Source organism: Equus przewalskii, chromosome 30 (genome assembly GCF_037783145.1).
Source record: "Equus przewalskii isolate Varuska chromosome 30, EquPr2, whole genome shotgun sequence".
In the NCBI taxonomy this organism is placed as follows: Eukaryota; Metazoa; Chordata; class Mammalia; order Perissodactyla; family Equidae; genus Equus; species Equus przewalskii.
Genome location: NC_091860.1, coordinates 4527109 through 4671287, shown reverse-complemented (window position 1 = coordinate 4671287; position 144179 = coordinate 4527109). Strand labels below are relative to the sequence as shown.

The 144179-nt window shown below is 37.8% G+C and overlaps 1 protein-coding gene across 7 annotated transcripts; it reads right to left on the bottom strand.

Moving 5' to 3' along the window:
- Nucleotides 1-50557: 50557 nt before the first annotated feature.
- Nucleotides 50558-143038, bottom strand: EPC1 (enhancer of polycomb homolog 1). Of its 7 annotated transcripts, none has more exons than XM_008536716.2 (15): nucleotides 142699-143038; nucleotides 81920-82079; nucleotides 69312-69457; nucleotides 68684-68890; nucleotides 68008-68156; nucleotides 66670-66829; nucleotides 65428-65604; nucleotides 65257-65346; nucleotides 65028-65176; nucleotides 62976-63328; nucleotides 55599-55717; nucleotides 55432-55518; nucleotides 54469-54610; nucleotides 54001-54364; nucleotides 50558-51923 (listed from the first exon to the last, which is right to left on the bottom strand). In XM_008536716.2, the coding sequence occupies exons 1-15, from the start codon at nucleotides 142699-142701 to the stop codon at nucleotides 51851-51853; spliced, it is 2379 nt and encodes a 792-aa protein (XP_008534938.1). In that variant the 5' UTR covers nucleotides 142702-143038; the 3' UTR covers nucleotides 50558-51850. The 7 variants fall into 7 exon arrangements, 6 of the variants coding, with proteins under 6 accessions (XP_008534938.1, XP_070457827.1, XP_070457830.1 ...); XM_070601726.1 differs by lacking the exon at nucleotides 142699-143038 and adding an exon at nucleotides 118360-118902; XM_070601729.1 differs by lacking the exon at nucleotides 142699-143038 and adding an exon at nucleotides 108655-108763.
- Between the last annotated feature and the right edge of the window lie 1141 nt (nucleotides 143039-144179).

Sequence of the window (144179 nt, the reverse complement as noted above, 5' to 3'; positions counted from 1 at the left end):
AACATCTTAATGGGGTTCAAAGTATGATCCCCAATCAGCGTCAACATCAACATCACCTGAGAATGCAGTAGAAGTGTAAATTCTCAGGTGCCACCTCAGATCTGCTGAATCAGATGCTTGGTAGGCGAGGCCCAGCAATCTGTATTTTAACATGTCCTCCAGGGGATTCTGATGCACTCAAAATTTGAGAACTGTTACGTTCGATTTTCAGAACATAGTTGAACTGTGATCAAGGATATGGGTCAAGGCTCTCGCTGCTGCCCCAGGAATGTGCTGTTTCCACCCATGGACAATATCCTCTCTGCCATCCTATCTCCCTGTGTTGAGGGCAAGCCAAAGCTTACTCTTTGAGAGCAGTAAGATGCTGGGAAATACAGATACGGGTTGGTAGGATCCCACCAGCATAAAAGGCAGGAATGGAACCAAGAATTACCTTGTTGTCTCAAACCTGCTAATGCCCTCAGGGAGAGGAACAATTGCAAAGACGTATTGAGCCACTCCTACACAAGGCTTCTGTCCACCAAGATCCGGTCTGGCTCCATCCACAGACAGATCAACTTCCTTTCTTCCCTTTCCTTGTTTGTTGTCAGAGTGTGGAGGAAGGCTGTTTATGCTGTTTGGTTTTCCGGACAGACTGATTTCAAGAGCTAAATCTTACTCTAAAATGTGACCTTGGTGGTAAACACACTTTAAAAAGCAGCTGTCCTCTAGTTCTGTTTTGGTAAATCAAAAACAGAATTTATCTTCTTATCCCGCAGAAATGCAAGAGAGTCAAAACAGCTGTTTGGCATTGGCCTTAAAAAGTGCTGGCACTAGGAATGAGCTGAGCAGCTGTGAGGTTTGCTGGTTTGGCTTTGAAGTCTACTGCTGTCCTGCTTTTCCATGTTCATATTCCACTACTTGTGGGATAAAAGCGAAAAAGAACAGCCACAGGAAAATGTATAGGAACAGAATGGAGACCATGAACACAGCAAGTGAGTGAGGCCTGGCACCTGAGAAGAAATGCCAAGCCAGCAGTAACAAAAGGGTAGGAGAGATCTCTGTGCCCCAGTCAGCACGTCTCACACTTTAATGCGCCCACCAGTCACTGCAGAGCTTGTGAAAATACACATTCTGATTCTGTGGGTCTCAGGGGAGCCCCAGAGTCTGCATTTCTAATAAGCACCCTGATGGGGCTGATGTTGCTGATCCACGGGCTACCCTTGGAGTCGGCAGGCTCCAAAGACGTCAAGTGGATATGATTAGGTTGCCCTCTAGCGATAATCCCATGGAAATCCAAGGAGTTTCTACTTTAACAGAAAACCTGGTCAATTAAGATTTTTTTAAGAAATTAAGATTATTAATACCAAATAATTAGAAATTTACACAACTTTACAGAAAAGAATAAATATTATGCTCTTTAGTATTTGTTTCACTTCAAACTCCCCGTTACCATGTATGAAAGGAGAATCTTTCACTCCCAGTCTTCTGCCAGCTTTCAAGACTGGGAATACCAGAGACATCTTTATCCCTTTATCCCATCTTTATCCCTTTAACCTGTATCCAAATAGTCACAACTACTTCCTGTAATACCATTTTCATCGTGTTGCTTCTTGAAAAACCTTCTGCAGCCCTCCTTGGCCACTGTGTTAAGTTCAAACTCCACAGTCTGGCAGCTATGAACCTCTGCGACCTGGCTCTAATCCTCTCTGGCCTTGTTGGAATTGATGCTACGTATGCATTATAATCTTGCAATACTATGTTAAGTGTTATACCCTATACAAATTTCTTCTGTTTCACACTTGCAGTGAGCGCCACACCTGCCACGGGCCAGGTGCTTCAGGACTGTGGATACATGATGCTACCATCAAGTAGTTGACATCTCTTAATTCTGCTCTTTTTTATGTACTATTAGTTTATAGAAACACTCCAAGGTATTGCCATAGTCCCTGTATAACTATGTATAGTGTCTGAAACTTTTTAATGTTATTAATGTGCTATGTACACATACCTATTTTTGGAGGAGAAAGGGGGAAAAACTGTCTTCTTGGGCTGTGTGTATACAACCTAAAACAGAATCATTGAATTAAATTATAGTGAATTTCATAGCTGGTTATGTATTGACAAATTTTTTTACAGAGACTGAAAATATTCCCAGACTACCCAAAAAATATTTATACTAGTTTTCATTAGTACCTACTTCATTGGGTTTTATACTTTTAAAATATTTTTGTTACTTTGACAGATACATTTAGTGCCACCAGTAGCCTATCAATGCCATTGTGCAAATTAGAAGAAAGCAGCCAGACAGGCACATTTTTGTACACAGGGCATCTTTGTGTAAAGAAAAGGCGCCCTTCCTCTGGAGGGACACAGGCCTGTGATGGGGCGGATGGCTTGGTGGATGGAGCATGGGCTAATTTCAGCCCCCTGCTCCCGTCTTTAAAGTGCACAGTCTGTATCATCATCTGTGGGGCTCTGTATTTATTTAACAAACATTTTGAACCTCTGCTGAAATAGGTAAAATAATAATTTTAATATAAATATATAACGAATGCATTTCAAAGGTTTTTATCCTGTGCTTTAATTAACAAGGGATCCAGGAAGATTTTAATGCTGGCTCAAGGAGCATTTGCAGAGCTGGGCGCTTACAGGCAGTTGAATCAAGGATTGTTAGGATAAGATTCTGGGTTAGATAAAAACTGTGTAATATCCTACAGGGCCATAAACTGTAAGTCTTGCGGTTATCTTTTCCACGAGACAGATTCGTTGCACCTCCGCCAGACCTCTTGAGATTAACCTTTAAAGAGCTGTAAAATAGCCCAATTGATAGAAAGTAAGTCAAAGGACAAACTTAGCACTGCTCTGAAAAAACATCCAGAAATCTCTTCTGTCTAGTTACAAGTTTTACATAATTATTCTGACAGTTTCCCTCACTTGCAATCAGAAATAATCTTCAAAAATTATTCTTGATACAAAAGGCTGGTCTCATAATATTTGGTTAGCTTGACTATTCACATAAGTATAGCAAAAAAATCAGTTAACTGTCAGGCCAACTTGAGTTTGCTCTGCAAGCCATACAATGTTGCGCTACTGCCGCATCCGGGACGCCGGATTTAGCAGATTTCACCTGCGGTTCCTATTTAGACCTGACGGAATAAGAATCGTCCCGAAATATGACACTCCAGGTATGGTCTTGATTGCACAGGAAATTTTCCCATTATTTTCTAGTAAAAAAGGAGGGCAATTTATTATTAAACCTGTACAAATAACTACATTGTTACGAAAAGCAAGGAGATTCCACAAAAGTGTTTGTTTTCTGAATTCTGAGGGGTCAGTGAGAATTGGATACTATCAAAAATGTAGGAAAGTTTCAAAAAAGTTTGTACATTAACAACTGGAAGGACCTGCAACTAAGATATACAACTATGTATCGGGGGAGGGGTAGCGGGGGGGGGGTGGGTTGGGAAATAAAGCAGAAAAAAAAAAAAAGATTGGCAACAGTTGTTAGCCCAGGTGCCAATCTTTAAAGAAAAAAAAGTTTGTGCATTAAAAATGTACAAAAGTTTCAGTTTACAAAAGCAGAGGCTACTAAATTGAGAGTTAGCTTAAAAAGACAGAGAAAGAGCTTCCTCCTATTACTAAGAAAACTAGAGTATTAAAAAAAATACCAACAATATTCCAAACAGAATACCATGATGAAATTTCCCTCAGTTCAGTCTTATGGAGTAGATTTTTTGTGTGGCTGCATCTTGGGTCAGCAATCTGTTTTCATTAAGTATGTCTGCATTTGGACTAAAAAGAGTCCTGGAAATCCCCACTCAGTTCCTGGAATAGTCTGAGTGTTATCTAAGGAGCGTCAGCTCAAAAGCCTGTACACAGGAGTCCATTCTGGGAAGCATCAATAGTTTAAGGTACTGTTATAGTACTTTCTGTAGAGTTCTGCAACTGTCCTTTCATGAAAAACAAGTCCTACTTATAGCAGAGCCTTCAGATAAGCATCTGCAGGAAGCAGACACCTGTATGTCATGAGACCAAATAGGTAAGTAAACAATAGTATCAGAATGGAAGAAAGTGAAATCCTTTATTGGGGTCAGTATATAACTATTTTGTAAGGGTTTCCCCTGAGAATAAGAATAGATTAGAGACAGGCAAAATTTAGAAATCCCCAAGACCTTCTCATGAAACAGACACATTTTAGAATATTGATATTAATAACATTTTACCAATACAAACTTAATCTAGGGAAGGCTGAGGATTTCTTCTGATTTGACAATTTTTTTTTTCAGTGAGGAAGACTGGCCCTGAGCTAACGTCTGTTGCCAATCCTCCTCTGTACTTGAGGAAGATTGCTGCTGAGCTAACATCTGTGCCAATCTTCCTCTATTTTATGTGGGATCCGGCCACAGTGTGGTTTGACAAGCAGTGCTAAGTCTGCGCCCAGGATCTGAACCTGCAAACCCTCAGCTGCCAAGGTGGAGGGCGCGAACTTAACCACTACACCACTGGGCTGGCCCTGATTTGACAATTTTTTTTTCCATGCAGTTCTTACAACAGTGTTGAGCTAATAGAGAAATATGGAGCATACCGAACAAACCCAATTATTTCTAGCATCTCCTTTTATAAGGAGAATACATAGAAAGAATACATCTTTGTGATTTCCAAGAGCCTTCTGGGAAATTTCAAAACTAAAGTGTAACAGATAGCTCTTTTTCCTTTTTTAACTTTGAGGCTTGATCTTGGGAAGAGAAAAAGAATAATCAGAGGATATTTGAATACTTGATTAAGCTAGGATCATAGGGGCCTGAGAATCAGTACCTGACTCCTTATTTAACCAAGGTGAAAATGTCTTTAAATAAACATAGAAGAGGACAGCAGGATTATACGGAAACTTAGCTCTTTCACAAGTGAGGAACATTTTGTGCTTTGTTTTGAATAATCAAGGATATTATTCTGGAAAGCTTGGGAGTCTCTGTTCTCTGGGCAGACTACTCCGAAGGTAAAGGATGACCTTTTATTGCTACTTGGTAAAGGGCTCTAGGACCGATCTGTCATGTAACAGACAGAAAGCCAAGTTCTAGTTTTGCATTCATAGAATACAGGGAAGTAAAAGTTTAATGATGTTCCCCCACTTTTAAACAATTACTTAGTGAATAAACCCATCAAAATGGGCAAACTTTGTCAACATTTAACATACATCATGGTTTCTTTTGACTCAGCTAGTATAAACTACCACAAATGAACTCTGCTGCCCTTGCACTGTTATTCGCTCCAAGTTTATCTTTCATTATCATCTTGCATATTCCGAAACAAATTTATGTATTTTTTTTGGACAAAACTACTCTCTTTTTTCCTTAAAAACAAAAATTCATCCCATTACTTTGCACACACAGTTGTAATTTCTGTCACTATTGCTGCTAAGAGAGTCTCAACCACACGTATTAATTATAACCTGGAAACAAAGTAACTAACTTATATTTCAAATAGAAAACTGAGAGGCAGCTACCTGAGGACGATTTGTTACATGTAAGCGTTTCAGCAGACTAGCAAAGCTCATGGACACACATAACACAACTCTCTACAGTCACAGCCACACACGTATGCCTTATTTTCACAACTTCTTTAAGTTGCAAAATGAACATTCCTTAACATGACCCAAACATATAATCACTCATTGTGTATATAAGAAAATCCCACAATAAAAACCAAAACTTAAATCATGCTTAGTAATCAGTGTTCAGTATTGTCTTACTTAGAACTTATTCAGGTATCAAAATATTATTCGTGAATTAAATTGATTTACTGTTACCTAAGGATCTTGGAAATTATGTTTAAGCTGACATACTATAAAACATAATTATTGTTATAAAAACATTAGTTGAAATTATGATTCAACTTTCTTGTACGCAAATATACATTTTAATAATCTTAAATATTAGATAGGAATAATATTAGCTTATTTGATAAGCAACCAATATAAGAAAGTTATGAAGTTCAAGTTAACTAATCTCTTTATGAGAAAATAAACCTAAATTTTTTGAAAAAGTAAAATGTATAGTTATAGCTTACTTAATACTGAGCAATCAGAGAAAAAAACATAAAACTATTTATTTACTTTCTTATGCCAAAATTGTCAAACCAGTCTTATTTGTCTGAAGAGTCACCTTAAATATATAAACTTGGATTTTTAAAATGTTTCTGACCTAGCAGTTTCTATAAAAATGATTTTTTCCTAAAAGTTTGGTACCTTTAAAGTATTAAAATTATCATTTATTTTTTGTAAATGTTGAGACTATTTGATTTATGTAGGCACTTATCTTTCTCTATAAACAATCAGAACCGAACTCCTTTAACTTAAGAGAGATAATTATTAATAACCTCTGGATGTAGGGAAATATTTCACACTTGCACAATTAGCGGTTACCGCTATTCTAAATTATAGGCACATAGACTTTTAATAGATAGGGAGCATATAGCTTCAGTTCCATGACTTCAGCTACAGAGCAAAAGTAAACACAGAAATACAAAAACTCACCCAACCTGATCTCAAATATTTGGCTGATTGAATTGAGCTCACAAAGATACAAATAGACCAACAAACAATCAAACAAACCAGATTCTCTGTAACCTGCCATCTAATGGAAAATAAATCTGCACCTTCCATTCAACAGAGGTCCCCAAATCATCAGACCGTATCAGCAAATTTCCAATCATTGCTGCCATTAGTGGGGAATAATTGATTGGTCTTGCATGAACCAGAAACAAAAACTTAACCACAAAATAAGGAAGAAAAAAAACACCGGAATCAGTAAAGTTAGTTTTATCACTGCTTGAAATTCACTCTGGAAGTGAAGAAAAGATGAGTCTGGCTTAAGCAACCCATGGATGCACTTCTCAAGCAAGGCAGTTAATTGGCTCTGTCAGGTAAGTCCATTTGGATATCTCAGGGGGATGACCTTTGAAAGTGCTAAAGTAAATTTTCAGAAAGGTAAAAGCTTGACTCTCATGCAAATATGAAATAGGCACATGCCAAAAATGTTATTAAATCCATTAATTGATGTGGGAAGCAATGTTAATATTGGCTCACAAAGCGCTTGAGGAACTGGAGATTTGTACACAGCTTAGTATCCTGCAAGACCGTAAACTGTAACCTTTGGTGTTATCTTTTCCACTGGACAGAAATTATTTGCATCTCCACCAGAGAAAACCCACAAGTGAATCTCCCCCATGGAATGGTGAAACAGCCCAGTGAGGAGGAAGTCAATGGAAGGTGCAAGCCAAGCACTGCTCTGAAAGAGCACGTAGAAATCTCTTTTTTCTTGTGGTAGGATTAAGGTTATAAAGACAAATAAGAAGTTCTCATTTATCATGTAATAGTTTATTGTTGTGAGTACATTTGAGCCAATTCTAGTGACCCTGTGGACAGCAGAGAGTGTGACAGGCTCTTAACATCAGCCCTGATACTTCCCCCACATTGAACCCAGCCTACATGGGGTTAAAACTAAAACCCACCACCCCCTTTCCTGCTTCTCTAGCTCCACTCACATGTAAATACCTGTTTCTTTAAACTTTGACTTTTTGAGCTTTACAACTAAATGGGAGTTACAAATTGTTAAAAGCCCAGGTGGCCTGGAGTTGGAGGCACACTAAGGTTTAGCTAATCATGTGTCCTTGAAGTTTGCCAGGAAAGCCGCTGTCTCAAGAATATCAGGGAGCGGAGGCATCCGAGACCTCAACTCCTTGACTCCCTGCGCTCGAACCCGCCTCAAACAGGAAGATGAGACAAAGGTGAAGGACGCCCAGCTGCCATCCTCCTATCTCACCATTCCCCCCGCCTGGCTGCAAGCAGCCTCTCAAGGCCAAACTCAGGCTGGTGGAAAAGCGCTGACCTGCACAAGCTACATGTTCCCCCTGCCCTACCCAAAACCCCAAATAAAAATTCCTACCCCTTCCTCGTCGGGGAGCTAGCAATTTTTGAGGCATGAGCCCTTGCTTTGCTCCCTGTGCCTGGCATAGTAAAAACCTTTCCTCTTCCACTCAAGACTCTGTTCTTGTTATTTGGATTGGCATTGGGTTCGGGGACCGAACTTTCGGTTACAAGAGGAACCCTGCCCCATCTTTCTGCGCCATCCTCTCACCTTCCGGTGCCGTTATCAGACAATGTTCTGCTTCTATTCGCAGGGTTTTCATGACCAGTTTTTTGAAAGTGGGTGGCCAGGTCGTTCTTCCCATCTGTCTCAGTCTGGAACCCCTAGCTGAAACCTGTCCACCATGGATGACTCTCCTAGTATTGGAAATCCCAGTGGCACAGCTTTCAGCATCACAGCCACACGCAGCTGCCACTGTATGACAACCTCAGACGGGTGGTGTGGTTCCCTGACCGGGAAATGAACTCCGGGGCCAAGGTGGTGAGAGTGCTGAACCATCGGGTCTAAATACCTTTCCTTTAATTGTTACTGGAGCTAAGTACTTTTGTGGATTTCTCTTTGTTTTCCCCCGTGTAAACTCTTCTTTTAAAAAATTATTTTATGACAACTAGAAGGACCTGCAACTAGGATATACAACTATGTACGGGGGGTTTGGGAAGATAAAAGCAGGAAAAAAAAAAAAAAAAGAAGATTGGCAACAGTTGTTAGCTCAGGTGCCAATCTTTAAAAAAATTATTTTATTGAGGGCATAATGGTTTATAACATTGTGTAATTCCATGTGTACATTATTATATATCATTTCTGTGTAGACTGCATCATGCTCATCCCCAGTAGTCTGGTTTTTATCTGTCACCATACATATGTGCCCTTTTACCCATTTTGTCCTCTCCCCAACCCTCTTCCCTTCTGGTAACCATTAATCTGTTCTCCTTAACCATGTGTTTCTTTATCTTCCATGTATGAGTGAAATCACATGTTGTTTGTCTTTCTCTGGCTTATTTCGCTTAATATGATACCTTCAAGGACCACCCATGTTGTTGCAAATGGCACAATTTTGTCTTTTTTTAAGGCAGAGTAGTATTCCATTGTGTGTGTGTGTGTATATATATATATATATATATATATATATATATATATATATATATACACTGCGTCTTCTTTATCCATTCATCAGTTGATGGGAACAGGCGTTGCTTCCACGTCTTAGCTGTTGTGAATAATGCTGAAATGAACATAGGATGCATGTCTCTCTTTTTTTTTTTTTAAAGATTTTATTTTTCCTTTTTCTCCCAAAGCCCCTTGGTACATAGTTGTGTACTTTTAGTTGTGGGTCCTTCTAGTCGTGGCATGTGGGATGCCGCCTCAGCATGGCTTGATGGATGGTGCCATGTCCGCACCCAGAATTTGAACTGACGAAACCCTGGACCACCGAAGCAGAGAGTGTGAACTTAAACTGCTCGGCCATGGGTCCGACCCCGCATAAGTCTCTTTGAATTGGTGATTTCAAGTTCTTTGGATAAATACCCAGCAGTGGGATGGCTGGGTCATATGGTATTTCTATTTTTAATTTTTTGAGAACTCTCCATACTGTTTTCCATAGTGGCTGTATCAGTTTGCATTCCCACCAGCAGTGCACGAGTGTTCCCTTTTCTTCACATCCTCTCCAACATTTGTTATTTTTTGTCTTGGTAATTACAGCCATTCTGATGGGTGTAGGATAATAGCTCATTATGGTTTTCATTTGCATTCCCCTAATAATTAGTGATGTTGAACATCTTTTCATACGCCTGTTGGCCATCTGTATATCTTCTTTGGAAAAATGTCTGTTCATATCCTATGCCCACTTTTGGATCAGGTTGTTTGGTTTTTTGTTGTTGAGTTGTATATTTTGAAAAATAACCTGTTGTTGGATATATGATTTGCTAATATTTTCTCCCAGTTGGTGGGTTATCATTCTGTTTTGTTCATGGTTTCCTGTGCCTTGCAGAAGCTTTTTAGTCTGATGTAGTCCCATTTGTTTATTTTTTTATTTTGTTTCCCTTGCCTGAGTAGACGTGGTGTTCGAAAAGATGCCGCTAAGACCAATGGCAAACAGTGTACTGCCTATAGTTTCTTCTAGGAGTTTTACGGTTTCAGGTCTTACCTTTGAGTCTTTAATCCATTTTGAGTTAATTTTTGTGTATGGTGTAAGATAATGGTCTACTTTCATTCTTTTGCATGTGGCTGTCCAGTTTTCCCAACACCGTTTATTGAAGAGACTTTCCTTTCTCCATTTTATGTTCTTGGCTCCTTTGTTGAAGATTAGCTGTCCATAGATGTGTGGTTTTATTTCTGGGCTTTCAATTCCGTTCCATTGATCGGCGTGTCTATTTTTCTGTCAGTACTACGCTGTTTTGGTTACTATAGCTTTGTAGTATATTTTGAAATCAGGGAGTGCGGTACCTCCAGCTTTGTTCCTTTTTCTCAGGATTGTTTTGGTTATTTGGGGTCTTTTGTTGTTCCATATAAATTTTAGGGTTCTTTGTTTTATTTCTGTGAAGAATGTCATTGAGAGTCTGATTGGGATTGAATTGAATCTGTAGATTGCTTTAGGTAATATGGGCATTTTAACTACGTTTATTCTTCCAATCCATGAGCATGGAATAGCTTTCATTTCTTTATGTCTTCTTTCATTTCTTTCAATAAAGCCTTTCAATGGTTTTCAGTGTATAGGTCTTTCACTTCCTTGGTTAAATTTATTCCTGGATATTTTATTCGTTTTGTTTCAGTTGTAAGTGGGATTGTATTCTTGACTTTTCTTTCTGCTGGTTTGTTATTAGTGCATAGAAATGCAAATGATTTTTTGTATGTTGACTTTGTACCCTGCAACTTTGCTGTAGTTGTTGATTATTTCTAATAGTTTTCTGGTGGATTCTTTAGGGTTTTCTATATGTAGAATCATGTCATCCACAAACAGCAAGAGTTTTACTTTTTCTTTTTCAATTTGGATCCCTTTTACTGCTTTTTCTTGTCTAATTTCTCTGGACAAAACCTCCAATACTATGCTGAATAAGAGAGGAGAGAGTGGGCACCATTGTCTTGTTCCTGTTCTCAGAGGGATGGCTTTCAGTTTTTCACTAAGTATGATGTTGCCTGTAGGTTTGTCGTATATGGCCTTTATTATGTTGAGGTACTTTCCTTCTGTACCCATTTTATTGAGAGTTTTTTATTATAAATGGACATTGGATCTTGTCAAATGCTTTCTCTGCATCTATCATGATGAGCACATGATTTTTATTCCTCAGTTTGTTAATGTGATATATCACACTGATTGATTTGCTGATGTTGAACCATCCCTGCATAGCTGCTATAAATCCCACTTGACCATGATGTATGATCCTTTTAATATATTGCTGTATTTGATTTACTAATAGATTGTTGAAGATTTTTGCATCTATGTGCGGCAGCAATATTGGCCTGTAATTTTCCTTCTTTGTGTTGTCCTTGTCAGGTTTTGATATCAGGGTGATATTGGCTTCATAGAATGAGTTAGGAAGCATCGCATCTCCTTCAATTTTTTGGACTATTTAGAGAAGGATAGGTATTAAATCTTCTTTGAATGTTGAATAGAATTCTCTAGAGAAGCCATCTGGTCCTGGACTTTTATCTTTTGGGAAGTTTTTGATTACTGTTTCAATCTCTCTACTTGTGATTGATCTATTCAGATTCTCTATTTCTTCTTGATTCAGTTTTGGGAGGTTGTAGGAGTCTAAGAATTTATCCGTTTCTTCTAGGTTATCCAATTTGGGGGCGTGTAGTTTTTCATAGGATTCTCTTATAATCCTTTGTATTTCTGTGGTATCCATTGTAATTTTGCCTCTTTCATTTTTAATTTTATTTGAGTCTTCTCTCTTTTTCCTTAGTGAGTCTGGCTAAGGGTTTGTCAATTTTGTTTATCTTCTCAAAGAGCCAGCTCTTAGTTTCGTGATCCCTTCTATTGTTTTTTAGTCTCTATTCCATTGATTTCTCCTCCATTTCTTTATTATTTCTCTCCTTCAGCTGACTTGGGCTTTGGTTGTTCTTCTTTTTCTAGTTCTGTTAGGTGTAGTTTAAGATTACTTATTTGAGATTTTTCTTGTTTGTTGAGGTAGGCCCATATTGCTATAAATTTCCCTCAGTACTGCTTTTGCTGCATCCCGTAAGAGTTTGTGTGTTGTGTTTTCATTTTCATTTGTCTCCAGGTATTTTTTGACTTCTCCTTTGATTTCTTCATTGATCCAATGGTTGTTCAGTAGTATGTTGTTTAGTCTCCATACATTTGTCACTTTCCCAGCTTTTTCTTGTAGTTGATTTCTAGTTTCACAGCGTTGTGGTCAGAAATGATGCTTGATATGATTTCAATCTTCTTAAATTTATGGAGGCTTACCTTGTTTCCTGGCATATTTTTGAGACTATTCCATGTGCACTTGAGAAGAATGTGTATTCTGCTGTTTTTGGATGGAATGCTCTCTACATATCCATTAAGTCCGTCTGGTCTTCTGTTTCATTTAAAGCCACTGTTTCCTTGTTGACTTTCTGTCTGGATGATCTACTCATTGATGTAAGTGACCTCTGCCATGTAAAGTCTTAATTCACCTGCTTTGAATCATTCCTAGAATGAAATCTGGGTATTTAATAAATAATTTTGGTTCTGTTATTTGCATCTTCTTAACAGACAACTTTTGTCTCTTGTATTATCACAAATGTAATTTCCTGACTTTTTTTCCTTTTGACATGTACAAAATATGTTCCTTTAAGCAATTATAAATTTAAAAAAATATCCGAACATCTTAGAACTGATAATATCTTTCATATCTTCATTCATAAGTTTATTTCTCTTTTCCAGCTGGTAGAGTTAGTACTTTATAGATTTCATATATTTAAATTTTTTTTGGTGAGGAAGATTTGCCCTGAGCTGACATCCATTGCCCATCTTCCTCATTTTTTTTTTTTTTTGCTCGAGGAAGATTAGCCCTTAGCTAATGTCTTTGCCAGTCCTTCTCTACTTTGTATGTGGGATGCCTCCACAGCATGGCTGATGAGTGGACTAGGTCTGTGCCCAGGATCTGAACCCATGAATCTGGGCCATTGAAGTGGAGCATGCAGAACTTTAATCACCTGGCCACCAGGCCGGCCTCCATATGTTTTAACTTTTTAACCTACTTGTAATAGTTTGCAGTTTAGGAAGTCAAAAGTTTTGGCCATCTGCTACCCAGCTGTAGACTTGTTCCAACAGCATTCATTAAATAGTTTTTTTCATGTTTGTTGTACTATTCCTGGTTTATAATTCATTAAGTTCATTTAATTGTTGAAGTTAATTTCTGGAGAGTCTTGTTTAGTTTTTCTTGTGATTTTAAAGTAATTTTCTTTGTAGTATTCATTTTAATTAAAATTCTGAAAGAATATCTTCTAGAACTTTGTAAATTTGTGGTAAGGTTTATCCAGAAAAAAAAAGAAAGAATATAAAATATTTCTCTATACTTTAATGATGATGAACTCAGCTTAAATAGTTCCCACTTTGATTTTGAAGTTTTCATTGATAGATTTTCTGGTTCCCAAGTTAAATTAATGTCCAAGTTTTTTGAGTCTCCTTTTGGTGGCAATGGGATCATCGTTGTAAATGAAATCTCACTTTTTAGTTATATTTGCTAGCTGTATTTCATTGAAATAAAGAGTGTGGTAGGTTTTCTGGTTTCTCACACAGGAGACTCTGGTTAAGGTATAAACCCAACATAAGACTCCAGGCCCTGGGGTCACCAAGACTTCCTTCCCAGTTGAGGTGACAGAGCAGAGCTGTTAGGAGTCCTGAGGTCTGAAGCTTGACTCTGCCTCTCCCTAGCTGTCTGAACTTAGGCAAATTAGTCAACTTCTCTGTGCCTTGGTTTCCTCAGCTAACAAGTGTGAGTTAAAGTACTTGCCTCATAGGATTGTCAAGAGGATTAATTGAGGTAATATATGTAAAGCTCTTAGACCACATCTGGTTCATAGTAAGCACTCAATAAATGTTAGTTATTGCTATTATTATGATGATTAGGATTATTAAGGATTGCCTAACTCTTAATTGAAGGCAGAGAAATAGAGAAGCATTGCAGAGGATGGGAATTGCATGTCTTTGGTGATTGGCCCTGAACAGCCAGGTTTGTCTTGAGTCTTTGATATAGAAGATCTGCACACACTTGCAAGGCACCAGGCTGTCAAAGCACCTTCCGGAATCTGGAAAAACCTGGCCTAGGATCCTTTTTTTGATCCTTACTGCTGTTTCCATAACCAGTGAATTTTTACTTTATAATGTGAATTTAGTAAACATTCTTTATTTTGTTTTGTTCATTGCACTTTAAAAAATAGAATTGGCCACATGTTTCATGAAGAAAATCTGATTTTATACTCCATATGCAAAGCTGCTGTCATAGTCACTGGCTTTGCCAATGTTTATTATGCATTGTGTTTTGCTTCAATTGGCATAATTTCATGCTACATTAGCCATACAAGGAGGATTTATGGCAAATGATTTCTAACAGTTTCAATTAGATGCCAGGTGTGTGATGTTGGAAAATTGTAATGGGAAGATTCTAACCTTGTTCACAGAGCACCCTAGTTACCCCAAACATTATTTTAACATCTGTTCAAGTGACATTCATTACCAAGCATTTGCAATATTGTGAATGGAATACTGATTTCCAAAGACAAGGCAATCAACAGTTGCTTGATTTGGAAACCAAATGGCTTCTGTTATTTTGCATGACAGTGTCAGAGTGTGGCTGCAAAGAATGCTGTTCTGGTTTGACTAAAAGAAAGCGGAACTGACTGCAGGATTATCTAGCAATCTTCCCTTCCTCTCCACACCCCATCCATCAGCAAGTCTGGCTGACCCTTCCACCTGGCTGTCGCTTCTGTATGCCCATCCTCTCCATCAGCTCTGCCCTGCATCAGCTTTGCTCTGCCTTGCTCTGCGTCAGCTCTCACCTGGGCTGTTGCGCAGCTACCTACCACCCTCTTCCTCTAGCCTTGACCCCTCTGATGGCTTCTCCACATTGCTCCTGCATGAGTGATTTTTCTAACATACAGATCAGATTATTTTCCTTCCCAGACCAAAGTTATTCATTGGTTCCCTGCTAGCCATATGATACAACTGAAACTTTCGCATTTGGCATACAAAGGCCCTCAGGGTTATCATGAGGTCCTATTAAACCTCATTTCCCTCTGTTCCCTTCCATAGGCTTCATCCTCTGGAGTATGGAACTGCTCGTGGCTCCCTTTACTCACCCTTCACATTTCTGATCAGTTGCTTTGTCTGTAAAGAATTCCCAGATCCTGCCTGGCAAACCTAGGGGGTCTTCCCTTGTGCTGCTCCTGCACTTTGCACATAACTCCATAATAAGAAATAAAACACGTGGTTACTGTCTGATTAGTATATCTCTCCACTAAAACTGCTCCCTGAAAGCAGAGGATGTTTCCTTCGTTTTCATCTTTGAATTCCCAGGTCCTGGCATGTTGTGGACAGGCAACATCAACAAGTTTTAAATTGTTAATAACGTAAATGTAGACTTTTACAATAGTTCACTAAACATCTAAGTAAAAATGTTTTTTAAAATAGGAAGTATCTTTCATCGTGTATTTACTATTTGCCAGGCACTTAGGCAAATGCTTTTTATTTTGTTACATCAATGTTTCCCAAATTTCAGTTTAATTTTCTTTAATTTGACTCATTTTTACTAGTATAAACGTACTTTAAAAGAAAAATCTATATTACTGCCACGTGTGGAAAACTAGTATCACTTGCCATAAACAGAAAGAAATAAGCATACTACGTAATATAAACAGAATATATAAATGTAATATAAACATATATCAAAATGTTCTCCAATGAGAAGAAGAAAAGTGTTTAAGATCATTCAGGAAATAAAGATATTCAGCTCAATTTCACATAGGTCTTTAAGAAAAGATTATGAGTATCTACATTAATGAGAATGTTTTAATTTTGATGAAAACTTGTACCAAGAATTCTAATTCATGTGCATTCGTAGTTTGAGAGGTGGTTACATATAATTTACTCCTTTGACAGTTCCTAACAAAAGTGATATAAGTGATTTTTGTTCCACAAATTTTGTTTAAAAGAAGCTATCTGAAGAGAGTGCCAGAATTTGTACTTGCATTGAGTTATTTGGTAATGACGCCCAAAATGATGAGAAAAACATTCGTTATTCACTCTAGGCTGCCAACAGGATTAGAAAGACACTTATGAGAATCTTTTTTTAAGTTTGTGTGTGTGTCTCTCCTTTTTTTGGTAAGGAAGATGATTGTCTCTGAGCTCACATCTGTGCCAATCTTCCTCTATTTTATGTGGGATGCTGCCACAGCATGGCTTGACAAGCGGTGCTAGGTCTGCTCCTGAGATCTGAACCTGCAAACCCTGGGCTGCAGAAGCAGAGCGCTTGAGCTTAACCACTACACCACTGGGCCGGCCCCTGTTTGTGTCTCTTTTTAGTTCAAAATTTTCTCAGCAAGATTGCTGGCTGAGTTCAAACCAATTTGTTCAACTAATGAAAGGAATCAAACTCACCATAATCAAAAAGTGCCCTCCCTGGGTCTGGTTTATGGCCGTTGTGCACACTTTGCCTCGCCCGTGGAATAGAGCTTTGTAGGAGTAAGTTCAAGTTGTTCAGATGAGCAAATGCATCTGCAGGTTATGCTACTTTAGAAAGTCATCCAGTCATGCATATTAGCTCGGAGAATAAAGATTTCTTTCAGAATGACTTTCTCCTCACGACTTGGATGGACACCAGGAAAACCAAAAGCTTCAATATGAAACATTAGCTGTTTGGAGTCACTGCCCATCTCTACATAGAGCTTTAAAAAGTTGAGAATTCAGTTAAAATGGACAAATTTAACAATTTAAGCAGCTTTATCAAATACCTAAGTACTTCTCTTTATCTTTAGACATTTGAGAGCATCTCTGTGTTTCTAACAGTGCATAAATCCTTGAGATTTTAGTTCTGGAATGATAGCTTGACTAGATAGAACCAATCCTCTTGGCTTTAGCCCTATCTGGGTTCGACATCTGATCATCAATGTAATAGTTCACACTAGTGAACCAGACCCACTGTGTTACACTCACATACTTGTGAAGAATTATAGCAAGAGATTCAGTTAGTGAAGGTTTAAAATGCATCATGTGTGGTAGGCAAAATCATGACCCTCCAAAGACGTCCATGTGCTAATCCCCAGGATCTGTGAATATGTATCTTATATGAATAAAGGGATTTTGCAGAAGTGATTACAGTTAAGGACCTTAAAATGGAAGATTATCTTGGATTATCTGTGTGGGCCCCATTTAATCCCATAAACCCTTAAAAATTGAGAACCTTTCCCCACTGTGGTCAGAGAGAGATGTTACAATGAAAGAAGGATCAAAGAGATACAACTTTTCATAGGTCTATGAGATTTCATCAAAGGAATGTTTTGATTCCTAACTATTACTGATTATTACCAAATTATTACCAAGTAAAATAAAGTAATTAAACCAATAATAATTACCACCTCCTATTCCTCTGGCTTAGTTTGAAAGGAAATAAGCCAGTTAAAGCTGATGTAATAGCTTTAGAGGGGACAGACTGAAGTTGGGGGTGGGGAAATCCATCTACTCACTTCCATCCTTGTGACCTCCTTGCCCCTCAAGGAGCTGGAGAGCTCAGAATAGTCAAGATGTGGACCAGAAGGTGCCATTAAAATTCTCAACTGTCATCAGCCACACCCATCGTGAGGTGAAGAAAGCCCAGATTCTGAGTGTTGGGCTTTGGGAATAAGGGGAGGAGAACAGGGGTAGAAGGGGCCGGGGAAGATAGGATGGTAGTTGAATCTGTGTCAATTCTTTGTTCACAGGTCCCAAGAAATTGGCCTCTTTCTTTTTATAAGGATTTAGTGCTGAGCCTTATACATTTGGTGCATGTAGCCAAGTTAGGGAAAATTAAAGTAGGCTATGTATAGTTCTGGCTAATTTAAAAGTTGATCTCCAGTAAAAATGTATCCTTTTAATAGTTGGAAATAGCAATAAAGATTTCTAATGAAAAAATGGAGTAAATGTGGATGAAGAAATAGAGAAGGCTGCTACGCAAGGTAAGATTTCGGGGTTTTTTCCTGCTTAGGATTTAAGAAATGTGAGCATGTTTATTTAAGAGAAGAAGCTGATGGAAAGGGAGAGATTGAAGACATAGGAAGAAGAGGGAATTTGAAAAGCAACGTGTGTGAAGAGATAGGGAAGTGGATCTGAAGCACAGAGATGGGACTAGCCTTAGATGGAGAGGGCCACCTGTTTTGTTAGGGAGGAGCGGGTCAGAGAAGGAATGTGTGGGTGCAGATACAAACCATTCTGTGGGTCAAGGATGGAGAACTAGCTTTCATGCTTGCAAGACTCCATTTTCTCTGTGAATGAGAACAAAGTTGTAGCCGAGAGGATAGATGGCAAGAGTGGTTAGGAGACTCGTGGAGTCATGAGAGTAGAGGTGGAGGAGCCAAGTAGGGACAGGATGTAGGACCACTGAGTTGTGCTGAGGATACACCCAACATTGGACACCATAGATGGGAGATGTGTATACATCACCTGGGACAACAAACTGTTCTGCTCAAACAGCCTCGCACTTCTGAGTGTGGCAACTGTGGATGTTTTTTGGATATTATGAGACTTTGATGTATAATAGTCATGATGGCCTTGAAATTGCTGCTGATTTACATAGTACTCTTTGAGTCTTTTGATACCTCCTTGATATGTGTCATCAAAGTTTTATGATACTAAACTAGGTTGCAACTAACAAAAGTGGTCAAAGAACTAAGAGCGAGACTGTATTTACATGAAATCTCCCAGGACAATGTCTACAGTTGGGGGGGAGGTGACCAGGGGTCTATGAATGAGGAAAGGAAGAGAGCGCAGTATAGTCAGATGGTGTGGGTCTCAACAGAGCATGATTTTTTAAAATAAGGGTATAACAAGGAGCCAGGAGATGTTTATTGCTTGGGGGCCTCTTGATGTAAGGAATGGGGGAAGAGAATAAATATTTATTTAATTGTTAGTGAACCAGAGAGAAAAGAATGCTATTTGGCTCTTCTCTCTCTCTCTCTCTCTCTCTCTCTCTTTAATGGCTACTTTAGCTTTGTTCCTAGTTTAGTCTATGTGTTTACCAGGGTCTTTCCATTCTGGCAGGTTAAAACTCAGACATAGTACAATTTTTTATAAATTCTTAGGGTCAAATCTAGTTACTTGACCTCCATAATCAGTCTAATCCATTAGACCTTTGCTATTTCTCAGAGCTGGACAGTGGATCTCCGCTGTTGCAAACTTTTGGTTCAAGAAATTCCCACAGGCTATCCATCTGCTCCCCTCAGTCCAGGTCACATGACTGTGGTGGAAGGAAGTTACCCCCCCCCCCCCATGTCAGGAGCCCAACACCACCAGGCTGCACAGGCAAGTGTCTCATCATGGTGTCATTGGTTCTTCTCTTTTCTTCTAAAGAACTGTTATAATTTCCCCTTGTACTAAGTAGCTTTTTGCTATGTAAAAAGCCTTAAGGATACAGTTTGTGGCCGAGAGAAGAGAATAGCCCTGGAAGGTGAGACCTGGTGAGATGGATTGCTCAGTGGGCTTGGGAGGGCATAAAACACAAGCTCCCTGGAATTTGTAGAATTCATTTGGAAGTCTTTGCTATCAAGCACATTTGTGATCCAGAGTTATAGTGTATGCACAGTTCAAACGGCAGAGTGGGTGTCCTCAGCTGACCTATGGGTTACTCTCTAAAAGCAGTACATTTTATTTAGTTTATTTCTGTTTCCATCTATGTAAGTAACCAGCTCCCTTTTTTCTTTTTCTGCTTCTCTGATGGAATCTGTGCCAGATCATTTTTTCTAACTTTGAGATGATATTTGTCATTAAAAGTTATCAAATACAGTGTATATATTTTTCTTAATCCTGATGCTTTTGATTTGGTATTTTTTGTAATTTTGTAGTGAGTATGTCTCTCAGACTGTAATTTCAGCTGTACAGGAAACATTGTTTTTTTTAACAACTCAAATTTTGTTTGAGATCCATTCTTGTTGGGGCTCATGGGAAATAAATTGCAGCCATTTTGGGGATTGTATCAGGGGTCCTGAGGCTTGTTACAAAGTGTAAAGGCTTTGGGTTGAGTCTGACTGGTCAAGTCACCGGTCCATGTGGGGTACCCTGAGAAGTCCACTGTCCTCCTGCATGTGGGCTTTCCAGCCCTGGCGGCTCTCTGAAGATTTCGTGCCTCACTTGCAACCAGGACTTTGCCTGCGTGGCCTTTGGTCCCGTCTGCAGTGATGTAGCCTACAGCCACGTGTCTCTCGAAGTCTGCTCCCTCTCTGACCAGCTGTCAGGAATTTGGGCCCTGATATCCTCTGCTCTGGGATGCACAGTCTCATTGCTCTCGTTTCCTCAGCCTGGGGAAGTACTGTTCTTGGCTCAGGATTTCTTTCTCCCTTCATGTTTCCAGCCATGAGGACATGTCCATGATCTTCAACACCTTTCCCAAACTTAGGCTTTTGAAAACAAAATCAGAAGGAGAGGATTTGGGTAATGTTAGTTTCGTAGGCCTGGAGTTTTCTTTGTGGAAAGTTTTTTTAGCCATGCATTCAATTTCTTTAATAGATATAGGGTTGTTTAGGTTATTTGTTTCCTCCTGATAGGCTTTGGTAATTTGTGTCTTTCAAGGAAGCTCTTCATTTTATTTAAGCTATCCAATTTATTGGCAAAAATTTGTTTATATATCCCCTTATTATTCTTATAATATCTGTAAAATCCTTAGAGATCTCTCCTCTTTCATTCTTGAACTTAGAAATTTTTTGTCTTCTCTTCTAGCTAGGTGTTTATCAATTTTATTGACCATAAAAAGTGAGCTTTTTATTATTTTTTCCTGTTGTTTTTCTATTTTATGTGTACTGATTTTCACTATTATCTTTACCATTTCCTTCCTTTTACTTACTTGTGGTTTAACTTGCTCTGCTTTTTCTAGTTTCTCAATGTGGGAGCTTAGATTACTGATTTTAGATCTTTCTTCTTTTCCAATATAAGCATGTAACATTATAAAGTTCCCTGTAAGCAGTACTTTACTCATATCTCACAAATTTTGATATGTTGTATTTTTATTCTTATGTAATTCAAGATATTTCTAGTATCACTTGTAATTTTTTTCTTTGATCCATAGGTTATTTAGAAGTCTATGGTTTAATTCCCAAAATTTGAGAAATTTTCCAGATATCCTTCTGTTACTAGTTTCTAATATAATTCCGTAGTGATCAGAAAACATATTTTGATTTCCTTATTTCAAATTTATTGAAACATATTATGGCCCAGAATCTCGTCTTGATCTATTTTCATGTACACTTGAATGTGTATTCTGCTGTTTTGTGGTGGAATGTTATGTAAATGTCAATAGGGTTGACACTGGTTGACACTGTTGTTTAAATCTTCCTTACCCTTATTGATTTTTTATTTGTTTACAGTCGCTTAGAGGAGTATTGAAATCTCCAACTATTATGGAGAATTTGCCTATTTATCCTTTCATTTTTGCTTCATGTATTTTGGAACTCTATTATTAGGTGCATATAAATTTAGGTTTGTTGTGTTTCTTGAGGGATTAAGCCTGTTATCATTATGAAATGTGCCACTTTATCTACGGTAACATTCCTTGTTCTCTCTTCTACGTTGTGTGATATTAATATAGCCATGCCAGCTTTCTTTCAATTAGTTTTTGCTTGGCGTATCTTCACCTATCCTTTTACATTTAAACTATCTATGCCTTTATATTTAATGTCAGTTTCTTGTGGACAGAATATTTCTGAGTCTTGATTTTTTTTAATTCAATGTGATAATCTCTGCCTTTTAATGGGAGTGTCTAGACAATTTATGTTTAATGTAAGTATTCATATAGTTAGATTTAAATCTACCATCTTTCTGTTGTTTCTAAGTATCTCACCTATTCTTTGTTTCTTTTCCTTTTTTCTTGCTTTTCTTTGGATTATTTGAGTATGCTTTATAATTTTATCTCCGTTATTGGCTTATTAGTTATATCCCTTTTTATTTTTTTTAAAGTGGTTGCTCTAGGTTTTACAGTATACATCTTTAACTTATCAGTCTACCTTCAGCTAATATTATACCACCTCACATATTGAAAGAATCTTCCAATAGCATATTTTCTTTCCTCTTTGTCTATTGTAGTATTGCTGTCGAGTGTTTCATCTCTACATATATTATAGTCCCAAAATATGTTATTATTTCTGCGCCAAACACTCAATTGTCTCTTAAAGATATTCAATATTAGAAAAAATTATGTTTTATATTTGCTCAGATATTTGTCATATCCTATGCTCTTCATTCCTTTATTTATGTCCAAATTTCTGTATGGAATCATTTTCCTTTTATCTAAAGAACTGTTTTAAGCATTTCTTGTAGTGAAGTTCTGCTGGTGATTAATTATAGCAGCTTTTGCTCACTTGAGAATTCTTTGTTTCATCTTTAACTTAACTATTTTCTCTGGTTACAGAATTCTAGGTTGGTATTTTTAAAAATAATTTTAACATGTTGCTCCATTGTCTTCTTGCATGCATAGTTTTTGATGAGAAGTCTGCTGTACTCATCTTTTCATTCTGTGCATGGTATGTTTTTTTCCCTCTGGTGGCTAAGATTATATTAAAAACTATGTCCAAAACTTGTGAGAGTGGCAGAATTGCATGAGGAACTGAATTTATGGCTCCAGAAAGTCTCCTTTGATAAAATCAGGACCCTGAGATGTGAGATGGGGACATTTGCACTTGAAAACATTGAAACACCAGAGTCTCTTCAACATTCTGCCCAACGGAAGCAGACCTCCTCTCTTGCTAGAGGATAGGAGACCCCCACCATCTGGAGACCATGCAAAGGTCTCATATGGAGCAGATACCTTTTAAGATGATGCATGTCCTTCTCAAAATCCACCTTTTTTAGTCTCATTGCATCTACACAAAGAACTAGGTTCAGTCTCAGAATGGTCTAAGCAGGCAAGTACTGTCCCTGCAATGAGAGAAAATGGATTATTCCCTCCTCCCCCAAAACCTGCAGGACTTAGGGACTATATACCATCAGGAACGAGGACAGCAAGTATGGGAGTGGATACGGAAGGTATTGTTTGAGGGGGCAGGGAATGGAATATAAATCATCAGGAGTTTATTGATATGGTAGTTTACATCAGAATGAGTCCCACAACTCAAGATTTAACATCCTGGCAAAGATGCCTGTGCCCAATCTTAATACACCACTGATGTGGCTCCTTGAAACTTGGAGATAGTGATGACCCACAATAAATGAGGTAGAGTTGCCAAAGCTGCCCTGACAGTATATTAGGAAGAGTTCAGAAGGTTTAGAAAATCATATTAGAATAGATTCCTCATGTAGGACCAAAAAACCCACCAGCTCATTATGTTCCCTGGGAGGACATTCCCTTCTCTAAAATGACAAAGAATGAAAAGGAGTGGCCAGTACACATACGGAAAAATACTCAATCAGGATATAATGATTAAGACCACAATAAGAAACAAATTTATATTCATAAAAAAGCTGACAATCCTTTTTACCCAGCTGAGATGATCTACTAAAGACCACCTTAAATTTTCCTGAACTTTTAACAAAGGGTCTTAAAGCCACAATTTTGATTTGATCTTTACTCTCAGGGCATTATTTCTTACTTGAAAATTTTTTGCCAGATGGAGTGATGTTTTTTACTTTCTAGCCCAGCAAGTCCCAGCTCTTCTATCTTTCTTCTAAATTGTGCTTCTAAACACAATTTAGCTCATTTCTTGTTTTCTATGCTTTCAAGTTAGTGTAGGAGACACTATCACTGATTGTTGAGCTGCCATATGGCACAGATTGCCATTTTTCTTGCTGCTATATAGTAGTTTTCTCATTGCTTCTTCAGCTCCCATTATCAGTTTGCTTCCCATTTTTTGACTTCACTAAGAGATTTTTCAATACATTTCTAGCTTCTGCCCACTGCCTAGTCCCACCATTAGTGCCACATATTTTAGAGTTTTGTTATAATAGCACATCACTTCTGGTACCAAGTTATGTTTCAGTCATTCATTGCTGCATAACAAACACTCCAAAACTTAGTTCCTTCAAACAACAAGTATTTTATTTAGTGCACAATTCTACAGGTTAGTAATGGGAGCTGAGTGGTCTTCCTGGTTTGGGCCAGGCTTGGCTGTTCTCAGCTGGCCTTGCTTGTATGTTTGGGTCTTAACTATGATGCCTGGGATGGCTTGGATAGCTGGGTATCTGGAGCCTTCATTCACAACTCTCTCATCTTCCTGCAGGCTAGCCCAAGCTTGTTGCTTTGTCGTAGAAACATTACTAGCAGCAGGAGAGCAATTCCCCATACACAAACTTTTCACGTCCCTCCTTCCATCACATGAGCTGTTGTCCACTAGCCAAAGCAAGTCACATGGCTGACAGAATTGAAGACAGGGAGGGGAATAATGGGGGCCATGTGAAAACAATCTACCATAAGACACGTTTTTTTCTTTGTATTAATACATAATCTGGACATCTGGTGTCAAGATGGAGGCATAGGAGGACTCTGAACTCACCTCCTCCCATAGACACAACAAATTTAGAACTACTCTTGGAAAAATTATCCCTAAGAGAGAACTGAAAACTGGATAAAAAGAACCCCCACAACAAGGGACATTGCTGACTAAGGTGGAAGAGGTAGAAATTCCTTTCTGAAGAGGAAAAGGTCACATTTTAGCCATCACACTTCATGGCTAGGAGCAATCTTAAGGTATGAAGCTTTTCCTGGAGGAGTATGGGATCTGAGCAGGAGAGCTTTGCCACAATAAGCAGCTTTTGGACTCAGCAGAACCAAGATGAATGTCATAATATCTGGCTTTGCCAGCTCCTAACAACAATGGGGGGAAACCGCCAGAAAAGCTATTGGACATAAGGGAAACAAAAGCCTGCTCTTAAAGGGTTGTTTTGGAAAGCAACCTAAAATCACCAGAAAGGAAGGTACACAGTGTTTTGGTGAAAAGAGACTCACCTGATAGGCTCTGGGTGCACCTCACTGAGAGGTGAGATCTCCCCAGGGACTGAGACATTGGTGGCAGCCATTATTGTGGCCTAGTGCAGGTGTGCTGACACAGGCCCTGGCAGACCCATTGGAGTTCTTCCCCTGGCCTCTTAGCCCAGGATCTGCCCCTCCCACTAGAGCACTGATTTAGTCCAGCTCAGCCAGGGCAGGCTGCCTGCCCTAGGGACTGGCCCCACCCAACAGCAAGCACTCAGGCAACTTGTGGGCCTGCATAGGCGAGGTATGTGGGACCTCTGTAGCCAGGGCAGTGGGTCTGCCTCTGTGGGGCAGGGAATGTGTAAGGGGCAGGGCATGGACAGGGGGCAAGCCTGTCTTGGCAGAATGTGTTGGGCCTCTGCAGCAGGGTGAATGGGTCCACTTCAGTTGTGGGGGGTGTGCATAGAGAAGGACTGTGTTGAAGGAGTGTGTGGGTGTGCAGGCACTGGGGCTTGTCAGCTGCAGCAGACTTGTGCTTCTCAAACAGCCACATAGGGAGTTGGACCCACCTTCCAATGCCTGAAACAATTGGGTGCTCCCATGCCTGGGACCAGCCCCACTCAGCTGCAATCCTGAGAGACCTAACAACAGCCTTGCAGGCTGGAGGCCTACAGCAATTGTAAGCCCCTGAGCCCAGCAACCAGCCACACTGGGGGCCTACTCACTTAACAGAAAAACTGCAACAGGACTGTACTATTAGACCTTTCAGCCAACTGTGCAGGGGCTCTCCATGCCTGATAAACTGACTGAAGGGTCCACAGCAGCCACACACAGCTGAGAATTACAACCAGCCAGCCAGGGAGACAGCCTAGCCTCCCTGGGCACCTGAAGCAAGAGTAACCCGCCACAATGCAAGGACACACATATCCCACACAGGGGACACTCCTGGAACACTTGGCACTGGTCACAAGAGGGAAGCACAGTGCTGGGCCTCATAAGGCATCTCTTACATAAGGCTACTTCCCCAAGATTGGGAGATGTAGCTGAATGACCTAAAACAGATTCAAGCACAGAGAAAGAGGGAAATGAGGAAGCAAAAGAATATGTTCCAACTAAGGAAATAGGACAAAACCCCAGAAAAAGAACTAAAGGAAACAGAGATAAACAATCTACCTGACAGAGTTCAAATAAAGAGTTGTAAGGATGCTGACTGACCTTGGGAGAAGAATGGATGAACTCAGTGATAACTTCAACAAAGAATTGGAAAATGTGAAAAAGGACCAATCAAAAATGAAGACTACAATAGTGCAAATGCAAAATTCATTAGAGAGATTCAACAGCAGAGTAGATGGCACAGAAGAATGGATAAATGAGCTGGATGAAAGATTAGAGGAAATCACCCAAGCTGAACAGATAAAAGAAAAAAGAATTAAAAGAATGAGGACTAAAGGACCTCTGGGACAACATCAAGCACACTAACATCCATGTTATAGATGTCCCAGAAGGAGAAAAGAGAGACAAAGGGGAAGATAATCTATTTGAACAAATAATAGCTGAAAATTTTCCTAACCTAAGGAAGAAAACAGACATCCAAGTACAGGAAGCACAGAGAACACCAAACAAGATAAACCCAAAGAGGCCCACACCAAGATACATTATAATTAAAATATCAAGAGTTCAAGATAAAGAGAGAATCCTAAAAGCTGCAAGAGAAAGGCAACAAGTGACCTACAAAGGAAACTCTATAAGGCTATCAGCTGATTTCTCAGCAGAAACCTTACAGACTAGAAGAGAGTGGCACAATATATTTAAAGTGCTGAAAGGAAAAACCTACAGCCAAGAATACTCTATCCAGCAAGGTTATCATTCAGAATGGAAGGAGAGATAAAGATTTTCCAAGGCAAGCAAATACTGAAACTAGCCTTACAAGAAATGCTAAAGGGACTTATTTAAGTGGAAAACACAAGACAACAAATAGAAATGAGAAAATTATTTTTTAAAAAACCCAGAAAAATCACTGGTAAAGGCAAATATACAGTAAAAGTAGCAGATCAACCACCTATGGAGTTAATATGAAGGTGAAAAGACAAAAGTACCCAGATTATCTATTTCCATGATAAGAGGGTAGTGGATACACTTACACAAAAAAAGAGGTTAGGTATGATATCAAAAACATAAAATTTTGGAGGAGGGGAGTAAAAGAGTAGAGCTTTTAGCAAGAGGTCAAACTTAAGAGACCATCAACTTAATATAGATTGCTATATGTGTAGGTTATATATGAACCTCGTGGTAATCACAAACCAGAAACCTGTAATAAACTCACAAAATCTTAAGAGAAAAGAACTCAAATATAATACCAAAGGAAAGCCATCAAACCACAAGGGAAGAGAGGAAGAGAAGAAGAAAGGAACAAAGAAGAACTACCAAAACACTCAGAAAATAAAAAGTAATAAAATGGCAGTAAGTACATTTTTATCAATAGCTACTTTACTTATTTATTTGTTTATTGCGGAGGAAGACTCACCCTGAGCTAACATCCACTGTGAATCTTCCTCTTTTTGTATGCGAACTGCCACCACTGCATGGCCACTGACAGATGACAGATGAAGGTCTGTGCCTAGAAACAGAACCCAACACCAAAGTGGAGAGCACCGAACTTAACCACTAGGCCACTGGGGCTAGTACCAATAGCTACTTTAAATGTCAATGGACTAATGCTCCAATCAAAAGACATAGGGTGGGGGCTGGCCCCGTGGCCGAGTGGTTAAGTTCACGCACTACGCTGCAGGCGGCCCAGTGTTTTGTTGGTTCAAATCCTGGGTGTGGACATGGCACTGCTCATCAAGCCATGCTGAGGCAGCTTCCCACATACCACAACTAGAAGGACCCACAACGAAGAATACACAACTATATACTGGGGGGCTTTGAGGAGAAAAAGGAAATAAATAAAATCTCTAAAAAAAAAAGACATAGGGTGGCTGATAGGATTAAAAAAAAAACACAAGACTCATATATATGCTGCATACAAGAGTCACACTTCAGACCCAAAGACACTCACAAACTAAAAGTGAAAGGATGGAAAAATATACTCCATGCAAATGGCAGTGAAAAGAAAGTTGGGGTAGCAATACTTATATCAGACATAATAGACTTTAAAACAAAAACTACAACTACAGAAAAAGAAGGGAACCACATAATGATAAAAGGAACAATGCAACAAGAGGATATAACACTTGTAAATATCTATGCACCCAACATAGGAGCACATAAATATATAAGCAATTATTAACAAACATAAAAGGAGAACTAGATAGCAACACAATAGTAGTAGGGGACTTTAACACTCCACTTACACCAATGGATACATCATCCAAACAGATCAATAAGGAAACATTGGCTTTAAGTGACACATTAGACCAGATGGACTTAGTGAATATATACAGAAGATCCCATCTCAATACCACAGAATACACATTCTTTTCAAATGCACATGGAACATTCTCCAGGATTGATCACATATTAGGCCACAAAACAAGTCTCAATAAATTTAAGAAGACTGAAATAATACCAAGCATCTTTTCTTACCACAATGGTATGAAACTAGAAATACACTACAGGAAGAAAATCAGAAAAGCCACAAATATGTGGAGATTAAATAAAATGCTACTGAACAATGACTGGTTCAATGAAGAAATCAAAGGAGAAATAAAAAAATTCCTGGAGACAAATGAAAATGAAAATACGACATGCCAAAATCTGTGGGATACAGCAAAAGCGTTTCTAGGAGGCAAATTTATAGTAATTCAGGCCCACCTCAACAAAGAAGAAAAATCCCAAATAGACAATCTAAAAGCGCATCTAAAGGTACTGGAAAAAGAACAACAAACAAAGCCCCAAATAAGCAGAAGGAAGGAAATAATAAAAATCAAAGCAGAAATAAATGAAATAGAGACTGAAAAACAATAGAAAAAATTAATGAAACCAAGAGCTGGTTCTTTGAAAATATAAACAAAATCGGCAAATCCTTAGCTAGACTTACCACGAAAAAGAGAGAGAAGGCTCAAATAAATAAAATCAGAACCGAAAGAGGAAAGATTACAATGGACACCTCAGAAATACAAAAGATAATAAGAGAATACTAGGAAAAGCTGTATGCCAACAAATTGGATAATCTAGAAGAAATGAATAAATTCTTAGACTCATACAACCTTCCAAAACTGGACCGAGAAGAAGTAGAGAATTTGAATAGACCCATCACCAGTAAGGAGATCGAAACAGCAATCAAAAACCTCCCAAAAAATAAAAGTCCAGGACCAGATGGCTCCCCTGGTGAATTCTACCAAACATTCAAAGAAGACTTAACACCTATCCTTTACAAACTGTTCCAAAAAATTGAAGAGGAGGGGAGGCTTCCTAACTCAGTCTACGAAGCCAACATTATCCTGATACCAAAACCAGACATGGACAACACAAAAAAAGAAAATTACAGGCCAATATCACTGATGAGCATTGATGCAAAAATCCTCAACAAAATACTAGCAAATCGAATACAACAATACATTAAAAAGATCACATCATGATCAAGTGGGTTTCATTCCAGGGATGCAGGGATGGTTCAACATCTGCAAATAAATCAACATGATACACCACATTAACAAAATGAAGAATAAAAATCACATGATCATCTCAATAGATGCAGAGAAAACATTTCACAAGATACAGCATCCATTTATGATAAAAACTCTAAATAAAACGGGTATAGAAGGAAAATGCCTCAACATAATAAAGGCCATAGATGGCAAACCCTCAGGAAATATCATTCTCAATGGAGAAAAACTGAAAGCTATCCCTCTAAGAACAGGAACCAGACAAGGATGCCCACTGTCCCCACTCTTATTTAACATAGTATTGGAAGTCCTAGCCAGAGCAATCAGGCAAGAAAAAGAAATAAAAGGGATCCACATTGGAAAAGGAGATGTGAAACGGTCACTCTTTGCAGATGGCATGATTGTATATCTAGAAAACCCTAAAGAATCCACTAAAAACTTTAGAAACAATAAAGGAATCCTGTCAAGTCGTGGGATACAAAATCAACATACAAAAATCTGTTGCATTTCTATACACTAATAAGGAAGTAGCAGAAAGAGAAATTAAGAATACAATCAGGGGCCAGCCCCATGGCCGAGTGGTTAAATTCACGTGCTCCGCCTTCAGCAGCCCAGGGTTTCACCAGTTCAGATCCTGGGGGCGGACATGGCACCGCTCATCAGGCCATGTTGAGGTGGCGTCCCACATGCCACAAGTAGAAGGACCCACAACTAAGTATATACCACTATGTGCTGGGGGGTTGGGGGAGAAAAAGCAGGGGAAATAAAAAAAGGATGATTGGCAACAGTTGTTAGCTCAGGTGCCAATCTTTAAAAAAAAGAAAAAGAATACAATCCCATTTACAATGGCAACAAAAAGAATAAGATACCTAGGAATAAACTGAACCAAAGAGGTGAAAGATCTGTACACTGAAAACTATAAAACATTGTTGAAAGAAATCAAAGAAGACCCAAAGAAATGGAAAGATAGTCCGTGCTCTTGGATTGGAAGAATTAACGTCATTAAAATGTCCATACTTCCTAAAGCAATCTACAGATTCAACGCAATCCCTCTCAAACTTCCAACAATATTTTTCACAGAAATAGATAAAAGAATCCTAAAATATATATGGAACAACAAAAGACCCCGAATAGCCAAAGGATTCCTGAGAAAAAAGAACAAAGCTGGAGGGATCACACTCCCTGCTTTCAAAATATACTACAAAGCCATAGTAACCAAGACAGCGTGGTACTGGCACAAAAACAGACACACAGATCAATGGAACAGAATTGAGAGCCCAGAAGTAAACCCACACATTTATGGACAGCTAATATTCAACAAGGAAGCCAAGAGCATGCAACGGAGAAAGGAGAGTCTCTTCAATAAATGATACTGGGAAAACTGGACAGCCACATGCAAAAGAATGAAAGTAGACCATTCCCTTACACCATGTGCAAAAATCAACTCAAAATGGACTAAAGACTTGAATGTAAGACCCCAAACCATGGAACTTGTAGAAGAAAACACAGGCAGTACGCTTTTTGACATTGGTCTTAGCAGCATATTTTCAAGTACCATGTCTGACTGGGCAAGGGAAACAAAAGAAAAAATGAACAAATGGGAATACATCAAACTACAAAGCTGCACAGCGAAGGAAACCATCAACAGAACGAAAAGACAACCTAACAATTGGGAGAAGATATTTGCAAACCATATATCAGATAAGGGGTTAATATCCAAAATATACAAAGAACTCCTGCAACTCAACAACAAAAAAACCAACAATCCAATTAGAAAATGGTCAAAAGATCTGAACAGAGATTTCTCCAAAGAAGATATACGGATGGCCAACAGGCGTATGAAAAGATGCTCAACATCATTAGCCATCAGGGAAATGCAAATCAAAACTGCAATGAGAGCATCTCATGCCCATCAGAATGGCTATTACTAAAAAAGACAAGAAATAACAAGTGTTGGAGAGGATGTGGAGAGACGGGAACTCATACACTGCTGGTGGGAGTGCAAACTGGTGCAGCCACCATCAAAAACAGTATGGAGATTCCTCAAAAATTAAGAATAGAACTACCATATGATCCAGCTATTTCACTGCTGCGTATTTATCCAAAGAACATGAAAACACAAATGTATAAAGATACACGCACCCCTATATTCACTGCAGCATTATTCACAATAGCCAAGACTTGGAAGCAACCTAGGTTCCCATCAATAGGTGAGTGGATAAAGAAGACATGGTATATACACACAAAGGAAGACTACTCAGCCATAAAAAAGGGTGAAATCTTGCCATTTGCAACAACATGGATGGACCTTGAGGGTATTAAGCTAAGTGAAATAAATCAGAGGGAGAAAGTCAAATACCGTATGATTTCACTCATAAATAGAAGATAAAAACAGCAACGAACAAACGCACAATGACAGAGATTGGATTGGTGGTTACCAGAGGAGAAATAGAAAGAGAGGAGGGCAAAAGGGGCGATTAGGCATGTGTGTGTGGTGATGGATGGTAATTAGTCCTTGGGTCACGTAGATTACATGATGTAATCCACACAGAAATCAAAATAGAATGATGTACACCTGAAATTTATATAATGTTATAAATGAATGTTACCTCAATTACAAAAATTAATACATAATCTGTGGGATGATTCTGTGAAGCCATGTGAATCCTGTTTCTCAAGTTTTATCTGATGGTTTTAGCATCCAGTGATGTTACATAAAGTGGTGACTTTTTTGTCATTCCTTCTACATTTTTTAGCCGACATTCAGGAAAGAAAAGCTCTTCCTTTCTCCCTCTTCTCTTTATCTCTTTTTATGACTGTCACTATGGACTTATGGGTTTTTAACATTCCATAGTTTATAATCCATAACTTTAATTCTTTTTTCTTCTGGTTTTTGTTGTTGTTCAAACGGTCTCCAGTTTGGCGTGTGGATCTCCTTCAGATCGACTTCTACGTCCTTTTGCCGTCACTTCATTTGTCTTTGAGCCCGTCCTTCTTTTGGGAATGAGATGTGGATGCTTCATGCTTACCTTGGACTTCCCCACCTTGGGTGCTGGAAACAGCCAGAGGATTCCTAGTTTCTCCAAGGACCCTTATTCTTTTTAATGGGCCATGGTCTTTAGAAAGCAAGAACTAGACATTAGACATGTTCAGTGTTCTGGAATGTTGTTTTTAGACCCTTTTTGTGGACAGAGCTAGGAAAAACACACAGACACACACACACACACAATCATGAATTTATATTGAGACCACTATTCAGAGCTGGCAGACAGGGTCCTCCTTCACTTTTCCCCATTTCATATCCAGGTGTATGAGGGAATTTAATTTGTGATAAAGATAGTACTTCAAGTCAGGGAGGAAAATATGGCTCTTTCAATACATTGTTTGGGGGACATTTGACTGTCAATTTGAAAACAAATGAACAAATCTCTACTTAACACTGAACAGATTCCAAAAGAGCTAGTAAAATAAGTATGAAAGTATTACAAAAAATATTGAAGAAAAAATGTATGATCTTGGGGACGGAAAGCCCTTCTTCAGAAAGATAAAACCCAGAAGTCATAAAGGAAAGCCTGACAGGTTTGCAGATGAACAGCCCTGCGCAATATTCTGGTAAGTGCAACAAGTGGGATCACTGGGTGCCACTCCTTCTGAGTTTTCAAGTTTGAGAGAGAACATCACGTATTCTAAATAGGAAATTGATGTTTAAATTTAAAAATGAACAACAAATCAAATAACTCGCTGTCTCCTTGAGAGCCTTAAAGGAAGGGCAGATTCCAGACAACCACTTTATTTTTCTTCCTTCCTTCCTTCCTTTCTTTCTTTTTGGTGAGGAAGATTCACCCTGAGCTAAGATCCATTGCCAATCTTCCCCTTTTTTTGTTGAGGAAGATCAGCCCTGAGCTAACATCTGTGCCAATCTTCCTCTATGTTGCATATGGGATGCCCCACAGCACGGCTGATGAGTGGAGTCGGTCCGTGCCCAGGATCCGAACCTGCAAACCCAGGCCTGCAAAAGACAGCACACAGAACTTTAATCACTCGGCCATGGGGCCGACTCTGTTTTTACCCATTTTTAAATTGCATTTTATTTTATTATTTGATTGTGTGTCCTATTTTTGTTGAGGTCACATTGGTTTATAACATTACGTATTTTTCAGGTGTACATCATTGCATTTCAACTTCTGTACAGACTACATCGTGTTCACCGCCAAAAGTCTATTTTTCACCTGTCACCGTATACATGTGTCCCTCCAGCCCTTCCACTCTGCCCACCCCTTCCCTTCTGGTAACCTCTAGTCTGTTCTCTGTGTGTGTGTTTGAAGATAACCGCTTCAAAATGCTGCAGAGCAAGAGCCACACAAGCAGGAGGGAAGAGGAAGAGTGTCCAGCAGAATTTGTTGAGTGTCCTTTGGCAATTTTGAAACCTTACGCCTGCTCCAGGCCTTGGTCACCTGATCAGGCCTCAGCCTCCAGGAGCCTGATTTTTCTTTATTGAGCCTGTTCAGCTTCCCTGGGAGGGGAAGGGCGTGGGGTCCATCGGGCACATCAAAGGGGCTGAAGAGGCACTCAGTGGACAGCACAGAGAAAGGACTAGGGATGCTAAACACATCTCAGAGAGAGAATGATAAAACTCTCCCTTTGTGACTCTGCCAGGGTTAGCCTGGGTAGAGATGATGTGACAGGCCTTGGAACCACATGGCAACATGTGCCCATGGCTCAAGAGTCTAAAGGGACGTACGGTGGTTCCTCAAAAGATTAAACATAGAATTACCATTTGATCCAGCAATTCCACTCCTGGGTATACACATAACAGAGCTGAAAGGAGAGACTCAGTCAGATACCTGTACACCAGTGTTCGTAACAACCTCATTCACGATAACCAAAAGATGGAGAAACCCAAATGTCCATCCATGGATGAATGAATAAACAAAACGTGGTAGATAAATATAACAGAACGTTATTGGGCTTAAAAAGGATCGAAATTCTGAAACATGCTATCACATGGATGAAGCTTGAGGACAGCATACCAAGCAAAATAAGCCAGTCACCAAGGAGAAACATTGTCTGATTCCTCTCAGACGATGTTACAGATTGAATTGTGCCCTTGCGCAATTCACACGATGAAACCCCAGCTCCCAATGTGATTGTATTCGGAGATGGGGCCTTTATGAAGCTAATGAAGGTTAAATGAGGTCAGATGGGTGGGGCTCAGATCCTTACAAGAAGAGACACCGTCCTTGTCCATGTGCTCTCCCCACACTCCCCCAGCATGTGAGGACACAGTGAGAAGGTGGCCAGGAAGAGGCTGTCACCAGAACCAAGCTGGCACCCTGATCTCAGACTTCCAGCCTCCAGAACTGTGAGAAAACAATTGTTGTGTAAGCCGCCCAGTCTGTGGTATTTTGTTACGGCAGCCTGCACTGACTAAGACACAGATGCAGGAGGGACCCGGAGCAGTCAAATCCATAGAGACAGGGAGCAGAACAGCGGCTCCCAGGGGCTGAGGGAGGGGGATGCGGAGTTATTGTTTGACTGGTACGGGGCTTCAGTTTAGGATGGTGAAAAAGTTCTGGAGCTGGACAGGGGTGATGCTTGCACAACAATGTGAATATACTTAATGCACTGAACTGTACACTTAAAAATGGCTAAAATGGTCAATTTTGTGTTATGAATATTTTACCACAATTTTTAAAGTAAAATTTTAAAAAATAGGAAAAACTCCAACAACAATGACAAAATCTAAGAGGCATCTTATGGACTTTCTGAAACCCTGATTCTGCATGATCATCCTAGGCCAAGGTGCCACCTCTCTTAGCTGTGGCCACAGTGAAGATGTCCTTCTACCAGGGCCTTTGGAATGCACACAGTTCAGCAGGTAACAAATTGGAGAACATTTTGACTTCTTTCTAAATGAGCTCTGCTGTCACTGAATTTGAAAGTCTTTTTCCCAAGAGGGGAAGGAAAATTGAGAAGAAAAAATGTTTGCAGCTGGAGCCTGAATTAGCAGTTTTGTCTCCAAAGACCGGAAGACACCTGGTCCCAGCAGACTTTCTATTGAATTTTATGTGGCTTTCAAAAATAGACTAATTCTTAGCTGACTAGCAAGATTTAGTTTTGTTTGGTTGTCTAACACAATTTTATCTAAGCTCAAGCAATCACAATATTTTATTTATTTTTTAGCAGGAAGAAGAATATACAAGATTACGGTCATATCCGTCCTACATCCAGTTGTGTAGTTTTGACAACTCAGGAAGCTTCTAACACAACAAAGCACATATTATTTGAGAATGCGTGAATCAGGGTGTGCAAGTGAAAAAGTCTTCAAACTAGGGCGTCGGGCTACTCTGAGTTGGCTCTTGGACCGGCAACATCAGCATATTCTCGGGGCTTCTTAGAAGTACAGATCTTCGACTCCACCCAGACCTGCTGAGTCAGACCCTGCGCTAGGATGCTCATTAAGGTCTGAGGAGCGCTGCCTCGGAGCGCTGTCTCTCTGAGGGTGGTCTTTAGCTCTCCCTCAGCAGAATTGCCTGGGAATACTTGGTAAATATGCATATTCCTGGGTCCTGCCCAAGACCTGCGAAAATTACCCCGTGTGATTCTTAGGCAAACCAGCTTGAGAACTACTGCTGTGGTTCTCAAAGAAAGTAGTTAAAACAGCTACTCTCCTGATTCAGGTTCTCTCTCCCACCCCCAACCACCCTCTCCTGTGGGAACCCCGGTTCTAAGAAGGTGAGGTTCCCCAATGACCCTGCAATGAGGGGAGAGGGAAGTGACGCTGTCTGTGGGATTGGAGGGGCTTTGAGTCTACACACCCGGTTTGAATGGATTTTTGAGGACGTTTCGATCTTTCTCGCTTCCTTCTCTCAATCTCAGTTTCTGTCGTAGGTGCGCACATGGTGGGGTAGGATAACGAAGGGAGTTAGGAGAAGACAACCTTTGCACGTAAATCTTCCGAGGGATAGGCTGATCCGACGTGAGGCTCAGACCTTTCCCCTGGTTTATCTCTGAGCCGCTGCCTGGCGTGTCTTCAGGTCTAGGTGTGGCTGTGGCCACCTTCCTCCTGCCCACTTGTGCAACTGTGCTGGTGATCTGGCAGCTTCTTCCTCAAAGAGTCTGCTTAGGGTAGAGACACGTGTGACGAGACCAAAGGGGCCTGGGAAGGTTCTCGCACCAGCTTGCAGTGGTGTCCGTGTCAGCATGTGAGTGCCACTTCTCTGTGCTTCACACGGTACACGCAGACGTCCTGGGAACACCACTCCAAAAGCTGTTTCAGCTAACACTGCGAAGTGGATTTGTCGATTCAGGTCTTTCTGAGCCAGGTGTCCAGATGAGATCAGAATTCTACTGGCCCAAGATAAAGGCCAGGAGCCTGGGAAGAGATGCTCGCAGCATGGGGATACAGGGAGGGCACGTGGATAAAAGAAAAGGGACACCAGTGAGAGCTGTCACATACTTCGTGCTTCTGAAGACTGACCTTGGTAGGCTTAGACGAAAGCACATAAGACACCTGCTTCTCACCCACCACCCTGACTAGCTGTGGGGCCTGGATAAAGGTGGCCAGGAGTTACCCAAACTGATTGCTGGAGCTTGAGGAGACTGTGCAGAGTCTCTGTCCTGCCCCTTCACTCTACAAATGAGGATCCTGACGCCCCCAAAGATCCAGGCAGCCTCAGTGAACCGTAGAGTGCTGTGGAAGTGTGTTGGAGGAGGTTGTCAAGAGGACATGACCACCAGTTGACCCAAGAGCTGGACCCGGGCAATTGGAGGCTCCTTACTGCCCTGCATCCTTGGAATGTACATTCCACCTACTATTCCCATACTAGCAGTGGTTTCAAGCATGTAGCCTTGAGAGAGTAAGGTGTTGTTGAGACCATCTGGATGGAATACATGGCTGAACCCAGTTACGGCCTCTTTATAAACTTTTAAGACTGGCAAGAGGGTGAGAGATCTACTTGCCTTGTGGCCGCCCGAGACAAGTTTCATATGCAAGTTCCCTTGCTTATTAAACCTGCCACCTACCAATCTAAGCGGTCTGCCTCTTTCTTTGGTCTCTCCTTGCCCTGGGTGTGTAGAGGCTGGTTTCAGATTTCAGCCAGGGAACTCCTGAGGCTGGGAACCAATGAAGTGGCAAGGTGTGACCAGTGCTGTGACTGGACTCTCAGTACAGTGCTCTCTCCAATGTACCTTTCTGCCTCCGCACTAGAAGCCAGAAGACAGGGTCTGTAAGGGCGGAGTCCTAGTCTTACACATAGTAGTGAATTTATATCTGCAACCCAGTGGCAGGTGGCCCATTAACAGCATGGGCTTTAGTGTCAGGAAGACATGGGTTCAGATCTGACCTTTCTACTTATTTTCTCATGGGACGTATGGCAAGTGGCACTTCTGTGAGCTTCAGTCCGCACATCGTAAAATGGAGATAATACTATCTGAATTGTAGCGTTTTGGAAGATTTAATAAGGAAATGTGAGTAACGTTTGTTGTTTCTCAAATTTGAATGAGCATATTTATTACCTGGGAATCTTGTTAAACTGCAGATTCTGGCTCAGTGCTTTCTGGGGGCTGCTGAGAATCTGCAATTCTAACAAGTTCCCCGGTGCAGCTGATGCAGTTGGTCCGTAGACCACACTTCAAGTAGCAAGGATGTAAAGTACTTACCAAAGACTTACATTTTTTTTTGAAATTTGTAACAAAATTTTGAAATTTGTTCTTGCAAAAAAAAAAAAGTACAAAGAATACGCAGGGACTCTTTACCCAGCTTCCCCAAATGCTAACATCTTATATATAATCATAGTACAATTATCAAAACAAGGAAATTTACATCGACACTATACTATTAGCTAATCTTCAGTGATTTTTCAGATTTCATCAATTGCCTCACTAATGTCCTTTTTCTGGATAGGAATCCATCCAGGGTCACATGTCGTATTTAAATGTCCTGTCTCTTCAGTCCCCTTTGATCTGGGACAGATTACATGAGAGGCAGCTAAAACAGTGATAACCCACTCGAATTTCTTACTGTCTTTCTATTCAAGTGGTTCTCGCACATTAGTGTTCATAAGAAACACCTGGGGAACTTGGTGTACATGGTCACTCCCAGAGGAATTGAATCTGTAGGGTTTGGGTGATGTTTGGGAACATGCATTTTTAACGACATCCCAGGTGACTCTGATGCACGTGGTTAAGGACCAGACCTTGAGAAACAATGCCCAAGAGTGGCCCGCGCAGCCTCAGTTAACGCTTGCTGTGTGATCTCTCCTTGTACGAGGACAGGCTGTCTCCATTTCTTAAAAACATTTTTTAAAGCATTACATTGTCATGGTAACATTTCTATACAGCATATAGTCCTGATTCCCCATCGCTACCCCCTTTCATAACGCAGGTGGAAGCACAGCATCGTGCCCTGTTTTGCACTTTGCCTTGTCACCCAACGTGCCCTTTTGTTTTCCACATTTTCTGGGCATTTCTGGGTTGGCTCCTCCTCAAAGTTTGCCACAAGGGGGCACCAGTGACTTCTTCCTAGTACTAACAGCACTAACTCAAATTGCCAAATTAGCAAGTGTTTGAAGAAAGAGAACATTTTATGGGCCGGACTTTACCACCTGTGGCCTCAAAGATCTCTATCTTTTCCCCCCTGATTACATTAGGATGAATCCCAGAACCACTGACTTTGAACCATCTCTCCACTGATAATAATCTTTAATTCATCTGCATGGGGATGTGGGGTGTGCAGGCCCGGAGCAGGCCTGGGGACTGCTGCCTGAGGGGTTTCGTCTGGGCTGTCCTGGGCAGAAGGGACAGCTGTGAACAAGGCAGCAGTTGTCTAGAGGCTCAAACACAGAATCGCAGGCTTGACACGCTTTCCCCGTCAGGTCCTAGTGATCTTTTTTCATCCCTTTCCCCTGGACCAGTGAACGGAAATAACACTATACCCACCCTCCTCATCCCCTAGTCCTGTCAAAGGGGCTTAGAGAAGCAGGGCCCCCCAGTGCCAGTGATTAGTTATCGTTCAGTGGAAGAGAGGGCCCAAATCTACAACAGGGCTAGACTAGTGGTGTGCCAGTAAATGTTTAACAACCAGCACTCCAAACAAACAACCGTTTTTAGTGTTTACCAATTTCTCTGGAGATACATACTCCCATCATGGCTGATTTCAAGCTATCAGCATGATGGCATTGGGCGCTGAGCTGGGAAGGAACGTGCAGAAGCCTGCCTGTACATAGTATGTCTACAATGTAGATACAATAGACAGACCCTCAAGAGCGTGAACTAGAGTAAATATAGTAAAATAACCAGGAGGTAATGAAGTTTGACTGTTTATTATCTTTGATTTTTAAAAATTTTTAATTTTGGTAAAACATATATGACATAACATTTACCATCTTAACCATCTTTAAGTGTACATTGTTGTGCAATCCATCTCCGGAACTGTTCTCACCTTGTGAAACTCAATCTCTATACCCATTAAACAACAACTCCCCGTTCCCCTCCACCCAGCCCCTTACAAGCTCCATTCCACTTTCTGTTTCCATGAGTTTGACTACTTTAGATCCCTCATACGAGCAGGATCACTATATAGTGTTTGTCTCTTTGTGACTGGTTTATTTCACTTAGCATAATGTCCTCAGATTCATCCATGTTGTAGTGTGTGAAGGATTTCCTTCTTTTTTAAGGCTGAATAGTATTCCACTGTAGGTATATATAACACATTTTCTTTATCCGTTCATCTGTTGATGGACGCTTGGTTTGCTTCCACCTTTTGGCTACTGTGAATAATGTGGCTATGAATATGGGTGTACAAATATCTCTTTGAGAACTTGCTTTCGGTTTTTTAATATATATACCCAGAAATGGAAATGCTGGATCATATGGTAATTCTATTTTTAATTTTTTGAGGAATTGCCATACTGTTTTCCATAGCAAGCTGCATCATCTTACATTTCCATCAATAGTACACAAGGGTTCCAATTTCTCCACATCCTGGCCAAGATTTGTTATTTTCTTTTTTTGTTTTCTTTTTATAGTCACTATCTTAATGAGTGTGAGGTAATATCTCATTGTGGTTTTGACTTGTGTTTCTCTAATGATTAGTGATGTTGAGCATATTTTCATATGCTTGTGGCTATTTGTATATCTTCTTTGGGGAAATGTCTATTCATTTGCTCATTTTTTGATTGGCTTATTTGTTTTTTGCCATTGTTGAGTTATGGGAGTTCTTTATATATTCTTTACATGAATCCCTTATGAGATATATAATTTGCAAATATTTTCTCCCATTTTTCACTCTGTTGATTGTCCTTTGATGCACAGAAATTTTTAGTTTTGAGGTAGTCTAATATATTTATTTTTACTTTTGTTGCCTGTGCTTTTGGTATCATATCCAAGAGATCATTGCTAAATCCAATGTCATGAAGCTGTTCCCCTTTTTTATTCCAAGAGTTTTATAGCTTTAGGTCCTACGTTTAGGATTTTAATCCATTTTGAGCTAACTTTTGTATATGGCATAAGGTCCCAACATCACTTGTTGAAGAGACGACTCTTTTCCCATTGAGTGGTCTTGGCACTCTTATCAAAGATTATTTGACCATAGAAGTGAGGGTTTATTTCTGGGTACTCTATTCTATTCCTTTAGTCTTTAGTCTATATTTATGCCAGTACCATACTGTTTTGATTATGGTAGCTTTGAAATAAGTTTTGAAATCAGGAAGTGTGAGACCTGCAACTGTTTTTTTTCAAGATTGTTTTGGCTGTTCAGGGTCCCTTGAGACTCCATATGAATTTTACGATGGATTTTTCTATTTTTGCACAAAGTGCCATTGGGAATTTGACAGGGATTGCATTGAATCTGTAGATTGCTTTGGGTAGTATTGACATCACAACAATATTGTCTTCCAATCCATGAACGCAAGCTGTCTTTCCGCTTGTTGTTGTCTTAATTTCTTTGAGCAATGTTTTGTAGTTTTCAGTTTATAAGTCTTTCACTTCCTTGGTTGAGTTTATTTTAAGAATTTTATCCTTTTTGATGCTATTCTAAATGGCATTATTTTTAAAATTTCTTTTCCAGATTCTTCTTTGTTGGTGTACGGAAACACTATTTTTGTGTGTTGATTTTGTATCCTGAAACTTTGCTGAATTTGTTTATTAGTTCTAACAGTTCTTTTTGAGGAAGCTTTAGGGTTTTCTACATATAAGATCACGTCATCTGTGAACAGAGATAATTTTACCCTTTCCTTTCCAATTTATATGCTTTTTATTTCTTTTTCTTGTCTCATTGCTCTGGCTAGGACTTCTAGTACTATGTTGAATAGAAGTGGTGAAAGCAGGCATCCTTGTTTTGTTTCTGATCTTAAGGAAAATCTTTCTGTCTTTTACCACTGAGTAGGATGTTGGCTGTGGGGTTGTCATTATAACCCTTTATTATGTTGAAATAGTTTCCTTTTATTACTAATTTAAGTGTTATTGTTGTTTATGTTTTTTCCTGAGGAAGATTAGCCCTGAGCTAACATCTATTGCCAATCTTACGGTTTTTTTTTTTTTCGCTTGAGGAAGATTAGTCCTGAGCTGACATCTGTGCCAGTCTTACTCTATTTTATATGTGGGCTGCTGCCACAGCATGGCTAATGAGTGGCATAGGTCCACACCCAGGATCTGAACCTACAAACCCAGGCTGCCAAAGTGGAGTATGCCAAACTTAACCCTTAGGCCATGGGGCCAGACCCTGTTGAGTGTTTTTATCATGAAAAGGTGTTAAATTTTGTCAAATGTTTTTTCTGCATCAATTGAGATGATTACGTGTTTTTTTCCCCATCATTCTGTTAACATGGTGTATTATATTGATTGATTTTTGTATGTTGAACCATCATGGCATTCCAGGAATAAATACCACTCAGTCATGGAATATAATCCTTTTAATGTCAGCCAAATTCTGTTTGTTAGTATTTTGTTGAAGATTTTGCATTAACATTCATCAGGGGTTTTGTTCTGTAGTTTCCTTTTCTTGTATGATTACTTTGTTTTTATATAATTTATTTACGTGTAAGTTTATATAATTTACTTTTTAATAGTAGCCATTAAACAAGCAGTTTATAAAATTCCTGAAAATTTAACAGTTGAGTCCCGTGAGTCAACCTGAGCTGCTTCAGCACGTTACTGGCTAGACTTCCCGCGTCTCTTCTCCTTTTGCAACTTGGGTCACAGTGAAATGAGAGGCTCAGTTAATTTCTCATAATAATAGGAAGAGCAAGAAACAAAAAGTACATCTGTATATCAACTTATTTGGCAAACAAACAAAAAACCAGAACATGGATTAACCTGTGAGTTATTTTCCCATTCCCCACCTGACCGCATCATCTTGACAGCATGAAATTCAGTCCTTTTTAGGGGACGGCACTATATTTTTTATCTTTTTAAAAAAAATGTTGGCCTGAGTGAGTGCCATACTTGCGTGATCTCATTTAATTCTCCCAACAATGTAAGTACTATTAGTTTCCTCGTTTTGGAGATAAAGACACTGTAGTTTAGAGAGGTTGAGAAACTCACACAAAGTCACACAGCTAGTTACAGTGGTACAGTCAGGATTTGAACCAGGGCTGCCTGGGCTTCAGTGGCTCTCTGGCCGCACACAGGCACATGCTAGAATGCACATCGCCCCATCCGATCCTTGGTTGTTGCTACGTAACTGTGCAGAGTTTCCACAGCTCTGGCTGCATCTAAGCTCTGTCCACACCCTCTTAGAAGCATAGAGTAAATTTCAGCTGTCTTACAATGCCACTCGTGGACCATGGGAAACTCTGGAAGAATCTCAGGCATTAGTCACCTTAGTCATTTTTGGGGTGATTCCTACTTGGTCATAATATAGCATCCTTCATGTATATTGTTGCAATTGATTTGCTAAAATTTGTTAAAGAATGTTTTCTGTATTGATGTTCATGAGGCACATTGTCTGTAGTTTTCTTTTGTTGTAATTTTTTTCAAAAACCTATTTCTTTCGGAGGGAGCTTTGCTAATTTGTGTCTTTTAAGGAATTTTTCCATTTAATCTAAGTTGTCAAATTTATTGGCACATAGTTTTAAATATTTCCTTATAATTTTAATTTCAGTAGAATCTGTAGTGATGTTTTCTCTCCTACTTCCGATATTGGTAAATTGTGTCTTCTTTCTTTTTGTCCTAATTAGTCTGGCTAGAGGTTTATTAATCTTATTGATCTACGCAGAGAACCTGCTTTCGGTTGCATTGATTTCTCTACTGTTTTACTTTGTAAAAATTTCCTTGATTTCCATTCTGATCCTTATTATTTCCTTTCTTCTGTCTGCTTTAGGTTTAATTTTCACTTCTTATTCCAGTTTCTTAAGGAGGTACTTTAGAACTCTTCCTTCTCCTGATTGGGTTGTATTTTCCTGCTTCTTTGCATGCCAGATAATTTTGAATTGGATGCCAGAAATTGTGAATTTTACTTTGTTGAGTGCTGAATATTTCTGTATTTAAAAAAAATTCTTGAGCTTTGTTCTTAGAATTGGTGAAATTACTTGGAAATGACTTGATTCTTTTGAGGTTAGCTTTTAAGATTTACTAGGCAGAACCAGAGCAGCCTCCGTCTGGGGCTGATTTTGCCCCACGAGTGAGTACTCTAACTGATGCCTCACGACTTATGAGGGTCTCCATTCTCTCCAGTGGGAACAAAAACTGCTCCGAGCCCTGAGTAAGCTTTGAGAATCGTTCCCTCTAAATCTTTCTGGTGGCTCTTCCTCATCCTTGTGCAATTTCTTCACACACATGCATTGTTATGTTATGTTTACAACTGAATACTCAAAGAGGACCTCTGCAAGTCTCTGGAGTTCTCCTTCTTTTCGGCGCTCTGTGGTACTCGTCCCGTGAACTCGAGCCCTTTAACCTCTTGGACTCCCAGCTCAATCTCGTCAACTGTTTGAGACTGCGGGCTCTGTCTGAGTTCCTCCCCCCTGCAGTGCACCCTCAGGACTCCCTCCAGGGAGCTAGCAGGGGGAACCACAGAGCTCACTTCACTTGTTTCCTCTCTCTCAGGGCTCACTGTCCTGTGTTGCCGATGTGTAATATCTAAGTCCTTGTTTTATGTACTTTGTTCAGCTTTTTGTTTCAAGTAAGAGAGTAAATCTGATCTTTGTTACTCCATCTTGATAAGAATTAGAAGTCACATTCAGAGGTTTCAAGCATAATTTAGAGAATCTTTAACAATTTGATTTAGGAATAAATAAAGATTTCATAATGTGTATTAGAAAAAAAGTACATATATGTTTCTGATGAATAAATACATTTTTGTACAAATTAGAGTTAATAAAATTAGTTTTAACCAACTGTATGTCTTCACTCTAATTTTATCATGATATAAAAATACTCATTTGTACATGATTTAAACTCTCTGAATGTCCTATACTGGTTTTATTGATAAAGTACTTTATTCTTTCCACAACTTTTTTCCCCACTAGATTACCAGTTCATTACAAAAGATATTAAGGGATATGAATCAACAGCCAGATGAAGAGATACATGGGGTGAGGTCCCAAACAAAGGAGCTTCTGTCCCTGTGGAGCTCGGGGCCCAGCACAGTGGCACGTGGAAGTGGTCTGGTTCCCCATCTTGGGAGCTCTCCAAAAAAGCTCCGCAAATTTTTTAAGATTATACAAACATAAGGTTTGGTTTTACTAAATGAGATTTAATAATTATATTTTTTAAATTTTTTGTCTTTCCCAAATTCAGGAGAACCACACTGTTAGGATTCATTTATGCCTCAACTGCTGTGTTTCCTGGAATGGCCAACAAGTACCACAAAGATTTATCACTTCTCTTTATTAAATGGAGGACAGTGGTGAGAATTTCTTCCACCTTCCAACCTCATAAAGAAAGACGGCAATATTTCTTCATGGAGGTGAAGCCTCTGGTTTTTATCACTCTTAGCTTTGAATTCCAATCTTCTACATATGGTTTGTATTATTTATCCACAAAAGCAATACTTTGCACTTGTCCTCTCTAAAGCTAACCTGTTACTTAAAACTATGGCCTTTAATTACCTATGTGGACTCAGGAGAGTGGCTCGGAGATACATGCCACCCGGGGCACGTTGCTTTATTCCTCTTAGTCTGATTTCTCATCTGTAAATTGGGGGGAAGGTGCCATTTACACGGGACCACACAGTTAATAGCAGCACAACCTATTGCTAACGCCCGGTGGCCTCGGTTCTGAGGATCACCTGAGATGACGCAGACGTTCTGTGCAGTGTGGTGCTGCCACTGAGTGCTCAGTAAACATTAGCTGCTATTAGGGCTGGAGCAGAGAAGGTGGAGGGGAAAGTGGTCAAAGCTGGTCTTTGTAAACCACGTGAAAAAGTTTGGAATTCACCCAAGGGCATTGAATATCGTCAGATTTGAGTTTTAGAAAGAACGCTCTGGCAGCAGAATGCGATGGAGAAAGGTTTAGAATTGAGACCAGAAGCAGGGAGGGCAGTTAGGAAATGGCAGCCGTATCCAAAGGAGAGGTTATGGCCCCTGAACAGATGTGGCACCCGAGGAGGTGGAAAGAAATATACCAATTGAACACATATAGGACATGAAACAAGGATGACTCGGGTTTCTGGCTTAATAAGATGGGTAAATGGTGCCATTTATTAAAACAGAGAACGCTAGAGAAAAACCAAATTGCACGCGTGGGTTCTTCTTTAGGAACAAGGAGGAAGAGGAAAGATGACCTTAGTGTGGAACATGTTTAACTTGAAGTGTGTTGAAGACATCCAAGTGGAAATGATCAATAGACAGACATACGTGTGGCTTTGGAACAGCACTGTCCAACAGAACTTTCTGCAGCGATACCTTGCTCTGTCCAATATAGTGGCCACTATGTCAAATGGCTAAGTATTTGAAATGCAGCGAGTGTGACTAAGGAGCTGAATCTTTAATTTCGATTAATTTAAACTTAAGTAGTCACATGGTTAGTAGCTAGCATATTGAACAGTACAGGCTTGGAGTTGAGCCTAGAGTCAAGAGTGCAAATGATAAACAATAAAATTTGACTTGAGTCAAATCAGATTAGTGTAAGGGAAATTAGAGTTGGTTTTATGATGGCTACCTTGGAAGATTTATTGTAGAGAATCCCTAGTTTGACCACAACAGCGTATGCATTTTAATTCATCCAGTAAACCTGTTATGAACTTATTTAGCTAACTTCTACGCACAGTCAGTGCCTTAAATTCACTCACTGTAAACTTATATCGTTCTTCCTCCAATCATAGATATCTTCCAATCATAGATATCCTTCCTCCAATCATAGATATCTTCCCAGAATCAAATGTGTGTGTGGACGGGTGGGGTGAGGAGGCTTGTTTCTAGAATTTCAATATTTGGTGAACTGCATCGATGCTCACACTATGTATATCCCTTGTAAAGACTTTAGTCATAACCTGTCTCATCTTTCCAGACTAGAGACCAAGTGTTTTCAGTCTATCCACAATATAATTCTCTTATCTCCATGATCATTCTGGATGCTTTTTCTGGAAACCTGACAATTTTCTTTCTTGATGTAGGTAAACCAGAATTTAAAAACACAAAATTTCAGCTACTTGTAACAATGGCTTGATACAAGGTAAACATTTTTGTTTGTGCTTTGCTTTTTACTATCTTTTGGTTAGATATTTGGCGCCACGGAAGTATCATGGTGGAGAAGGTTGAACAGTGGCCTCAAAAATACATCCAAGTCCTAATCCCCAGAATCTGTGAATATTGCCTTATACGGCAGAAGATGTAATTAAATTAAGGATCTTGAAGGGCTGATCCTGAATTAGCTGGGTGGCCCCAGGTGCAGTCACTTGTGTCCTTGTGAGAGAGAGGCAGAGGGGATTTTCAGACACTCAGAGAAGGCAAGGTGAAGACAGAGGCAGAGTGTGGAGTGAGGCCGCCATCCACCAAGGATGCTGGGCCACCGGAAACTGGAAGAGGCAAGAAACGGACTCTCCCCTAGAGCCTCCAAAGGGAGCTCAACCCTGCTGACACCTTGACTTCAGCCCAGTGACACTGATTTTACTTTTGTCTTTCAGAACTGTGAGAGGATACACTTCTGCTGTTTTAAGCATCTTTAGTGGTTATTTACTACTGCAGCCACAGGAAACTAACACATGTGGTCAGAATACTGTTCAGTAAAGACTGATGCTGTGCAGTACTGACAGTCCTACATATTGCCCCCTTTGTTTTATATAACTACAAAGCTGGCCGGAGCATTCTCTAAGACTGGATTCTCCTTCAAAATGCACTGTTTCACATTTGCCTATGAGAAACTTTTTTTTTGCTTTTGTATCTAATTTGTTCAGAATATACCCTTGTGACAAAATTCTGGAACTGTCATCCGGTTCTTCCAATAATGTATTCCACAGATAGTTTCCAAAGTTGGATAAATGTTACATTTACTTACAAAATCTCAAGTAAGATGACTCCATTAGACATTTAATCTAATGTTAATTCCAATTTTAATACCATTTAAAAAAATTCTGCTTAGCCTATTATTCAATGCATATCCTACTAGAATGTCAGCTACCTGAGGGCAGGCTGAATTAAACAGTGCCTGGCTTAGTTAATAAATATTTGTTGAATCAATGTGCTATTTGTCTATTCATCCTCTATTGCTGTTATTTTCAAACTTCTAAAACATAGCCTAATCCTTTTGTTGAATTTATATAGAATATCAATATATAAAATAGATTAACAGTACACCTGCTCGAGTATTAGTGAGGAGTGTGAAATCCTGCTTACCTAACATATTGCACATTAATATTGTAGCATATTGTACATTGTTATAATATTCATGAAAAAAACCCCTAAATTTGCAGTTCAGAAAACACTGTTTACATAGTCCTTTTGGAAAAAATGAAATTCTTATCAATGGTAATAGGTCACAGTTTGGGAAGTTTTTTGGGCTTCTGCTCATGAAATGGACAAAGGCATAATAGCAGTTTTCTTTATGCACACAACAGGAACAAAGGTTACAAATAAGTTATGTCAAAAATCTGTTGCCAGGCTTATCCACTAAGCAGGGGGAGACAAACCGCAGTGGCTTTGGAATCTGGCAAATGAGTTCAAGTCCTGGAGTGTCAATCACTGTATAACGTTGATGAATGTCACCTATAATACGGTGATAATCCTAGTAGCTACCTAAAAGGGTTATTGTGAGGATTAAGCGAGGCAATCACTATGCATAAGATGTTACTTTGTAAATATTCAGTAAGTGGGAGTTACTAGTTAGACTAGATGTCAAAGTTCCCTTGATAACCTATTTCTCTTTCTCTACGATCTGGGCGTTTAAATTGCTCGTTTGTATTTATGTCCTTCACCTCAGGCTAGTACAACATCGGTAGTGGAGTACATGGACAGATGGCAAGAAATTTAGAGACTGAAGGCTCAGTTTTGAGTAAATTTCTTTATTTTTTAAATGTGAGTGATACTATTTTGTATTTTCTCTGCATCCCAGAGTTGGTACGGTCAAAGAGAGTAAGTGCTACCTGGATGTTGCTCACCACCTGCCTGTCTGCCTCTTTTCTACCCAGTGCAAGACTTATTTCAAATTCCTACAGGGTATGCTTGGCGAGGACTCATTTTACTGTGCCCAATCCATTTATAAATTTGCCTGTGGTCAGTAGGCAAACTAGGTAGACTTGGGGAGGCCCAGGCCTCATTCTATCTGCTAGGCTTTGTTTAGAAATCTTAATCCTAATTATTCTTGAGTACATTTAAAACAGTAGTTTAAATTTTTTGTCACACCGATCAGCCACTAGAACTGAAGGGCAGTTTTTTATCTTTTCTCTTTAAAGAATGTAGAACAGAACAAACACAAGTAGTTATCACAACTGGAAGTCCACCTCGCTGAGACAGGGAATTCTCTTCAAGGTAGGTATAACTCTAAAACGCCCAATCAGTGATAGCTGTATTATCACACCAAGATTATCCCACTCTTGGTGATCTCTCCCAGATTCACACTTTAAACCTCATCTCTGAAGATGAATCTCAAGTCTGACCTCCAGCCAAGACCTCTCCTCCAAATTCCAGACTTACGTGCAGCTGCCTACTTGACATCTGTTTGGATGTCTAATGGATATCTTAAACAGTCCCAAACTGAGCTTCCCCCAGATGCACCTCTCCCACAGTGCTCTCCAACTGTGGCCAGTTGCTCAGGCCAAACACCCTGGAGTCATCCTTAAATCTGCCTTCTCTCATGGACCTGGCATCTATTAGACAGTGAGTGAATTTTACTGGGTCGAACTTTAAAATATAAACAGAATCCCACTGCTTCTCACTACCACCCTTGTCACCGTTGCCTCTCACTTAGATTATTGCCCTTTGCTTCCTACCCTGGCTCCCTCAGCAGTCTTTGCTGAACACCAAAGCCAGAGTGAGCCTGCTAAGATGACATCACTTCTCTGCCCCAAATTCCTTTCTCAAGTAGAGGAAAAGCCAAAGTCCTCAAAATCAGCTATCAGGTCCTCCACACCAGCCACACTGCCTTCCTTTAGCAAAGCAGGCACACTCCCACCTCAGGATCTTTGTACTTCTTCTTTCTGCCTGGCATGCTTTCCCTCCTTCGAGTCTCTGGTCAAATGTAACCCCCTCTCTCTGTGAGCCCGTCCTGGCCCACCTACGGAAACTGCAACCTCTGCCCCACCCTGCCACTTCTCCCCCTTCCTTGCTTACTTTTTTCCTTAATATTTACCATAATACAAGTTAAAGTATACTTATTAATTTTGTTTTTATCACCCAATGAGATTATAAACTCCATGAGGGCAGGAATTTTTTCACCGCTGTAGGACCTGAAACAGTTCCAAGCAGAGTTACAATTCAATAAATAATTGCAGAAAAAGTGAACTTAAAGTTATCACTCCCATTCCCATGTCCCCCCTTCACTGAATAACTTTAATTAAAGTCACACAAAAGCTCTTGAGTTGAAAATAAAAGCAAAAGACCACTACACATTAGTTTGTCAACATGTAATGCCCTGGGTTTATTTTGTGAGAATTCTATCACAATTTTTCCAGGTGGGATTAAAAACCTTAAGGATAATGTATGCCATTGGACTGGGCATTCAGACTTCGGTACTGACAAAGCACTAGTAGTAGTCTGTTAAGTACCTTTCTCTTCACAGAAGAGAGGTCAAATATTTCCAAAGGAAGGCACCCGATATTTGTGGTTCTGGCCTTGCAGCCTTCTGGAGAATCTTAAAAGGAAAAAAGCTGGCTGGCTGTTTTTAGAAACTGGAATGATGATACACGTACAGCAATTACTGCATTCTTCTCCCTTATATCCTTTTTGTAAGAACAAGTAAAGAATGAAGTCTTTTAAACAATTCGACAATAAAAAAGTACAATTTTTTTGTGCTAAAAAAAGGGCAAGACAACATAAACTCCAGTTGTAAGGACTCCATTTGCATACTTGATTTAACACTTTTTGGTGTGGAAGGAAATGGGACTACTGGGCTGTTTGTAGAGCAGCAACATAACATTAGTGCTTTAAGTACCAGAAACTGCCCACAGCTTTGCGGGCAAGTGGGGATGGGAAGATTCAAGAGACTTCATTTTAGCTTGTTACTTGTCCTAATGATAGACCAGGAAGATCCCCATTCAATAGTACATTCCCCATTTTTTAAAAACTGATGCCTTTTTTTTTTGTAAAATTCTGTATGTATGTCACCATTTTTTTCACATGATACACAGAAAACTCAGGGACCCAGAGGGGAACCAAGTTATGTTATACCATTTACAAAATACCAAGGAGTCCACAGCTACCTAACACATTTACTACAGCACAGGAACCAATGAAGGTACAGTGTACAAAAAACTGTAAACACGGCACAATAAATAGATAAAACAGCAGGTTCCGCACCATGCACATGATGTGATGACACTTCATCTCTATACAATCTCACATCTCACACTCTTTGTTGCAGTTTATTTCCCTCCCACCCCCCGCCCCCAAGTGCAAAGCATCACAAATGAACATTTCTGTATTCAAGTAACATATATACAAGGGTATTACAAATATGCAGTACTGTACAGATAATTGCTGTATTCTTAATTTACAGATGTTGATTTTTTCCTATTAACAGTAAGAAAAGAAAAATTGAAGCATGAGAGATGAGCATTGCTGTCAAGTCCTCACAGCTGCCACAGAAACGCATGTGCTGCATTCCATCATCCCTTGCATTCAAAATGCTACTGATGCATAGCACCTAATCCAGTCCTCAGGCTGCAGGTCCATTCCTGAGGAAGCTACGTCACCTCCATCGCTACTGTGTTGTCTGCTATGTTGTTTAGTGCTGGCTTTTCTGATTCATGATTTTCCCTGTTGAAATAAAGTTCAATAATTTACTTATCTGAAACAAATTTAACAAATCAAGACTATCTACCCAATAAACAGCTTAAATATTTTTAATAATAGGAAGAAATTTGACTCTTTGGGACAAGTTAGCAAGTAGAGGAATATAAAAGTTTATAGCTTATCATCAGGAGTATACAACCAGAAGTCAGGCTCACGCCCACTATAAACTCCATGGTTAACTCTATCACCAACAAGTATAGTGGCACCCAAACAACCTAGAGGCTAAAAACACACGAAGAATCCCCAAGCTTGAGTTACAGTTTCAATTTCCTCCTCTGCTAAACCTTGCACAAGAGTGTAGAAAAAGGAACAAATGCGACTGAGGTCCACTCATGCTGGGACTGTAAGTCAGAGCTCTATGCACGGGGCTGAGGAGGACGGCTGCTGGGCCAGCAGGCGGAAGGGCGGGGTCTCAGACATCCCGGCACCTGTACTGCTAAGTGTGCTTAGAGAAGTCAGCAAACTTACTCTGGATCTCAGTTTCTTCATCTTTAAAACAAAGGGACTAAAATAAGTGATATAAAAGTTTACCACACACTGTGAGTGTTCTACAGTTACATAATTCTATAGCAATGAAAACTATGTATTATATATTTAAGTAATAACTATAATTGATGCATTAGCTATGACTAGCCCCAGAATACTAATAGGAATGGATTAGTATTGAGCAGACGATGACTATTACTTCAGTTCAGAAGCAGACTGGGATGCATGGGTTTGGAAACTACAGGCTATGGTCTGTTGCTACAAACCCTGCTCCTCTCTCCCGGCCACTCCTGGCTGAGGAAATCTAAGTCCGGCATCCAAGATTTTCTAAGTCTGGCTTCCTCCTATCATTCCAATTTCAACTACTAACCTTCTGAAACCTCTACACAAACTAGTTTACTTGTTAACCTCTGAACGCATTTATATTTCCCCAACTCTCTCTCTTCCTCTTCTCTGCCCAACCAAGACCAAATCTGATTTTATTTATTTATTTATTTATTTATTTTTGAGGAAGATTAGCCCTGAGCTAACTACTGCCAATCCTCCTCTTTCTGCTGAGGAAGACTGGCCCTGAGCTAACATTCATGCCCATCTTCCTCTACTTTATACATGGAACGCCTACTACAGCATGGCTTTTGCCAAACGGTGCCATGCCTGCACCTGGGATCTGAACTGGCGAACCCCAGGCCGCCAAGAAGCGGAACACGCGAACTTAACCACTGAGCCACCAGGCCAGCCCCAAATCTGACTTTATTCTGCAACATTCCCAGAATATCCCTGGTGTGAAAAGCTTTCTCCTTAAATTGAAATTATAGCCATAGACCATACAAATAATCTGACAAACATACAATGCTTTGCGATACCTCTAGATTGATTTTCATTTATGGTTTACAATTAACATTATTTAACTTTTCATACTTTTTGCTTATCTTCTAACTAAAGTGAAAACTCTTTTTTTTGTTTCTCCCTCAGTACTTTATAAACAGCAAGATTTTAATTACATTGTATTTAAGAAAGAATAGAGCCTGAGCAAACATTCTAAACCACCTACTGAAACCTAAGACGACAAGTTAGCACAGAAAACAATAATTGGATTAAAAGTTGACCTGCCACGAACACTGTAAGTGTTTACATTTACATTATCAAGAGTAGCTCAGCATACCAGCCCTGGTGGATTCTATCAATTCTGACTACATGAGAAACTGGGAAAGAAATCACAAAAAAGGGAAACATTCTAAAGAGAACTCCTTCCATCCAAAGATGGAAGAAAAATGAGAGCATTTATAAGCTATTATTATACTAAGAAAGTGATGTTCAAATCATGTATGAAATATGCGCTATACCATCTAGTTCAAATTCTCAACAATATGAATTACAACAATTATTGGTTTAGTCCTTGAATAAATAAGGAATTCTCATTTATACATTTCTCATGTATATAAGGAAAAGAACAACAACAAAAAAGCCACAAAAAAAATAAGTCGAGAGCAATATCAGAGAACTTAAGATAGATCTCTTATTTTTCAAACACTTTAGGCTTCAAATAACTGCTCACCTTGGAACTGAATCTACAGAGGATGACGATGGAACCTTCGAAACTTGACAGTTTGCTGCGGCAGCCAGCTTTAAGGCAGACGATGGAACAGCACTTAAAGTCCTGGGTAGATGTCGTGCATTTATGGGGGCAATAGAGTTTACAGTGGCAACTGATGAAGGTACAGTTAATCGAATGTTGTTCCCAATCAGAACCTGAGTTGTTGCAGAATTGGCAGCAGTTACTTGATGACTCAGTGCACTGTGGGAACTTGAAGTCTGTGTCATGTTTGAAGGCTGTAACAAAGTTGAACCTGCCGTTGATGGACTTGTATGTACAAGTGCTGTTGGTGTAGTACTACTGAGGTGTAAGCCCTTGTATACTCCTAGAGAAAAAGAAAGAAGCATCTAAACAACGTGCAACACTGCTGTCTATTACAGATCTATGTTACAAATATTATCACAACAATCTAAACGTCTTTATCCCTACCTGAGGCTGGAAGGACACCATTCACCCCAATCCCAAGCACCACATCATCCTTCATCTTGAATCCCATCAGTTGTTCTGACGTCACCAAAGCAGAAGCAGCAAATTGAGCACTAGCTGAATCCAAAGTCTTGGAAATAAAACCCTAAAAAGAACACACAAATCTAATCAGCATCACTTAGTCTCAAATTAATATTAAAGCTACAAAGGTTTACCAAAATCAGTCTGAATATAAATGAAAGTGGCAAGCCACTGAAATATCTGCATCTCTTTTGATACTCATAAATTTGAGGAATGCTCAAGTAATCTTATAACTCAAAGATTATGAATTTTCATCTTCATATATGACAATATTTAATGTGGACAAGTAAATTACCAAAATAAACCTTGTATAATGTGGAAACAGTAAACCTCCCATACAAAGTGTTGGACAAGAAATATGCTAGTAAAACATTTTAGTGATTTGCAAATACAAATAATGGATAAATGAGTACGTAAACTTTTTTCACCTTACTTACACATATATACACACATAGCCAAAGACATCTTTGGGATAGTAAGATAACTATGCCTTTAGAATGGAAGTAACAAAATATCACATCATATCTTAGCCCAGAAATTAAGAGGTCCCTTGAATGTTTTAAATGAATTTTTCCTCCAAGATGCTGAGATGCAAATCTCAGTCTTTAAGCCATAAATGTGTTTAAATGGCAAACACTTATCACGCTTTAGGTTTAAAAGTGATTTCTTTTAACAGTAAAAGAGGTTATTTTAGTATGATAATTTTAAATAAATTTTAATAATGATTAAATTACCCAAGATAATGAGCTGGGTAAGGTTATATTTTAAGAGGTACATTCACAGACTACAGGTCAGACTTGCAGACAGGGTCTCCATCTCATTTAACTATGCTTTTAAGCTTTACTTTTTAAAATAGGGAGCAGAGGCAACAGCTTCCATACTCACCTGCAATGTTCTTTCTAAACCCTGTATAGAATGGCTATGATGTAGATTCAGGCGAAAGCCACTTTTCTGCTGGTTAGATGCAAGGTTCTATGACAACAGTTGGTAATTAGAGATGAACTCTGGTGGGAAACAATGAGGGATAATCATAAGACAGACAAATCCCTCACCTGTGAAGTGTTGGTGGAGGAATTACTATTTGCTTGCTGTTGCTGAATTTGCGCAAGCTGCTGTTTCTGCATTAGAGCCAGCTGCTGTTGGTGTTGCTGGTATTGTTCGGCTGTAAATGCTGAACATAAAACGAAGAAATACTTTATGAAAATGTACAGAAATCATACATATCTTACAATACTAAAACAAATTTCAGCATTAAAAAAATTTGGGCAAAATTCCTGATCCTGCTAAAGATCACTTCCAAATGAAAATTTCAGCATTTTTACAACCACATTTAACAAGAGTGGCATGAGTTTAAAGAAAAGCAAAATTAAACTTCTAAACAGAGGAAAGAGAACTGCTCACTTCCCAAGTTTCAGAACCATTATTTTTAAAAGCTGTGATACTTGTGCTAGACAGTGTAAAAAGGTAATATCAGCTTTTTAAATCCACATATTTGGAATTCAACTTTGCACTGAGCTTGAGAAGAAATCTGATAATTACCATTTGGTTTCTAGTTTACTCAGATTACTGTCCCAATGCATTCAGATGATCCCTAACCATTCTCCATTCTGTGTATAAATACTAACTGTTCTACATATTTTTTAATTTCAGTCATTACAAACATTTTCTCTATATGACATAAGGTTGTTGATTTATTACCTTTTTTTTTTTAAAAAAGAACTCATCCTTTAAGTTTAACAGGAAGAAAAGAGGCTCCAAATGTTAAGGTTAATTAATCTTTCCCCACCCAATTAACCCACCTGGAAAAAATCCAGTCAATAAGAACGGAGTTGTTTATGTTGATTTACTGTACAGAATGATGTCTGAGGAAAGACACTGTGTTATGCTACTTATGTTTGTCTATGGAGAGCTCAGTTCTAAAAAAAACAAACAAAAAAATGTTCATTTATTACCCCCCAAAAAAGTGTGTGCAGTTTTTAAAAAGGAAACCTTTTTCTTTTCTTTTCTTTTGCCAATTAAAAAAAGGAAAAAAAAGGCACATACAATTACAACATCTGACTTTAAAGGCTTCTTTAAGAAGCCTGTGATGTTTGGGTAAGAATTATTTAAAACAAAAAGAAAGGATTATCATGCATCCCTGGGTACCAGGGAATCTCTAAATCATGCAAATTTCCTCAATCTAAAGTTTAAGTTTTCAAAATACTGTTACCTAATTTGTTGTCTTTAACTGCCTTTTGATAATTTAGAGTATCATTTCATCAAGTTTTATAATTTTCACTTATAACTCACGAAGAATCTTTATCTCCCAGGATACAGCTTCTGCCTAGTACAACTTCAAAATGTTTAGGCAGAAATTCTACCATGTTTTGAATGGATCAGAAAACTGTGAAATAATAGTTAAGAAAACCTCAGAAGTTATTAGCATCTACACAGGCTCTTACACTTGAGCTGAACTAAGTTCTTGGGCTACAAGGGCAAAAAAATAATTTCTTGTTGGAAAAGTCCTACTATTGATTTTCTTATTTTGTGTGTTCCAAATCTGGTTAGTTGCCATCTGTCTTTTGATGAGTTTCTTTTCATATGATGGTTGTAAATCCTCAGATGTGAATTCTCAAGGAAGACATTTATTAATAGGATAATCCCTAAATATTGACATAAAGGTAACTTTCTACCAATGTGACCATTTCCATACAAGAGAAATGTGTTGAATCAGAACTTGAAGAAAATCTACAAAAATTAATGCTGCCCTAAAAGAATGTTTATAATTAACATATTTATGTTTAAAAAATCCATAAAAAGCAATTGTTTAAACCTAAAGATCCAAAATTTATTAGACAATTTTGCTAATGTTTTTGAGATTTACACTTTAAACTTCCTAAGTTTGAGTGAGTTGTCTAAGTCTTGAATTTCCCAGTAGGAGATGATAAGTAAATGTTTTTAAAAAAAGACCATTTCTGGAAGGTCAGGTGGTTACATATGTAGAAAAATAATAATTTAGCACTCACTGAAGACCTATATACAAAACTCCATTTATATGAATGAAAACATTCTTTTGTAGAACTTTGCTCGTGTTTGTGTGTATTTTATAAAAAATTTAGCAATAATAAATCGGAAATCAATTTGAATGAAGGTTCCTAATATTGTTGCCCTATTTAAATCAACACTTTAATCCTTGGTCTCTAAGGGTCTTGTGAATTTCACTTTTTTCACAACTGTTAACTTCCTCCTAATACAGATTTAAAAATAAAAATGCAACCAAAATTTTAGATTACTAATACTCATCAAGACTTTAGATCACTATGTTAGCCTATTTCTTAGATATCTCTATATTCTAGAGTCTAGTTATGAAATTTTCCCAGGACATTTTTGATAAATGATCTAGAAGAAATGTACAGAGCAATATGCAAGCTGGAAGTGGTGGTAATAAAAGCCAGGGGTCTGGGGGCCAAGAGATCATGATTTTCTTAGTTCTCAGCTCAATCATAACTAGCTGAGTACATCTAGGCAAGTTACTTAACCTTTTGGGGCTGAGTGTGCTCATTTAAAATCTGAAAGAGATTAAATTAGGTGATCATTAAAGTCTTTTTCAGCTATCAGATGCTAAGATTTTATATTTCTTCTGAGAAATAAAATTCCAATTCAAAAGGCTGTATGAATAAATAGGAAAGCTTGGACAAAGGTAAGGCAATAAACTGGGTAAATACAATCTGAACTCGGCATTACAATATTATTTATACAGAAAACTGAGACGATCATGGAAGCCATTATAATTCAAAATCTAACCAAATGCTAAGTGGAAATAAACAAAAATGATCATATTTCCCTAAATCTTTATCAAGGTTGAAAGTTTCTAGATTGTATGTCTATTTCCAGATATGGTGTGGTAGTCAAGTTTGTAGTTCACACAGTTTGCAATTCACACAAACATGGACAAGATGGTTTTGTAGACAGATGACCAAACCAGTCTCAGAATCATTTCACAGAACCAAACATATTAGATCAGGAGGGATCCTGGGTGGGCTCCTCCTCTAACCTTGTCCTAGAGATGAAGACACTTTCATCTGAGGCCACAAAGATATTCAGTAGTGGAAAGAGGAAAAAAACCAACCCTGAAACCAACGACATTTCAAATATTGAAAATAGGCAAAAGTTTTAGATTTAATATTATTCATAAGAAATAATCCAACTTTTTATATAACAACAACAGTATGAATCAAGTGCTTTAAAAAGATCTCATATATAGAGCACCTGACCAACAGGAGTCCAGGTAGAGAAGAGTCATGTGAGGGACATGATTAAAAGCTGAGGACAGGGAAGGAGCATGACAGGACGTCAAATATTTGAAGGACACTATAATGTTGGAGAGCAAGAAAATTTACTCAGTATGCTTCCAAGCCAAAATGGGAACCTGTAGATTTAAACTTTACGGAGGCAGCACTTGTTCAATATATGGACAAACTTTCTAAATAAGATTCTCAACTGTAGAATAACTTGATCTGGAAAGCTGCTGAATTTGCCCTCACTAGAAGTGTCTAGGCAGAGGTCTGAAACTACCATTGTTTTGGTGTCTTCTAACAATTCTCTAGGGTAGGAACTGAGATGACGTAGTCTAAGGTTTTATGAGTCCACTTCTTATACAGGGAAACCACCATGTGGTACACCAGCGCCTGGAAGAAACTACAGTTCAGGCTGCTGTCCTTTAAGCCACATTTCTGTGGCTGGAGCAGATCAACCTCAATGACCAAAGAAGTGGGGGTGGGGAGGGTAACAGGTACTTAGGAAAAAAATAAACAATTTTAAAATTCAGTTTGAGAAGATGGATTCTAGATTATCAAAATGTACATTTTGTTTAAAACAACAAACCCAAACACCTATTTTAAAAGACACCCGCCAATCATAAATTTCTTTGAGTCGTACACAGGTCAAAAGTTATTTTAATGCAGGAAAAAAGGTAACTTTAAAGAAATAAATATAAATGAAATGATTCCAGACAGTATTAAAGTATGATCCCTTAATCAGTAAGCTTGAATTGATAGTTTTGAGGTTCATGAGCACCTATCAGTCACCCAGAAATCCAATCTGAAAACAAGTTTGTTGTAATTCATTTGATGGCAAAACATGACCAAACCTGAAAGCATTTGGCTGCAAATGACTTAACATGAGATTATTTGTGGTCAAATATTCCATTTAGTGTGAATATTCTTGCACTTTACTACACAACTACAGAACTATTGATGTATTTTACTACGGGTGTCACTCCAGTCTCTGACGAGGATATAGTGCTGAATTTTGAAACACATCTGGATAAGGATTAAGGTCTTGAAGACTTACAAAATCTAACAATGAAAATATACCCAGTGCTCAAATCTAGAGTTCCTTTTCTATAGTAAGATTAAAATGTTATGTTACAAACTGAAGTAAATTACATTAAGCCACAGATATTGACACTTAATACATATCATTCTAGCTACATATTTCCTATTCACTTATGAAAATAAACCAAGTCTTTAGCACAGATATGTGAACTTAGAAAAATGACTTAGAATGCTGATGAATTTTACTGGGAACTAGGAATTCAAATCCTGAACATAATGGTGGTTTTAAAATCACTTTTCTGTTTTTCGTCTTTCTGAATTACATAGAGTCCTTTCTTTAAAAAAGTATTAATTTTTGTCTTAATGAAAAAAAGTATTAATTCTGATGTCCGATATCCCCCAAACTCAAATACATGCAAATGAATACCTAGTCACTGAATGAACACTAAATTTTCAAATTAAAAAAAAAAATTAGAAAATTGTATTTGGAAACTGTCTAAATAACATATTAACCAAATATTAAAAATATACAAATTATCTTTAAGTACTAAAGCCTAGTCCTAGAAATTCTAAATACCTATATAGAAAGTCTTCCCAAGTTCTTCAACATTGTCATTCTGTATTGTATCCAGAGGACCAAACATTCTAGCACCTGACTAACCAGACACCTAACACCTGACTAACCAGACTATCCCCTGGCCATACAACTAGGCAAAATGCCCCAGACCAGAAGCAAACAAAAAGATTCTGAGTAGTTGAAATAAAGGCTACAGAAGTTGGTAGGTTAAAGCTCATGCCCTTTACTAAAAATAATGGGCTCCTGACATCCTCATTTAGAATTTCCTATTTGAAAATGAGAACAAATAAGCCCATATAGATTATTTAGAAAAGGGACAATCAGTCCAGAGGGTATCACTTTGTTACAGCATAGGTATAAATATTTATATTGAAAACAATGATAGAATAATCAAAAATGGCTAAATCAAAATCCACACATTTGGGTTAAGCAGCAGGCAAGTGCATTAACTGACTTGTATCTCATACAATGGTTAAGTTCTAAAGTCAGCAGGGTAAAAATTAAGCCTTGAAAATTCCTTTAGGGTGTACCACGATGGAGACTCATCTCTTTCAAAAGGCCCGACCACAGCCCGTTTTTCCTTTGGCAGCAGACTCGATCAGAGTTTCTGTGGCTGAGTACCAGATGAAATAGTTTGGTTTATATCTGGGGGCCATGTTATATGAAAAAAAATTTATCTTTAAAACTATAATCACACTAACCAAGGTAAGATGCTTAACCTGTGGATGAGGAGGCAATGCAGGCACTTATGCTGCAAGGGGAGTAATAACAGATTCACTTCTCCCATTCCCGGAGTGGCCCACACGGAGAAGACATTCTTTTGATAGAACTGTATTCAGAATCCTGTATAACATTTGAACTACTAACTTTTGGTTTTTTCTCCAGGGGCTTACAGTTGAATTCATTTAAGTTAAATGCACATATGATACGACTCCACTGTAATATACTTTATAGAGCATAAAGAGAAAAGCTTTCAGTTTTTGGAATACTCACAAATATAAAAGAATAAAGCATTATCCTATAGCAATCTGTAGGCATCTATTCTCTAGAAAGACAGGAAGACCTAGTAAACTGAGGGAAAACTGAAAATGATTGCCACAGAAAAAAAATTGATAAACCCATTTTTTAAAAGTTGTATCACATTTTAGGGGAAGGAAAATGATTAAAAAGAAAATTACACAGTTACTAAAGATTTTTTTCAGCTAAACTGTGGGTAACACCACCGTTCAATGTTCACCTTTTCATATTCTTTGGCAAACTAATCAAGTAAGTTTTACAGTATCAGTGGTTAAGTAGTACTAGAAAACAATTCACATAAAAAAGATCATTAGAAGATTCTTATGATAGTTACACAATTCAACTTCTCTTTTTAAGAGGTGAGGAAGATGGGGATTGATGGAACACGCCAATTTTCTGTGAAAAGTCTCAAAAAATTTTATGCAGTTTAAAAAAAGGTATATACTAGTTTATATCTTTAAAATCTCTATACTCACTATATATAACTCCTCTTTCATACTGAAAAATTCTTCATTTTGATTTTTAAGACTATAAAAGCAGAGAGAAATTAACTCTTCATGATACACACTCTGAAATTAGTGGGATTATATATAACCTGTTAGGCCTCAGAATAATTTAGATTATCGTCTAGTTGATTTCTGAAACGTGATTATTTTTCTTATGAGCTGAAAGACTTCCATTTCATAGAAGTACGTTTTATCTAACTACAAAGTAAATCACTTTATGGAATCTCTGGAGGTCTTTAAGAATAAGAAGCATGTTTTCATATTTATTAGAAAGTTTAACTGTTGCCTTACCAGATGATTAGCGGGGCAGAATAAAGAAATTTATAGTCCTTTCAAAAACTATATTTAAATTGTCTTTACAAAAATCTGTAGTAACATAATTTTAAGTGAATTTCTATAATCTATATGCCTCAAATAACACAAATTTATGCTTTAAAACAGAAAGCTAAAATTTTAGGAATATTTTAAGTAGACAGTATTTATTTAGACACATTTCACATTGCAGCCATAATGCTAAGGTAGATATTATCTGAAAATGTTTCCAAAATTACTAAAATAATCCATTAACTTAAATACTCTTTTCTGAAAAATTAGTTTCTTTCTTATAAATTATTCTGAATTACTGTGTCAACAGACAGGGTTTTGCATATCTATCAATAAGCTAAGTAAAAGACTAGAGAAGTGTACAAGTATAAAACAGTAACAATTTATGGTCCATTTTCTTCTCATATTATTTGAAAATATAACTGCTACATCTTGTGGTTCACAGAGTGCATCCAGGAAACAAATGTCATACATTAAAGAGTAATAAACCACCTTTGTATGTGGGTATGTTTAAATGAAGACACACGTACAAACAGACTCAAATAAATACTTTAAACTTAGGTCTTTTTTTTTTTTTTTAACTATTTTGAGAGAAAAGAACTTTTAGGTGTAATATAATAGACCACATATTCAAAAAATTGATGAACCTGACATTTCTACAGAAACGTACATCATAATAAGTAAACGTACCAAAGTGTGCTGAACCACTGCTACTTTTACTTTGCGTAGAGGTACTGCATGTCTGGGTCCCAGGTTGTGCTGTTCCTGTTCGATTTATACTCCTATATAATTTTCTACAGGAGAGTTCATCATTGTCACTGTCATGTAGGGATGGTGTCCGAGGCCTAAAATGCCGCCATCTACATGATTTGATATTGACTAGTATCTGACTGAGGTCTTTAGAGAAAGATTTGTCCGAGGTATTTGTTTCTGAGGTATTGGCAAACTGATTGACTGGAGAATGTTGTGGTGAGGAAAGCATGTCCAAATCCAGACGGTGAAACACACTGTCATAGTCTGAGTGAGCTCTGTCCAGTAAGACCCTATGAAAAACAAGGCAGGAAACAGAGATTGAAATAGCTATTCAAAAATTACATAGAAAAGGTTTTTCTTTTTCCTCCCAGCTCCCAAAAAGCCATCTCATACTGAATATTTAAAAGTTATAAATTTGATTATTTCAATATTTGGTTCTATAGGCTAAAATCTCAATTTCTAATAAAGGTTCTGTATTTACTTTATAACGATCCAATTAAAGAGAACAATCTATCTTAAAGAATAAGGTATACTGTCTATTTTACAATAGCAAGAGTCTTCCAAGAGTTCTATGGGTTTCTCTACCAGTATAAGTTACTGATAACAAAAGAGTATTTTTCTTTCCAAATTGCTTTTCATTCAAAGATTTTTACTTCCATTACAAAGCAACAGAACACTTTATAAAATGTTGCTAACATCCCTGTTCTCTATTTAAACAAAAACTTCATTTTGGGGTGGTGGTGGGGGGTAAGGGTATTTAAAATAAGTACCCTTAAAATACCTTAGGGTATTTTATACCATTAAAATTTCTTATAGACGAAATATTGGAGATACACAACTCCAGAGGACATATTTTTGTTATTTATATAAACTTTATAAATGACTCCATCTTAAAGGCTAACACCCTAACATTGATTAACGCTTAATGCCAGTATAGAATAAAATACAGTCAACATAGAGAATTTTCACTACCATTGAAGTCAATGTAATGATGGGGGAAAAAGTACTAAATAAAATGTATTTTAGTGCCCAGATAATTCCAAGCTAATGTTTAAGTGATAAAAATTGCAATTAAAATTCAAAAGTGAAAGAAACATATGTATAAGCCATTAATTTATCATAAGCTATACCCTTAGGCTTCTTCCTGAAAACACCTTGATATTTCACATTATATATGAAGAAATTTTTCCTCAATTTTACGCATTCTGCAATTCCTTCCTTCCCCCCACACACCTTCTCACATAAAGGCAGCTAGAGTACGAAGGGGTTCTATCATGTTTAAACAAAGGAAGAAGAGCGATTAGATGCTGACTGGGAGGTCAAAATCAGATCATGCATGCAAACTCAAGCCTTTTCACTGATGAGTTAAACAACTCAGTAATACTAGATATACGACATTTCTCAGCCTATTTAATCATTTTTCTCAATTATCTCCCAGAACTCTTGAACAATATTTTTTTTTCTGAGGAAGGTTCGCCCTAAGCTAACATCTGTTGCCAATCTTCCTCTTTTTGTTTGTGGGCTGCTGCCACAGCATGGCCACTGACAGACGAGTGGTGTATGTCCACACCTGGGAACTGAACGTGGGCCACCAAAGTGGAGTGAACCAAACTTAACCACCAGGCCACTGGGGCCTAGTGATATTTTGTAATTCTTTTAACTTAATGTGATTTATGCAATTATGACTTACACTTGCCTTCATCTGCTGCATTTTCTCAGACTTCTATCCCTGAGGACACAGATATCTGAAGTTTACAATCTTGGGAAGAAAAGCAGATCCACGAGGGACCCACTAGTTATGCATTAAAACCTATGGCTGTATAAGAACCAGGTAGCAAAGTGGCAAAATATTTCAGTCAAAAAATCAGTGAAGAATGGCAAATTGGAACAAAATGAGCTATTTAGAAGGATTACCTCACTTTAAACTTTAGATTTGATTACTCTACTGTCTAAAACATCCCTATGCTAGGAATACAGAAAATACCTTACCTTCCCCCGCGCCCAACCCGTCTTCGTGCAAATCCAATACACCTTTGGGGTACGGTGAGGGTAGTTAAGCAGTATCTATATCGTACATCCCCTAATCCTCCATCTTTAGGACTAGTCCAAGGCCAGTTGCCAGTTTGGTCTAAGTGAGGCTTAAAAGAGAAATCCAAATTATTTTATTGTCAGTTAAACGTAAACAGTTTATTATTTAAAAAGAAAGGCTGAAACTTACAGCATAGTACTGACAGCCTGCTTTCCTACGGAAAGCAAAAGGACCATCGGGGTCATTCTCTTCCTCAGCTTCCGAAGAGCCAGACAAAACCTTTAAACAAAATGAAGCGAGTCAAAACATGTGAGTTCCTACATCCCCTCTCCATCTTCCCAGAGAGACCCTTACACTCGCCTGGGAAGGAGGCTCTTCATCTGAGCTGGGAAAGTCGTACTGATTCACGTCTTTAGCAGTAAAGACGGGCAGTGCAGCAGGACCCGTCTGCTGAGCAGCAGCAGCAGCAGGCGACGGTGAGACTTTGGGCTTCTTTTCATATTTACGTTTAGGTCGGATAAGATCAGCTTTATCTTGCTGTAATAAAGTCATGAATTAATAAAACACTAGTACAGCTTGGAACTGTGTTCAACAAACCTGCAGTTTTGGGAAAGTTTTAAAAAGAAGTCTAAAAAGAAGGCATTCATACTCATCAGAGATACAAGACTGATGTTTTGTCATCTTATAAAGCCTTGGAGGTTGGTCTCTGTGAAAACACGAATATGCTCCTATAACCTAAACATAATCTCATAAAGTATTTTGTTTCAATTAAAGTACAAGAGACTAGAAGTATTCTAGCTTCTGAAATCTATAACTGCAATTAAAATATTTACTGCTGGTTGTGTATCTTTCTCTTAATTTTTTATGAAAATTCTACAGAGAATTTAAAAAAAGGGACATCTAGTCTTTACTCTAAAGAATTAACAAATCAATATGGGGAAAATAATGAAAATGATTTTATATATACACAAAGCAAACTTCAGATAACTGTGAACGTAGCAGAAAATAAAGCCATAATGCTGAGGTGTTACAAAAATAAACAGTAAGGATTTGCCAGCTGAACGAGGCTTCTTGGAGTGCTGAATTTTGAACAGTTTTAGAGCATAATGATATGAAACCATTAAACAAGAAACAAAAATAAAATATAGATGCAAGAGTGATTGAGCTAATGAATATAGTGCATGTTAGAAACGTACGGCAGGTGATGGCAAAGGCTAGGTGAGGTATGAATTTGATGTGGAGGAAGCAATAGTAAAGAAAGATTAGAGGCAAAAATGATATTTGTTGGGAAGAAAAAGATCATGGCAAGTGTGGTTATGTAAATATGTTAAATATTTATATCAGGTTTTATGCATTTATATCAAATTTTATGGCATTATGGTTTTTTGGGAAAAATTTATGATTAAAAATTGAATTATTACACTAAAAGATCTCTCTTTTTACAATTTCCACTGTTGTATCGACAGGCCTATCTTGAATCAAAAGCTGGCTTTGCGGCAAATTTCACGGTAGAGTTTATATGTATTTTTCTTTTTCACTCTGATTCTAATGATAAAACAGCACTCTATTATCAGGTACTATTATCAAGAAAATTTTTATCACCTTATTAACTTTAAACTCCTTCACATCCATTGCTTCCTGATGTTTAAATTGACTGCTATTAGTAATAGGGATGATGGGGATGGCATAAGTAGGTTTCATTGGCTGTCTCTGTGCCATAACCTCAGACATGATCTCTCCATTGTAGTCACCCAAATTATACCTGAAATTATAAAAAAGAAAGTTTAAAAAGTTAGTTCTGTAAGTACTTATCCTTATGACTATTAACAACTAACAGATATATAATTATAAACACTGATTAGACTTCAGGTAAGATTACAGTTAAACTTTGACTATTTGCTGAATGCTTACTAAAATTAAAGACTACGTAAAAATTCCTTTGTTTCCTCCTTTACTTTTTGGCTTACAGCTTTATCTTAAATAAATAGATGAGTGTGGGAAAAAACCAAAGGTTTGAATTTTAACTTAGCAATTTTGGTGAAAGATTTGGTAAAGATGTTGAAGTTAATGCCTCAAATGGCAAGGAGGAACTTTCTACTAATTTGAATTGCCTGTGCTATAAAACTATTTTTTCTAAAATGAATCACAAGAATTTAATAGTGGTTTTCTTTGGGCATAGGGACTAAAAAATAGGGGAGTGAGGCTTGAAGTTTTTATTGTATGCCTTGCTGAATGGTTATTTGAGTGTTAAGATTATGGGCCGTTTCCCTTCCCTTCTATATATTTCTGCTAAAAAACCCAGTATATGTTTAAAAAAAAAAAAAACCCTCAGTACCATCTAGTGAATGAAATAAAAACTTGAGAATTGACAAATGTTCTCCCTCACTGCCCCACACACAACTCAAATAAGGACAAAAGAATAAGATTTCAAAATGGAAATACTTGGTGTATATTTTTTTCTTTTTAAAGATCAGCACCTGAGCTAACATCTGTTGCCAATCTTCTTTTCTTCCCCCTTCTTCTTCTCCCCAAAGCCCCCTAGTACGTAGTTGTATACTCTAGGTGCAGATCTTTCTGGTTGTGCTATGTGGGATGCCGTCTCAGCATGGCTTGATGAATAGTGCCAGGTCTGCACCCAGGATCCAAACCAACAAAACCCTAGGCCACTGAAGCAGAGTGCACAAACTTAACCACTTGGCCACAGGGTCAGCACCTACCTGGCAGATTTTAATTTTACTGAACCGAGTCACTTTTAAAGAAAATAAAGAGAGGAACATATGCAGAAGTATAGAAGGTACACCATACCACACATTTAAATAGTTTCTATTATTAAAAGAAGATATTTCTGGAGTTACAGATAATTGCTTATGAAATAAATCAACTCAATATAGAAAATGCTAATGGTACTATACTTTCTAACACTATTAAAATAAACTTTACCTCTTTTCCATAATTTCCAGTGTTAAGTGCAATAGCTCCCTTTTACTCTTTTCTCTTCTTTTTATCATCTCTAGAATAGTAACAGCCCGACTTAGATCTCGACGCAGCTTAAGCATTTTTTCATAAGATGCTTCATCATTTTTGCGATTCTGCAAACATGAAGTTGCTTGTTTAATCTCAATAAGCACTTCTAACTAGTGGCATTCTAAGCATGGCTGTTGATATATAAGAATATATATATTTGAAGGATTACATTAGAATTTAAAGACACTGAAAGGGAGCATGAATCACCAGGAAATCAATTTTGTATATGATTTTTAAATGGATTAACATTAAAATATGTCACTAACAGCTCCATAATGAATCTTAAGATTGACTTATTTTAAATTAATATTTTTCATTATCTTGTATAAAAGTCTATTTAAAACACAAATATAATTATTATTAGTTTTTGGGTGGTGAACATGACTGTAATCGACACAGAATTGGAAATATATTAAATATATTCAGATGAAAGTTATATAATGTTATAATCCAATGTTACTGCAAAAAAAAAAGAAAAAAAAAACCCCCACAAATTAAAACACGGCCTTCAGATACTGAGATATTCATGCCTAACAAATAATTTTTCTCACATCTAAAGGAATTACAAAAAATTTTTCCTAAATTCACTTACTTTTCGAGTCTGCATTTTTTCAGTACGTCTTCTAAAAGCCACATAAGGATCATTTGTGCTAGAACCATCTCGCTTCTCTTGTTTTACTGATGGGATGAGAGACGGCCCTCGACAGTTTTTTCTCTTTTTAATCCAGTATTCATAAACTTCTCTAATTAATTCATCATCTTCTTTTAGCAGCAGTTTGGCTTCCTGCAGACTGACTGGCTAAATGTAAAATCACTATGTCATTTTCATATAATACATATATAAGATTCAAAAGTACTTGTAAATTTAAATGACAATAATCAAAGTAACAGTATTAACAACAGCGAACATGTGGACTCATTATACATGTGAGACACTGAGCCAGGTGCTTTATATACGTTATTTTATTTATTTTTCACATCAATCCTATGATGCTTATCTCTATTTTACAGATGGGGAAACTGAGGCAGAGAAATTTAAACATATTGCTCAAGATTACACAGGTTAGTAATGAGTAGAGATGGGATATGAATTCATGCTAATTAACTCCAGAGCCTGCTCACTTAGCCTTTCCCCAACATTATACTGTTTCCACAGAAATGTAAGTGTTTGCAGAGATATATACACACACACACTTATTATATATACAATGAAGTTGTACCTGCTGACCACTGCCTTTTTCTAGACGGTCAATCATCTCCTCAAATTGCAGTGGGCAGATGTCCATTTTCTTTTTCAGTTTATTCACAAATACTTCATCTTCAGAATCCAAATCATAATCAGGCTGTTCAGCATCCAAACTAAAAGCTGACAGAAGAAACCATAAGCAATCATTTACTGTGCGAATCCACTAACAAAAACCTCTCCCAGATGTCTACATAAGAACAGGACCTAGATTTTCCTAAAGAACTAAGAAAGAATTATTTTGGAGTTTGTTTTCAGACTCACAATCTAAGCTTACAGATACATGTTTCCCACATTTAAAGTTTAAGAAAGGAGATTATCTTTACTGTTAATATGGATACAAGTGATAAAAGACAATGGATGAGACCCCTTTCCCCCACCACCAAAGGCAAATAATCTGGAAGCCCATTACGAACATAAGAGATTATTAAATATATTGGGCTGAACTATATGAAAGTTTTGTAGCTCAAAAGTGATAAAATATCAGCAGTTTCGTATGATTCGACATAATATAAAAAGATAAGGTATTTAAATAAGATTGTTTCCAGAGTAAGTCCTATTTTATAGATTATTTAACTACTTTACCAAAAGCTTAGGGAGTGGTATTTAAAGCTGAGGTGTTAGAAGCCAATGCCAATAACAGTACTAGCTATCATTCAGTGAATGCATTCCTGCTAAGGAGGTTTGTTCCCTCATGAGAACCAATGTCATGGTGATAGAAATGTGAGGTATTTCTTATCTTTGTCAAGATTTGGAAAAAAGGGCAAGAACCACTGCTCTACACTGTATTATCAAATGTCATTCAATTTCTTATCAAAATTAAACTAGATTGAAGATAATTTAAGTAAAATATTAAGTAGCATGATATTAAAATTTGTTTCACATCTTCCCCTCACTTAATTCCTCCTCTTAACTTCTCATCACCGCAGAATCCAAAACCTTGGAATTGTTTGAGGCCCTTCTGGACCCTGCCTCTCCAGTCTCACCAGTACTTTACGACTGAGCAGGATCAAATTTCACACAGCATGCTATTTCACGTCTTCAGGCCTTGACATTAACTATTTTCTGCCTGCCCACCTAGCAAATGAGTATTTAATCTTTTTAAAACCCAATCTGACATAAACTCCTGTGGAACCCTTTTTTGACTGCCCCTTACCCAATAAGTGGTTCCTAACCATTTTTATCTTTTTTAGAAGCTATGAACCGTCTCCACAGAAAAACAGACTTTATTAACATTCAACATCTTGCAATTCAAATATCCCTAAAAGCTTGTGGCAACCAGAGTTAAAAATTCCCATTCTAGATCACTCCCCTTCTTTTGTACTATTTTCTATACACACCCCATAATCTACTTGTACAGTATTAGAATATGATTGATCCCCGTGAGAGAAGGCATTATTGTGTCTTTTTATTCATCTCTGTACCTCTAGTGCAGAGACATTAAACATATTCTCTTGTATGCCAACTTGGCTTGCAGTACTCTACTGAAAAGCATTCTGATATTACCTCTATTCAAGCACGGGAAAAAACCTGAAGAACTCTGCAGTCATCTATTAGTCATGTCTGTGATAGGTACAAGAGGGGATCATTTGCCCGCCCAAAATCTGCCATCCCTGCTGCAAGTTTAACATAGTATCTGGCCCAGAAGAATCCAATAAATACTTGTAGAACTGAATATATTATACCACTATGTTTCATTTTCCATTTTGACCTATACCGCACTTCTAATTAAAATAAGTATTTTGGCTCCTTCATAAAAATCTCTATATGTTAACATCTCTGCACTCATGTTTCTCACATCCATAGGCCCTCTATGATTTTCCATGATCTAATTCTGTTTGTTACTGCTATGTAAACAGAGCTTTTAGAGATCTCAAAGTAGATTAAAACTGACTCTTGGATTAAAAACACTTTTTTTGGGTCCCTAACTAAATTGTTCAATAAGGTACCCACTAGTCACATAAGGCTAATTAAATTTAATTAAATTAAAAATAAGTACCTCAGTCACATTAGCCACATTTCAAGTGTTAAATAGCCACAGCAGCTGGTGGCTAGTGCTGTACCAATCAGCACAGATTACAGAACATTTCTATCATCAGTGAAAGTGCTATTGAAGAGTGGTGATCCACACAATCCAGAGGCAACTGATAAGGACCAACTAGCAATATTCTGCCTTCGTAAGGGTATATTTTATATATTTTTAGGGTCTCATTTATACATTACTTCGGCATCCTCCACTATAAAATTTATTTTTCTTTAGATCAAATGACATTTACAAAGCTTAATTATTTATAAAAACTAATAAACAAGCTCGCCTAGTATCACCTTACTTTTTTGCATTATCAAAATACATTTGACATACCTCTGGCATACATTATATGATCAATGACAAGTCACATCCAACATATTATGGAACGGAATCAAGACTGGAAAGGAAGATTCCTATCCTAGGGAGCTCAGTGAGCGCCACTGAGGTTAACGAGTATCTGAGAGTCAGACTGCTCTTGCCTCTGCAAGAAGCTTTTCTTTTGGTTGGTGCAAACACCAAGATCTTAAAATATAAGGAGAACCAAATCTTGTTCAGATATAAAATATTAAAGCCCTAGAGAAAAGCTAACATGCAAAAACTCACTTTAGGAATTCATTTGACCAAAATACTATAACCAATGATTAAAGCGTAATTTAGCTTCAGCCAAACCTGCAGCTTCCAACTGACAGCTCAACTGCAGCTGATAAAGACGTAACCTATTCATCCCGTTCCTAGAAACAGGAGTATCTTCAAATTTTCTGGCCCATGTTATTGAGTGTGTTCAAAGTAGAAAACAGGGTCTAAAGAGAAACAGGCAAATGTGTCGCCTCTTCCAATTAGGTTCTGCCAGTTTGAAAGAGACCTAGCTAGCCAATAATTGGTAAATAATAGGAGCCATACGGTAGAAGCTGACTCCTTTAAAAATATCCTGATAGGGATAAACTTAGATACATGTATGGTTACACAAAACACAGTATACTATACAGATGGAGGAGAAAATGCTATAGAAAATAAATCCAAGCAACAAGAACACAATAGTACATATAAATTGACTAGACTACTTTTAAAGGAGATACAAAGTGGTAAAAACCATAGTATTTGCCCTCTTACTTAGAGTCCAGTAATAGAGATGAAATATATATATATATATAAATGTCTATGTAACAAATGCCATATTATGGCTCAGACTAAGTGTGCATGGGCGCGTATATCCATAACTCCAAATAGTGTTTTAAAAATACAGGAAGCAAATAGTTAAAGGATATTTGGGTCCATGAAATGGCATAAAATGTGGATTAGGAACAGAATGTAATCCCTGACTAAAAAGAAGGTACACTATCCAAGGTTAGGGGGAAATTTCTCAGACCAGGAATGGTAAATAGGTTTCAACTCAAGGACTAACTCTCAATGACTGGTAATATCTACTTACAAAGCTCCTGAAATAAATTCTGAGCAGTAGAAAAAACTGCTGTAATAGTGATATCTACTATGGGGTTGTAGGTATTTGACATCTTTGCCTTAGACCTAAGAAGACAAAGCTATCACTGGCTAGCTGGAATATGAAATTGTTCAATTTCTTTAGATTTATAAGCAACAGGGCTTCAAGTTACTTCTAGAATATACTTGGGGAGAATAAATGGAGATTACCAGATTTGAAAGATTTGAAATCCTTTGTAGATAAAGTTTGTGGTTGATGCTCTAGATTTTATCTGTCAGAAAGTAGTGCTAGAATAACAGGAGAGGAATGTCTGTTGTAGGGGGATGTGGAGGCAGGCAAAGAGAAAGAGAAAATGCAATCTTTCAGAATAAGGGCATAAAGACAGGATACATCTATTCTGAGAGGTAATAAAAAAGTAGGTTCTACAAGGATCTATTTTCTTAAATCTTTTTATTTAAAAATAAATTCAAACTTAAAAAAGGTGCAAAATAAAAATAGCACAAGGAACATCTGCATATCTTTTACCTGGATTCACCTACTGTTAAAATTTTATTCCGTATGTTTTATCATTTGCATGTGCATGTTCCCTCCGTGTGTATCTGCGTGTGAGTGTATTTATTTTTTGAGCCACTGGAGGGTAAATTAGATTCATATTGGCTCTTTTTTTTTTTTTTTTAAAGATTTTATTTTTTCCTTTTTCTCCCCAAAGCCCCCCGGTACATAGTTGTATATTCTTCGTTGTGGGTTCTTCTAGTTGTGGCATGTGGGACGCTGCCTCAGCGTGGTCTGATGAGCAGTGCCATGTCCGCGCCCAGGATTCGAACCAACGAAACACTGGGCCGCCTGCAGCGGAGCGCGCGAACTTAACCACTCGGCCACAGGGCCAGCCCCTCATATTGGCTCTTTACTACTAAATAATTCCAAGAGTATTTCCTGAGAAGAATAGAGAGATTCTTTCATATACTCACAGTACAGTCATCTACTTCAGAAATTTATACTCACACAACAATTTCATCTCCTGCCTATATTCCAATTTTGTCTGCTGATCCAATAATTTATAACATTTACCTCCGCCAGCACGGCCAGTCTAGGATGAGGTATTATTTTTGCTGTCTCTTTATCCTCCTTGAATCTGGGACATTCCCACAGCCTTTCTGTGTCTTTTAAGACACTGACAGTTTTTTGAAGAAACAGCTCTCTCTGCAGGACTGTAGTAGTAGCAGTCATAGTTCATTCCTCAGACTTTGCGTCTGTCTGATTTTTTCCCATTGTGATTAGATTATACACTTTTAGTTGGCATTCTCAACCTGCTCAGGGTACCAGATCTAGAGGGATACAATGTTCATCTGTCCCTCACAAGTGAAGATAATTTTGATCTCCAGTCAAGAAAAGCCCGATTATTCCACTGTTAAAAACTACTGGTTTTTCCCCCTCCCTTGTAACTAACAAGCAGTTTGTGGGGAAAGCTTAAGACCATGCAAATACCCTGCTTCTCATCAAAATTTCCTCTTATATTGAGCACAGATTGATGATTCTTGTGTGAACCAATCTTGATTATGGTGTGGCAAAAATGAATTTCCAACTCTAGCACTCTCTCCACATTGTGCCATTCAGCTCTTGGCACTCTGCTGTAAAAGCATGAGACTGCTCTTCTCTACCATCTATCTATCTATTTATTATCGGTGTGGACATATGAATAACTACTTTTTCAATGGTTTAATAATTCATTATTGTACTTAATTATTCCATTGCTTAAATTGTCCCAGAATTAGCCAGTGGAAACTCCTGTGTCCTTGCAATACACCCTTGTCATTTGTTTTGAGTGCTTTATTTCTGGAATAACAAGACATTCCAGGTTCGTCTTGTACCTACCCTGCCCCAGCCTTGGAATCAGCCCTTTCTCCACAGATTCTTGGTCCCATTTAGTGGGGACTGAATTAAAGAATAGGTGTTAGGTGTTCTCATTGCCACTGAATATTTTTGCTTCTTGGCCATTCCAGTGCACAGAACTAGAAATACATATATCTATATCTATACACAAACATATACACATACAAATATACACCCAGACTGCCCTTTTAAAAAAGCTTTCCTGTGAGGATTAACAGGAGAGCCTTGAGACTCAAGCGGAAGGGAGAGAGAATTGTTCCTGTCTATTCTCATCAGAACTGCTTTGTCCTTTCTTCCAATATAAATAGGAAAGAAGAAGTCGTAGCTGTATAATCTGGAAGCCTTACAGATCACCAATAAAACAGAACCAACACTAAGACCCTTCAGATGAGGAGGTGTCGAGTAGCACTCAGAGAAATAGCATAGAAGGTTACCTACAGTCTGTAATTAAAGAAAGGGATAATGGTTCTAATATGGGTTTCTTCCTTCAGAGCTCTGACTAGGATTAAAGGAAGGAAATTATGATCTCTTTCCTACGCCAACTGAAGACAAGAATAAAGTTGAGATTTCCAAATTAATGTTCAATGAAATGTTAACAGAAAACATGTAATGAATACATTTAGAAAATGCTGGGTTAAAAGAAACGTTTTTTCCCCTGCTTTTTCTCCCCAGTGCCCCCAGTACATAGTTGTGGGCCCTTCTAGTTGTGGCATATGGGACGCTGCCTCAGCATGACCTGATGAGTGGTGCCATGTCCGCACCCAGCATCTAAACCAGCGAAACCCTGGGCCACTGAAGCAGAGTGCAAGAACTTAACCACTCAGCCACGGGGCCAGCCCCCAAAAGAAACTTTTTTTAACCACAAGACTCCCAGAATCTACAAAAATGGTAATACGCATTATGACTCTGGGGGTGGGGAGGGGAATATAATACACAATAATTCTCAACCATATTTGATCATTGCTTTTTTAGAGAATACTAATTATCATCTTAAAAACTCCAAGGAATACTTTGTGTACTGTTAGTTTAAGAACATTACAAAATAAAAACTAGGGGAACTGAAATGAACTAGTCCATATATGTAATTTGAGGCAATGTACCCTTCAGCAATTTACTGGACCACCTCGCAGTCAAGACTCAATTTTAACTTTGCAGAAATTTACATTATAATTGGCTTTTTCTTATTTATTGTAGAATACTAAAAGCGAATACCAATTTTTAAAGAATTAATATCAATTTCACACAATCTCTTCCAAAAATAGAATAAGACGGAACACTTCCCAACCTGTTTTATGACGCCAGTACTACTTTAACACCAAAGCCAGACAAGATAGAACACAAGAAAAGACTACCAACCAATATCTTTCTTGAACTTAGATGTAAAACTCCTCAATAAAATTTTAGAAAATCCCACCCAATAACGTACAAAAAAGTTAATAAATCACAGCCAAGTGGGATTTATTCCAGGTATGTAAAGCTGGTTCAATATTTGAAAATCAACCAATGTAACCTATCATATCAACAGGCTAGAGAAGAAAAATCACATGATCCTATCAACTGATGCAGAAAAAGCATCTGACAAAATTCAACATCCTTTCATGATAAAAACTCTCAGTACACCAGGAATAGGAGGGAATTTTCTCAATATCATAAAAACTAAGTACAAAAAACCTACAGGTAACATAATACTTAATGGGAAAAGACTGAATTCTTTCACTCTAACATCAGGAACAAGGCAAGGATATCTGCTTTCACTATACCTTAATACAGTATTGAAGTTCTAGCCAGTATAAGGCAAGAGAGAGAAATTAAGGACATACAGATTGGAAAGGAAAAAATGAAACTGTGTCTATTTGCAGTCTACAACATGATTTTCTATGTAGAAATTCCCAAAGAATTTGCAAACATCTCCTAGAACTAATAAGTAATTTCAGTTAAGGCCACAAGACAAAGGATCAACACACAATTCACTTGCATTTCCACATACTAACAAAGAACAAGTGGAAATCCAAATCAAAAATGCATTACCATTTTCAATTGCTCCAAAGAAAATAAAACACTCAGGTATAAATCTAAGAAAACATGAACAAATCTGTATGATGAAAGTTATAAAGCAACTTTTGGCCAAGAAGCAAAAGCAAATCAATGGAGGAGGGATAGCTGTTTCAATATATGGTGCTAGAGCAACTAGACATCCAGAGGCAAAAAAACCCCACAAACAACAAATAAAGAAAAAAAACGAACCCTCGCCCTAAATATCACACTCAAAATCGATCATACACATAAATGTAAAACATAAAACTGTAAAACTTCTAGAACAGAACATAGGAGAAAATCATTGGAACCCAGGACAAGGCAGAGTTCTTCGAGCTGATACCAAAATCACGGTCCATAAGAAGAAAACTGATAAACTGGATCTCATCAAAATTAAAAAATTTTGCTCTGTGAAAGACTCTGTTAAGAGGATGAAAAGACAAATTACATACCACAAGAAAATATTTCCAAATCACATATATGACAAAGACACTGTGTCTAGAATACATAAACAAAACAAAATCCTCAAAACGCAAGATGAAAACAATCCAATTAGAAAATGGACAAAAGACACACAATCATTCCACCAAAGAGGACATAAAGATGGCAAACACACAAAAAGATGTTTAACATACTAGCCATTTAGAGAAGTACAAATTTAAAGTACAATGAGATATCACTGCACCTATTAAAATGGCTAAAATAAAAAACAGTGATAGGGCCGGCCTGGTGGCATAGCAGTTAAGTGTGCACGTTCCGCTTCGGCAGCCTAGGGTTCACTGGTTTGGATCCCAGGTGCAGACATGGCACCACTTGGCAAGCCATGCTGTGGTAGGTGTCCCACATATAAAGTGGAGGAAGATGGGCACAGATGTTAGCTCAGGGCCAGCCTTCCTCAGCAAAAAGAGGAGGATTAGCAGATGTTAGCTCAGGGCTAGTCTTCTTCAAGGAAAAAAAAAAACAAACACCAAAAATAGAACAAAGAATCCTAAAATTCATATGGGGCAACAAAAGACCCTGAAATGCTAAAGCAATCCTGAGAAAAAAGAACACAGCTGGAGGCATCACAATCCCTGACTTCAAAACATACTACAAAGCAACAGTAATCAAAACAGCATGGTACTGGTACAAAAACAGGTGCACAGATCAATGGAACAGAATTGAAAGCCCAGAAATAAAACCACACATCTATGGACAGCTAATCTTTGACAAAGGAGCTGAGAGCCTACAATGGAGAAAAGAAAGTCTCTTCAACAAATGATGCTGGGAAAACTGGAAAGCCACATGTAAAAGAATGAAAATTGACCATTCTTTTTCGCTATTCACCAAAATAAACTCAAAATGGATCAAAGACCTAAGGCTGAGACCTGAAACCATAAGGCTTCTAGAAGAAAATGTAGGCAGTGCACTCTTTGACATCAGTATTAAAAGGATCCTTTCGGATACCATGTTTTCTCAGACAAGGGAAACAATAGAAACACTAAACAAATGGGACTTCATCAGACTAAAGAGCTTCTTCAAGGCCAGGGAAAACAGGATTGAAACAAAAAAACAACCCACTAACTGAGAAAAAAAAAGTGTTTGCAAGTAATACATCCGACAAAGGCTTAATATCCATAATATATAAAGAACTCACACAACTCAACAACAAAAAATTAAACAACCGGATCAAAAAATGGGCAGGAGACATGAACAGACATTTCTCCAAAGAAGATACAGGGAAGGCAAATAGCCACATGAAAAGATGTTCATCATCGCTGATCATCAGGGAAATGCAAATCAAAACTACACTAAGATATCACCTTACACCCATTAGAATGACAAAAATAATTAAAACAAATAGTAACAAATGTTGGAGAGGCTGTGGAGAAAAAGGAACCCTCATACACTGCTGGTGGGAATGCAAACTGGTACAGCCACTATGGAAAACAGTATGGAGATTCCTCAAAAAATTAAAAATAGAACTACCATATGACCCAGCTATCCCACTACTGGGTATCTATCCAAAGAGCTTGAAGTCAGCAATTCCCAAAGTCCCATGCACCCCTATGTTCACTGCAGCATTATTTACAATAGCCAAGATGTGGAAGCAACCTAAGTGCCCATCAACAGATGACTGGATAAAGAAGATGTGGTATATATATATACAATGGAATACTACTCAGCCATAAAAAAGAACAAAATCGTCCCATTTGCAACAACATGGCTGGACCTTGATGGAATTATGTTAAGTGAAATAAGCCAGATAGCGAAGGACAATCTCTGTATGACTCCACTCATATCAGGACTTTAAACATGTGGACAAAGAGAACAGATTAGTGGCTACCAGGGGAAAGGTGGGGTGGAAGGTGGGCACAAAGGGTGAAGGGTTTCACCTACAACATGACTGACAGATAACAATGTGCAACTGAAATTTCACACGATTGTAACCTATCATTAACTCAATAAAAAATTTAAAAAAAAAAAAAAAGACCAAAAAAACAGTGATAACCCCAAAGGCTGGCAATGAAACAGGAGAAACTGGTCGCATATACATTGCTGGTGATAGTGTAAAATGGCACAGCTACTCTGGGTAATACTGTGGAAATTCTTGTCAAACTAAAAATAGATGAGCCAGCAACTACACTCATAGGTATTTATCCCTGAGAAATAAAAACTTATGTTCACACAAAAACTTGTACATGAATGCTGACAGACAGCAGCTCTATTTGCAATAGTCAAAAACTGGAAACTACCCAAATGTCTTTCAATGGGTGAATGGTTAAACAAACTGTGGTGCATACGTATTACAAAATACTTCTCAGCAATAAGAAGGACTGACTACTGAGAAATGAAACAACTTGGATGAACCTCAAGGATGTTATACTAAGAGAAAAACGCCAATCTCAAAAGGATATATACTGCATGATTCCATTTATGTTACAGTCAGAACTAACATAATTATACAGATGGAGAACAGATTAGCGGCTGCCAGGGACTAGGGATAGGTTTGGCTATAAAGGAGTAACAAGAGGGAATTTTGTGGTGATGGCACACCACTGAGGATCTTGATCTTGGTGGTGATTGTACAGGGCTACACATATCCTTTCGTGAATCTATAATTATTCAAAACCAACAGTTAAAACGAAATTCAATGGCGGCTAACTAATTTAGCTGATGGTCTATATTAATAACGCAATGTATACATATTTCCAAAGACAACATACTTCAAATTTGTACTGATTAAAACATTTTTTCCTCTAATAAGCTACAATTCTGCTGCCATTTTATTACTATTATTTGATTACCATGTCAGCAAAGTCAATTCCTTTTTTAATACAGCATCTTTTGACTTTTCTGACCATAATTTAATCTACTAGTTACCAGCAAAATGTGTTCTGTAGATTTTGGTCATCAATAAGCAGTCTATCCATGAAACACACATTCAAATTCTTTTTCTGATAATAATGATAATGTAAATTGATGAATTTTTTTTTTAATTCTATATATTTTTCTTTTTTTGAGGAAGATTAGCTCTGAGCTAACTACTGCCAATCCTCCTCTCTTTGCTGAGGAAGACTGGCCCTGAGCTAACATCCATGCTCACCTTCCTCTACTTTATACGTAGGACACCTACCACAGCATGGTTTTTGCCAAGTGGTGCCATGTCCGCACCTGGGATCTGCACCGGTGAACCATGAGCTGCTGAGAAGTGTAACGTGCGCACTTAACTGCTGCGCCACCGGGCTGGCTCCTGATTAACGTAATTTTATGTTACCCAACCCTGCTTAACCCCAACCTAACAGCATGCATTTGTATTCCACAGCCACAGGCTATATCATCTTACAATGTGGCTCCAGTTAACATATATAGGAAGGATCAGATGTGTAACTCACATTGACATGATTTTCCAGAGAACTAATTTTTAGGTTCTAATATTGATCAAATTTTTTAGAATGTCTGGATTTTATATGTAATTAAATATGTGAGTGGGCAAGAAAACACATACCACTTATTTGGCTCACTTCAAAGTAACCTTTAGTAAATCGGAAAAATAAATTTTTTTCCTAAAGGAAATCAATAAGGTTAGGTTCAAGTCACAGTTAGAGAAAAAATACCGCAAGTTTAAAATTTCAAATGCCAATATAGTACTGATAAGAGCCAATATGGGCACCATGTTTATTTTTGGTTTTCATATTTAAGAAATAGTAAAATAAGTGTTTAGAATTCAGGACAGAAACTAGATCATATGAAGAAAAGGTTAAATGAGTTAGAAACTATTTAAAACTACACTCTATGTCCTTAGCAAGAACAATAAAAATTAAATGATTTATACTGTCCTGAAAAAAGTTCAGACAGGTCCCTGGAATAACGTCTTGATCACAAAGGTCAACAAGACAACAATGAAAGCTGTAGCAATTTTACCTTCGTAACCTTTCAACTATGTGTCTAAATTGTCAACCACTTGGGGATTGGGAGAATGAAATACATTCCCTTAAGTCTACAAACTCTCAGCTGTTCATCACCAAAAGTGATAGCTATTACAGGATCATTTCTAATAAAGAACTATCACTGTCGAGTGAAACAAGCTACCAATTAGAACACTAAACTAAAAAAATTAGTAGCAACAAAGATCAGGGGTTGACAAGCTATGGCCCATGGGCCAATACTGGGTTGCCGTCTGTCTTTGTCCACAAACTTTTACTGCAACACAGCCACGTCCATTCCTTTACGTGTTATCTACTGATGATTTTGCCCCACAACAGCAGAGCTGAACCGCTGTGAGAGAGACTGAATGACCCACAAAGCCTAAAATATTTACTATCTTGAGAGAAAAGATTTACTAACTTCACAAAAAAAGTCTGCTGACTCCTGACTTTCATTAAGTTCTTTAAGGCTATTAATATAACTATTTCTGAACAGTAAAAAAAACTTCTATACCTGAGGTATATTCTTTATCCTACTTGTCTAAAGTAGCATAAGATCCCATGTTGAGATGAAACGAGAAATCTTAGATGAAAATGCTATCCCTTTTTGTCAGGAAGAAATCTCAAGCACAATTTTAGAAGTTGAAAATGGGGCTCTAATAACTTTCAAGCTGATGCTGGTCAATGAAATGGGTACCGACAATGGCCTTGAACAGATAAAAATCTGCCAAGAGTTACATAAGATAGTAAATATAGAAAACATAATTATTAAAAGAGTAATTACTTACGCTGTATGTGAATGAGCTGCTTTGGCATCTTAAATTCCCCAGGATATATAGACTCATAGTAAGCAATATTACTTTCTGCCTCTGGAACTGGTATAACCATATTATCCCTCTTCTCGCCATACACCTGCTGTGCTGAAATAGCCCGCTGAAGATGGTGTTCCTAAAAAGAGGAAAAATTGGTACATTTATGTATTAAAAAAACAGCAAACAGAATGTATAGCTTTATGAAGAGGTTTTTGTTCATTTGTTTAGTCTTGAAAGGATGCTGCTAACAACACAGTTAGTGGTAAAAACATTTTAAGTATAAATGAGAAGACTTTGTTAGATATGCTGTATATTTCCTCAATTTAAGAAAAGGTACTACACCAAAATTGAGTTAAATTATACAGAAGATTCTAAAAAGTTGACTAAAACTGTTACTTAAACTGTGCATTTGATAGATGAGATTAAAAAAAGAAAAGGGTTAAAACATTTGAACTTACTGTATGAAGAAAGCAGGCTACGTATAAAAAATATTTTATTGATTCTCATCTCCTATTCAAACACTGCTTTATAAACTTAGAAAGTACTTTCATACAAATTAACTAATACAATCATTTCCAAGGGTGGAGATTATCATCACCATTTTTAGTTAATGATACTGACACAAATTCAAGCCTGGTCTTTTGTCTGGAGTAATAACCTTTCTTATGAACTTCCAGAGCCTTTTTTTGAACAGTATTGAAGTAAGCACAGGGAATGAAAAGTTCAGGCTCTGCAGTTTGTGCCTCCAGGCAAGGCACTTTATCCAGCCTTCCAAATGTATTTCCTCTAGTAAGAGAAAAACAGAATCGACTTTATAGAGTTGATTGGAGACTTAAGTAAGATAAATGCGCATAAAATATTTAGTTTAATGCCTGGCATTTAACAGGTGCTCAAAATAAGGTTTGGTTTAGTCACCACACAGGAAGACTTTACCAGTTTCTGATACCACTAGCTGTCATAAAAATATCTGTTCTCACTCAGCCTGATCATCACCGATTTTTGGCCAACATTTTATTAACCTTAAACTAGTTTTTTAAATATATACAAGTTCAAGGATGAAAAACATTCCAACAGTATGGAAAAATTCCAGTCCTCATAAGTAGCCTCTGTTAATAATATATACTAATAAAATATATATTTTTTAATTTACAGATAGGACTCTACTACGCAACATACAGAGCTTTATCCCTAGGGCTTTGGTTCACTCGCTATATCCTGGAGATCTTTCACACTGATACCTCTACTACAAATTTTACAACAGCTGCACTGTATTTCACTATATGGATATACCATAATTTATTTAATCAGACACTAATTGATAGGAAAAATACCCTGGAAAGAACCTAAATGCCTACTCTTGTCCCCAAATGATGCAAAAACCATTCCTGTACTTTTGAATACAAGACATCTTTGTGGACTTGTGAAAGCATCTGGAGGACAACTACAAATGGAAGTGCTCAAAGGGTATATGAGGTTACAACAACATATATCCCCATCATCCTTGTAGTAACTTCTTACCATCCCTTTTGAATTCTGAAATCACCCATCTTGTTATTTCAGGTTAACTTTTTGACAATGATAGTAAAGTTGTTCTTCCTTTAAACATTGCTGCTGTTTGCTCATTTTCAAAAGAGCTGCTTTTCTTTTTCCCATTGATGTTTAAATACGTAGATTATTTCCTTTTAAACATTAAGGAAATTAGCCTCTTGTAATAAATTTTACAAATATTCTCCTAAAGTTTGACTTCTGATTTTGTTTAGGTATTTTTTCCAGGCAGGAAAGTTCTATTAGTCAAATTTATCAATCTTTTCCTTTACGGTTTTGCCATGTTTACTAACAGGTATAAGTCATACAGTCACAAACTAGGCAGTGTAAAAAAAATACTTTTTATAACTCAATGTGATCTTTGATTCAGGCTGCCTAATGGCTCCTGGGATCTGGTAGAAACTTTGTGTAGGGGGGTGGAAGAGATGACTGATGGCTGATTGTACCCTCACACACTTTGGTATAGTTTGTTGTCATATCTACTGGCCCTTAATGCCCACGAACACAGAGCGCTTCTGTGAGCCCCAGCTGGGAAGTCAGTCGTATACATGCATCCTCTTCTACTCTCAGACACTCTTAAATGTCAAGAGAAATTTTCTTTGACCTATGTCCCCAATACATATATCAAACTCAAGGAGGAAGTGAGGAAGCAAGGCACGTTATTCTTGATTTGCATTTTGTTCCTAGTTTAGAACACTTAATCTATCAGCATGTCTTTATGTAGGTGAACATGTGAGAGATATGGTTTATCTTTTTATTTTTTGTATGAGGAGAGATAGCGAGCCACCTGTCCTAACGCCATGCATAAAATCACCTACTCTCCCTAATGATTAAAAACGTCCCTTTATCATAGAATAAATTCCCCATGCACTTGGGAGTATTTCCGGGTTCTTTTTTCCTACTTAACTGTCTCCTATGCCAGTATTTAACAAGTTTTAAACAGTGTAGCCTCGTACTACATTTATTATCTAGTAAGGCAATTCTCTCCTAATTCTTTTTTTGAATTTTCCTGGCTATCTCATTTATTTTTCTAATTAAACCATAATAAAAAATACTTTCTAGGTGTAAAATGGGACTCCTAAGGTGTTTTGATTTTTATAGGCAATGCAGTATGGTGGTTAAGAACATGGGACTTTGCAATCAAGAGTGCTCTGGATTTAAATGCTGGCTCCATGGTTTACTAGCTCTATGACTTGGGAACTTGGGACAAGATATTTATTCCAGCAAATTTTATTATCTGTTAATGTACACTGTGTACCTACCATATGGGATTGTGGTTAAGATAAAATGTGAGACATACTAACTACCCAAAACATGGTAGCAAACGTATACCTTTCATTATGAGAGAGACAAGCTAAAGGGTTTTCCATATGCTTAGTTACCATTTATAGTCTCTCCAGTGTGAAAAGTCTTCTGTAGAAAGATTTTTTCCTTCTGTTTATATCCATTTTCCCTAACTGTGAAATCAAATTATCAATATTAAACACTCACTGCTTTAAAAAAAATCTTATTTGTGGTTTTTTGTTTTATAAAATATTTCACACAATTTCCTCCTATCTTTAACAGTCAAGAAAATGATTTCCCCTTAATACATGGCATTTGGGGTCAAGTGTCATGATGTGTGCAACATACTTTCAAATAGTTCAACCCAAAAAAAACATTTTATCATAGAATAAGGAAAAAATACTTCAAACCATTAACAATTATAGAATCTAGGTCAAGAGTATACAGTTGTTCATTGTATTATTCGTTCAGCTTTTAAGTTTGAAAATTTTTATAACAAAAAGTTAGATAAAGAAGAAAAGGGTACTAAGGACCCAAGATATGTGCAATATACAACAAATATGGTTAAGTTCTTCTAAGTCTTAAAAATCACTCCTCAACAACTGGCGTATAACTGTAACCTTATATATTCTTATTTACTCTCACCTCCTCTATGTACCAGGACTCTAAGACAGGAAGGAGACCAAACAGAGAAGGCCAGTGAGGCTGGAGTATGGTGAGGGAGGGAGGAGAAGAACAGAGGCATCTGCACAGGCAGTTAGCACCAAATCATGCAGAGTCACAGGTGATGTGAAGGATCTGTCCTTTTACTAAGAACAATGGTTGCTGAAGGGTTTTAAAAGATCACCCTGGTTGCTGTATAGAAAATGGATCATATTCCATAAAATGAAATATACATAGCCTTTAAATGGCTCAAAATAATATTTAATGGTATGGGAAAAATGTATCTATTTATTAAGTAAAAATGACATCTGAAAATTGTATGTTCAGGATATTTATTGTGTTTAATCTTTTTTAAAAGAAAAAGACAATTGAACATACGCATATATTAAAAAAGTCTAAAAGTAGAAGAACATATATATAACAGCCCCTCTCTATACTTCTGTATTCCTCTCCCCTGGTTTATTTTTCCATAGCACTTACCACCCTTTGACACGTCGTATACTTGGTTTTTTCACTGTTGTCCCCCTTTCCTCCCCATCCTACTCCTCTACCCCTACCCCAATCTAAGCATCATGAAGGAGGGATTTTTGTCTATTTTGTTCACTGCTAAATAGCCACCATAAAACAGTGTTGGGCACAAAGCATGGTGCTTAAATATTTGTTGAATAACTGAATATGGATTTACGTATCTGTGTATGTACATACACACATATGCACACATGCATGCATACACACATACACACAAAGTTAAGTATATACACCAAAAAGTTAACAGATTATCTCCAGTTGCTATAATTTTGAAATGCTCTTCTGTAAGTTTATTTCTTATATGGTCTAAAATGTACTAGTACTACGTTTTGACAAAAAAAAAATATTTGAGTACATTTCACCAAATGATTTTCTGAAAACAATGGTATTTTCTAAAAGACAATTTATTTGGTTCAGTAAAACCTTCCCCATTTAAGTCAGTTTAGTTCAAGAATAAAACATTATACTTGTAGCTTCCCAGGTAAAGAAAGTATTTTTAAAATCCCAAACTACATACATCTATTTCTAAGAAAGAGAACATTAAATTACATAATAGTAACATTATAAGTGAAAATGAGATTTTTGCTCTGAGTAGGAAGATGTAGAATGGTGAAACAAAGTAACAAATGAAATAAAGTAGAATGAGTTCTGAATTCAATTCAATAATTACTTATTGAGTGCCTTGACTAAATACCTAAAATGATCCAACTCTAAATTACAATTATGTAAAAAATTAGATGTTCCATGAAGATAATATCTTTCAGAGAAATTTTTGAATAAATCTACTTGCAGCATTGAGTAGGCCAGTATTCCCAAACTGTGTTTGCTGAAATACTTAATTTCAAATTATCAATAGATGGTCCAATAAAGAACGTGACAATAAAAAAAAAACAAAAGAAAACAAAAAGCTATAGAGAACATCTGATTCTACACTTAGATGTTTTTACTTTAGGACTTCTAAGAGCTTTTAACATGCTCATGTAAATTGTGGTTCTTCCTGAAGCAAGATAGAGTCATTCCAAATCTATGACCACAGAATCACTTTTTCAGAAAATATCTATTAACTGCTCATGGAGAACTTTGTAAGGGAAATGCTGGTATAATACAAACACTAGTGATATGGAGCAGAACATCTGGGTTTAAGTTTGTTCATCACTTAACAGTCTGCATTTATTGAGTGCCAATGATGTGCCTGGCACTGGGAATACAATGATATATAAAATAGACATGGTTCCTGATTTTGTTGAGCTTACACTCTAAGAGGGAGGACAGATACTAATAAAATAGTCTTAAAGTTAAATTGCAAAGTGTGATAAGTGCTATGAAGGAAAAGTACAATGTGTTATGGGAAATATACACATACAGGAAAGGGATTTCAAGGACAGTGTCACTTTCACTAATGCAAAGTGACATTTAAGCTAAGATCTGCAGGAATGGGAGTTATTAAAAGATTGTTTTGAGAAAAGAGAATACCTCCATTTGAAGATCATGTACTAGTTTGATCTCGGGTGGGTAAAGTTTCTTTATATTATAGAATATTTATAATAATTGGGCTCAGTTGCAATTTAAGAGTAAAATCACCAAAACACCAAGAACAATTTCCAGTTTTTCATAAAACAACACAGGCATAAACTCTCAAATAGGTCTGATCTTACAGGGAACAAAGTAAATAAAATTAAATAATCTAAAGAATTTTTTAATATTAAATCTCATATAAAATGGAATCAGATGAACCATAACTTATGATTAAGGAAACTTAAAAAGTGAGTAATTCTAGATAGTATGTTTTCTATACATAGCAATATAAATAAAAAAGATGATCAGAAAAGACTGAACAGCGGTCTTTGGAAAGTTCAGAGGCACACTTTCGTGTCTCCATGAACCCTGCTCCTGTGGCACTGGGCTCCTAAATCACTCTTTTGCTACTTCCACTGGCCTAGTGCATTAAAGAGCATCGGCTTTACAGACAGGCCCAAGTATGAATCTTAACTTCCTCATCAGACGTCAAGTCCAGCAGGTCACGCTGCTGTTTTTTTGCATATTATATATATATGTGTATGTGTGTGTGTGTGTATATACATATTTTCTTTTTTACCTATCTTTCCCTCTCTTTCCAGCAGTTAATGTTTTTTTTTCTTTTACTCTCCTCTTTGTTATTTTTGCCTACCTCCAGAAAAATTTTGCCTTTTCAGATGGCTTTTTACGGTCTCTTCGTTAAATGCACTGGGAGTCAACCCTAAAGGGTTAACTTGCTCTAAACTGGGCATATCACTTACATTTGAGAAATCAGAAAACATCACTATTGATTAAATAAGAGTGACATTAGCTCTCTGTAGATAAAATCTATCTGAAAGGACAATATTACAAATGCGTCTTAACCTTCTCCTCTGTGCCTCTGCTCACACGGATGGGTCTCTGCTGACATGACCATTCACCACGCCCCTACCCTACCATGGAAAATCCCCAGTTTTTCATAGTGTGGTTTAAAATTATCTTTCCTCTGCCTCCCCTCCGGGCAGAAGTGCTCCCCCATTTGTGCTTCTACAGTACTACATTCCCTACTCAGAAATCATGCTCTAATTATTTGTTTACATACTGATCTCCTAAATGTGAGCTCCTCAGGATTAGACACTACATCTAATTAACCTCTGTATCTTTTCCTTTAAAAGATATATTCTCTTGAAGTATTTGGGGACTCTAAATTCTTTTAAGGATGAGGACTAAATAATCTTTGTAACCTGCTCAGCATCTAGTACTATATTTTGTTTTACTGCAGACACAATACTTTATAAAATATCATGACAGAAAAATGAGACGGATCAGTCTAAAGAAAATGCATGAAAAAGATATTTCTACTTGCTCTCTAATAAGTTCTAACAATTACTACCAAACCAAAAAGAGCTATTCAAGGCTATATTTTGTGAATTCCCAAACAAAGATTAAATTATATTCACTTATTCATTAAATTTTTATTTAAGCAAATAATGACCTTAATACTTAGCCATAACAACAATTAAGACCACATTTAGACCTTTTGGGTTACTGAATTAAAAACAGCTTATTAAAAGCAACAATAATGTATAAAACTCCTTATGGGGAAATAAGTGATGAGTAATTTGTAAAAAGCCACTTAAGAAGTTTAAATGCCTGATTATCTGTGTATGTAGAGCTAGACTCCATTGCTACTTGAACAAAAGGGCTGAACTGAATTATTTTCTCTCCTGTTTTCTAATGACATTTCTAAGAACCAAAACATCAATGCCTATTCAGGAACACTGCTCCAACAAGTATTCCCTAGTACATCCAAACACCCAACTCTTGCCTGGCTCATTATAAACCCCTTCTCACTGGTTTTCCTTCTTCCATTTTTGTCTATTCTTCACAGGACAAAGTAATCTGTTAATATACAAATCAGATCATACCATTCTTCCATTCAAAATATTCCAGTTATTTCCCACCTCACTCAGAATAAAATCCAAAGTTTTAAAAATTGCTTACAAGGTTCTATATGATTTGCATCCCCTTTCCTTGTTACTTCTCTGGCATCATTTACTATTCTCCTCTTCACTCACTCTGCTCTTGTCATACTAGATTTCTTGCTCTTTAGCCAACTCATAATAGCCTGCTCCCTCACCTTCTTCAAGTCTTTGTTCAAAAGTCATGTTTGCCGACAGATCATTCCTTACCAGCTCTCCCACTATACACACACCAGAACGGCTAAAATTGAAGAGCCTGATGTCATCAAATGATGGTGAGGATGTGGAATAACTAGAATCTCATATACCATTAGTGAGAAAAAGGTGTGGCAGATCTCATAAAACCAAACATACACATTTCACATGGCCCAGCAATCCCACTCCTATGTATTTACCCAAGAGAAAAGCAAACACAATCCCACAAAAAGACCTGAATATGAATGTTCATACAGTTTTATTCATAACAGCTGCAAAGTGGAAACAAACCAAATGTCCATCAATAACAGAGAGATGAATAAACTGGTATAATAATATAACGGAATACTATTCAGCAACAAAAAGGAACTATTTACACACACAACATGAATAAATCCCAAAAAACATTGGGATGAGTAGAAACAGCTTTACAGAAAAGTTTATTTGGGTGAAGTTTTCAAACAAGCAAAATTAACCTATGGTGAAAAAAGGTCAAAACAGTAGCTGCGTCTGGGGAGTTGAGCACGGACTGATTGGCATGTGGAATGAAGAAATTTTCTGGGATGATAGTAATGTTCCATATCTTAATGGAGGCTGGGTTATGCAAGTATATGAATTTGTTAAAATTCAGTTAATATACACTAAATATTTGTGAATTTCCTTGCACGTAAATTTTACCTCAAAAGAAAAAAGTAAACAACTACTTAGAACTCTAGCTAATGATACGTAAGCTGAAGTATTTAGGGAAACATGCAGTGATGTTTGCAATTTACTTTGAAATGCATAAAAAAAAATGCTTTGATGGATGGACAGATGGATATGTGTGTGACAAAGCAAGTAGAGTAAAATAATGGTAGAATCTAGCTAGTAGGAATATGGATGGTCACCGTAAAATTTCTGAAACTTCACTATACGTTTGAAAACTTTCATAATAAAATGTTGCAAAAGATACGGAATCTCCCCCCTCAACCCCAGAACACTCTACCCCCTACCTTGCTTTATTTTCCCTTATAGCACTTACCTCCCTATAGACTACTGAATTTACTTATTGTTTTATTTATTGTCTGTCTTCTCTCCCCAGAATATAAGACCCATGAAGACAGAAATTTGTCTTTTGCTTTGCTTTATCCCAGGTCTAGAACTCTACCTAAGACATACAAGCATCCAATAAATATCTGTTGAATAAATAAGACAGTGAATTTTGCGCCAGTTATTTTGGGTTCACAAACTACACTGGTTTGGAATAGACTTCATAAAAAACTAAGATTAAATTTCATAAAAACGAAGAAAAAATTAAGCTGAACACATTTTGCTCTTGTATTTAAATACTCGGGGGGAGTGAATAGTTAAAATAGTTGAAAAAGTACCGACTATTTGGCAAGAAAAAGAGCAATTCAATATTTATTATTTTCTACAAGAAATAAATGGTAAAAGAGTCTAAGACTACTACCCTTTACTCCTCCTCCCACTTAAAGCTAAGTACTCTGAAATTAATTTCTAGAGTATCAAACAGTAAAGGAAGAGCTTTGCTAAGGTACAGGTAAATAGTCCAGTCTTGTTATTTCTCCTCAGCGTGAAATACTTGTCAATTTAGTACTTTCCTTACAAAATATTCAGGGCTTAAAGTTACTAAGTAGTAAGGACAAAGGCAGTCCTGGGCAAAATTAAGTTTGATTTTGATCCTTGCCTCCCCTCATGTCCCTTATTTGTACCCCTTACATCCTTTCAGACTTGGGTGGTTTATGCTGTACTCAAGAGCCCGCATACCCAACGTGATGCCTGGCAATGTGAAGGGGAAGGACAAAAATTAACTTCTTTCTACTCTCAGAACAGTCCCAATCTAATCAGAATGTTTCCCTAAAAATTAAATTTAAAAGAACTCAAAAAGCTCTTATTTGTGGTTATAAGCTCATGCTGATGATTTCTATACGTCCAACATACCTCTGGACAGCTAGTCATCTGCCATCATTTAATTCCTTTTTAACTCATGCAGTCAAAATATAAGTGATGTTTCTCATTCTTTTTGGATTCACATCCTAAAGCAACAGTATTGAATAAACTGAACATCTAATTTAGACCTGTCTAAAACTAAACAGGTTTATATAACCTAATACAAACAAAAGCTGTACCAAGACTTAGGCCATAGCCCTTGTATATACTCACTCTTGGAATTCCATCCACTATCGTGGCTTTAACTATTATTTGTATGCTGATGACACGCTTCAAAAATCTTAATTTCTAGCCCAGATTTATGCTTAACTTTAGGCACCTCTTACTATATGTTCCAGACATAGCTCACACAACATCAACGTCCCCATTTGCCGACTCTCCAAATCTATTCCTCCTACTGGATTACCTATACCAGTGATTTGCACCATCACAGATCCAGTCTATCACCCAAGCCAGAAGCCTTGATTTTTCCAGCTTCCTCTTGGTTCCTACTTCCCCATTTCCAAATCAGGCATCAGATCCTATAGATTTCTCATTCACTTTATGTCTAGAAACTAATCAGGGCTTTTTCATTTCACTGTCACAGTTCAAGCAGCAACTAGCCTTCTTTCCAGTAGTATCACACTATTGTTCAATTCCCTCCAACAGCTACTGACAGTGGTCTTTCTGAAAGTTTGATCACGTCCCTCTCACACTTAATCCTCGGCTCTCTGTTGTCTCGTGGTGAAATCCAAACTTCTTGGCATGGCAAACAAAATCCTTCATGATCCAGCTCCAGCTAAGTCTTCCAATCCAACATCTTACTATTTTCTACTCTGAATTTCATACTCCAGCCACAGGGAGCACCTAATAGATCTTTCTAGTAACACAGATATGTGATGTTCCTTGTCTTTAAGTCCATCTAAACCTCTCTCTATTCTTTATAATTCTATTGGGATGTCTACCACTCTTTTAGAAAGTTTTCCACAACTACTACACAACACTATCACAACGGTAACAGAAAACAGGTAGAGGTGATTTTTAAAATGTCTATTTCATAAAGATTTCATTAAAAATTTTATGAAATTAAAAACTGAGTAAGTCAGAATCCAGAAAGAAAAAAAAACTTCCTGAGAGGGGTTTCACCCCTAAACTACCTGGCTCACACATACCAGCAGGGGCAGGGCACAATAAGTAGGGAAGAACACCAAGAGTAGGAATAAGCTCAATAACAAGATATTTTAAAAAAGGCATTCATCTTGGAAAAAACATTCAGCTACTTGGGAGAAGTGATTTTGTGAAGTCCTTTTTAGCTTTGGGTTAGGAAGCCTTAGGCTTTAATAATGCCACCTTCCCAGGACTAAAATATTAACAGCTAATATATACTGAGAACTTATTGCATGCCAGGCCTGAGCTTCACATACCTTCGTCCATTATTTCATTTCAAGCTCACAATATATATTATATGTATAATATATGTCGAAAAAGAGGGGCAACTATCATGCCTATTTCACAGATCAATAACCAGTTCACACAGTTAGCTGAAGTTACACCCAGCTGTGACTTGAGTTTGAGCTCTTAATAATTTCACTATACTGACTCTCAAAAAGATGTAGATTTGTCATAGATTGCTTATTAGCTGCAAGGGAAAATTAGTAACTATATGGTGGAGAAACTGGACCACATCTTCAGTGGATGATCAAAATTAACACTATCAATGAGGGATTATAGACAAATGTGCCTCCAGAGGTGATGCTATGAGAATACAACATCCCTTATGCAATATTTTAGCTAGGAATGCAAAATTTGAATCTGAGAAAACATGAGACAAACCCAAAATGGGATCACTCTATTAAAAAAAAATCAAAGGGATTTTAAACTTCAAAAATGTCTACATCATAAAAAATTAAACACCCACCGAAATATTTAGGGGTAAGGGCCATTATGTAGGCAATTTACCCTCAAATGGTTTGAAAAAAATGTATGCGTGTACATGTGTATATGTATGGCAGAAAGAGTGTGAAAAAAGATAAGCAATAAAGCAAATGGGAATGTTAATATGGGTGTACTCTTTTTCTTGTAACTTTTCAGTATGTTTGAAATTATTTCCAAATGATGGCTTTTTTCCCTTTTTTTAAAGCTAAGAGCAAAAGGCAATTAAAAGAAAAAAGTAGGCTCTGTAAGCAAGAGGAAGAGATGCAACTACTTTTCCCAGAATTGCTGCCAAGTGACTGCATGATCAGTGAAAGTTTCTGGCTCTTAATTTCCTTATCTAAACTAGCTAGTTTTTGATTAGTAGTTCTAGGAATATCATCAGGTACTATGTGAAGAGTTCTGCCATTAAGTAATTTGGGGAAATGCATAGAGAGGGATAAACAAGGTTGAACACTTTTTTACAGAAGAATCCTCATAGATTTTACAGCTGCCAAAATGTAACATGATTTCCTAAATGAGGAATACAGGCGTCAACATTTTCTAATTCTTTATTGACTACTGTTAGTGTGATTTACCTAAATGTTTGGTGGGACCAAGTCTTTAATTTTCAGTATTAAAAAGAATGGTGAGTATTAAAATAAATCATGTGGTATTAAATTAAACTATGGTATACAAAAACCATTCTCTTCTACAGTAATAGAGTTTATCAATTTTGGGAAACATAACCTTGTGACTCCACTGTTCAACTCATACTGAGGTATTTTTTGCTAAGTTTATTTTTGAAAACGGGGACTGCATTTAGACTATGAAATCTGACAACAGACTCCCTTTTATGGATAATAATACAGATTACGGGTTGGCAAACTATAGCCAGGGGGGTAAATCCGGGCCACCACCCATTTTTGTAAATAGTTTTATTAGAACACAGCCACGCTCATTTGTTTACATATTGTCCGAGGCTGTTTTTGACCTAGAATAGCAGAGCTGAGCGGCTGTGACAGAGACTGGAAGGCCGGCAAAACCTAAAATATTTACTATCTGACTCTACACAAAGTTCACAGACTCTTGAAATAGATATAGTTGCTTATGCTCAGTTAAATTTTTCAGATTCCAGTTTTTGGTAAGGTGGATCATCGGCAGACACTAAAGCATGCTCTCCCATTCACATGTGTGCAAATGACAAAGAGGGAAATGAGCTTATTAAGTAAAAATTGTATCACTACGTTCAGACCCTAGGTTAGACACTTTATCTTCATTCTGAAGATGTACTAGAATCCCTATCTTACAGGGAAAGTGAAGCTCAGTAAGATTAAGTCACTGGCCTGGAGCAGTGACAGCAGGACTTGGATTGAGCTCTGACTCCAGAACCCCATGATCTTTCTACTGTAGCTTAATTCCTCCTTCTTGTCTTCTTTTGCCTTCCCCATGTATGGCTCAGTTCTGGCTGGTATTCAGGGGAGGACTCAGAATACTGAGAGAGAAGCAGAAAGGACTTTAAACAGCTGAAGAGATGAGCAACAGCATCATGGCTACAAGGATCACTGGGAAGCTACAACCAGGCAAATTAAGGAAGTAATCACAGATTTCCTAACTTCTCTTTAGAGGATTCTCCCGAGAGTGCTTCACTAGATTAGAGCTCATAAAGCTTAACTGCTGGTAACACCCAGGCACCCTGGATATGAAGGATGGAGCTGAGGAAGATTAAGTCACAGCAGAGTCAAGACCAGGTACACAGGCTTTCCTGTGTAACTAACTACTCTTAATTGCCTATCATCCCTACACGTACAGAGGTTCACTAGAAACGGTAAAGTACATTTTTCTTTAACAAGTATTGTTTTATCTTGCTGAATGAACAACAGAAAAACAGTAAAATTTGTTACTTCTTCCTCTGGACTTCCAACACTTTGCTTCTATCTTTGACACCACATTTACCATATACGGAAGCAAAATAATCCTCTTTTTACAGAAATACCAGTAATACGAATTTCCCTCTATGAAGGGAATCAGTTTTTAATTCAAAGAAAATTATGAAGGAACTCACGTGACTTTAGAAGTACTTTACTTAGGTTCTATCATATAATACACCATAAAAGAAGTCAGAGGATACTAAATGATTTACCACCCTGGAGAGATAAGGACCTACACGATGAACTAAGAAAGCTGAAACAAAGTCTCAAGTTAGCCTAAATTTGACCATGCCCTGTTTTTCTATCAAAAATAACAAATTTATCTACTGTATCTTCCTGTCAGTCAGAGTAGCAATCAAGACTTAGCTGTTGTTACATGGCTTTTATTAATACTTTGTTTTACCCATCAAAAATATAAACCTTCAGCGTTTGTTTGAGTGCTAAGATTTGTGCATGTTCAAGGTAATTGTGGAAAAGTCCTATAACATGGCTAAGTGATAGTTCATACACTGTACTTATTATTCACTTCAGACTAAAACTAAATAATCTTCCAAAATTTTCTTCCTTTTCTTAACTAACACCAAATCCCTTGTTTCACCAACGCCATAAAACTTCCAGTGTAATTTCTAAAGCTGCATCTTCCTGTAGTGGCTAAAAAATAAAAGGGGCTCTGATAGTCTACTCACTTCCCCTTTATTTGAAGTAATTTACACAGCGGTACATGAAAATAAATCATATTTCAAAATTTCAAATTATTCTAATTAATTTACTATTACTGGGTGCCACAAATTATTTTCGTGTGTGTGTGTGTGTGTGTGTGTGTGTGAGAGGGAGGGAGGAAGACTGGCCCTGAGCTAACATTTGTTGCCAATCTTCTTTTTTGGCTTGAGGAAGATCACTGCTGAGCTAACATGTGTGCTAATCTTCCTCTATTTTATGTGGGACACTGTTACACAGTGGCCTGACGAGTGGTGCCAGGTCCACACCTGGGATCCAAACCTGCGAACCCGGGGCCAACGAAGTGGAATGTGCAAACTTAACCACTATGCCATCAGGCCGGCCCCCGTAAGTTATTTTCTTATTATAAAACATACAGTACAGAAATAAAATTTCTGACTTTATTAAACTTCTCAGCACAGTACCTAGCACACACTTTGTAGCTCTTCATAATATACATAATGATATAATGAAATATAAATTTAACCATTTTTCCTTACCAGTAAAGGGCAGAAAACGCTACCTGACTTCTAAGGTTGCACTGAGGATTAAATGAAGTTCTGTCCATAAAGCCCTGGTGCATTATTATTGTAACAGGCAAATTACAATAAAAAATAGCCTAAGTTATTAATAGAAATTGTTTTACTGTAGCTATATATGAATGAATAAATAAGACTAATTCCAAATTTACCTTGTGTTTTCTTAAAAGATATCCTTTCTCCTACTAATCCTACAAAAGACATTTTAAACCTCCAGTTAATTTTTACTGGCAGATTGTCACTGTTAACAAAACACTCCTAACCTCTGAAGATAATCAAATCTCACTGCAGAACTTAAGGACTTTATATAACAAATTCAGGCACCATACTATAGTGACTATAGTCACTTTTTCAGCTTTTACAAGAAAATGAGATCTCTCTACACACTTTAAAGTACCAAAAAAAAAAAACCAAAAAGCCCCAGCACATTGTAGTCATAAGCAAGCCTCGTTCTCCCAGCTTTCCGGATCAAGTTAAATTAACGGCAAATAATTCATTTCAAAGATTATTTATACCACACAGTTCATCCCACAATGGATATGAGACAACTCACTGGAACATTTTAAAACTTTTTTTTTTAAAGATTGGTACCTGAGCTAACAACTGTTGCCAATCTTTTTTCTTTTCCCTGCTTTTTCTCCCCAAATCCCGCAGGACATAGTTGTATATTATAGTTGTTAGTCCTTCTAGGTGTGGCATGTGGGATGCTGCCCCAGCGTGGCCTAACGAGCGGCACCATGTCGGTGCCCAGGATCCGAACCAGCAAAACCTGGGGCCGCAGAAAGAGAGCGTACGAACTTAACCACTCGGCCACAGAGCCGGCCCCCATTTTAAAACTTTTAATGCTACGTGAAAGAAACCTGGTTTCTTCTTTCCCAGGGAAATAAGAGAAAAATGCATAACAACTTTTATTTGAGGAGGAAGGGCAAATAGTTGCAAAATTTGAACAAAATACCTATAGTAGTAGTTTCAGGTCCAGTCTTCACACATTTAAATTAGTATCGCTTTAGTTGGTATTTACAGCCATAGGAGAAAGGAAATTATATTTATTCTCGCAAAGTTCTTTAGGCTCATATAAACATCACACAAATTCTGTTACTTCATAGCAGAGATGAAATAACTAAATAAAGCTTCCAGATCATATTTAAGACAAGTTTACTATAAAAACATTAAGGAAACCATGCAAAGAGTTTATTATCTCAGGAGCTGCATTAAATTGATCAGAATGAAAGGTTGATTCTTCTAAATCTAAACAAGAATAACTAACGTACTTTTTGTGATCTCATTTCAAAGAAGTAAACTGTGGCAGACACTGACAGTTGGTTTTTTTTTAACCCTATAAAGGCAAATGAACTTTCCAGTAATAAATGGTAGCAGGAGCGGTGTTACACCTGTAATTAATTAGGAATTGTTTTTCCAATCAGGTCATATTAGCCAAAATATGTCTTCTAGTGAGATATTCATATTTATATTATAATCTGACCAGACCATGGTCAGAATGCAAAACTTACTTTTTGAGTGAAAGATAGACCTTAAGCTCAGAAGAGATTAAACATGGTCTAGTGAAGCTACACCTCTTACCCACCTTCACAAATGTCCTCTAAAAACCAGAGGACAGTTAGTACACCACCAAAAGTGTGAGTTATAGAATTTAATCTACAATAAACATCCTCTTTTCCTCATCTTCTTTCCCCAATATACAAAGATGAATACTGAAAGTGTAACAGACAGTCTGTAGTTCTGTTCATCAAATTACTTCTGACTGCCTTCTGGGCACACAGTACCATCGTGCTTCCCGTCCCTTCTGTAATGGTGGCCATAGGTGACTAATTCTGGCCAATGAGTTATGAGTCAAAGCGACTTATGTTACTTCTGGACCAAATTATTTAACTGCAGGTGAAAGATGTGAAATCTTTCAAAGCACTCCTTCCACCTGTCACCATGTTTGAGCCACTGACTGCTGCATCAGACTGGTCTCCCAGCTGATCCATGATAAAATGTGACATAAACTAGAAATACACTTTTGAGGCTGTTTGTTATCATACCATAACCTAGCTTACCCTGACTGACATAAATTGGTCCCAGAAGTGGGGTACTGTTATAAAACAAAGACTAAAATATATGCCATTAGTTTGGAAGCCAGGCAGCAAGGAAACTTCTGAGAGGCTGGAAGAATGGCAATCCATATTAGGTAGTAGAAAATATTTGGTATAAGTCAGATATGATAACTTGAAAAGCAGACAATATATTTAATAAACCTGTAGCTCTAGGAGAAGAGGTTAAAAAAATGAACATTAAAATGGTGTGTGGATTGCTCTGTGTTTGGTATTACAAGACAGAAACAACATATTTAAACTGAGTAGTTTGTAAGCAGGAATAAAAGGGAAGAGTCCCAAAATTTGGGGACTTGGCAGTGTCTGAAGAGTGGCTCTCAACCCATGCCATAAATTAAAAAATCAAGAAGGCCTTTGACTGCGGCCGGCCCCGAGGCCGAGTGGTTAAGTTCGCGGGCTCTGCTTCGGCTGCCCAGGCTTTCGCCAGTTCGAATCCTGGGCACGGACATGGCACCGCTCATCAGGCAATGCTGAGGCAGCGTCCCATACGCCACAACTAGGACCCACAACTGAAAATACACAACTGTGTACCCGGGGGGCTTTGGAAGAAAAAAGGAAAAATAAAAAAAAGAAGGCCTTTGACTAACAAAGGAAGAGTAATCAACCTTGAGAGTAAGGTTCAAATCACGGCTATGGCCATAATACTCACACTTAAAACACCCGAATTGGTTAGTCTCAGAGCAGAGATCCTACTCAAAGTGTGACACTCAGTTAACCCTTTCAGCTGAACAAAATGCTCAGGGGACAAAGAGGTAGACAGAGACACTAAGGGTGTAGCTCTTCAAGCAAAAGTTACTAGGTTTATGGTATTAGCATTCAGGAGACAGACATCTAGCAAAGAACTGTGAACACAGGCTATTGGCACACTGAGCTAAACTGAAACACATTAAAAGCCTAGAAAAGTTGTGCTGCTAACAAACAAAAATCAAGAGCCCAGATTAAAATCTGATTGATTTAAAAGTACACTTAGGTCTCCACCTTCTACAGGCAGGAAGCAGGTTGTACAGTGCCTTAGCCTCCATGGGGCATATTTTCCAATACCTACTTCAGATGAGGCTAAGAAAGATAATGGAAAAGGAAGAATCTAGATATCAATGCCAAGAGCCAAAAAACCAATGGACTGGGGAGCACCTCCAGGAGAGTGGACTTAGTACCTAAACAATATTCCCCATACCCAAGGGAAGGGGACCATATAAAGTCAGCGTGGTGGGATTTTTGAGTTTCTATGGATTAAGGATTGCTGTGTTTCCCTCAATCTTCCACTATCCAAATGGGAGTGTTTATTGTGGTTAACATGTCCCTATTACTCCAAGGTATATTGCGTGTGTGTGTGGGGGGGGGGGGGGTGGTGCAGACAATACTTTCATTCATAGATCACCAGATCAAGAGGAAATATATCCAAACCCGATGTAGACAATTATGCGTAGCACAAGGAAATTCTAATACTTCAAGCTTGATGCTGTTTAGCTGGGACTTTTGGGGTGAGTTCACTGCGGGAGGAAATGAGTATATTTTGTGGGAAGGAGAGTAATCCAAATCTTTGGTTGACCAGAAGGGCAGATCTGTCATTAGCAGTGTTTGCTAAATTTTTTTGTTTTTTTTTTTTTTTGGTGAGGAAGACAGGCCATAAGCTAACATCTGTGCCAATCTTCCTCTACTTTGTATATGGGACACTGCCACAGCATGGCTTGACCCAGTGTCGTGTAGGTCTGCACCTGGGATCCAAACCAGTGAACCCCAGGCCACTGAGGCAGAGCGCGTGAACTTAAACCACTACATCGCCAGGCTGGCCCCAGTTTGTCAAATGCTTTTGTTCTTTGCCTTCTGGTCATATGGTAGGATTGCACCTCCTGGTCCCTTTATGGTTAGGTGGAGCTATGTGACTTGTTCTGGCCAATAAGCTGTGCACTGAGGTGACATGTAACTTCTGGCCAGAGCATTTGAATAACTGACACAAGACATGAGATCTTCCAGAGTTCCTTCCTCTATTACAGTGCCCAGCATGTGCAGGATGGAGGCTGCTCTGTGCAACAGATCCTGGAGCAAGTTCATGTACAAGAGAATCCCCAAATCAACCCGATGGACAACGCAGTGTTAGAATCAATCTGTTATAAAGCCACTAAGATCCTGGAATTGTATATTTACAGCACAACCTTGCTATCCTGTCTTATAAATAGAGAGAAACCCTTAATGTCACTGAACATTTGAGTCAGAGACAAGCTTATAGATCAACTAGTTCAAGTTTCTTCTACAAACATTAATGGTGAGGTCTGGTGGTGAAGTGACTTGTCTAATCCCATGGTAACCACATGGGGTAGGAAAATCTGATGGAAACACTATTATCCTCATGTAATTCTAAATTACAATGGGAGCTATGCTCCTAATCTCTAAACACAGCCCTGGGACAGACTGAACTGAAACATATGAATAAATTAATACTAAGCCAATCCAGTCATTCATTCAACAAATAATGGAGGCATTAAATTCCAATGCTAAAGGCACCTGGAACTTGAGTCATGTGGTAAAGACTAATCAAATAACCACATAAATGAAATGGAAGTTTACAAGAGTAATTGCTAAGAAAGATACGATATTATGAGTATGTAACAGACCTATGCTAATGGATAGATACCTAAAGAAGTGCCCTTGAACTGAGATCTGAGAGATCAGTGGGAGACTGCTAAACCAACCTGTAGGGGAAAAATGTTTCAGTACATGGGAAAAAAACAAGAAATGACTGTGTGGTTGGAAGGAACTTGAAGGCTTTGGAGGAACCAAAAGGAGGTGGCGGCCAGATCACATAAGGCCTAGTATATAAGCCTCTTTAAGAGCAATGGGAGCACTTCATAAGTTTTTAGCAGGAAGTGACACAATAAGATTTCAGTTTTCAAAGGACCATTGGTTGTGTTAAGAGTACTGGAGGAGGCAGTAACTGAAGTCTCGAGAAGACTTGTTAGGAAGGTACTGAATGAGATAACAGTACCTTGAATTAGGAAAGTGGCAAGGGAGATGAAACCATTTGAACTATTTAGGAAATTAAAAACCACTATACTGGAATTTTTACTCAGGGTATTTTAAGCTCTTGCTAGTCTATCTGAACTTTCATCCTAGTTCTCTAATTTCTCTACTGTGATTCATAGTAAATCTGAACACATTAAACTGAGTGAAAGGACAGCATAACACCAATACGTTATGGCTAGCATAATGTATTTACATCACAAGGATGCCTCTCCAACAGGCCCCAGCAACACTTTTAGAAGATACACATATGTGAAGGAGGAATGGTCATCTTGTTTCATGCCACTTCACATAGCAAACAATAGATTATATTCCATTATTTCCCAACTGATAAGGCAGGCTACATAGTGAAAACTTTCTAGATCTGGATCTTAGATATCAGAAATGCTTTTTATTCAAACTTGAGATTCATTCCAGAAAGGCTATAAGGTAAGCTGGGCCCAGAACTAAAGAGATATTATAGTTACTTAATTGGTTTCTTGCTAGTGATACAAAGTATTAGGCACCCTTGAGAAATAAGAGTTTTAGATATGAATAAAAATTAAGGTTCAATGGAGAAATTTCACAGCAAAAAAACCAGTCCCAAAAATACAAAGATCAGGAAAAAAAAAGTTAATCCTATCACAAGCATTTCTTTATTATTTCTATCTTCAAAAAAACAGACCAAAAATGTTTTATCACTACACAAGTTAGGAGGAATTTCTGAAGTGTATTCTATAAAATCACAGCATAAAAGTTTAGACAAAAGATAAAATAGAACTCAACAGATGTTTTTAAATAGTATATAGAAAAACCCAAGACAAAGGAATCAAGGAATATACTTTCATGGAGTTGGTTCTATGATATTTCCTGGTATACAGGAAAAAAAAGATTGCTTCTATTTTATTGGAATTGTATTAAAAATGAAAAATTCATTAAGGGAAAAAAATTCACTACTGAATCTTCATATATAGCATCAAGAGACCCCCATGGCAGATGAAAAGGAAACTTCAAAGACGGTAATAAAAAGGCAATTGCAACCAAAATCTTGATTTTCAAAACAGTTTCAGATCAGAGAGAAGAATTTCAAATGTAAAAACCTTAGAGTAAAATAATTTATTTTGATTTCACATGATTTTACTTATATATACTTCAAAAGGGGGGGAAATCAGAGGATTTTTCAGGAACTTAATCTTAGAAGTTGGCTTACACGGTTTTATTAGACTCTGAGTAACAGCATATAAACGACCCAAACTAAACATAGGTATTTCTGATCTTTACAACAGGGACTGAAAAAGATTGCCTCAGATTATGATTTATTTACCATGTGAAGTGTAAGCTCCTTGAAGGAAAATACACGTCTGTGGACCTTATAATATTTAGCATTATACTTTGTAAGTCTAAGTTTACAAATATTTGATAAATCAACACAATATAAAATAAGTACTTTTAGTGAATTTCACAAAATCTATTTTTGGAAAGGCCATGATATTTTCTCTGGCTTAAAATTTTGGCTTAATTATTAGAACGTCTCATGTACTTCCCAATCTTACAAAAACAAAAACCCATAGCTTAAATCTTATTTTATTAGCCTTACTCCAAAAACTCAGTTAAAACAGGAATCTGATTACCATTTTAGAACACAAATGATCATATCATAAAGTATCTAGATTTTTCCAGAACTATTTAAACATTAAAGAAACATTTGTGCCAGAACAATATTAAGTTTTTATGATACAACACTTTCTGCTTTCAAAAGGCTTGTAGTGTAGTAAAGGAAACAATCACATCAATGAATTTGTTTTCTAAAAGTTCAGGTGCAGTAACAGGGCTTTGAAAGGGTAAGTCAAGAAAGGCTTCATAAAAGTTGAAAGCAAACAGGAGTTTGCTGAGTGAACATGGGGAAAAGCAAGGCATTGGGGATAAAGAGGGGTGATGCAAGCAAAGACAGAGGTGAGGAACTAAGAGAACATTAAGTACAATAAGTAGTTCAGTTTATTGAGCATAGAGCTTGCGGTAGCCAGACTCCAAGATGGCCCCCAATGATCCTTACCTCTTGGTATTCACACCCTTGGGTAGTCCCCTCCCACACTGTACCAGTGTTGGTCTGTGTGACCAATAGCATACGGCAGAAGTGATGGTACGTCACTCTTAAGATTAGGTCATAAAAGACGGCAGCTTCTGTCTTAGGCACTCTCTTACTTGTGCACACTCTTCTCTTGGATCACTTGCTCTGGGGAAGCCAGATGTGAGAGCACACAGGTAGTCAAGAGAGGCCAGTGTGATGAGAAACAGAAGCCTCTGGCCAACAATGTGAGTCAAGAGTGGAGGCAGATTCTCCAGTTGAGATGACTGCAACCCTGCAGAGCTTTCTGCAGACACTGAGCCAGAACCACCCAGTAAAGCTGCTCCTAGATTCCCAGCCTTCAGAGTCTGTGAGAATAATGTTTGTTGTTTTAAGTTGCTAAATTTTGGATAAGTAGTTGTGTAGCAATAAATAACACATATGTTGGTACTAAGAGTCCTCACTGTATAACAAAAACCTAAAATGTTGAAGTGGCTTCGGAACTAGACCTGGCCTTTGAGGACAGGACTAGTGAAGAAGCTGTTAATAAAATCCTCATGTTGTTTCATAAGGCTGCAGGTGAGGGCAGAAAAATGAGGTAGATCTATCGGAAACTAGAGGAAGGAAGGGATATCCCTGTTAGGAAGGGACAGAAAGTTCAGGAACACTTGTCACCTTTAGCTATGTGAAAAGCAGAATATTTACCTAACGAACTGAGTGATTTAGCTAAGATTTTCAAGCAGAGTGTTGAAAGCGCTGCCTTGTTTTTCTGCTATATATGGTAAAAAATGAGAATAAACTAAATGAACTGTTTAAGAGGAGCCAGAACTTGATGGTTTTGAAAAGCTGTAGTCTCTCCAGATTGCAAACAACACTAAAGTTGAGAAATGGATTCTGAGCCAAGATCAAATCCAGGGCACTGACAGAAAAACATGAGGGAGTGACCGTAATCTTTTGTTAAGACCTCAGAAAGATCAAAGATGGTGCCTCAGAGTCCTTATTCAGTTAGATAAAAGGCCTGCTAAAGAGAACTACATGCTTAAAAGATTCTCTCAATCAAACATTAGGGCTTTCAGGAAGCTTAAATGTTGTCTCTCAGCAGGAGTTTATGGTAGTAAAAGGCTTATCTCAAAGAGATTTATGGGTATAACTTTCAACTAATGGAACAGATCCCAATAAAATTCATAGAAGACCCAAAAAGTTTTTAAAAGAATTATTCAGAAACATTGCCAGCTTGAACTAAAAGAGACAAGAGATGATACCAAATGAAAAGAGGCCTTCAGAGTCCCAAAATTTTGGCAGGTAGCAAATATATTCTATTTTTCATGAAAAAGGAAGGGTGAAAAGAGTAAAAAACCAAATATTCAAAGGGCAAACCTGAGAGCTTTGGCTGAATTATACCCAGGAACTGCCACTCAACCAAGGAACCACCATCATTTCCCTGACTGGATTTCAGAAATGCTATGGACCAGGGGCTTCCTTGTGCCTACTACACACACCCCCCCCCCCCCGCCCCCGACCCATCTCCCTTTGAATAGGAATAGTTATTGTTGTTATCTAAAGCCTGACCCAATACTATATTTTGGGCATGGGGGGTGAGGGGCAGATATCTCTCTACAGCTTCCTAGGTTAAGAGAAATTTGTACTTGAGAAGCTGTACTTAGGAACTACATCTGAGAAGCCTCAGTTGTACCTGAAACCAATCTGGATGAGATTCTGGACTGTGAGCTGATACCATAATATGATGAGACTTTTGGGGGCTTTGGGAGGGGGTGAGAATGTTCTACATGAGGAGACTCTGGTATGATCCCTGTCTCCTGGCATTCACAGCCTTGTGTAGTCCCCTCCTACATTTACCAGGGTTGGTCTGTGTGACCAATAGCATATGACATTAAGTGATGGTATGTAACTTCCAAAATTAGGTCCTAAAAGACAGTGGTTTCTGTCTTGCATGCTCTCCCATTTGTGCTCTTTCTTTTGGATCACTCCCTCTGGGGGAAGGCTGCTGCTATGTTGTGAGGACAATGAGATAACAATGGAGAAGCTCATGGATAGAGTTCCTCCAGCAAGGAACTGAAGCTTGCTAACTATGTGATTGAGCTTGGAAGTGACATTCTCCAGACTCAGTCAAGCCTTTAGAAGATTGCACCCCTAGCCAAGAGCTTTACTAGGACCTCGTGAACGACCCTGGGCAAAGTAACAACCAGACTCATATTTTAAATAGATCACCCTGATGACTTTGAGAAGGTTGTAAATTTAAAAAACTAGAGTAGGAAGACCAATTAGGAAGCGACAATAAACCTTTCAGAATAAGAGGGCATGCTAATCTTTTAACAGGAATTCTTAGATCCAAATCCATTGATTTACCTGAAAAAGCAGCTTTTAGAACTAAAATTCACTAAAATGTACAGTATCTGTTAAAATGTGCAGAAAACTTTTTTTTAAATAGCTGACAAATTCTTCAAAACATTTTATACATCTTAGACATCCGCTGGGAAACCGAGCATGTATTTAAGTTGAGAAAACAATCCATTTGAGTTGACATCCTTGTTGACTCAAGGCCATGTTTTTTGATCCCTTCCTTGCTTATTATCTCACATTGTATAATAAATACAAGTAGATATGTATAAAAATCAGTATTCACTTACTATCAAAACACTCCATAACAGAAATCATTTGTTATGATGGAAATTTGTTGAAAATTTTTAAACCTACCTAAAAAACACATTTCTATTCTTCAAGACCTAAAAACGAAACTAAGAAGTTAAAAAGATCTGAGCACTTACTATATGTAAGGCACCATGCTATACACTGTACACAGGATTTTTCTTACACCATGCTTCAAGAGACCTGGGGTAAGTATAAGTAGAATAATGACAACTTTAACTGAAACTCAACTCCCTAGCTCATGTTTTGAACCCCAGAGAGTAGCTGTTTTCAACCCCATCAGACCCAGGGCTCCCTCTTTTCAAATTCCTTCACTATTTTACTTATACACGTTTTTCAAATAATCAACCCAAGGATCTAATTGCAAAACAAAGGAGAAATAGAAGGAAAGTTATTTATAATAAAATACATATTTCAACATGTAAATGCTTGGGTATGTACCCAGGAAGACAAAACGAAGTAATCACAGATGCTTATGCTCTACAAGCAAATCATTGTAAACGTTATAGCTAAAACCCAGACCTTTATGAGGTCTGTACTACTGTTGCCTCAAATACCGCAAACGGTATTGATAAAGTTATTTCCAAAACAGTAACAACTCCTGTCAAAGTTTTCAACAAAATAAAGTACAACATTCCTAACTTTATATAGAAGTTGCAGTCCTGGAAATTTCAGTATACATCAAAACTGTACAAAAAAAACTTTACATGTAAAATGGAATTAGGTCCTAGACTCAGAGAACTTACAAGTGGAAATTTCACCTACTGGGATGTTCTGTGAGACAGTCAAAAGTCACATGGGCAATTCTTTGTTTTGCAGGACTATCTTTGGTGTGGTAGAACTTACACTGTCCCTGGCCCCAATAGCATCTCCCCCAAATTGTGACAATCAAAAGCATCCACACAATCTTCCAGAATTTCCAGAGGGTGAGAGAATGGTACAGTCCCTGTTGAGAACCAATGTAGAAGAGGGAGAGGTCTCAGATTTTCAACCCTGAGGTCCATTTACTGAATCCTGAAACAAACGTGGAAGAAAAATCCTTCCTTGTAAAGACATTTATACAACTGTCCAGCTAGGAGTGATAGATACTCCTTGGAGTTCATCAAGCCACCAGTTTCTACCTAGTGGGGCTGCCCTTTCTTCAGGCTATTGTGCCATCTCTAGTGGCACGAATGGTCCCATACAGCTCAGAATTTCCAGTAGGGAAGGGATCTTGAACTGTTGGATCTGTTTGGCCGGATAAATCTCATCATTCTTCATACCCATTATCAACAGAGTCCAAGACTTAACAGCATTACTATGGCTTTTATCACCATTCTGATCTCAATATCCCCTAATCTGACCCAATCATCCACCCTTCCCCACCTTCTCAAACTCTTCCAACTGTTCTCTAGAATAAAGACATATCAGTAAACTTGTCTTTATAGTCTCAACTTCTTTCAATGTTCCCTCATCTTCTTGCCTAACTGAAGCCTGTTTTCTTCCAGAAACAGTACTCCCTGTAGCCCTTTCAAGCAGAAGTTATTTTCTCATGTCCCATATACTTATAGAGGGGTTAAGCGTTCATCCTCCTTGCTTCCCATTGCCAGTCTCACACCCCTCAGAAGTTCTTACCATCACTCTCTCCCCCTAAAGCTGTTGTATACACTCTTTTGGTCACAGTCACAGAGCTCAGTCTTCTCAACTACTACTACACTTCTGGTACCATTCGTAGTGACAATACCTACATGGATGATACAGTCTAATACCATGACTTTCTCACCCACGCTGATTCTTCCCTCTACTCCACCTCAGCCACCACTCCTGTGGTTATACTCTAGATCTTGCCTTCACTAATAACTGTACTACCTCTGAAAGCTAATTCAAGCCTCTCACTCTTAACCACCACCCTCCTGACTTAGTTTCACCTATTTTGGCACTCCAACTCTAACAAACCTATCCCACAAGCCTTCTACTCCGATGAGTCCTACCACCTTCCCATTATTCATCAGCTCCCTGCAGGCTTCCTTCTTACCCTGCTCAACCAGTTTAGATCCCATGATCTATCACGATAATCTACCTCACAAACACTTTTAATCCCCTCACCCCCCTCTTACTCCTTTGTACTTGCTGGACAAATCACAATCCTAGAAAAATCCTATTATACCTACTTTGTGCTTGAACTCAAGTCCATCAATCCTAGTACATTTCTCTAGAAGTCAGCTTTCCCACATATACCTTTGCCTCCCGTAAGGTCCCCCTTACTCTAAGATTATGACCTCACCTCATACGTCATAGAGAAAATAGAACCATAGGATAAACTACCTCATTCTCCCTCTGCTAATTCTACCAACTGATCTACATGTTTTCTTACATATGCCGTCCTTACTTTTAAAAAGAAAAAAACATTTCTGCTAAGTTAGTGACCAACCCCTCCAAGAAACTGATCCAAGAGAGGCACACAGGAAATAGTTTTTAGGAGCAAAGTTCTTGAGTAGAGGAGGGGATAAAATGTTTTTCTCCTTTTTATTGACATCATTCCAACTATTAAACTAGTTCTAGTAACTCATTTTTACTCATAGTAGCTATTTTAAGATTTCTGTCTACTAATTCTATTACCTGGGTTATTTCTATGTCTCTTTCTATTGATTAATTTTTCCTTAGTTATCAGCTGTAGTGTCCAGATTCTTTGCATGTCTGGTAATTTTTTCATTAGATGCCAAATACTGAGTTTTATGTTGTGGGATCTTTTAGTATTCCTTTAAACATTTCTGAGTTTTATTCTGGGACACAGTTAAGTTACTTGAAATGAGCTTCATCCTTTTGAGGCTGGTGTTTAATCTTTATTAGGGTGAGTGGAGAACAGTCGTTAGCCTAGAGCTAATTTGGCCCCACTACTTAGGAAATAAATCTTCTGAGGAACTTTTATCTGATGCCCCATGTATTAGGTCTTTCTACTCCAGCTAGTAAGGACCCTATGTATTCCCATCCCTGTGTGAACTCCCAGAACTGTTCTTCCTACTTTCCAGTTGCTTTCCTCCAGCCTTGAAAGTTTCCAGCCAGAGACTCAAGGGCACCTCTCTGTGCATCTCTGGTACCGTGCCCTGAAGCTACTCCAGCCTCCCCAAACTCTGAATTTTCTGTCTCTTCAACTTAAGGAGGCTGTCAGGCACTATTTGGGATCTCCTGTATCTGTGCTTGCAGCCTGGAAATGCAATAGAGGACTCAGCTTTGTGTCCCTCATTTGTGTCTGCTGGAACTTTGTAACTCATTTTTAAAAGAAATCATTTGTTGATCCCCCAGGCCCCTCCAGCTACTACTCTATTTTTTCTGCTTTTGATAGCAGAACTATCACAAAGAGCCATCTATACTTGCTATGACCCCTTTATCTTTCATTATTTTTTCTCTCCCACCATTCCACTAAAATATGCCAAGGGCACACATCTAATCAAATAAAATGGTCACTTTCCCCTTGCTCATCTTCTTGGTGAGCACAGCCAACCAATGTCCTTCCTTCTTGAGAAACTTTCATCCTCATTTTCTTCCTACCTCTCTAATAGCTCCTCCTCTACCTAAGCCCCAGAGCACAGGTTTAAAAACCATCTATATCCCCCAAACTTTCATAATTTATAGTACCAGCCCATGACTTCTAAGTTTTACAACTTCAGTGCAAACTGGTCTAATGCACTACATTCTGCATATCCAATTAAATACAGACAAGTAAGAGGCACTTCAAACTGAACAAATCCATCCTTTCTATACCCTTCCTTCTCCAATTTTCCCTATTTCAGTAAGTGGCCCAATCATCTATCTGGCCAGTTGCTTAACGTAAAAATCAGGGATTAGTCCTTGGTGCTCTCTCTCCCTCTACTACATTCAAATCTACCAGCAAATTCTATTAGTTTTACCTTCAAAATACACCTCAAATCCATCCATTTCTCTTCATCTACACTACTACCACCCTAATTAAAGTCACCATCAACTCGCACTCTTGCCCAATATGACTCATTCTCTACAAGGTAGCAAAAATACTCTTGGAAAAACATAATTCAGATCATGCCACTCCCTTGCCTAAAATTTTCTAAGGAACTTAATTTCAAAACAATACAAATTCCTTGTAGTAGCCTATAATACTTTACCAGATCTGGAGCCCCTGACTACCTCTGGGTCTTCATCTCAGACTACTCAACCCTTTTTTCACTTTGCTCCAGTCATACTGGCCTTCTGTTCTACCTTGGGCTCTCTGCATATTTGGGTCTCCCTGCCTGGAAGGTTCTTCTTGCAGATCTTCACACGGCTGGCTCATTCCCACCATCCAAGCTTCAGGTTGATTGTTCCTTGACCATCTATGCAAAGAAACCTCTATCCTCCCCTCTCCACTTGAAATTCTGTATTATCTTGTTCCACTGCCATATAAGAGTTTTATTTTTTATTTTTATTCATTTGCTTTTTAGTTTTTGTCTGTTTTCCCATTAGAATTCAGTCATTCAATTAAACAAATATTGAACGCTTACTACGTGCCAGGCACTATTTCAGGTGCTGAAAACACATAAGCGAATAGACAAAAGTTTCTGCCCTTAGAGAACCTAAATTCTAGAATTGTAAGATCCATAAAACGAATGCTGGTTTTTCACTGTTTTATCTACAGGGCCTATAATAGTGCTTGACTCAGCAAATGTGCAAAAAATATTTGCCATGAAAGTGAATAAAAATGAATTTATCAATATTTTCTGTTTTTGTACAACATATTTCATCTCAAATATCCCCACTTAGCTATTAGAACAATGATTAAATCTTTGCTTTAGACTTCAAAACAAGCATATTTGTATTTTGTTTCCCCTTCAGACTCTATTACTTTACAGGTAAAGCACAAATTTGCAACCATCACTATAAAATTCTGGCTCTAATTTCAAATTCTCATAACAGTAATAGCATTCTGTAACATCTATACTCATTTATATTCTTTAAATCCTTTAGTACTTGAGGCTTCCTAGAATAAACTGGAGCTGATTATCCATGCACCCAGACTACCTTTACTTCGCGTAAATTATGTATAATATGCAAATTAAGTTACTAACTAATTCAAGATTTAATGACTATTCTATAAACACATAAAATACATTTGGAAAGACTTAAACATACTGGTAACATAATATACCCATTACAAAAGGAAATTCTCATGGTCCTACCTCATTTTGCAGTTAAAAACCTGGGTGAGTGGGAGCATGCATGCAACACACTCACACAGTGTCGGAAGCTGGATGTAGCCTTAGGTCTGACAGCTCCCAGTTTGAGGCTTTTCCCAACTAATAATTACCTAAATTTAAAGACACAAGTTTTCACAACTATGTCATACAACTCTCTAAGGATAGAGAACATATCTAACATGCTTATATCAGACAATTCCAAATACAAGGGACTATATAAAGGTAAGCAGTTTTTAGCATCAACAAAAAGGCCATTTTAAACATTCAATAAGTATTTGATAATAATGAAATTCACCTGTAAAGCACTTTTTACATATACTGACTTATTCATTACTCAGTGCTACCTCGTAAGGTAGGTCAAAAGACTGATAACACACATGAAGAAACTGAAGTTCATTCAGTAAGGTTAAGGGACTTGTCAAAGGCCACAAAAGCCAATGTACATTTTCTCAGAGGATATACAACTGCTATTCGTGATTCTACAATTATCAAAATAATTAATCTCAATAGATAAAAAGATTTGAACCTATATTAAACCATCCACAGGACATTTTAAACCTCAGGTTATCTTTGCCTCTGGATTCACTCTAAGGCCACATCCTATTTCTTCAGCCAGCACTTGCTATTCTGAAGGAAATTCAACCAAAATGGTTTGCTTCAATAATCCACTGCAAAATTCATCAAACTATGCCACCATGTGTATCTGAAGCTGGACCAAACTTTTTAAAGATAACCTCCATAACAACGAATAATTGAACAAGGGCTTTATCTTCTAAAAAACTGATTATAGCTCCATTCGTGCAACTCAGATAACGGGTCATAGTAGATATTACTAACTACAACAAGTTTTTGTTTTTCATCTACCTACTACCGTGGGGCTGGTGGATAAAATTCAATTCAGATATTTAAAGATGCAAAGTTAGGTATCCACTATGTCTGTATATTACATTACACAAAATACTGTAATAATTCAAATCACTACCTACATCCCAGGCTTTAAGTTAATAAACTTGATCAAGAAAGATTTGCCACAATTGATAAATGTGATGAAGACAACATAGTTAGCTTCAAGTAATTCACTGAAAGTAATTCTAGTAAGTTGTTTAAAACATCTGAATCACTTGTTTTTCTCACTGATTTCCCCATAAATTGATTTATTCTTACAGAAGTTATTGTAATATACTACTGTAAGTCACATTTTAAGGGTTCAAAACTTTAAAAGTAAAAGACATACTCTATGTAGTTCTGTCTCTGTATTTCATACACTCATACTGCTTTGCATTGAGACTCACAATTCATTTTATTCCCAAATTACAATATAAAACTCTCATTTCCTTGTTGGTTGTCTTCTTCTAAGAACTGGAATCACAAACTATACCATCATACCATGGTATTATTGCTCCTTTTAAAATGCTACCCTCTACTTTAAAATTAGTGTTTTAACCAATTGCTGATAACAAGTACTCTTAACTTTTCAGGAAAAGTGAATCATAAATATAGTCAGAATCCACCCTTTTCATATACAAACAGAACTCTTGCCATTACGTACATACGTACATACACATATATATCTTCCATCTGTTTCTTGACCATTATTGCTATTGCATACCATGATGTAGTAGAATGCAAAATATAAAATTAAAACTTAGTCTATTTTAAATAACATATTAGGAGTGATTTTATATTTAATCCCAGCCACAAATTCATGAACCTGTAAGCATGAACTTTGTTTACAAAATTTAAGCTACCCTTTATTTATTTATTTATTTGGTGGGGAAGATTGGCCCTGAGCTAACATCTGTGCAAACTTCCTCTATTTTGTATGTGGGATGCTGCCACAGCATAGCTTTATGAAAGGTGCGTAGGTTCTCGCCCAGGATACGAACCCACAATCCCCGGACTGCAGAAGTAGAGCATGCGAACTTAACCACTATGCCACCAGGCAGGCCCCATAAGCTACCCTATATTTAGATGGTACTTTTAATTAAGTCCTGTTAATTAACAGAAAGAAAAGGCAGTTCAGCACAAATTCCATTACAGACTATAAAGCACCCACAAAACATCATTAGATACATAAGCCCATTAGTTTCTCATTATTATTTTTTTATAAGAAAATGAAATCTAAGTACAAACAGAATTAATCCAAAATTTCAAATATAAAATAGTACACTGAAACAAGAGCTAATTATGAACACTTCAGGAACCTAGACACTACATAGTTTTCAAGAGGCCCCCTTTGTGGTTGAGTCTCCAGTCTCTTCCTGAGTTGCCTATAGCCTTTCATTTTTCAATTATCCTTCTATTAAGTCTATATAATAACTGCCACATTGATAGAACTGAAATGACTGAAATTTTTAGGACAGTAGATCTTCACCTTGAGCTTTCTGCCCCACCTCATTACAATACTGTGAGAAACTGACGACAAAGATGAACTTTCGCCCTAGAAACATATACCATCACAAAATTGTATATGCATGCTGCAGGAATTCACTGACTTCCAGAATCATTTCCATGGAATCCTCAGAACCCCAGCTTAGAAACTTCTATTCAAAAATATCTTGGGCAGGAAAGAAAGTTCAAACTAGATTTTATTATTACTTCTCAATTATTTGATTTTATCTAGACTAATTATTTGCTACTTAATGCAAACAGTCCAAATATTCTCAATTCTTAATTCAAACTATCTGCAAAAATTAAACTTTGCTTCTACGAAAATTGAGATTTCAGATATTTCACTTCCAAGATAGTGGACAGAATGGAAAAAAAATCTAGATTTTTACAGCTCCAAATAAGACCTAAAAAATCTAGGTTTACAAAATTTTAAAAGAAGAAAGATCGAGGGGCTAGCCCCGTGGCCGAGTGGTTAAGTTTGCGCGCTCCGCTGCAGGCGGCCCAGTGTTTCGTTGGTTCGAATCCTGGGCGCGGACATGGCACTGCTCATCAGACCACGCTGAGGCAGCGTCCCACATGCCACAACTAGAAGGACCCACAACGAAGAATATACAACTATGTACCGGGGGGCTTTGGGGAGAAAAAGGAAAAAATAAAATCTTTAAAAAAAAAAAAAAGAAGAAAGATCGATTTTTGGTCTCTTTCAAAAAATGAGAAATCATACTTTTAAACTTAAAGTGATTTAAACTTATTTTTATAAACAGAAAAACTAGATTTTTGTTATTTTGAAAATGTAGTGCTTAACTATTTTTTCTCCTATCAGAGATATGTACATATTTCCAATTTTCCCCTAATTAAAAATAAGAAACAACTGTCCACTTTATAAATGTCCTTAATTTGGGTTTAATAACATTGCATACTGGGCCAGTAATGAAGGATGTAGTTTTAAGAGGAGAGAAAAAGTAGGTGTACGAGATTTTGTCAGGTTAGAACCCTATGAAAACAAGGTGTTGGATTGTGAAGGCTAGAGCCTACTTCTAAGTCTCAAAAGTAGCTGTGCAGGGTAATGCCAATGTGATACCACCATTAACATCTTAATTACATCACATACCCTACCCAAACCAGGTTAGGTAACAGAAGAAAGGTTAACCCTCCAGCCCTTATAATGGAGCACACACTCCAGACATCCCAATGAAAAGGTTCAACTACTGTGCGAACACGGTAGCACCAATTTGTTAAGTATCACTTTAAAATCAGCTTTTTCAGAATGTCTGTCCTAAAGGGAGAAGTATCCATAAAGGAGAATTATAACATAAAGTTCCAATTTTAACCAAAATATGTCAAACTTAATAAAAGCATTCGGTATCACTGATATCTTGGAAAAGTTACCCTTTCAATTAAACGAAAAGCCGTGGCACTAAACTTACTATTTTAACATTTCTAACTGCAAAGTTAAAATCTTAAAGTTAAGATTATAATGTTAAAATAAAAACCTTAAAAATATTATAATGGTGTAACATCTACCTCCCCCAGCTTGTTTAAACTTTTGTCTTCTTTAACCCCTAAAGGGACTCATTTATGTCATATTTAGAGCTGATAGTCTATTCTACTTAAAGTTGTTTCTTAAAAATTAAGAGGCATGCCTAATTAACTCAAATGTATGCAGCTTACATTATTAAAACTGTTTAAACGGGAGTACATTAAGAAGTGTTATTTTCCTAGTGTTAAGACCTAGCATTTCTGTCAAGTTTACCAAAGAATCAAAATATGGTAACAACTATCAGGAATACTTCACATGACAATTCTGCAGATACATTTTGATCACGAAATGCTTTCTTAATCTGTCATCTTTCATGATCAAGATAGGATTATACTTTTTCTAAACTAGATGTTCAATTTAGGTTCTAGGTCTCTCTGATCTAAGAGACACCATAACTAATGTGTCAATCAAAGGCAAAAGTTTGTTTTAACCCTCCATCTTAATAAGTATATCACGCTTCAGCAAATTATCAATAAGTTTTTGTTTTTCTAAGGTCAACTCGGAATTCAATTACCTTTATTTACACTTAGTATACATTTGCGATATTGTGTAACATGCTACTTTCAATATTGTGTCTATATGGCCTGCTCCTACTACAATCATGAACCACAGGGCTGCAGGGCAGCTGATGACCTGGTACTGTTTCCATTTTTCTGTTCGGGTCAGTATCTATTCCCGAGGTCTATGCCTCACTGATCATAGTTTGGTTGCTTGCGAAGTGAAACAAATTCTAAAGATGATGGAAAAAGGCTGTGTGAAGGAAAAAACAAATCCATTATGTCTCTCAAAAACAGGGACTCCACGTTACAAACTAATGCTATCTATCACACTATAAAATGTCAAAATTATTTCAATGAAAAAAGTTATCTGTAAAATTTAACAAGCACTGATACTTCAGTTGAGCCCAGCTTTCAGACTGCAGCTCTCGGGACTGTGCAAAGTGTTCACAGAAGCAAGACTTTAAATTTCTGAAGTGTACTGTAGTGCTGTCTTGCTTTTATCTAGGCTCTCCCCTCCTTGGCTGCAAAACAAGAACTACAAATTAATATCCAGGGCATTGTAGCACTGACACCCCAACCTGAAAGTATTACCCGTAAAACTTATGAACAGAAACAAAAATAAAACCAAAAGACAAGATTCTGCAGTCACAAGTACTTTAATTTTTAAAAAACAAATCACTTATTTAAAAATAAACAAATGGCACCATTCTACTCTAAAGTTGATACAAGAAAAATAAAGAGGTTCTGTCTCATAGGCCAGGTGCTGGAAGTCAGTACTACACTAGACAATCTCAACTACTATATACACTTAACTGATCTAAAAAGTTAAGATTTAAGACACTACTCTCAAAAGTAACATTCGACTGTCATAACTATTTTACTTGAAAAGGTTAAACAACCCAAACAGTTTAAATAGCTTTATTATCAAAATCAACATTACAGAGCATAATTTCTACATTGAGAAGTCTTACAGTACCAAATAGAGGCATTACAGTACAATTTTCCACAACAGAACTGCAGCGCACAAATCCAGCGACTCCTTGACTCCTTGAACTGTCAACACACTGCACCCTGTTTAAATGGCTGTACCTGAAAACCAAGGTATGCAACTCCTTAGGATCAGCCGTCATCAGGTTATACTGTCAAGGATCGGGGGAAATGACAGAAGATTCCACTAACCCTGCGTCTGAACGCAACTTCCACAAGGTAAAGCCACAGCCGTGATAAAACGTCTACTAGCTGTAAACAGTTAAACACTGAAACCCATCCAGTGGAGACCCCTCAATGCTAAGATTTTTGTGGATGAATTCACTCAACTTGAGTTCGGTTATGGAAAAGAAAGAACCCTCTTTCAAAATTGACATCCATAACATCTACTTAAATTGGGTCTTTTCTCCCCCTATGTTGAGAAACCAGAAAGCGGGCGAACTTAAATTTTATTTTTCAAAAACCTCCCAAATAATTAAAGTCACAGGCTTTAGAAGAGGTACGTTCTCCAAAAAAGCGTCTGCAACATTTTCTCAAGGGTCAAAGAAAAAGTCAGGGATAGCAGCTGAGGACCCTCCCGCCAACCAGAACAGGGAGGGATGGATGCAGACGTCCCGGCAAGGAGACGGGAACGAGGTCTCATCTTCCAGGAAAGCGAGCCGCCGGGCACACGGCCGGGCTCTCGGCGCTCCGCCGCCGGCCCCGCAGCCGAGCCCCCGCCGGGCTGCCCCGAGCGCGGCCGGCTCTCCGGGCCGCCGGAAAGCGCCATCCCCCCGCGCGCAGAACCCGCGCTCCCCGGCGCCGGCCGCGCGCGGAGGCCCAGGCGGCCCTGCAGCGCCACCCAGCGGCCCGCGGCGAGGCCTGCAGCGGGGCCCGCTCGGCGCCGGCCGCCGCCCCCGCCGCCCAGCCCGCTCCCCTCTCCGGATGCACCAGGCCCAGCCCAAGAACTAAGAACACAAAATGGCTGCCGGCAGCTCCGTCACGTGACCTCTTTGTGCCTTTCGGGCTCCCGAACTCCGCGGGACCCGGGGCCAAGGGGCCGGGGTCGGCGGGTGGCCTTCGAGGAGGCCCCGCCGGGCCGCGGCGGCCGGGGCTCGAGGCCGGGGGAGGCGGGATAAAGGCCCGGCCGGCGACCGGGAGTCGGGGCGAGGAGAAGATGGCGGCCATTTTGTGTGGTAGGCAGCCCGCCGCCGCCGCAGGCAGCAGAGGCAGCGGGCCTGGCGGCGGTCGGACAGGGGAGTTAACACGTACCGACTCCTCTTCCTTCTCCATTCCGGTGGGCATCTGCGGCACGGCCCGGTTAATCGAGGCGTACTCGTGCAGGTCGGGCAGATCCTCACAGCGGAACACCGGCAGCGGCTTCGAGGCGTCCAGCGCCCGCGCCCGAAACGACAGTTTACTCATCTCAGGCGCAGCAGATCCCTCTCCGCTCTGGGGAAACGGCCCCGGCCAGCGGGATCATGGAGAACCGGGGGTGCGGTCCCCACTCGCCTGCCGCTGCCGGGGACTTGAGGGGCGGAGCGCAGAGCCCGCCGTCCGGGCACTACCGGCAGCGGGAGGGTGGGAGGCTGTGCCGCGCCGCTCCTCGCTCGCTCGCTCTCTTCAATACGCCATGGCCAACATGGCGGACATTAAAACTCCACTGTGCGCTCTTCAGCCAACCCCAGCCATTCCCCACACTGCATCGCGCAGCGGCGCGGGCACGCGGGGGGGGCGCGGGCTCGAGGCCGGGCGCCGGCACGGAGCGCGCGTCCCGCCAACCCCCGGCGCCCGCCGGCCCGCGGCCCGCGCCTCACCGCCGCCCCCGCCCTGCCGGCCCGAGGGCGGCCGGGCCGGACGGGGCGGCCCTCGCGCTCGGACCCGAGCCCCTGGCCGCCCGCCTCTGCCCGCCGCGCTCCCGCTCGCTCGCTCCCGGCCGGCGCCCTCCTGCCGCCGAGGCGCCGCCGCTCCCCGCGCGCCCGCTGCCCGGGAGGCGTCGGCCGAGCGCGGCGGGCCGGCACCTGTCACCCGCCGGGGCCGCCCGGCCAGGGGCTGGGGGGCGCTGCGCACGCGGGCAGACGCGGCCGGCGGTGCAGAGCTGCGCGTTAGGTCTTCAGAAGGAAAATGCAGACGGAATAGGGGCAGAGGGCTACTTTGGGTGAACTTTTACCGGCAATTATTTTTACGTCTAATGGATAGGCTCCGCAACAAATGCTCGGTCCCTTCTCACCCATGGGGCTCAGGGCACTCTGCTCCAAAGTAGTATTTTTTAATCCAGTATTTTAGCTACCTATGTCCGCTCTTTTATTCTAATTGAAGCAACGGGAATAATTATTATCGGACACTGTAACCTTCGGGAAGAAAAAATTTAAAGCAAGACCTTCAAAATTTTAGTCAGTTCTTTACATGTAGCTCAGGATTTTCTGTTTGCACGGAAAGAAGATGCTGCTTCAACGCGGCTATGAGTTCGCACTTACTCTTATCATTTGTTCTCTGAAAAACTTTATAAAATTGAGTCATATGAAGACCTGTAGTGATCCTGCCAAACGAAAAAAGGAATAAAAAAGGGAAAACTGTATTATCAGAAGAGATTCAGATGGATGCGATAGATTGTTAACATTTGGTTTATGTTATGCAAGAAAATGGGTATCCAGAGAGCTCTTTCCAGTGGAATATTTTAAAAATCAGAAAGACTGTTGGGGTGGGCTTAATAAGTTTGGCAGCGAAATTTCAAATGTTCATCGAGATACAAAAATGTTTCGTCAGTCTGCTTTTCTCCTTGGGAGCTGCATAGTAGAAATAATCACTATTCTTAAATACGGGGTTGGATTGGAACTGTTCTTAGCTTGAGGCGTACAGACAAACCACTCTTTTTCAGGTTGGTTTAGCTACACTCTACCGCGTGGGGAGAAGACACGGAGAGCACAGATTGCAGTTATCCAAAACTATCCTAAAACTCTAATATTGATAACTCACCTCTGTGAGGCACGGGGCCTTTCTCTACATTTCCTATACTGAGACTACGCATTTATTCATTCAGTGAGCAAACGTTTATTGAGCCCTCATGGCCCTCTAAGTATGCTGCTGATTACTTAGCATCCACAGGGCTCTTGGAGGAGCTTACTTAGAGAGTGGGAAAAAGATCTGTGGATGGCAGTTGCCACCCCTGAGGAAAGTGCTTTGATGAAAGCCCAGGCGATTGTGGGAACCCGCAGGAGCAGCGCCCAATCCATGGGGAGTGGCTCTAATGAAAGCATTCAGGGAAGGCTGTTTGTAGGAGACGATATCTGAGTAAAAATTATATGGGGTAAGTATGGGTTTACCTTGCAAAAACACGAAGAGGAGAAAGATATCTTAGGCAAGAGAAGCAGCATGTGCAAAGACTCAGAGCCATGAGAGAGCATGCCACGTTCTGGGATCCTCGAGAACTGCCAACTGCACTGTGGAAGAGGACACCTATTGAGCCAGCTGTGGCAGTTCTGAAAATACTGGCTGAATATTAGTATATAGTCCTCTGCAGCTACAATATTAGATTTCTGAAAATTCTTGTAGTAGAATTAGGTTGATCGAGCAACCTAAGACTTCATAGAACAAAATAGAATCTCAAGTCATGAGTGAAGCACCAAGGAACTGAATATATATATTTTAAGCTTCTTTAAAAAAACAGCCTATGGATAACAATTTCCACATTCTACACTGGTAATAACGGGCGCTATACGACTAAGGTCCTTGTTATCTAGAAATTCTAAAATCACCCTCCACGCAAGTTCAGAGAGATGCTTACAAATTGAGCTTGCCTTATTGCAGATGCTATGCCTGCTAAGAGACACTTTCTTTCTGCAGTGGTTCCCCATCCAGCTCAATGCCCTGATTTCTAACTCTCCATCCTACTAGGTTCCCAAGAACCAGATGCTGGAGTCTGGAGCCTCATATTCACTTCACTTTCTTCCCTACCTAAGGGGCAGGAATGCAGCAATAAAGATTCAGGTTTAATTTTCCTCAGCTTCTTTTATCCAACAAAGAGTTTCCTTGCAAAAAAACGGCTGATCTTGCACTGTCTTTTGCTTTAACTTTTTTCTATTCCCAACCTAAAGTTCCCTCTTTCTGTAAGTATCCCCAACAATAGTGATGTGAAATTCTCAATATTGCAAAGGATACATACTAGTGTAAAGCTGAATATATTAACTTTTCCTTAAAGCGAAACTCTTGGTTGGGAAGGGATTTTCAATATTTAAAATAGTTTCAATTCATGCTACAAATATTTATTGAATGATTAGGCAACACACAGTACCATCATGGTAGAGGATACAAATAAGATACTGATAAAGGGACACCCAGTAAAGCAAAAGACCAGGACAGGGCAGTATGGGGAAATGCAGTGCCCTGGGAGTTCAGAGAAAAAGCAGTTAGTTCCAGCTGCATTGATCGGACATCATGGAGAAGATAGCATGTGATTTGGTTCTGAAGGATGACTAATATTCCAATTCATAATGGGCACAAAATGGTAGAATAAAGAGTATTCATGGGAGAGAGCAACTGTGTGACAAAACGGCAGGAGGAGGCAACTGCCAGGTGTGTTTAAAGAGACGAAGGTTTATTTGGCCAGAATTCAGTAGGAGATTCTGACAACAATCCAGGTGTAAGGTAAAACTGGTAAGAACTTGGGTGGAGGGAGTAGGAGTAGAAAGGAAAGAGACATAATTTTTAACAGTAATAATAATTACTTATAATAACTTCATCCTGAAATGTGATTCATTTCAAATACAGAACTTCTGCTTAAACCATAAAAAGGAATGTATCAAATGCACTGCAGTTTGTTGTATGTAATAAACCTGAAATGTGGCTCTAAATATTAGTTTATGTCCAAAATGTGCCCAAGTCCTAAAATTTCTTTTTTGAAATTGTTTCCAGGATTTGCCTTCTTATTTCCATTCCCATTGTCTTAACCATAGTCCCCGCTCTCATCATTTCCCACCCAGAAACAACCTCGAATTCAATTTACCCTTGATTCATTCATTCCTTCAATAAATCTTTACTAAGCTCCTACTTTATGGGACGCTGTGCTGGCACTCTCCTGATAGTGGTTAGTGGGAACCCGTGGTGGCTGGCAGAGGCTGTGGGTCCTGGGATATGAAGAACAAATCAATGTTCCGAAAACCCCACTTTCATCTGTATCCTCCCTTCCCCAAGCCATTTCTTTCTAACTGCTCTTTAGTTAGCCCATCAGATAAAGCCAAATTTGTTTTGGCATGGTTGTCAAGGCCTCGTCATTTTGCCTCAAACTATCCAATATCATTTCTCATTATTGCCTAAGATGAGCTCTTCACTCTGATCACTAAGTCTCATCACCATCTTCAGAAATCAACATGTCTTTCCTGCCTCCAGGTTTTTATTCATTCCTTTCTCTCTAGTCTCCTTGTCCCACTTCAGACTGTCTACTAGCTACTGAAATGCTACCCACTTTACAAGAATGTTTGGAGGATTAAATAAAATAATCCACATAAACCATTTAGAATCATCTCTGGCCTACAGAAAACATTCAATAGATGTAAGCTATTGTTACTATCCTTCAAAATCCAACTCAAATATAGTCCTTGATGAAATTTCTTTGACTACTTAACCTCTCTGGCCCAAATTTCCTAATCTGAATAATGAGTGTGTGATTTGGGTGAATTCAAATTAATTCTTAAGCCTACATCAATCTTTCTCATCTCTGAACTCTGATTACAGTTTCAATCAGTAAGAATGATAACTACCATTTATTGAACATTCACTATGGGCCAAGCAATGCAGGAGTACATTTTAAATGCATTGTCTCACTTAATTTTCATGACAGCCCTGAGGTGTGTCCTGTTAGAGAGACTGCAAGACCTGCCTCTGGGCACAAGCTGGCGAGAGGCAATGTTAAGAGTGGAATCCCTGGTGTCTGATTTCAGAGTGGAGCTCCAGAAACCAGAGAGTAAAGTCAAGTGAGGAGGGAACTAGAAGTGGGGAAGGAGAGATGTTGAATGAAGCCTACTCTTTCGAGAGGTTTGGCAATGAGGGGAGGGCAGAGAGAGAGAGAGACAGACAGACAGACAAGGGGGTATTCAGATCACGTGTTTGTTGTTTTTGAAAGTGGGAAAGATGTGAGGGTGTTTGTATGTATGCTGAAAGCAAAGAAGCATGTAAATGGATTAATTTAGGACGTCTTCCTCTGAGACAGGAAGGAAGGAGGGCAAGAATGGACAATGATCCAAAGAAGTTAAATTCTCTTTGATAGGACAATAAGACTTTAAAAATCTTGATACTAGTTTTGGTAGCAGGAGTCCAGAGAGACTAGGCAAAGTGAGAGCTAGGCAAAGTGGTTTGTGCTGGAGAACAATGATAAGACATGATCTCTATAGCCTCACAGAACTAATAATAAAGCGAGCTACTACATTTGTATTTAATTGGGAAAATGTGAAATTAATTTCTTTAAAATGTGTGAATGCACAATGATCTCAACATTAAAAAATGATATAGTGCTAGAATTGAAAGCATTATGCAAAAGTACTAAAGACTGAATTAATACGTTTTTCACTTGGAGTAATCATTTTTCTTAACTTTCTGTGTTTTATTTTCATAATAAGCTGTATAAAGAAATGCCATCAAACAATTCTTCCAACATAACATTTAGGAAAATTAAAACTGAAAGCCCTTTATGATGCATTTTTTTTCCACTTAGGAAATTTTGGAATGTAAATATTGCAATTTCACAGAAACAACATCTGAACTACTGATTTCTCTGCAGAGTTGACTTGCATGGAATCCTGTACATAATATTGAAGAACTATGCTTGATATAAAATAATTCAGAATGTGTCCAGAAACAGTCTATCTCTACCTTAAAAGAAAAAAGGGCAAATTGTTAATCTTAGCAACCTGTAGCAGAATGGACTCAAAGTTATTTCAGTTTAACTGCATCTCCAATATACATGACTAAACCAAATTGAGCCTGTCTGAGAAGGAACTAGAATTTTTAAAAATCCACAAAATGGTTCTAGCAGAATTGGGATTAAGGAAAAAAGATAGTGAAATATAATATATCTTATTGTGTAAAGTAAAATCCTAAATTTATGGAAAATCTGTTCTAAGCACAGCAAGGATTTTGCCAAAATTTAGACACCCCCCAAAAAAGGTGATTGGGTTAATTTGACTATTTTTAGGATTTGCCTTCCTTAATTCCCAGGTCCCATAAATCAACTGATTTCTTCCTCACCATCCTGGTAGGCAGCTGATGAGGCCTCTGTGGCAATACTTTAGTGAAGATACTCCCGATGCAGTTGGACAAGTGGTGGGAGGTATAAATAGGGAATCTAAAATAACTAAAATAAAAATAAAAATAACTAACTGTTATTGCTCAATACTTTTTTAAAAAAAGATTTTATTTTTTCTTTTTCTCCCAAAAGCCCCCTGGTACATAGTTGTATATTTTTAGTTGTGGGTCCTGCTGGTTGTGGCATATGGGATGCCGCCTCAGCATGGCCTGATGAGCAGTGCGATGTCCGTGCCCAGGATCTGAACCGTTGAAACCTTGGGCCACGGAAGCAGAGCTCGAGAACTTAACCACTAGGACACAGGGCTGGCCCCTGTTCGATACTTTTGAACAATACAATATGTTTAGTACTTAAGAGAGGAATGTCATACATTCCAGCAATTGACTCGCCAGAAAAATAAAAGTCCATCTTAGAAAATAAGAAAAATTGAAGAAATAAACCTTATCTTTCCAAAAATATTTGGTAGTATTTATCTAAACTGGATTTTGTTAAATTACTGTTACCTCATTTAATCCAATGACTGGCGCTTACCAACAGACTACTGTGTATAGTCCAGGTGTTAGTCCAAGGATGTAAGGGGCAGAAGGATATAAAAGAGAGAGAGGGGAGGAGAGGAGAAGGGTGGAAGGGAGGAGGAGGAAAAGGAAGGGAAAGGGAGGGAGAAGGAAAGGTAGCAACTTTTAGGTGCCTTACAATCTTAAGCACGTACAACATACTACTTGAGCATTAGTTTCACTAAGCAACATGTACAAATCAGTATGGTATAAACTGTACATGAGATGTGAAGGGATGAAACTTAGAGAAACAAGAGAAAAAACTGTTAATGAAGTAGAAATTTATGTTTAAGTTTAAGTGAAATTTATTAGTGGGTGGTCAACAAAGAAAGATTGACAGGGAAGAGGGCATTCAAGAGAGAGAGACTATTGCTTCTATGACCCAAGGAAGGAAATTATTTCTATTTTCCTTCTGGAACTTGAGGCACAGAATTATCTTTTTTATTATCTAATAAGTTAACATTAGTGAAATAAAGTTTCACTTTCACTATATTTATTCTTCTTTATGATACTTTGAGTAACATGTGCCAGTTGCTTAGATAAGCGCTCTGAATCCAGTTCCTCCTCTCGTCCAGAACAAGGAAGGGAAAGTGAATGATTTCAAACCCAAGGAATGAGTTTATAGTGTGAGGAATGATTCCTGGAGTGAGGGAAGGGCATGGAGAATGGGCCCCAGGGAACACCAACATCTAGCAGAAGCACGGAGAGAAACCAGGTGAGGTCAATATTTAAGGAGGCGATCAATGAGAAGGACCAAAAAGAATAAAGAGGTCACTGGAAATCATAGCAAGCATGATTTCTATGGGACGCTGTGGGTGAGAAATCGACTCTGGCGAGGTGAGCTGTGAACCGGAGCGGTCATATGCAGAGTGGTGCCTGAAGAATGTTAATTAATCATTTACCAGGCAAGCCAAAGCCGAGTAAAAATTTGAAGTGATTTCCCAGTGCCCTCTTATGATACTTTTCTAGGTAGCTGCTCACAGGAGTGAAAGCACCTTGAGGCCAAAAATCAGCTTAGCTTCAGGACACAGGCAGGGACACAGGGTAGCCATCATCATCAGCACTCCCCACATTAGACATTGGAAGAGAATGCGGTCCATTAATTCATGAGCCTTCTCAAAATCCTGGTGACAGGAGGAAGTAAAACATGTCTTCCATCTTTACAGTTGCAGAAACTAGTAAACAAAAGACCAACCTGACCTGTTTAAGTGAGTCACTGACAAGGGCACAAGCCACATCCAGATCTTAAGATTTCTTCTAGATTAGGTTTTCCAAACACTGGACTCATAAGCCAAAAAAACAATGCAAGTACGCTGTGGTAACGCATATATCTGGCTATATATTTTGGTTTAAATTTATTTATTCATCATAAGGTTAATATTTTGGTGTTTTTATTTCTTCCAGTCTTTTCTGGTTTCGTTTTTGTTTTTCACTTGCTTGTTTTATAATATTAGAATAATGCTGTATATTGTTTTGTGGTCCAACTTCTCAGTATAATCTGAGAATGTTCCCATCTCATTAAACATCCTTATAAGATTATTTTTTAGAAATACTTATCCCATGTATATACCATAATTTACCCAAGCATTACCCTCTTAAGGGACATTTAGAATGTACTGACTTTTCTTTATTATAATGAACACGTATAATCTTAATAGAGCATTTAAAATAAAAAATGCATTTAAATTTTCACGGTGTAAGAATGAATGAATGAATGACAGAATGAATGTCTGCTGTTCTTTGAATAACAATAGTGTCAAGTCTACAGAAAGGAAAGTTGGCAATTTTACCGTCAATCTGAGTTGATGGCAGAGTCCTAGGTCCTACATATCAATATTTCTTCCCAGATATTAGCTTAGCATTTTTCAAAAGTATGTTCCAGAGAACACTAATCCCAGATGTTATGTTCTGAGATGAGAGTTACATAAAGAGTTACATATAAAACCAATAAGTTAGCAAAATACTGCCTATTACATCTTTCTCTTTAAAATATGCATGGGCTCACAACACATAGGCTCCAAGATGTCCTGCAGAAAAGAGATCTATTTCCTGATGCTTAGCACAGTATTTTCCAAATTTATCTGACCATGCACCCCTTACCATGTACTATCAATTATTACGTGTGGTTCTATATAAGCGCACCTTGGGAAATTCTATTCTAGGCGACTCAAGGAAATAGAAGTTTTTCCAATCAAATTATCCTTTTAATTACTTAAGAGGTCTGACATGTGAGCTTTGAAAAAGTATGAAGATCTTATAAATGTAAAATACTATCTTTGCTACAACTTCTTAAGATTTTTATTCTGCTAAAAACAGTGCAAATATTTAAATAAAACCAGTGCAAAATATTTAAATAATATAAAACTGGACAGAATTCTAACAGGCACTAGACTTGAGCAGATTGCTATACTTTGGCAATGGATTCAGTATTTAATACCAAATTAACTAAAACGTTCAGCTACATTTCTTTGCCAAAGTTTCTCTACTAAAAGGAACGCGATGAACTTTTATTTGGAGATTTTACTCTAATTTAAGCTCTTGGAGCTGCCGTTCCTCCATCCGTAAAACAGGAATCACGACAGAATCTGTCACCCAGGTTTTCACATTGATTCAATGAAATCATTAATGCAAAGAGTTTAGCATGAACTTGACACCAAAGTCATGCTCAATAAACATGAGCTATTTTTTAAGGATATTTTTATCCTATTCCTCTGAATACATCATTTTGCTTTTCTGAGCTTTTTTTCTATGTGTGGTATAAAACATAACATTGATTGTAAAGGCTTCAAAACTCTTAGCTAAGGAAACAAAACAAAACTAAGAAATCCTCAAATGAACCCAAAGACCAACAAGATACATATATATAAAACTAATTTCTGTAAAATATTATACTCATCTCCTAGAGTCTTTTTGTTTTGTTTCCATTTAGTATTGTATCATTCCTAAGTGAAAATCCACAAGGGGCTCTGCTGCACCCTTCCCCCTTTCGCCAAATGATTCATCAGGCGGTCACCCAGGCACTTCTGCGGCTCCAAATCAGGTCAAGCAAGCTTCCCAGGGGTCAGGGCCTCTCTGCACAGGTTGCTACTGTTTCCCTCATAGTGAGTGCTTTGTGCAAAAACAGTCAAATGATAAGTAACATTTTGCATTTAAAGTAGCAACAGAGTGCAGACACAGCATTACGCACTGGAATGAACACTGGCTTCCATGTTTGAAGATCTGGATGCTAAACTAAATATGTATCTACCATTTACCAGCAGTATGACCCTATGGAAATGATTTAATCTCGGAGCCTTGAGTATCTCATATGCTTGGTCTAGAACAAATGAGATAATAGAGTGAAAAATCTTTGACAATTGCAAAGTGCTACATAAATATAAGGAAGAATATATATTTTATTTCAATTTCACCATAGTGGTTAGAAAGGACATATATATACATGCCCCAAAATAACATATTGGAACAGAAAATCTGTGATGTGTTCAAATCATGCAGTTGATCACAGATTTGATTGTTAGACTAGGGCCCTTTGGACATTTCCTTAAATAGGAAATTTTTAAGACAACACCAAAATTCACCCATTTTACTTGTTTTTCAATAGTCTTGTTGGACCTCTTTAATTTATCTTGCTGTATTTTTTCAATTACTCTAGAAAGTATCTAGCACTCATAATGTGTCTAGCACAATATATAAGATTAGAAAATCTATGACGTTTGAATTGTTTTGAGATGAAATGTACCTGTACTATAATTTTTACAATTATAAATTTTTATAATTTTAATGTAATTTTCTCAAAATTTTCTCTTTGTTATCACTCCATTTAGAATAGAAAAATCAATAAAAATGTTTTCTTCCTGAATTTTCTCTGCTCACTAATTTCTTCCACTTTTAACTCAGCATTCTGGGTTTCTAGTAGATGATACGCAGGAGTTTTAAGAAAACAAATTGCTAAAAGACAGAGTGTAATGTGGTGCTTAAAAGCGCTAGCTCCAGAGTCAGACGGTTTGGGTTTGAACCTCAACTCTGCTCTTTCCTAGCTCTGTAAACTTAAATTCCTGACTTCTATGCATTTCAGCTTCCTCCTCTGCAACGTGGCAATACTGCATACCCTCCAAGTATTATCTGGAATAGATAATAATCCATGTAACCAAATTTACTGAGCTCTTACTTTGGGCTTGGAACTTATAGGCATTATCTCATTTCATCCCTGCTAAATCTTACAAGATAGCTTCAGTGCCTGTTGTTATAGTAACATTTCAGTAAGTATTAGACATTATTAGTTCACAAAAAAGCTGAGTGTTTTTCTTAAAGAAGAACTAAGGGATAGTTTCCAGTGGAGGATGGAAAGTTGGTTGCCCCTGAGTAGGCTGAACCAGGTCCTAATTACCTTCATTTTAACAACAATGCTAAACTGGATTTACACTAGCTGTTCAGTCCTTCTTCCCCTTGAACAAAAACACTCAAAACTCCGATCTTAAAAAGAAAGAAATGCTGAGTGAAGAAGTATTCCTTCTTGAATAATTTTTCTAACCCTATCCTTTCTCCTTCCATTCACAAAAATGCTAGTGTGCACACATACACACATTCTTCTTTACATCAGGCTTGTAGGGACACCCTGTGTGCCTCTGCAGTATCTAGTTACCCTTCTTCCATCTTCATAGAACTCTCTTTGCCTTTATATTCTTGGATTGTTCCATAATTTGTGCTTTTTCAAATAAGTAAACTTTCATGGTCTACTTGAAAAATAATGGTTCTTCTTCTACAATATATACAGCTATGTTGTATAGTTATACATTGTATAATGGTTTTCCTTAAAATTCTCTTTTCCTAATTCTCAGTGGGAATAAAAGAACAAAATAATTTTAAGTATAGAGAAAAGAGTTTAATTTTATAATGGTATTGTCTCCATCATGTGGATTTTTAAGACTATTTTTTGCCTCTCCCAAGCCCCAGTACCTAGCTGTATATTCTAGTTGTAAGACCTTCTAGTTTTTCTGTGTGAGCCTCTGCCACAGCATGGCTACTGACAGACAAGTGGTGTGGTTCTGCGCCCAGGAACTGAGCCTGGGCTACTGAGGTGGAGCGCACCGAACTTTAACCACTAGGCCATCAGGGCTGGCTCTTAAGACTATTTTTAAAAAGCATAAGGCTTTTTAAGCCATAGTACCTTTTCATAACTGAGTCATCAGTGAATTAAAAAATATTCCATGCTTGGGATCTCACCTGTATTACACAGTGATTTATGAGTATTTTATTTTAGAATATGTAGGTTCCAATCCTGGTTCTGCCACCAAACAGCTGTATGACCTTGATCTTAATCCCCCTGGGCCTCAGTCCCCTGAACTTTGAAAAGAAGGACCAAGACTTGATGATCCCTTCCAACTCTTCCAACTCTCAAATTTTATGACTGTCTCTCCTTTTCTATAGTTGGTAGGAAAAAGTGGGGATACACGAAAAATTTTAAAAGTAAAAAGCTAAGAAGAGAAAATTAAATTTGATATGATTTCTGTAGAAAATATGCCTTTAGTATTTCCTGACTATATGTTTACATAGTATAGAAAGCCTTTAAGAAGGGCATAAGAGCAAATAAAGTCCTGGAACATATGCTCTAGGAAGAGTAATTTCACTGAGTGGGTCAAAGATGTTATGCTCTGTTAGCTGGTAATTAGTAACACTTGATGCTTAAACAGAAGGTTCTTATAGGATGCTTAGTAGCAGTAGCTTTGCCATTAGTATGGTCAAGTGTGATCTGAGAAATCCATGTAGCTTACGAATATATCACTAAAACTGGAAAATAAAAATTCAGAATGATTATGAAAAGAAAGATATAAACTTCAAAATAAAAGCTAAAGCAGAAATGATCAAAATAATTAAGTCTAGTAATGAAAGGTCTGTAATTAGTCTGATATTCCCACTGGAAAAATGCAGGGAATTTCTATGTCAACAAACTAAATAACACAATAGTATTGTCTAGGCAATGAGAAAAATATCAACAGGAGTAACAACAACAACAATAGTAACAATTTAACCAGTTTAACAATTTGAAAAGTAGGATGAAAATATGAACAGTATATTTAAATCTTACATCAAAAAACTAGATTATGTTTCGCTTACTTTAATGTTTTCCTAACATTGTTGCATTTATTGGGCCCCACCTCTGTGCAAGCATTATGTTATGAACCATGGGAGATACAAAAGAACAGATGTTATTGCCCTTAAGGAGCTTAGTTCCTGTAAAACCAAACAGGGTATGTCCTGTGTGTCTATCCTAGCATATCCTGGTTTGAAAGGTAACATTGTAAATAATTTGATATTTTTATATTTTCAGATTTACAATGATCGAAATAAAATAAATAGGAAATGTTTCATAAATTTACAAAGAAGTTTATTTTCATCTCTTTTCATGATATTTAAGAAGTAATTTTCATGTAAACTATCTAAAAGTTTATTCATCATTTCAGAGTTTCCTTAATAAAGTTGGAAATCAATATTCAACAATTATGGAATAGCCAGCCATCAATTTATGTGGCCATTTAAAGTGACAAGCATAAGGTATTATGTCAATACATGGAAAGAAGCATATACAATAAAGTGAAATGAGTGAAGGAAAGGACCACCCGCACAGGGGTCACAGCCTCCTAAGCCTGTATGGTGGACACTGAGAGAATCAGGAAGAAACAAAGAGAAAGAAAGAGAAAGTGTCTAAGTGTGCTGTGTATGAAGCAGCGTGATACCATCTTCCTCGCACACTTGAGAGAGTTTTTCTGGTGGGTGTGAAGTAGCATTTGAAATGGCAAATTCTAGAGCTAAAAAAATCTACATGGAACTTCCAATTTTCCACTCTTAACATCGCTTACCATCCAAACTTTTAAAAAGGTTAGTAAGAGGTGGATTTCATGAGAAAAATCCCAGGAAATTTAGTCTAGATAGTCTTAAATTTTGATATGAAGAAAAAAATTTCATTTAGAAGTCCAAAAATTTCATAATCATAAAATAATCAAAATTTAAAATTCCACATATTTGGTATGTAAAATAGACTGTATATTAAAATTTCTATTCATTATTTAACTAAAATTTTATTTTAAGACAATTCCCAGTTTTTCACTCGTTCCTTTGACATAGTGTGGCTGAACAAGCATAATTTAAAAAAATGCAAAATCTTAAAGAGTAATATAAAGGTTTTCCAATTGAAATGTATACATTTTCAGATTTACATGAACTCTAAATTCCTCCTCATTTGAAAAGAAATAATACATATACAACTGTCTTTTTTTATGCTCTCAAAGAAACAGCAATTTCATTGTCATTAGCCAGCCTGTTTTCTTCTTTTCTCTTTTAATTTCTAATCATTTTTGGGAAAAGAATACTAAATTATTATTAACATAAGTAGCCTTAGAGATGTAAATTTGTAATTGTCAAGAAATATCACAGAAGCAAATCCCTTATGCATTCTTTCAACTTTTGAGTGCCCTTATGCTGCCCCCTGCTGTCCGGTGTCCACACTAACTGAAAATTGTCCCAAACTTTCAACCTTTTCTATTCTCTTCCCGTCAAAACTTACCTGGCCAGAGATCCAGACTATTGGAGTTTTCCTCTACCAGGCTAAGGGGTAAACAGATTAATAGAAGAAAGAGGCAGTTCCCTCCTTTATATCTCACACCATTTTCTGGCACCACATCCAGATTCCTTAGGGTGGGATTCCAGACCTTCCTGTGCCGGTTCTATGAGACTCACATTATGGGTCTCGCTGTCCTAGGCTCTAACCCTGCATGTTACAGCTTACTGTCCACTCACGCTGGCCTTCTAGCTGATATTTCCAAACGCTGTGTGTTTTTCTCCTCCTCACCTGTGCTCATGCTGCTTTCTTTACCTGGAATGTCTTCTGTCAGTTTCTGCATGTTGAAAACCTACGCGTCTTTCAAGGCTCCTGTCAAAATTACCTTCTTCATGAAGTTTACCCCAATTCCTAAATGCTTCTCTTTTCCCGTTCTCTCTTTAATCCTTTAAGACTCAGCACAATGTTGCTGTTTTTTTTTTAATGTAGTAGAAGTTCAATAAAGATTTATTTAGTGAGTGAAGAGCAGATAACAAAGAAACTTTAATTCTTAGAAAGGTTACCTGATGTATTGACTTTTAATAAAGTACCTGGAGAGGATAATGGGATCCTCTCTAATGGTGCAACATCCACACACCTGAATGGGGTGATCTTTTTAATTCCCGTTACACTGTGTAAGGCCTATTTTGATCCCTGAAATCAGGGGTGTCTATGAAAAGAATGAACCTAGAACATATATTGAGTGCTTATGACATGTCAGGCACTGTTCTGAGTGCTTTAAATGCATTAACTCATTGTAGTCTCACAACAGCAAGTGAGGTAGGTAACATTACCTTGTTTCATAGAAGAGGAAACGAAGGGTCTGGACAGTTACGTAATTGACCCAGAGTTATACACACAGTAAAAGGCAGAACTAAGGAAGTCAGAGCAGTCAAAGTTGTGTACTTAAAGTGTTCTCATAATGTCTTCAATAGAAATGTGTATGGAGAGGTTCTAGTCAACTATTTTGGAAGTTAAAAAACCTCAATAGAATAAGCTTGGAAATTCTGATCATGTAGTCAGACAAAGCCACGAGAGAGATTCAGTGTCGATTAAGTGTCTGTTAATATCTGCAAGAGTTTGCAAGACAGAATGTGAAGGAATGTAGGATTGTGCCAAGTTCAAAGGTCTCTACATTTAGATATAAAAGACAGTTTTATATTCTAAAAGATCAAGCAATGCAAAATCTAAGTATTTGTCATTTGATGTAGCTGCCTGTGTGGGGACCAAAGATTCTGACCTGACTTGAAAAAAAGTAAAGATGTGATCAATATCTTAGGCAAGTAGGCTTTGAGAATACTTTTCTTCCCCTGATATAGCGAATATAAATAAGGCTCAGCATGTCACATCAGTGGCTCAGACAAGGATCTAGTGTGCTCCAACCAAAACCTTTGCTTATCGAGAAACCTCAATAAGTTGAGAAGGCAGACCAAAAAATTCACTTAAGAAGGCAACACCTAAAATTGTTGGTAGGACATAACTGTTTTCTTAGTAGGTAAGAATCTTGTAACTCCAGAAAGATTTAGAGTAAATACAGAAATGTTCTTTTAGTGTAGGTAATTGTTCTGTTTAAGAACATTTGACCTAGTGGAGTAAGAGGTCAGCCTATTAGACTTTTAAGTACAACTCCTACAAAGTTATATGTAGTGTTGAAACATTAAAGAGAAGTTAAGAATTACCATACTGTTTAGAAGTTAAATTTTATGAAATATGTAAGACTTTTTAATTTCTTGAAAATGCTTACTAAGTACCAAAGGAGGCAATCACCTGTAGTAAATTTATAAATGGAGTAAAAAAGTTGGGAGGTGTTTAATGAGGTAATGCTATAAATGATACCAAATTTTAAAAGACCATGATTTCTAAAATTTGCAAGCTTTATAAATATGATAAGATTTGTAGAAAAGTTTAAAAACATAAGGAAGAACTACCTTTGGATATGTAACTTTAAAAAATTTCATACTATTCTTTAAAAACTCAAATTAACTTCATAATAGTCTTTCAATATACAAGACTCACCCTTGAGGACATCAAGTAACATAACTAAAGAGTGGCTATTGGGCTGTTTTTCTCCAGCTAAAGTTAGTTTTCACTAGGCAGTCAATTTAATGTTTTACCCCCACAGAACTGGTTTGACTGTACAGTTATTCTTTATTTTGGTTTGAACTTTCCTAGGAGACGGATTACAGCTTTTGAAACATTGAGGTGATAAGTAGCAGCACTTAATATACTGACATCTCAAATTTTTGGTTTAGTGGCTTACCTCAGTAGCGTAACTCAGCAATTCTCAACCCAGCTGCGTATTAGAATCCCATGGACAGCTTTTGGAAAGTGCTTATGCCCAGATCCCATCCCAGACCAAGTAGAATCTCTGGGGGTGTGGTGCAGGCATTTTGTTTTTAAGTTTCTGGGTAATTCTAAGTATAGGCTGAGTTGAGAACCACTGGTGAAACAGTGTGAGCCTGCCACAGTCTGAAGGACCAGTCCTGACCAATAGGACTTCCTGCAATCATGGAAATTGCTATAGACTGAATGTTCATTCATATGTTGAATCCCACCAACCACCAATGTCCCAAATTCACATATTGAAATCCTAACCCCTAATGTGATGGTATTTGGAGGTGGGGTCTTTGGGAGGTGATTAGGTCATGAAGGTAGAGCTCTCGTAAATAGGATGAACGCCCTTGTCAAAGAGACCCCAGGAGGCTTCCTCACCCCTTCCACCATGTGAGGACACAGCATGAACCAGGAAGTAGCCTCTCACCACATAAGAAATCTGCCAGCACCTTGATCGTGGACTTCTAGCCTCCGTAAGTGTGAGAAATAAATTTCTGTTGTTTATAAGCTACCCAGTGTACCGTATTCCCTTATAGCAGCCTGAACAGACTAAGATAGAAATCTGCTGTTCAATAGGGTAGCCACCAGCCAGATACAGCTACTGAATTTTTAATTTTAATTAATTCAAATTTAAATTTACATAGCCATATGTGATTAGTGACTACTGTACTGGACAGCACAATTCTGGAAGTTTTAGGCCATTCGTAATGATCTGAGTCTATTATTATATATTATTATATAAGTGCTGAAAGACTCTTTTTGATACTGGACCACGCCAGTCCAAACTTACTCTTGCCTCTTTGGGGTACTTCATACTGGCTTCCTGACGAGGCCTCTAGTGGTGTGCAACGATAGCTCAAAGCCTATGGAGGCTCCTGGGAATGTCAAGGAAATTGAATTTGCTGATTTTCTTTTGTGCATTTATGTTGGCAGTTTGTTTCTTGGACTTTATACTTCAATGGAAAATGAGCAAAGGCCTTCAGAACTGAAAAATTCTTAAGTCTCAAAGCAGTGAAGCAATTAAGCTCTTGGAAAAGGTCCTCTTTGCTCCTTGGCACACTATATTGTTTTTCAACAGGAGGTTGTGACCCGTCTTGCAGGATGGAGAGTTTCCAGTGGATTGGGGCAGTGGCCCGAGTTTCAGAGCTAAATATAGGTCACTGGCATGGCAGCCTCTCTTTCTCAGTCTCATCAAAATCACGTCCTACTAATGAATGTGGGGCATTAGTGGTTGGTGGGAGAAATCTTGAGAAAAACAAGCAAAATGCCATAGATACAGGAGTCTTTTTCAGATGCAACTTGCTGTTGAGCACAACTAAGCTCTATTTTTACCTGCTTTTAAAAATAATTTGTAAATTATGGATCACTATTTTAAAAAAGTTTAAAAATGCACATACATATGAATATGTATATTCATGCAAATAAATAAATAAAGGCAAATAAATCTCAAATGTATATTTATGTTGAAGCATAAGAAGACTCTTCCTTCAAATCATTGCTCAACTCTCACCTTTTCGATGAGGCTATCCGGACCACCTTATTTAGCGGTTCAGTATATGTTTATTCATATATTTGCCACATATTAAATAATGTCCTTTAAAGCTGGGCATATTTCAAAGCTGAAATATTTATCATGGCAGGTACTATCTGATTCTTTAGAGCAGTGTCTCAAAGGGGAGTCCCTGGACCAGCAGCATGGACATCACCTGGGAGCTTGCTAGAAATGCAACTTCTCAGGCCCCACCTCAGACCAACTGAACCAGGAACCCTACATGTGGGTTTTAGGTGATTCTGGTCCACATTCAATCTGCATTTTAGGTGATTCTGGTCCACATTCAAGTTTGAGATCCATTGATCTAGAATACATTGAAGCCCCCAAAAATGTCTCAGGGGACTAAACATCATACATCCCAAAGTTGGTAATGATCAAAACATTTTGGACGTAAAATTGACCTTGTAAGTTGTGAAACAGAAGTCAATATTCTATGTGGACCTAGTGTTACGAATCCTGAACTTTCCCACTTCAACAAGGCCTCACTGAATCTCTAGTCTTTGATCTTTTCTTTCCCCTAGAAAAATTCAATGTCTGAAAGAATTTCATAAGATGTTCCTGAAGAGATGAGATGCAGTATAAGTGCACCCTCAGCAAATTCAACATACAAAAATTCACGCATATACAATTGATAAATTAGGTGGGCAATTACTTATTTTATGAAAAGACTACTAGATTTATAAAATAATTCACTGGACGGTTCATTCAAGCAGTGATATACAGGGCATTTAAAATATGTCAATTTATGGAATATATATTTACAAATATCTGATGTGACAGTATAGAAGGGTAGGTAAGTACACAGGCTCTGATTTCAGACTTCCTAGGTTCAAACTCCAGCTGTTTCATTTACTGTCTAACCTGGGACAAATCTCTCTCAGTTTCATTGTCTGTAAAATGGGTATAATAATTGTCCTATCTCCAAAGTTTGTGTGAGGATTTAAGGAGATAATGAAGCTAGCATTTAGCCTAGAGGCTGGAATGTAGTAAGTGTTAATAAAATGGTTTTTTTTTTCCCTGAGGAAAATTCGACCTGAGCTAACATTTGTGCCAATCTTCCTCTATTTTGTGTGTGGGTCTCCACCCTTGCATGGCCATGGCGAGTGGTATAAGTCCGCACCTGGGCCACTGAAGCAGAGCGCACTAAACTTAACCACTAGGCCATGAGGCCAGCCCCTTTGTTTTTTTTTTAATTAGCTGCATCCATGACCAGTCTTGTCTCTATGAAAACAGATATTCATGTTTTATCACTCAAGAATGTTTATACAAAGCAGTTAAAGTTTATACAAAGCAAGTAGGAGCTAACTATATCGAGTGCTGGACACTGAGCAGGTGCTCACCCTTCCAAGAGCTCCTCCCTGCCAAACCAATCATGGGGATTTCAGTCTCCTGCTCAGTGACTGGTTTAGGGATGAGCAAGTCCTACAAACCTGGCCAATGAGTGGTAAGAAGTAATGTGCTGTGGGCCTCTGGGAAAGAATCTCTTCCCTTATAAAAAAGTGCAAAAGAGAAACTCTCCTCCCTTTGGAAATTGCAACATCAGGATATGATGCTTGGAGCTACGGCAGACATCTTGTGGCTATGAGGAAAGATGTTGCTGACATTAGGGCAACGTAAGAGAATGGGACCTACCAAGGAGCTTGATAACATTGTTGAGCCATTGAACCAAACTGGCTTGCCTCCTGATTACTAATTCAGTTGAAATAATAAATGTCCTTATTTTTTTATGCCACTATCAGTATTAAAAAGCAAACTAAATGACATAACACTTCTAGCTAGTATAGGTTAATTGGCTCTATGACAAAATACTTTGGTGATTTTATTCTTGATGTCATTTTAAACCACATATAGAGAATCCTTAATGAACAATTCCTTCTCCTCCAATCCATCTGTGGATAACAGAAGCCTTACTTTCCTATTCCACAACTGATGTGTTTTAATTACCCATTAGCTAAATACATAATTATATTATATTCATAAATTAAAATGTTTGATTCTATTTTAAAATTTTGTTATATATATCATCAAAATTATTACAGAAGATTTTAAAATAAAAATAAGTATTGTAATTCTGACATAATCCTTTAACACTGTATTTCCCAATTTATATTTACATTGACATTTACTTCATGACAATGTATGCAAAATGTACAAAACAAGGCTCTACCACATTAAAAAATTTTTTTTCATTAAATAGACCTCACAAGGACACACCCAAAATTCCTACTGCCAGAGTGATCCTCTTCATCACTCTTCTCAAGCAAATTAATGTTTTATTTCTCAGTTTGCAACAGGAATTTGTAGTAGGTAACCATTTACTTATGTAGCATCTCTTTGGGCTATATCTAAAATCTGAGAGCTACTTTTCCCTCACTGTGTGAATATCTGGTGCCCAAACAATAGTCCTACAATAGAAGGACATTTGTTAAATCCTATATAAATAGATTTAAATTAAAAAAAAATTTTATTCCGGAAATCTTATTTGGCTTTCATTCCCAAATGGGAACCTCCTAACCTAAGTCATTAGATGTAAAGTATCTTTAGAACTTTGAACCATGTTGGACTATAATTTCCATGAGAACAGGGATCCTTGCCTTTTTTCTTAATATTCTATTCCAGCCTGTTAGCGTAATAGTACATAATAGGGAGGTAGAAAATCTAGAACAAACCAACCCCCAAATAAAAATAAATGTTGAACAAATCAAGTATAAAGTACACCCTTTCTTATTTTTCATAAACAAATCATTATCTTGGCTTTACTTTCTCTTTTAATTCTCCATTTGAGAATCTTTTTCGAAAGATAGAAAACAAAGCCATAACACAAACACCTATTTTGTATCTTATTTCCCCCTTTTTTTCCGTTGCAAAACCATGCTGAGAAAAGTAGTGAATCTGTATATTCTAATGGAAAGGACAGAAATACCCAAGATAGCAGAGGTAAGGATGCACAAGAAGTGGTGGAATTAGAAACATATACAATTTCAGGTTTGTGTTGAATGTGGTTTTCAGAGGGCAAAATTTTTAGCTATTTTTCTTCCTCTAGAAAAGTTCATTCCAAGGTATATTAGTTTGGTCCTGGCTAATATTTTCAGCATTTAGTGTTAGTTCATCTTAATATCTCTGTAAATGTTTCTCCTCTTTGTTATCTCATCTTTCCTAATAGGTTTGGCTACCCTCAAAAGTTTCCTCAATCGAAAGACACTAATGAATACAAATTAATAGATTAGTAAATTATATTGGTTCATTACATTGTTTTAATAAAATTTTGAGTTTATTTCTGTTATTGACCAAATTCTACAATTTCAAGTTCATTTTTCTGAGGTTTATTGTTTAGAATTTGATTTACAATTCTCCATGTCTTTGGCATCATCTCTTTCTTCTTTCTGCAACCTATTTTTTGGCCATTTCAGTACTCATTAACCCCTCCCTCCATCAGAGGGATGGGCAGGGTGAAAAAAATGATATGATATTTTAATATACTCAATTTTGCTACTTGCTACTATCTAGGATAAAACGGTGTGCAAGAAAGAAAGAAGTGTGCAATTGTTGACTAAAATGACATTTCAGGATTTTTAAAAAATGATTTTTTATTGTTCGTGATCTAGAAACTGTTACTGTGGAAAATGAGTTAGATCCTATGTACTATATTTAATAAAGATTTTTTTCATGATGAAAATATAGTTTATTATAATAATTCTAATCAAAATCACACCAAACTGGTGAACGAAATGCCTACAAAAATGTTGCCAATTAAAAAAAGAATTAACAGCCAAAGAATCAAGAGCTAAAATGAAGCCTAAGGTGGATTTAAAAATGGAGAATAAGATAAAATATTGAATTGTTTTTGCCTCACAAATTTAAACCTCTTTACTTACATGGTGATGAAAGAGTCACATAAAGAAGCATATCTTTTATAGAAATGTCTATGGATGATTTTAAAAAGTGAAGCTTGAACTATAATGGTTACTTCATAGTCAATGATGTAATAGTCAATGATGTAGGAGAACAAAGAGCATTGCATAGCTACATATGGACTTCTAGCATCAGTTTGTTTTTAAAAGGGGGGCTACATTAAATAAACATTTTTAGTTTTCACAAATAAAGGTGAAAAATATCACCAGCTGAATAACAGAATATTTTAGCAATAAACATACTGGGAAGTATATTTTATTCAGTAGATCAACTTCCGAGAACTAAACTGTCCAGCATCGCCAGAGGGTTAGATAATCTATTTACACCTGCAGCGTCTCATTCTATAGATCATCTATAACGTCAGAACAAGTCTTGACGGGGCATTTAAATTTTACAGAGATAAAATGTTACAGTGAACATTTTCAAATTTTTATAGCACAATAAAACAAAATATAGGCATAATACATAGCTATTTTTGGAAGTTCAAGGAAAGAGTGCTATACAGATAAATTATAGGGGCACAAAAATCAAAAATACCAATCCTTGTCTTTTTCACACATTCTTTTACTTCAAAATTTTAAATGATCAGTGAAATGAGCATTTACATATATCAAAGTGGACAAAGCCATTTAATAATAACTCCAGAAATTTTCACTCTCTCAAGAAATAATCTATTCAGTCACATGGAAAGGTGCTCTAGGACACTGTTTCTGTTGTTTTTATTTTAGTTGGCAAAATAATATGCTTTTAGGTACAATTACTGATTCCTCTCACTTCCTTTTTTGAATGAAGGACACACTTACTATATTCATAAACAACTCAAATGTTCACAGAGCCCAGTCAATCCCATGTCATATCATAATGTACATTTTTGTTCTTGGGAGGCTTTGGGCCTAAATCTCATATTCTCTTATCAGATAACTCTCAATAAGAACAAAGATGGAAAAGATTTACCCTGCATGTGAGTACCAATATTTTTAAAGTTAAAAGCAGTTGTATACATATTCTTAAAAAATTATCTTATTCCAAAATATTTGCTTTTTAAAACGAGAGTATATATAAATTCGACTGAGGTATCACTTCAAAAAAAAAAAACAATAACATAGGCATTATTATATTTCATACTACTAGAAAATTCCCAGGAGAAACTTAGAATAGTAAACTTAAGAAATCCCTAGGTTCAAAATGAAATTCAACTTTTACAATGTTCAGTGAACTAAAACTCAAACGTTTTGTTAAAGTGAAAAGACATTAATCTGTATGATATTGTAATGTAAGAAAAACGCAAAATGTCACAGAGGAAAGAGAGGGTAAGCTGACAGTTTATTATTGAAGAATTCTGATCTAGAGATAATCAGATCAGATAAAACACAACTGCAAAGTGCACGCTTGTCCCTGATGCTCCCTGGACTGGTTGTGACGACATGTCTGTTCTCACCCACAGTTCACAGTTCACAGAAAACATTTAAATAATACAACCGAAGAATTTCCTCTGACCAAATTAAACTTTCTTTAAGGAAATAAAGGGAAAAGATAATAGATCAAATCTTGCCCCACCTCTTCTTTTCCTCCTTTTTTCTTTTAGTGAAACTGACATAAATTGTTGAGGAGGACTACAGCGCCACCAACACAGATCAATGCAAAACAAAAAAGATCTCCCACCGTGTGCAAAAAGAAAAAAAAATAGAAAAATGCCCAAAATTACAAAATGTCTCCCAAATGTACCGTTTTGGAGAAAAACAAGATAGATCTGCAAAGATTATCTAAGGAAGAGCTTCAAAGAATTAATATCATGGAAGACAAGTTCAGATCTGATCAGCAAATAAAAGATCCACTATTTAGTAACAGCCATAACTTAATATAAACCCGGTTATGTCAATCTCCACCTTCATTATACCAAGGGCAGCTTTTCTGTAGTTTGTACCCAAGTAATCCATCAAGAGAACCACAATAGGCCTTTAAAACAAAAACAAAAACAACTACATCCGTGGTTTGCCTGCTCTGATAATTTAGTCCTGGACAAATTAGGTAATACATAATTTTTATAAAGAGGATATGCACATATTTGGCATTACCAACATTGCTGGCACAAAACAAGTCCATCTTGAAATAGCTGAGTTCCCCTGTAGTTCACAGTAATTAAAGTATAATTTATATTATAAATATTTAGCTTTAATAATAAAAAGAAATCCTAATTTTTTTCTTTTGGTAAAAATTAACCAGATAAGATTAGGTGGAATGTGCAGAGATCAAAGCTAAAGAAAAATACAAAGATTGGTTTTGTTAGAAGAAACACAATGCAAATCCTTTTTATCTGGTGGCTCATTCAAAGATTTAATGACATAAATGTTTAAAATTACAAACTTACCATTAGCGTAGGCAAAGGAGAAGCCAGTTCTTGAAAAATAATTGTAACAATATAGACTGGATACTTGTGTCCCTAGAAACAACAGCCTCCAGGCAGCATATGGATCTTCAAACATCTTTAAAATATTTGGTAAATAAAAAGTAATACTTTCTTCCATGATCGGTGGCTAAATGGGGTGGCTTCCCCCAAGATCTGTGGGCTTTGGGGAAAAATCGGAGAAATATCCACGGAAGATTAAGGCAGAGGAGGCAGCGGCAGCCAGAAGACTCTGGGGTTAACAACTTTGCGATGGCGAGCAGGCGCGCTCCGATTGGCTGGGAGGGCAGTGTCCCTACAGTCTGCTCTATCCCCCGCGGCCCCCGCCTCCTGCAGCTCGGAAAAAAATGCAGTGTGTGTGCCATTTTACACAGGGCTTTTAAAAGCACAGCCACCCAAACGACAAGAGTCTAAGCTCTCTATTAAGTGACACTGCAAAACAATGGCACCCACGACTGCCTGTTAGCTCAGGAAAATGCCCTTTCAACGTCTTAAGGAACACTCATTTCTTGTGTGTGTGTTTTTACGGAATATAATGCTTTTCTTAAGCAAATTGTTGATCACTTCACAAACGTCGATATAGAATTTGGATACAAAGATGGCCAATTAGAAACTATTTCCAACAAAATATTTTTGATTTGACATCATTAGGTACCTAAAGAAGCCAGTCATCCTCCAACAAAATTCGCGACTCCCTTAGCTCCGAGAGCTTTAATTCCTCGTAAAAATAGAATTTGTGAGCCATAATAACTACCATTTGTTCAAAGAATAAAAATAAAATAATGACTTTGGTGGTTAGATTAAAAACAATCGGCATACTTTTTTTCCTCCTTAAAAATTCTGTTTCAAAGACCTTTACTGGCTGACAGAATTCTGCCGTTCAGCCTTACAAACAAAATGGCTGTGGTATTGAGTGTTTTTGGATCCTCCCACTGTGCCTCCTCCTGGCCTCCAGGAAGTGGTAAAAATCCAAAATAAATACAGTACTAAAAGTACATTGTCCAGTCTGAAGTTGGGCGAAACGTTGGGGAAGGGGGTCTTCGAAATGTGCTGCTTTTATTAGTTTTCTTAAAAAATTGTTTTGAAAAGAACATCAATCACTAGAGATTTACTTGACTGTAATTTGAACTTCCTGCTTTACATATTTATAAGGCCTTTCACCTATCTTGGCAGGCTTTCAAACGAAGTGGGCTGGGAAATTTGATGCTCCATCTCCAGTTGTGAGCTGAGTCAGGCATTCGGTGGTTGCAACTGGGCTTTTAAATAAAAACGAAGTCTAAAACTTAAAAAAAAAAAAGTTAAACGAATGCTACACCATGATTGATTGCAAATGTAAAGTTGAAAAGTCAGCAAATATCAAAATTTGTCAAATACTGTATATATGTGTTAATTGAACACATCCCGTATAAAATTCTTTGCCAGCTAAATTTCTAATGAGCCAAGGA

Bases quoted from the DNA above. Each gene is read 5' to 3' on its own strand.
- EPC1 (XM_070601726.1), bottom strand. From the start codon at position 118,512: ATGAGTAAACTGTCGTTTCGGGCGCGGGCGCTGGACGCCTCGAAGCCG. The intron at 55,519-55,598 runs GTGAGGGATTTG...CTGTTGTCATAG, and splicing joins CCTCCACCAACACTTCACAG to AACCTTGCATCTAACCAGCA. The intron at 54,365-54,468 runs GTAGGGATAAAG...CTTTTTCTCTAG, and splicing joins TGGTGTCCTTCCAGCCTCAG to GAGTATACAAGGGCTTACAC.